The sequence below is a fragment of the Lactuca virosa genome, chromosome 5 (genome assembly GCF_052849685.1).
Source record: "Lactuca virosa cultivar CGN04683 chromosome 5, Lactuca_virosa_CGN04683_v6, whole genome shotgun sequence".
Classification (NCBI taxonomy): domain Eukaryota; kingdom Viridiplantae; phylum Streptophyta; class Magnoliopsida; order Asterales; family Asteraceae; genus Lactuca; species Lactuca virosa.
The window spans coordinates 15,310,957-15,455,135 of NC_136430.1; positions in this window are offsets into that span (position 1 = coordinate 15,310,957).

Sequence of the window (144,179 nt, forward strand, 5' to 3'; positions counted from 1 at the left end):
ATTGGACTTAGTCAGAGTATCTACTTGGATAAGGTGTTGAAAAGGTTCAACATGCAGAATTCCAAGAAAGGAGAATTACCGATCCAAAGCAATGCCAAACTGAGCAAGGCTCAGAGCCCGAGTACAGAAGATGAGATAGCTGAGATGAGTCGATTACCTTATGCTTCCGCTGTTGGTTCGATCATGTATGCTATGACTTGTACCCGTCCTGATGTGGCCTTCACTTTGAGCATGGTCAGCAGATATCAGGGGAACCCTGGCAAGGCTCATTGGACTGCGGTAAAGAATATTCTCAAGTACCTGCGGAGGACTAAGGATTGGATCCTTACCCTTGGTGGGAGTGATGACTTGAGAGTAGTAGGGTATAGTGATGCTAGCTTTCAGACTGATAGGGATAACTTCCGCTCTCAGTCGGGCTGGGTCTTTACCTTAAATGGAGGGGCAATCACTTGGAAGAGTTCCAAACAGGAGACTGTAGCTGATTCGACTTGTGAATCAGAGTACATAGCAGCGAGTGAAGCGGCAAAGGAGGCAATATGGCTGAGGAACTTCATCGGAGACCTTGGAGTTGTACCAGCTATTAAGGAGCCTATGGAGATTTTCTGTGACAGCAATAGTGCAGTTGCCTTAGCCAAGGAACCAAGAGATCATGGCAGATCCCGACACATTGACAGAAAATATCACTTCATAAGACACAAGATAGAAGAGGGACTCCTCGTGGCAAAGAGGGTATCGTCAGATGAGAACCCTGCGGATCCCCTTACGAAGGGACTGACGAGGGTTAAGCATTTGCAGCATGCGAGGCGCATCGGGCTGAGGGACGATATTAGTTTTACAGATTAGATAGCCTTTTCTGAAACTTGTAAAATGTAATCGACGTTTGATGATGAATAAAATGTGTGATTTGTTTATAAGTAAAGTGTTACTATCATTGTCAATTATTTACTATTGTTTCAGTTTTGCATGTTTTGACTTCCAGAATAATTAATTTATTCAAACCTCCACAATCGGTCATACGTCGGAAGTAGGTATGAATCAAGATTGTCATGAATTGGGTTTGTAGATGGCTAAAGGTGTTTAGACATAGCAATGGTTGCTACAACGTTCATGAGTGCTCATAAGTTATGAGTATTGGAATAAACCCACACTCACTTGTATCACTTCATGGAATTTATCTCGAGTGATCGTGAGACGGTAATATCATATAAGTCTTCAAACCTAGAGATATGAGTTGTTACCTATGAGTTGGTTGTGCATTGATTGCACGTAAACGCATCAGTAACTTGATGTTATAAAACGTGCCTTTGTGTGCAATTCAATAAGTAGTAGAACAAGCATATGAGTCGAAGTTTATCTGTTCCTTCTAGAAATAGAAGCGATATCTGGGCCCCTCGATGATTTTGTGTTGACCCATGTACCGGGCCCGGTCAGAACTAAATTGATGTGTTCAGTTAAGTTCTTTGTCAAACAAATTGGAAATTGAGAAACAACTGCTAGACAATAAGTAAGACATTGTTCCATGTATTTGTCCGGCTTATATCATGAGAGCAGAGGATTATATGATCACTTATCTAAAATGGCGCTTCATAGTTCACAAGAGTTTTCGAGAGCTACGATTGCCGGTTGGTTCCTAAAGTAATATAGGCAAATACAGTTATTAGACTTATCCAAGTGGGAGTCTGTTGGATAAGGTGTCTAAGTCCATAACTTATTTGGTATATACTTGGCCCGACCCGGCATGGTCCATTTGGGTTGCACTTCACCCGAACTTGTTATGGATAATTTTATGAGAGTTGTATACTTACGATTTATTAATATATTATAAGTTATAATATATTAATATAAAGTCATGTTACTTAATTAGTTTTTGATCTTGAATTAATTATGAATTAATTTAGTGATTAAAAGGAAGACTAATTAAATCATGGGCTATTATATGGTGTGGGCTAACACTCATTTGGAATGGGCTAAGCTTATATGGAAGTCCATGGATGATCCATGGAGCTTTTACCCATGGATCCTTGGAAGAGGAAAAGACATGGGTTATTAGGGTTTCACCCTAACCATGTACACTATATAAACAAGCTTATGTTGCATGAAAAAGAGACTAATGTGTGTGTAAGTGTGGTGGCCAATATCAAGAGTTAGTATACTCTCTCATATATTTTCCAAGTTTGTGGTGATTTGTGATTTCCATTTGAGGCATTCACATTATTGGTGCTTGGCTCTCAAACTCCAAGGAATCAACAATCAACAAAAGGTATGTAATTCATCTAGTACTTTTATGGTTAAGTACCCCATGCCATGCTAGATAGGTTATAAACCTTGGAAAATAATATTTTGCATGTACCTTAGACAAACATAGATCCAAGGTTTAATAGGGTTGCACGTACACTTAGGAAGTGTTAGAATGCTCCAAACCCTACAGGATGCGCCTCATATCTCCTGTGAGAAACCCTAAATCGCCATTGGAGCCATGGGAGAGTCCTTATGATGGAATCAAGTATTTTGGTGGGTTTTATGGAAGGAAAAGAGCATGATTCAAGCAAGGAACGAGTTGGGGGCTGTGGATCTAGCATTTCTTCACATGGGACTGCTGTAGGAGGTATAATCTTGCATCCTTTTCATCTATTTTTGGTTAGACCTCATGATCTTTGGAGTTTTAGGGTTTAACTCCCCTTCTTTGGTGCTTATGAGCTAAGTGAGACATGATCTGAGGTGGGAAACCTCAGATCTGAACCTTGTAAGGTCCTTGGAGACTAGGTGCCTCGGCTTTAGTGGTCCAAATGAGGGTTGATGAGCAAAAACCTTCATGAAGAGCATGGATTGGCGTTTTGAAGCAATAGCATCATGTATGAACGTAATGATCGAAGCTTTACGTAATTATTGAGCCTTGGGATGATAGATCTTTAGTTTAGAGTGATACATCTGGTTGAAATCGTCTGAATGAGTATAAGTCGGATAGACTCGCCGAGTCAATGAGGCGACTCGACGAGTCGGTTAGGGTTTCCTGACCAGGCTGAGTCGCGAGATAACTCAGTGATTCGTGTGGTCGACTCGACGAGTTAAGCTGAATCTTCGTGAGATTTCGGAGAAAGTGAGTGGACTCGACGAGTCACAGGGGTGCACTCGCCGAGTCTGGTCAAATCTGGACTGTAGACTCGAGTTTGACTTCTGTTGACTTTGGGGTTTTGGTCAACATAAGTGATAGACACCTTGGAGCGGTAAAATGGTCTTTTACCCACTTCAAAGAGTTAGAAAGAGAAGGAATCGCCTCCAGTTATCTGAGTCGTGAAAAGAATATTAATTAGAGATATTCCTCCTTGTGTTAGGAGGAGGCTAATTTGAGATCCGAGCACGAGGTTACTTGTTCACCTGCTAGCCGAGGTGAGTCTTCTCACTGTAAGTTACCTAGAGTGGTATTTATGTGTGACTGGAAGGTCTTATGTGCTTGCTTGTGCATCTTGTCTATGTGATATTATGCTATGAGTTATTTAGACCGGACCGGAAGGTCCAACGATTTATGAGGCCGGAAGGCTCAACCAGACCGGACCGGAGGGTCCAACGATTTATGAGGCCGGAAGGCTCAACCAGACCGGACCAGAGGGTCCAACGAGCTACACCGGACCTAAGGGTCCAACGAGCTACGAGACTGGAGGTTTCCGCTGAGACACAGTGACCAGAGGGTCTTTCAGAGTACAGCCTCGAGTGGCGAATTGGTTGTATGTGGTATTTTGGGGAACTCACTAAGCATTTATGCTTACTGTGTTATGTGATATGTGTTTCAGGTACTACCGAGGATCGCGGGAAGGCGCCGGCATGATTTGTACACACTGACAGAAGATTATGTGTTGAGATTCTGGGATATGTTTTATTATGATGACGTTTGATACATGAGATTTTGAGAATGTTATATGAGTTTTATTATGTTTGAAAAATGAATTTTTTTTTAAATTTACGTCGTTACACCCTCCTTGCCACACTTGTAGCAAGCACTCGCCCGACAAGTCCCCTCATGTCCCTTGCCGCACTTCCCACAAGTGCGGCCCTTCTGGCCTCCAGATCTCGAATCAGCGGGCTTTGCCCGCTTGGCTGCCGGCTGAGACTGTGCCGGCCGCCTATCCCTCCTCTGAGACTCGGCCTCCACCCTGGCCTGAGTCTCTAGATCAATCTCCCTCTTCCGGGCATTTCCCTGGAGCTCGGCAAATGTCCGGTTTGTCGAGTTCGCCAGGAACTGTCGAATGTCTCTCCTCAGTATGCTCATATATCGACTCATACGTGCCTGCTCAGTGGACACGTGCTCCGGACAGAACAACGCCCTCTCATGAAACATCCATGTGATCACAGTCACGGACTCCGTCCCTTGCTTGAGGGACAAGAACTAGTGCGCCAACCTTTCCATCTCCACCGGGGGAACATACCCATCTCGGAACTTGGTGGTGAACCTCTCCCAAGTCACCGCTATCATCTCTGCAGGAGTGAAGTCTGCCGTCACAAACTTCCACCAATCCTTCGCTCCCAAGCGAAGCTAGTTCAGTGCGAACCGTACCCTCAGATGCTCCGGACAAAAAAATGTGTAGAAGCATCCCTCGATGTCAGAGATGCACCTCATCACAGCTATCAGATCCTGAGTCCCATCAAACTCTGGTGGCTTCGTGTTGCTGAACTCTCGGTACAGCAACGAGTCACCCCCCCTGTGGCCTGGCAGCAGTGACGGCTGCAGTGGCTGCAACAACAACAGCCTCGGTAAGAGAAGCATACCGCTCGTCAAACGTCTCAATCAATGTGGTATTGATAGACCCAAACATCCCAGGAATCTCAGCTCGAATGGCTGCGGCCACCTCCTCGTGAATCAGCCTACGGATCTCCTCATCACTGGTACCACTGGTACCACTGCCTCCTAGGTTGTGGCGCGTCCCAACCATGATGTCTCTGAAATACAACACAAAAGAAATCAGAGGCTCGCTCGAGTATACTCGCACTCGATACTTAACCCTACTTGTTCCTTAGTACCCTAAGGATTCTTACTTGGACTGCTCACTGATCCGGTGTGTCCAGTAGTATGGGCCCTATACTACCTTCCACATCGCATTAGTATTCACCCCAAGTCCTCCTCCTAGGATCCCAGTTCACAAGTACTCTATATCTTGCTAAACACAGGCTACCCTCCAGTAGACCTATCACAAGCTCCTCGCTGCTACCTACTCAATCTCGAAGTAACTCATAGTAGCAGTAATCTCCTAGGCTAATGCATCACAAATCAGGCCACTCTAGTCCTAAATATGAATACCTAGCCTACTCTAGCATGCATAGCACATCACATACTATCTCATAACACATAATATAAGGGTATTTTGGGAAATCACCGTTCGGGCGTTGGCTGATCGTACACAGTGCTCCATTCTGCGTGTCTTAAAATCTTTTACTCCTTTAGAAAAATTGTTTATTTCTTGAATTTTTTTCTCAAATCCTCAGTTTGAATTCAGATACGCCCGAAGGTGCATCCGAATCCCTCAAACCAAAGCTCTGATACCAACTTGTAACGACGTAAATTTTTAAAACAATTTTTCATTTTTCAACATAATAAAACTCATATAAAATCCTCAAATACCATGTGTATCAAATGTCATCACAATAAAACATATCCCAGAATCTCAAAAACATAATCCTCTGCCAGTGTGTACAAATCATGCCGGCGCCTTCCCGCGATCCTCGCTGGTACCTGAAACACATATCACATAACACGGTAAGCATAAATGCTTAGTGAGTTCCCCAAAATACCACATTCACTTAATAGCCTCTTGAGGCTATAGCAACGCAAGGCCTTCCGGCCAATGTGTCTCAGTGGGACCTTCCGGTCCCACAGCTCTGGTAGACCTTCCGGCTCTACCATGCCTTGCCTTCCGGCCCCAACTCTGTTTGCCTTCCGGCCCTAACTCTATTGACCTTCCAGTCCTACTCTGTTGACCTTCCGGTCCTAACTCTGTTGACCTTCCGGTCCTAACTCTCTTGACCTTCCGGTCCCATACAACATATACATATCACATAAAGTCACATAGCTCCTAATAACACATAAGACCTTCCGGTCACATATCACATAAAGTCTCATAACTCATACACATAAGACCTTCCGGTCACTCATAGTTACCATTCCAGGTAAAGTATAGTGAGAAGACTCACCTCGTATGACGTCTAGTAACTCTCGTGCTCGATATCCCCGATCTATCCTCCGTCTATCAAAATGATAATATAATATTTCTAATCAACAATGATTCTCATAGGCTAGACTAATCCCTTCCTATAATATCTCAGAAGGGGAAAAGACCATTTTACCCCTCCAATGGTCCAAATGTCCAAATGTTGACCAAACCCTAAAAGTCAACCCCAGTCAACGGTCCAACTTTGACCAGACTCGTCGAGTGCACTCGGGTGACTCGGCGAGTCCATGCGTGTCCTATGAATCCTCCTAAGGCCCCACCCGAATCGTCGAGTTAACCTTTCTCTCGACGGGTTACCACTGATCACGAATCGTGGTGCAACACAATCCGAATCGTCGAGTCCTCTCATGGACTCCGTGAGTTTCTTCCATGAGAATGCTCAAACGACCTTCTGAGGTCAGATCTGTTTCTCTAACTTATAGATCTGACCTTCTAACACCCAAAAGTCACGTAAAGATCTGAACTTTACGTTCATGCATCGCACATATGGCTCTATTTGATGAAATAGCTCTAAAAATGGAGTCCTAGGCTCATTATTCTCATATAGAAGCAAAAAGCTTGGTTGTTAGGACACTCTGGACCTCTCAAGGTCCAGATCTAAAGTCTATTCCTCAATGGGACTTCACATGCTCCATATTCCAACTAAAGAAAGGGTAAAGAAACCCTAGATTCCATAAATCTACTATATACATGTAACAACGTAAATTTCAACACAAAATTTTCATTTAAAATTATATAACTGTCATATCACATTTTATAAAAACTCGTTTATTGGTTTACAAAACACGATCCCTTATTAGTTACTCAAATATCCAGGATCCTCGAAATATAATTCATTCTCTGGTGTGTACAATCAAGCCGGTGCCGTCCCGAGACACTGAGAGAAACCTGAAACACATAACACATAACACGGTAAGCACGAAGCTTAGTGAGTTCCCCAAAATACCATATACAACACATATTAGCCACTCGAGGCTATAACTCTATGGACCCTCTGGTCCTAACTCTGTGGACCCTCTGGTCCTAACTCTGTGGACCTTCCGGTCCTAACTCTGTAAGCTCTGGAATACACACAGCATAAATCACATAGAAATAATGCAGTGCATCACAATCACATAAATAGTATACAAGATACTCTATCACATAACTCTAATTACCACTCTAGGTAAAGTATAGTGAGAAGACTCACATCGGATGATGTTGGATATCCTCTCGTGCTCGATAACCCGACCTAGTCTCCTCCTATCAAAATGATAACATCTCTAATCAATACTTTCTCTTGTCCTCGTCTCTCAAGAATGGGTTGAAGACCATTATACCCTACCTTGACCTCTCTTAAATCAGCTTGACCAAAACCCTAAGGTCAACTGAAGTCAACTTTAGTCAACGGTCAAACTTTGACCAGACTCGTCGAGTGCGCATGGGTGACTCGGCGAGTCCAAACGTGTTCTCAGAATCCTCTTAAGGCCTCCTTCGACTCGTCGAGCTAGCCTTTCACTCGACGGGTTACCACTGGTCACGAATCGTGGGGCAACCCGACTCGACTCGTCGAGTCCCCATATGGACTCGGCGAGTTTCCTCCATGGTAACACTCAAATGAACTTTTTAGGTTAGATCTGCTTCTCTAACTTATAGATCTGGCCTTCTAACACCCAATAATCACGCAAAGGCTCAATCTTTAAGCTCATGCAACGCTTATATGTCCCTAAATGAAGAAATAGCTCCTAAAATGGCAACCTAGATCCATAACCCCAAAGGAACTGCATAAAGCTGGAAGGTTGGGACTCTCTGGACCTCTTAAGGTCTATATCTAAGGCTTATTCCACATTGGGACCTCATATACTCCATATTCCTTTAAAGAAAAAGGTCAAGAAACCCTAGATTCATGCAATCAACACCATACAGAAGGAAAGGTCTGAATTGTTACCTCCAAGTGAAGCTCCATGCTTCAAAGTCTTAGAACATCACCCTCCTCTGGTCCCTCTTGCTAGAACTCTCTTTCTCCTTTGCAATGTCACACCAAAAAGGCTCAAGATGGCTCTTCTCCACTCTCTAAGCTCTCTAGTTCGAAAGGAGTCTCTCAAGGTGTAGGTGGCCGCCACAGAAGGCCATAAGGTCCTTTAAATAGGTCCCAAACCCGGACAATTAGGGTTTTCCTTAACAGCGTTGACTCGGCGAGTCAGATACCCGACTCGTCGAGTCCCTTCATTAAATAGGTCACCGAGTCACGATCCTACTCGACGAGTTGAGGCGTCAACTCGTCGAGTCACTTCTCATATTTCAATAAGAAATACTCAAATTGCCATGCCTGGAAATCCGGATGTTACAATACACGAAAATAGGCATCGATTCTTACCTCAAACAGAAGCCTTTGATGAAATAGAAGAAGTCCTGAGCCCTCCTCTAATTAGCCTAGCTTGAATCTTCCTTCCTTCCTTGCAAGAATGCACTATGGTGGTGAAATTAGCCCTCTCTCTCTCTCTCTAAGCTCTCTGGCTCGTTAGGGTTTATCAAGGGTATGAGTGGCCGCAAATGAAGGCCATAAGGACCCTTAAATAGGGCACAGGCATACATATTTAGGGTTTCTGTCCACAGCGCGGACTCGTCGAGTCGACATGCCGACTCGTCGAGTCCCTTCATTAATCCTAGTCAGCAGTCACGATCCTACTCGACAAGTTTAGGCGTCAACTCGTCGAGTCCCTCTCCTTGACTCAAAAATAAATACTCAATTTATGATACCTGGAAATCCGGATGTTACAAGGGCGTTACAATAAACATAGTCATTACAAGCCTTACAACATCTTTTATATTATCACCTATTTTCTTTGAACCTCTCATCGGATCTAAACATCATTATCTTTGTATTGATTCCTATGATACAAATAAACTGAGTGGGTCAGGTTGGGAAATATAACACCTCAAATTCCAGGTATTAACATTTTAACCCTTATCATGAGAATTATTTGGAAAGTTGGTCCTATGTGGCATTTAAATGAAAATTCAGACTCGATCACATACGTTGGGCGTACGTGGAAGAGACTAAAACCCTAATTTTTAGGGTTTAGACTCTATTTAAACATCCTTAACTCATTCATACCTCTTCATTCTTTAACCTCCACCTCCATATTCTAACCTAGCTAACCCTAATCCATTTTGAGCATCCTTAAGCCATTAGTATGTGTGTTTTGGTGTTCATAGAGGAAGGAGAAGGAAAAGAGAACATGTTGGATTAGTGTCTAAGTCCATAACTATTTTGATATGTACTTGACCCGATGGTGCATGGTCCTTTTGGGTTGTCTTCACCAAAGCAACTTGATAGGATGAATTATAGAGAGAAAGGATTAATTATGATTTATTAATATATTATGAGAATAATATATTAAAGGAGAAATCATATTGTTTAATTAATATTAGTCAAGAATTAATTGATAATTAATTTTGTGGCTAAAAGCGATTAATTAAACTTAAGGGACTGGAACTGTAATTATAAGATAATTGCATTTGGGCTATGGATCACCTTGGAATAATAGGTTAGACGAATTCTATGGGGAAACCCATTAGAAATCGCCCAAGGGATATTCTAAAAGGGTCCATGGGCTGCTTAGGGCTTAAGCAGTCAGATTAGGGTTTCCTAGTTGAAAACCCTAATAGCCTACATGTATATATAGTACCCTTAAGCCCCAAAAACAGGGTGGATAGTTCCACTAGGGTTTCTGGACGTTTTGGGCAGCCTCCTCTCTCTTCATTCTTCATCCTCTTGCTCTTGGTGTTTGTGAGCCATTAGAGGAGTGACACTTGTGACTCTAAGCTTTCTAAAGCCATTACAAGGAGGATTTGAGATTGTTATTGCTACATAACAATCAAGGTATGATCTAAACCCTAATTCATATGTTAATATTGATTATCACATGCTAGATCTAGAGTTTAAAGTCTTGGATGAATTGCATGTACAATAGAGAAATCTAGATCCAAGCATTAGGGTTTGTATGAGCACATAGGATGTTCTTATGGCCTAAACCCATCAGTGGTATCAGAGCCTTGATTGGTTTCTATTGTATTGATGCCTTGGTTATTTGTTCAAGCTTCAAAATCGATTTTTTGGCTCCCTGACTGATGAACTCGGCGAGTTCCAATGTGGACTCGGCGAGTTGCTCCAACTCGGCGAGTCCATAGAGGAACTCGGCGAGTTCGAGCGTCAGTAAGAGCAGATTTCGGGATTTCTTGCTTTTTTGCTTGAGGATACTTGCCTTAATTGTTTTGGGTCTTTAATATTCGAATTTTATCTTATATTTGAGAATATCCTTGATTAAACAAAAGATAATTACCAATTGATTAGATAATTACTTCCTTATATGATTAAAGATTAATTATTTGTATTAATTGGGTAACTTATCTTGCAAGAAATTGAAATTAGGTCAAATTTAGATAATCATTAAATTAATTGTTTAATTTAAATTATTTGCTATTTGATCCTTGTGTTTTTGAAATGTTTCAAATAGTTGCCCTCAAGTTTTGGAATTTAAATTTTGATTAAAAGGTTTGATTTGAAATATTTAAATTCTAAACCCTAATGTTTTGAAATGTTTCAAAACTTGCCCTCAAGTTTTGGAATTTAAAAGTTGATTAAAAGTTTAATTTAGAAATGTTAGATTCTAAAACCCTAGTATTGTTTTTGAAAAGTTCAAATCACACCCTTATGGTTTTATTAAATTAATTAAGTGTATAATTAGAAGAGAGTTAATAAATCCATAGTGATATGGTTTACATTTAATTAAATTAAAAGTATGTTTTATTAAATTAGACCACCTAGTATTTTAAAAGTGTAAAATACACCCTATACTATATATAACATTAAAAGTCTAGTATTATATATATGTATGAGTAAACAGTCAGTCTTACCGTTAGTAGGCCTCATTCACGAAGCTAGTCTATAAGGGGTGTTTAAGGAAATTGCCTATAAAATGGCGATTGAATGGGTATCCACTCTTACCCACCGCACTCTTGACTAGTGGAGGGTCGTTAGCCGAACGGGTAGGATAGGGCAAACCCTTTCCATTAAAAGTTTAATGAAGTATTAAGTAACTAAATATCTTATACAAAATTCCCAATCTTAGTTACTTTAGGCAAAAGTGAATTGATGCAATTCCATGAAATTACACTTTGTGCCCTTGCGAAGACGTTAGCGGAGCGTGTGTGGTTAACCGGCACACTAAATGGTTCTAAGCAAAGGTAGCAAAGGGTGACTCATTGTTTGTCATAGTTCGGTGGAGCGTGTGTGGTTAACCAGCACATCGAATAGGTGACTGTAACATTGGGGGCACCATGTAAGTTTGCATGGTTATTCACACCCTGTTTTGTGATCCTCGGCATCCCAGTCACAAATCGAGGGGCATATCGAGATTTAAACATGCCATTGAAATGTTCAATGAATCTCAAAAGATCTAGGAATTTTCAATAGATTTAAAACTTAAATTTCTTTTTCGTTTTTCATGGTGGAAATTAGTGAATCGTCATTCACTTACCTTCAAATGTTCTGCAATTTGGGTTACGGCATCCCTCTCCCAAGTTGTAGAGTACTGTGTTGGGTCCTAGCCTTAATATCTCATTTGGGTGATTTATTAAGGACTCAATCAATCAACTAACTTGGATTTTTCTCCCGTTTTGTAGATGTCAAAGTATGACAACTATGGTCTTCCCAAATCCCGTGGAACAAGCTTTTCACATGAAGATGATATTCCACGATTCGATAGAGGAACACGAGATCATGCTTTACTTCCTCCACCTCCTCCTATTGTTCTCCCTAACCCACAAGTTCAAAAGGTTGAAAAGTTCAAACTCACTCAAGCCCTTTTGGCAAGTAAACATGAAGAAGGAAAGTCAGTGTGTACACACGTCCTAGAGATGAAGTCGCACATTGATAGGTTAAGAATGTTGGGATCTGTTGTCTGTGAGGAGCTGGCTGTTGACTGGGTTCTTCAGTCACTTCCTGACTCATATAGTGAGTTCGTAAGAGAGTACTATATGATGAACCACGACGTAACCCTCATCGATCTCACCTATATGCTTATTGCTGCTGAATCAGCAATGATTTGGCGCACTGGAAAAGCAAAGTTGATTGGTGGATCTGCCTTCCAGACCTCTATGGATATAGGTAATGGCAACGAAAGGCATGCCATGATCGAAAAGTTTGATCATAAGAGAAAGGCAAAGTCAGAAGTAGTTCCGTGTGTTGTTCCAAAAGAGTCAATTTGCTTTTATTGCCAAGAGAAGGGGCATTGGAGACGAAGCTGCCCTATTTACCTAAGAGATCTAAGAGATGGGAGAGTCAAAAACGTATGGCTCTACTTTGGGTAAAATCCATTAACTAACTCTTTTAAGTTCCTATTCTAGATTCTTAATACATAATGTGATAAGATTACATTTCGATGTTTTGTAGGATCGAAGAAAAGAGAGGAATCTTAAGGGAAGAAGTGAGCAGAATCTAATCGTGAAGAAATGGATTTCGATCGCATTACTTGAAGATTAGAATCTTAAGCTACTACTTGGAGTTAGAATAGATTGCTTAGGAATATTTAACAACATAGTTTTTCAGTTGAATTGCATTGTAAGGACAAATTTTTCCGCAATAATATAAATTTTGATTTTATATTATTTATTTATCCTTGCAATGGCGTGTATGAAAAATTGATGTAAGTTTCTATCATTAGCAATAATGGATTTGATTCTTAATTATGTTATTTGTGGAAAGGTCAAGAATTTACCAAATAGGGAAAGTTTCTCATCGCCCAAGTTTCAATTGGACAGAAACTTGGAATCATACAACTTGGTTGCATGATGAATGAGAAATTTCATATTTGGAAATTAGACTAATTCATTGACAAAGTGTCAAGTGAAGGACTAGGAGATCGAGTACACAAGGTTGTGTGTTGATCAAGTCCACCACAAGAGTAACAAAGATATTCGTCATGATTTACTAAGGTTAAGTAAATATGATTATACTTATGAGATTAAGTGTAATCCTCAATTGATTGAAAGAGTTTCAATAAATAGCAGAACGAATAAGAAGAATCAAGTAGGAAGAAAGATAAAAGTTTCTCTATTCTAAGAAGAAGGGAGAGTACCTTTTTATTATGTTTTATGATAGGTCTTAATGATTAAGAACCATATCTCAATTGATCCTCTAAGTGAGTCTTAGTGCAATTGTATGTCTGAGAAGAGGAATCAAGAATTGAAGAAATGGTTAAATCAAGAAGTCAATCATACTTCGTTCCAAAACCAAGTCTTAGAGTTAAGATTGTGAATTGAGTGACAAGTCTTAAGAAGGTTTATAACATTCATCAAATGTGAAATTTGAAAAGGTTTTCTTATTCTTGCACAATTGGAAAGTTGTGATGTCTTGGATAAGACAAAGACCAACTAGGGCCAATTTAGTGAAGTGTTTTGTCTTGATAAAAACTACACTAACTCTTGAATATTTGTTTGTCGAGAAATGTTTATTGACAAAAGAATCTTATATGTCAAGGAGTCAGTGGGAGTCTTAATGGTCTTGAATAGTTTCAAGAACTAATCGAGAATAAACCTTATCGATCATCACTAGCACACGACTTGAGGTTTACAACCTATCGTGTTGATATTATTTTGTTTCTGTGCCATTCCAATTAAGTTAATTATGCATGTGAGTTGTATGAGTTCTCATTTGAACGCATAAAAGGCAAGCACCTTGATCAATGAAAAGTACGTTGATATGAAAGGGTGAGCTGCTTAACTACTTGGAAGACATGGTGGGCACTCGTGTTACCATAAGGCAAGAAATCAAGATTGAGAAAGTTCAGTCCATATGAGTTTGGATTTGTCGCAAACTTTGGTTTTGACAAATTCGCATGGATAGGAACACATACACCATTAAAATCTAAGTGTCATAAGATTCCCTCCTTCATGAAAATGACTGTGAGGAAATGCTTTCACTAAGAGAGATTTTAAGAAGATAGTGATTGTGAAATTGTATTCTCAAATTCTATTATGGTTACGGCATCCCTTTCCATAATTCGATTGTGAGATTTGGCAATTAGTCTGGATTGTTTAGACACACATATGAGCTATCTAAGGCAAAGGTGTATAAGTTTAAGAAGCTTAGATAAAGGATTATCAAAGCATTAGGTATTAGAAATATGAACTTTAGAAATTCAATAAGTATTGTTTTCTGGAAGTTCAGTTGTTTTCTAAAACATGTCAAAGCTAGTGGGAGCATAAGTGTTATGCTTATATGATAATAATCATCATGATAGTGGGAGCATAAATGTTGTGCTTGTATGATTATTAAGGCAAGTATTGCAAGTTAGCAATATTAATTATATAAAACAAGAGTCATACTTTGCAAAGTCGTAAGGGTTGAATAGTTGTTTTGCTATAATTAAGGGAGAGAATATTGTACTTCGTTTCAAAATCTAAAGCTTAGATTGAGAAATTTTAATAAATTTAGTCAAAGGATACATAGTGTGTTCTTAAATTTCGATTATGATTACGACATCCCTCTTCATAGTTCGAATTGTAAGAACGAGACACATAAAATATTATGGCAAAAGATGGATAAAGCATCATATCTTTATGTAAGACATTATGCATCGTGTTCCATACGCTTCGGGTATAGGATCGATTGCAAGTGCTATAATATTTGACCATTCTAAAATTTTCAAAATGTCTAGCGCATTTAGAGGGAAAAAGGACTAGAATCGGTTTTGACTAAAATAATTAAACAACTATCAAAGGACGATCCAAAGCTCGCTGAGGATTGGTCGCTTGTGAGTAGTTGGAAGTATGGTATTGGATGGCATTATTATGAATAGATAAGATTCTATTAAGAATGAATTGTCATATGCCAAATATGGAAATGTTTCCATATTGGGAGTTAGATATTAAGAATCTATGTCTAGATTAGAAACTTTTATGCAAGAAGGATGTTCAAAGGAATATACTTTGAGTGAGAGACATCATATCTATAGAATTGTTTCTGATAGAGATTGGCCGAGTCTTGATGATTTTGAGCTGTGACTTTACGAAATAATCATTGCATAAAATGTTAGAATCTAGCATAAGTAACAAGAATTTGATATTCTTATACTTGTGATAAGCATTGGGAGTTGTGAAATGAATATGATTGGAAATGTCTTCATTTGATCTATTTCACAAAGAAAGGACCATAGGTAAACATTGTGTGCATGCTGAGAGCATGGGACAAGTGTAGTAATAATTCAAGTAAGAAGTTGATTACCCGAAATAACAAATAATGAGTAATCAATATGGTGATTAAATAAAATGTTTTATTTATACCCAGAGTTTGGGGCCATATGGGATTAGTATTATTCTTGTGTTTCACTTTGCATGTTTTGACTTCCTGAATAATTAAATTATTTCAGAATAATCAAATTATTCGAATGGTCCACAGTCGTTCATATGTTGGAAGTAGGTATGAATGAAGACTATCATGAATTGGTTTGTAGATTGTCTAAAGTGTATTAGACATAAGCAAATGTTTGCTGCAACGTTCATGAGTGCTTATGAATATGATTTGAGCATTGGATTAAACCCACGCTCACTTGGATCACTTCATGGATTTTATCACGAGTGACTGGTGAGACGATAATATCTTATATTCTTGAAACCGAGATGTGTGAGTTGTATCTTGTGAGTCGGTTACACATTGATAATATGTAAACGCACCAGTAACTTGGTGTCATAAAACATATTGTTGTGTGTGATTCGGTAAGTGAGTGCAAGCAAGCATTGAATCAACGTTTATCCGTTCCTTTTATCCAAAGTATGATGAAAGTGATATCTGTGGGCCCCTCGATGATTTAGTGATGACAACTAAGCGCTTGGCCAAGCCGGGACTAATTTGATGTGTTCAATTGTAGTCTGTTGTCAGTCGTCATAAATCGGAAATCGGGAAACAACACATAGACAGAGAGAATGATTTAAATCCATGTCTCAGTCTATACGATATCTAGAATGGAGGAATATATGATCCCTTATCTAAAGGACACACTTCTGATAGGATTAGAGTTGACAGCGGTTTTTGAAAGCTACGATTGCAGACCAATATCTGAAGTCATACGCAGAATAGTTATTAGACTTATCCAAGTGGGAGACTGTTGGATTAGTGTCTAAGTCCATAACTATTTTGGTATGTACTTGACCCGATGGTGCATGGTCCTTTTGGGTTGCCTTCACCAAAGCAACTTGATAGGATGAATTATGGAGAGAAAGGATTAATTATGATTTATTAATATATTATGAGAATAATATATTAAAGGAGAAATCATATTGTTTAATTAATATTAGTCAAGAATTAATTGATAATTAATTTTGTGGCTAAAAGAGATTAATTAAACTTAAGGGACTGGAACTGTAATTATAAGATAATTGCATTTGGGCTATGGATCACCTTGGAATAATAGGTTGGACGAATTCTATGGGGAAACCCATTAGAAATCACCCAAGGGATATTCTAAAAGGGTCCATGGGCTGCTTAGGGCTTAAGCAGTCAGATTAGGGTTTCCTAGTTGAAAACCCTAATAGCCTACATGTATATATAATACCCTTAAGCCCCAAAAACAGGGTGGAGAGTTCCACTATGGTTTCTGGACGTTTTGGGTAGCCTCCTCTCTCTTCATTCTTCATCCTCTTGCTCTTGGTGTTTGTGAGCCATTAGAGGAGTGACACTTGTGACTCTAAGCTTTCTAAAGCCATTACAAGGAGGATTTGAGATTGTTATTGCTATATAACAATCAAGGTATGATCTAAACCCTAATTCATATGTTAATATTGATTATCACATGCTAGATCTAGGGTTTAAAGTCTTGGATGAATTGCATGTACAATAGAGAAATCTAGATCCAAGCATTAGGGTTTGTATGAGCACATAGGATGTTCTTATGGCCTAAACCCATCAGTTTATACCTTGATGCTTATTTGGTTTGATCTAGCTTTTATGATGTTATTATGTGATTTTCTCCCCAAACAATGATGTTCTTGGGTATGGCATGCTCTAGACCAAATGGATTGCCTTTTCAGACATTTGGAGTGTCTAAGGTCATAAAAATGCCATCTTGGTCATTAGTTTCCTTCTATGCATGGGTTATAATGTCTTAATGAGTTAAGAACTTAGGGTTTTTAGTATTGAGCACTTCGTAGCCATGCAAAGTCATAACATTGGAAACTTTATGACTTAAGATGTTATTTTGGGGCTAGATCTGCTTTTGGTCGAAGGGACTTATTGGAATAAGCCCTTAATTGGAAGGAACACATTCAAGCAGTGTACGTTGGGCGTATATGGGCGTACACCGCACGTACGTGATGGGAGCCCCGATCCTGGATCTTGAGTATGTTAAGCATACAAGCTGAGTATACTGGGCGTACTCAATTGAGTCAACTCGGTCTACTTCTTGACTTTTGACTTTGACCAGATTTGACCATGTTTGACATAGGGGTACTTTGGGTATTTCAAATTGTAGTTGAGTTTGGTCTTTTTCAATGTATAAGTGACCAGTAGAGCTGATAATCGGAGTAGTGTCCTGTTCAGCTATATTTTCATACTGAGAGGTGCGTTTTCCTCACTACACATGTGGGTCAAATGCACCAATTCTGGACCACTAGGTTATGTGCCCTGGTATACATGATATTGTTATGCTATAGTGATCTTTTAGATCTGTATCCTGGTATATTGGATGTTGTTATGTTGTAGTGATTTGTAGATCTGCATGTTTCCTGTTGATTGTTTATATGTTTATCTGTTGTATATGACAACATATTATGGCTTGGGGTTGAGGCTTTACTGCTATGTGCATTAGCCAACAGACCAGGGGTAATCCAGCCTGATGGCTGTGGACCCGACGGTATACCAGTCTGATGACTGATTGGACCTGTTGTATAGCGACATTCCAGTGTGATAGTTGATTGGGCCAATGGTAATCCAACCAGATGGTTATGGACATGAAGGTATTCCAGTCTAATGACTGATTAGACCTAGCATGCATGATTGTATATGCTATATATGTTGTGTGTGGTACTTTGGGGGAACTCACTAAACGTTGGCTTACAGTTTCAATTTCTTGTTTCAGGTACTTCAAACGATCGTGGAAAAGCGAAGGCATGATCGCGCACATCCTTTTGGTTTTTATGATTTTGGTTTTTGGGATACTCTAATTGTGACTATTTACTTGGAAACAATGTTTTCTAGATTGGTTTTGAAAAATTTAATATTTTATTTTGATTTTTTGGACGTTACAAGTTGGTATCAGAGCCTTAGTTTGAGAGAACTGGATGAGCATTCATGCGAATCCAGACTCAAACTAAGAATTTGTAAAAGTTTTCAAAATGATTCTCAAAAATTGTTTTCAAAAGTAACCAAGGAAGGACGAAGATCAGTCTGGGCAAGAAAGTATACCCCACGTTACCCACACTGTTATTTGTTATTGATTATTATGATAAAACTGCATGCTAGTGTTAGGCTAGGGATCTTCAGGGTTGCATGATAGAATTGTGTGATGTATGATGCCTGATAACCTAGGAGTACTTCTTGTATATTAGATGAAATTGACATCATTACTGTAGTTGCTTAGTGTGTGCATCATAGTTGTACATAATTAAGATTCTATAGCCTGAGAATGTTTGCTTTAGCCTTATTTCCTGTTCTTTTCGGATGAAGGGCTTAGGGTTGACTTAAGTATTCGAATGTCCATAGGATCCAACGTTATGTATGATTAGCATGCACGAGTGGCTGTATTGTTGGTGGAAGTTTCATAAGTGAGTATGTGGGTGTAGCAGGCCAGTTGAGGAAGGATTTTCCACTCTCGAGAGAGTGAGGACATGATTTATGAGTATTCTAGTTGTGGGTTTGTTTCGGGCATTTTGTGATGATACATTGATACAAATATAGGTAGGTGTGGAAGGTAGTATGGGCCCGTACTACTAAAAGAACTGTTGGATAAGGTGTCTAAGTCCATAACTTATTTGGTATATACTTGACCCGACCCGGCATTGTCCATTTGGGTTGCACTTCACCCAAACTGTTTATGGATAATTTTATGAGAATTGTATACTTACGATTTATTAATATATTATAAGTTATAATATATTAATATAAAGTCATGTTATTTAATTAGTTTTAATCTTGAATTAATTATGAATTAATTTAGTGATTAAAAGGAAGATTAATTAAATCATGGGCTATTATATTTATATAGTGTGGGCTAACACTCATTATGGTAATGGGCTAAGCTTATATGGAAGTCCATGGATGATCCATGGAGCTTTTAACCCATGGATCCTTGGAAAGGAAAAGACATGGGTTATTAGGGTTTACCCTAATCATGTGCACTATATAAACAAGCTTGTGATGCATGAAATGACACCCTAGTGTGTGTGTAATAGTGGTGGCCGATTTCTAAGTGTTAGTATACTCTCTCATACATTTTCCAAGTTTGTGGTGATTTGTGATTTCCATTTGAGGCATTCACATTATTGGTGCTTGGCTCTCAAACTCCAAGGAATCAGCAATCAACAAGAGGTATGTAATTCATCTAGTTCTTTTATGTTTAAAAGTACCCCATGCCATGCTAGATAGGTTATAAACCTTGGAAATTAATATTTTGCATGTACCTTAGACAAACATAGATCCAAGGTTTATTAGGGTTGCATGTACACTTAGGAAGTGTTAGAATGCTCAAAACCCAACAGTGGTATCAGAGCCTAGGCTTGTTTGTTTGATACTTGATGCAAAATAGTGATAAAAAGTCGATTTTTTGCTGTCTGACTGATGAACTCGCCGAGTCCATGGGGGGACTCGCCGAGTTCATGTGTAAACTCATCCTACTCGCCGAGTAGGTTCGTGCACTCGGCGAGTAGGAGCCTCAGAATGCAGATTTTCGACTTTTACTGCTGGAAATGGACTAGAAACATTACCCTAAACTGTTTTGGTGTTTTAAAACTTGTTTTAGTTGGTGTAATGGTTGTTCTAATCCATTTACAATAGCTTATATCAAAATTTCATGCTTTCTATGTGTTCATATAATTCTTGAAACTTTGATGATCATGTTCATGTTCTTATGAATTTAGAAGATGATAGGAATTATTTGCTGAATTGTTTAGGATTAATTCTTGATCATTTATGTGTTTTAATGGAATCCATAATTTGTCCTCAAGTTATGGATTTCCAAAGGTCACTTCTTTTAAACACACATTTAAAACACATAAGTTACATAAAATGAAGAGTCTTCATTTTTATGAACCTTTAATTCATAAGTTATGAAATGAAAAGTTTTGGATAGTTACAAAACTTGCGCTCAAGTTTTGGAATTTGTAAAGTTTCACACACTTTAATAAACTTTAATTCCAACCCTTAGAGTTTTAATAGTTAAAATTCAACACTTATACTATTTATAACATTAATGGTTAATTATTATATATATGTATAAGAATAAGTCGTTCTACCGTTAGTAGGCCTCATTCACGAAGCCGGTCTATAAGGGGGGTATAAGGTTGTTGCCTATAAAATGGCAGCTTAATGGGTGTCCACTCTCACCCACCGCTTCCTTGATCGGTGGAGGGTCGTTAGCCGAACGGGTAGGACAATTACTTTAAATCCTCATTAAAAGTATAATGATTATTATAAAGTAACTAAATATTTTAATTCCCAATCTTAGTTACTTTAGGAAAATTGTGAACTTGGTGCTAGTCCATGGAATTCACACTTTGTACCTTACCAAGTCGTTGGTGGAGCGTGTGTGGTTAACCAGCACACTAGCTTGGACTAGTAAGGATCACGAAGGGTGACTTAATGTTTATCATAGATCGGTGGAGCGTGTGTGGTTAACCGGCACATCGATTAGGTGATAATATTAAGGGTACCTAGTGAGTTTGCATGGTTATTCACACCTTGTTTTGTGATCCTAGGCATCCCAGTCACAAAACTTGAGAGGGCACAATCGAGATTGAAACATGCCATTGAAAAGTTCAATGAATCTCAAAAGATCTAGGAGTTTCAAATCCAATTAAAACCTAATAAATTATTTCATTTTTCATGGTGGAAATTGGTGAATCGTCATTCGCCTACCTTCAAATATTTTATAGCTTGGATTACGGCATCCCTCTTCCAACTTATAAAATATTGTGTTGGGTCCTAGCCTTAATATTTCATATTGGGTGTTATATTAAGGACTTGAATCAACTAACTTGATTTTCTCCCATTGTAGATGTCTGGTTCAGACAACTATGATCTTCCCAAATCGCTTGGAACAAGCTTTCCTCTTGAAGATGATGTCCCTCAACATCATGCTTCACTCCCTCCACCTCCTCTATTTATTCTCCCTGACCCACAAGCCCGAAGACTTGAAAGGTTCAAGGTCACTCAAGCTCTACTAGAATCGAAACATAAAGATGGAAGACCTGTGTGCACTCATGTCTTAGGAATGAAGTCACACATTGACAGGTTGAGAATGTTGGGTGCTGTTATTTCAAGGAAGTTCGCTGTTGACTGGGTTCTTCAGTCACTTCCTGAGTCGTATGGTGAGTTTATTAAAGACTACCATATGACAGATCCTGACATAACCCTAATAGATATTTCTTATTTGCTTGTTGCTGCTGAATCAGCAATGATTTGGCGCAATGGTCAAGCAAATATTGATGGAAGGTCTAATTCTCAAACTTCCATGGACATGGACAATGGTAACATTGGAAGTCCAGAAAAGCTTTCTCGTCCGAATGGAAATGGATCGGCCTTGGTCAACCCGGTTGACCAAAAGGTAAAGGGAAAGGCTAAGTCTGTGATTGTCTCGTGTACCATTCCCAAAGAGTCTATATGTTTTTATTGTCATGAGAAGGGACATTGGAAGCGAAGCTGCCCTGAATACCTGAAATGTTTGAAAGCAAGTAGAGACAAAATGTTTGACTCGGCTTCAGGTAAGTCCACTATCTAACTTTGTTAAAATTCCTAATTGTTGATTCTTATTACATGATGTGACTAGTTGCATCTTGATGTTTAGCAGGATCGAGCAAAAGGAAGGTTAAAATAAGAGTGTGCTGAATCTGATCACGAAGATGGATTTCTATCGCATGGTTCGAGGATCGGATTTTTGAGCTACTACTTAAAAGTTATGATAGATATCTAGGAAATATGTAATATCATAGTTTTCATTTGAAGATGCATTGTAAGGAATATTTTTCCGCATTTTATAAAGAAATAAAAGTTTTGTTTAGTTTATTTTATATTATATCCCCTTACAATGGCATTTATGGAAAATTGATGTTTGTATGTTTCTAGCAATATTGGAAATATGAGTTTGATTCTCTCATTTGTGGTAGTGTCTGAATTTACCAAATGAGGAAAGGTTCTCATCACCCAAGCTTCAGTTAGACAGAAACTTGGAATCATACAAGTTGTATTGTATGATGAATGAGAATTCTCATCTTTGTAAAATTGAGACTAATTCATTGATCACATGCATATGTGAGCCAATTGAAGGACTAAGGAGTTAGGCACACTGGGTGTGTGCTGGTCAAGGTCCACCACAAAGATCGATTCGTCATGATTTACTACAGATTAGTAAATATGGTTATACTTATAAGGTTAAGTATAATTCTGTAACATTGGAAAAGTTTCAATGTATGGCAGAACGGATGAGAAGAATCAAATTTGGCAGAGAGATAAAAAGTTTCTCAAATATGAAAAGATGGGAGAGTACTTTAGTATCATGTTTTATGATCATCTTAATGATTATGAAACCATATCACAAATTCATACTCTAAGGACATCTTAGTGCATTGTTATGACTAAGATGAGGGGTCGTGAATTGTTGGAATGGTTAAAATCAAGAAGATGGATCATACTTCGTTCCAAAAACAACTCTTAGAGTCATACTCCAAGATTGTAACATTGAGTGACATAAAGTAAGGTTTAAAACACTTATCAAATTTAGTGTAAAATGTTTTCTACTCCTGTACATTTGAAATTGGTAAGTTGTGATGTCTTGGATAAGACAAAGACCAACTAAGACCAATTGTGTGAAGTGTTTATCTTGATAAGAGTCCGCACTATTCCTTGAATATTTGTTTTGTCAAGGAATGGTCCTTGACTAGGGAAACTTATATGTCAAGAGGAGAGTGGGAGTCTTTAAGATCCTGAAAGGATTTCAAGATATCAAGAGTAAAACCTGAGTTTTATCACTAGCACACGACTTAAGGTTTGCAACCTATTAAGTTGACATAATTCTTGTTTCTGTGTCTGTTCCTATTAAGTTGACTATGCATATGAGTTTTGTCAGTTCTAAACTGTGTGCATAACAGATTGGAAGCATTGGTGGGCATTGTGCTACCAGGTGACAAGAAATTAAGATTGAACAAGTTCAATCCATGTAAGGCTAATTTGTCACTAACCTTGTCTTGTGATTATGGTTTTAACAAATTCACATGGATAGAAACTCATACACTATAAAATCTAAGTGTCATAAGGTTTCTCTCCGATTCATGAAAATGATGGTGACGAAATGCTTTCACTAAGAAGATTTTAAGTAGATAGCAATTGTGATGTTTGCATTCTCAAAGTCGTTAGTGGAGCATGTGTGGTTAACCGGCACACTAACATGGACTTGTGAGAAATGGCAAAGGTCTAAACAATTAAGACTATGATTACGACATCCCTTTTCATAGTTCTGGAAATTGTTTAGACACACATGTGAGCTATCTAAGAAAGGGTGTACGAATCTAAATTTCAGGAGTCCAGCTGATTTCTGGAAATATGTCAGAGCTAGTGGGAGCATAAGTGTTATGCTGATAATCATCATGTTAGTGGGAGCATGATTATTATGTTTAGTGTTGCAAGTTAGCAATGTTAATTATAGAAAAACAAAAGTTTCAATTCGTAAAGTTGTAGGGGTTGAAAAAGTTGTTTTGCTATAATTAAGGGAGAGGAAATTATACTTCATTTCAATTCTAAAAGCTTAGATTGAGTTTTTAATCATCTTTAGTCAAGGATATATATATATGTATTTTATGTTGGAATGGTTCAACTTAAAGAAATTCTATATATATTGCGTTATCAAAATTCGATTATGATTACGACATCCCTCTTCATAGTTAAATTTTGAAAACATGGCAAATAAAAAATATTGTAGCAAAAGATTGGTCTAGTATCATGTCTTTATGTGAGACATCATGAATCGTGTTCCATATACTTCGGATATAGGATCGATTTCATGTGCTATAATATTCATCCTCATTGTAGCAAAAGACTGGTCTAGTATCATGCCTTTATGTGAGACATCATGAATCGTGACCCATATGCTTCGGATATAGGATCGATTTCATGTGCTATAATATTTATCCTTTCTAAATTTTCCAAATGCTTAGGGCATTAAGAAGGGAAAAGTCTAGAATTGGATATGATTAAAGTGATTAAGCAATTGTCGAGGACAATCTAAGGTTCTCCAAAGATTGGTTGCTCGGGGACAGTTGTAAGTAGGATATAAATTGTTGGAAAGGACCATATTGACATATTCTGAAAAGAGGTAACTCTTGTTCGGAAGTGATAGTCAAAATGGGACTATGAAAATTTCTCCATAGGTGGAAGTTATTCAATCTGTGTACGATTAGAAAACCTTAGTGCAAGAAGGATGTTCAAAGCAATGTACTTTGAATATGAGACTTCGTTTCCATAGAATTGATCTCCTTTGGAATACTCTGTAATGACTGTTGACAAGTTTTGTGACTTTGTGCATAATCATTACAAGAGGAACATTGCATAAAAGTTTAAAATCTAACAGTTTTTTTTGGTAAATGGTAGGAATTAGGAATTTTTACATTTACAATAAGGATTTGGGATTGTGAAATGAGCATCATTGGAATCATGTTCAAATGATCTATTTCACAAAGTAAAGATCATACACAAACATAGTGTGCATACTTGGAGTATGGCATAACTATTGTTTAGAAAAACAAAGTGTACATGCTAGGTGCATGGAACAACTGCTGTTTTTGTTCAAGTATTAAGTTGATTATTTGAAACATTATACAATGAATAATGTGTAATCAATATGGTGATAAATAAAAGGTGGTTCTATTTATATTCAAAAGGGTTCTGAGACCATATTGGATTCGATTATTATTGTGTTTCACTTTGCATGTTTTGACTTCCAGAATAGCTAGGTTATTCTTTCCGAATGACTAAGTTATTAAACACTCCACAATCGTTCATATGTTGGAAGTAGGTATGAATTAAGACTGTCATGAATCGAGTTTGTAGATGGCTAAATATGTTTAGTCATGGCAATGGTTGCTACAACATTCATGAGTGCTCATAAGTTATGAGTATTGGAATTAACCCACGCTCACTTGTATCACTTCATGGAATTTATCTCGAGTGATCGTGAGACGGTAATATCATATAAGTCTTCAAACCTAGAGATATGAGTTGTTGCCTATGAGTTGGTTGTGCATTGATTGCACGAAAACGCATCAGTAACTTGATGTTATAAAACGTGCCTTTGTGTACAATTCAACAAGTAGTGGAACAAGCATATGAGTCGAAGTTTATCTGTTCCTTCTAGAAATAGAAGCGATATCTGGGCCCCTCGATGATTTTGTTTTGACCTATGTACCGGGCCCAGTCAGAACCTAATTGATGTGTTCAATTTAGTTCTTTGTCAAACAAACCGAAAATCGGGAAACAAACTGCTGGACAATAAGTACGACGTTGTTCCATGTATTTGTCCGGCTGATATCATGAGAACAGAGGATTATATGATCACTTATCTAAAATGGCGCTTCATAGTTCAACAGAGTTTTTGAGAGCTACGATTGCTGGTTGGTTCCTGAAGTAACATACGCAAATACAGTTATTATCCAAGTGGGAGACTGTTGGATAAGGTGTCTAAGTCCATAACTTATTTCGTATATACTTGACCCGACCCGACATGGTCCATTTGGGTTGCACTTCACCCAAACTGTTTATGGATAATTTTATGAGAATTGTATACTTACGATTTATTAATATATTATAAGTTATAATATATTAATATAAAGTCATGTTATTTAATTAGTTTTAATCTTGAATTAATTATGAATTAATTTAGTGATTAAAAGGAAGACTAATTAAATCATGGGCTATTATATTTATATAGTGTGGGCTAACACTCATTATGGTAATGGGCTAAGCTTATATGGAAGTCCATGGATGATCCATGGAGCTTTTAACCCATGGATCCTTGGAAAGGAAAAGACATGGGTTATTAGGGTTTACCCTAATCATGTGTACTATATAAACAAGCTTGTGATGTATGAAATGACACCCTAGTGTGTGTGTAATAGTGGTGGCCGATTTCTAAGTGTTAGTATACTCTCTCATACATTTTCCAAGTTTGTGGTGATTTGTGATTTCCATTTGAGGCATTCACATTATTGGTGCTTGGCTCTCAAACTCCAAGGAATCAGCAATCAACAAGAGGTATGTAATTCATCTAGTTCTTTTATGTTTAAAAGTACCCCATGCCATGCTAGATAGGTTATAAACCTTGGAAATTAATATTTTGCATGTACCTTAGACAAACATAGATCCAAGGTTTATTAGGGTTGCATGTATACTTAGGAAGTGTTAGAATGCTCAAAACCCAACAAGAACAGGACCCAAACGCGTAGCAAGGAGGTCACAAACCCCGAGGGTTAGTCTTGTCATGATGGTTATAACAGTATGAATTGTGGCCTTTCAGTAACATCTAATTTTTCACGTATTCGCTTTTGACCATTGAGTTAATATTTTTTTGCAAGATTGGTCCCCACTGGCATTTTTGTAATAGTGGGTGCAACATGAGTACATTGGGTGTACCTGGCCCCGTTCATATACGCTGAGTGTACACTGGTACGCAGGGTGTATGCAATTTGGATCAAACCCTAATATTTAGGGTTTGTGCACTATATAAGCACCATTACAGTCCTAAAACCCTTCCACTTATCAACCTCCATCCCAAAAAATCGACCCCCCCTGCAAACCCTAATATATTTTGAGCATTTTGAGCTTTTGAGTGAATTGTGGGCTTTCTTGGTTGTGAAGGAAGATCATCAAGGACGTGGCTTTGCTCTAAAGACTTTGGATCCAACATTTTCTATTCATTGTGCATCAACTGGAGGTATAAAGCTCCAAACTTGGCTCATCTTTTTTGAGATCTTGGTTAAGCTTAAAATTTCTTTTCTTTTGTCCCAAAACCCTTGTCTTTGTGAGTATGAGGTACTCCAAAGCCTTTAAGCTGTCCTTTTAGACATTTTAGGGAATTTTAAGTCATAAAATTGCAAGCTTGGATCTTGATTTGTCCCCATGAAAGAATTATGGTGTAGAAAAGGATGGAACGAGTTAGGTTCTTAGTGTTGGGCTCCTTATAGCCATCCAAAGACATAAAATTTGCAACTTTATGGCCTTAAAGGTCTTAATAAGCTCAGATTTGAAGTTTGGACGTAAGGTCTTTAAGCATTGAGACCTTAATGGGATTTTTTGGCTTTAGGGTGCATACACAGGGCGTAAAACCCAGTACTCTGCGGGTACTGCACCATGGCCTCGATTCCCTTCGCATCGATAGTGTACTCGGGGCGTACAAGTTGGTACGTGGGGGCATACGGCCCAGTTACAACAATTGGACCATCCTTTTGGGTCTTGAATCATTAGTGTTGGACTTTTCAGAATTTAGACCAAATGGGAAGGATAAATGACCTTTTTATCCTATTTAGGTTATGGGATTGGTTGGACCATCTATTGTGGAATAAAAGTCGGATTATTAATTAGGGTTATTTCCTTTGGGATATCTTTAGTGTGAGTAGCCGTATTTGCAGTAGCTCGAGTGTGTGGCACGGTTATCTTCTTTGGAGGTGAGTCTTTTCACTGTATCCATGGGTCGAAGGCACCAACGTCGGCCCATTATTGTATTACTTAGAATGATAGATATTATGTGGTGTATATGTGATTGTATGCTGGGTTGAAATATATCCCAGGGCAGGGCCCACTATAATATGTTTGGCATGAAATATACCCCAGGTCGGGGACCACTACAGTATGTTCGGGTTGACATAGACCCCAGGATGAGTCCCCGGGGAGGGGACCATATGTGTATATTGGTTTGGATTATAACCCAAAGTTAAGCCCAATTATATGATTGGTTTGTGGTACTTTGGGTAAATCACTAAGATTAATTCTTATAGTTTATGTTTATGGTTTCAGGTACTTCTGGTTCGTAAGGGAAGAGCCCGGCGTGATGGCACTGTTGGATTAGGTGTCTAAGCGTATAACTATTATTGGTATGTACTTGACCCGAGAGTAGCATGGTCCATTTGGGTTGCATGTCATCAGGACAATTTGATAGGATAGACTTTTGAGAAGAGGTTATTTATGGTTTATTAATATATTATAAGTTCTAATATATTAATATGAAATCATATTATTTCATTAGTATTGATCAAGAATTAATTTGGAATTAATTCTGTGATCAAAAGAGACTAATTAAATATATGGGGATTGATTATGTAAATCATGCATTCTTATAATGTGGGCTTATGGTCAATAGTTCTTTATGTTGGGCTAAACCCATGTGGTGACCCATGGATGATCCATAGAGGTTTAAACCCATGGAGCAAGAGGAATATGGAAGGTCATGCACATTAGGGTTTGCATGGTGTAACCCTAATTAAGCCACACTATATAAGAAGCTCCTAGCTCATGAAATCGGTTACACATGTGTTCTTTGGAAGAGCTAGCCGAGTTTGAGTGCAAGACACCTCCTCTCAAGTTATCCATTGTCCTAGGTGTGTTGTGATTCCATTTGAGGCATTCATACTATTGGTGCTAAGTTCTTAAAGGTCCAAGGTTTCAAGTACAACAAAAGGTATGTTATCTAACTAGAATTTTGTAGTATAGATACTCCATTGTATGCTAGTTAGGATGATGCTTTGGAATATTGATCGTTTTCATGTATATTAGAGAAAACATAGATCCAAAGCATTTAGGGTTGCATGTACACCTTAGGAGTGTTAGAATGCTCAAAATCCATCGGTGGTATTAGAGCCTAGGGTTGTTTTCAAATATACTTGATGCTACTTGCTTTCAAATGCTTAAAAAATCGATTTTCTGCTTTCTGAACAGTGGAATCGCCGAATCCACTGGGGAAATCGCCGATTCCCCTCATAAAACTAACCAACTCACCGAGTTAGTTCATGCACTCGACGAGTTGGTGCTCCAAAGTGCAGATTTTTGAGTTTTAAGGCTAGAATTGGACTAGGATCATTACCCTAAACTGTTTTTGAACTTATAAACCTGTTTTTGATGTGGTATTGATCATGCTTGTCCAATTTAAAAGATAATTGTCAAAGTTTCATGTTTTGTATTAGTTTATTTGGTTAGGCTAATTACATGAAATTTGTTTGATATGAATTGTCTTGTTCTTAAGAGTTTAATTTAGATCATAGACAAATTGTTTGATTTTGTAAGTTACAATAGTTGATCTAAATGTTTTGATGAATTCCATAACTTGTCCTCAAGTTATGGAAAGTGAATCGTCTCATTTTTAAATGTCATGTTAAATGGTTTTATGTTATCCATAACTTGTCCTCAAGTTATGGAATATGAAGAGTCCTTTTCATAAGTGTTTTATGAACTCCATAACTTGTCCTCAAGTTATGGAATGTCAAGAGTCTTTTCATAAAACCTATATTAAACTCATAAGTTATGGATTCCAAAAGTTTTTGAATAGTTCAAAACTTGCCCTCATGTTTTGGAATTTGTAAATGCGAAGTCTTACTTTGAAACACTTAGTTCCAAACCCTAGAATTTTAAAAGTTTAAAATTCAACCCTTATACTATTATAATATTATAGGTTTAATATTTATATATATGTATAAGAGTAAAGTCAGTCTTACCATTAGTAGGCCTCATTCACCAAGCTGGTCTATAAGGGGGTATAATGTTACTGCCTATAAAATGGCAGTTTAGTGGGTGTCCACTCTCACCCACCGTTTCCTTGACCGGTGGAGGGTCGTTAGCCGAACAGGTTGACATGACATTTAAATTCTCATTAAAAGTATAATGAAATACTAAGTAACTAAACACTTATAAATTCCCAATCTTAGTTACTTAGGAAAAACGTGAATTTGGTGCTAACCCATGAAATTGCACTTTGCACCTTGTTAAGTCGTTAGTGGAGCGTGTGTGGTTAACCGGCACATTAATCTGGGACTGAAAGTGCGTGGCAAAGGGTAGCTTGATGTTAATCAGAGATCAATGGAGTGTGTGTGGTTAACCGGAACATTGATTAGGTGGTTGTAACATTGGGTGTACCAAGCTAATTTTCATGGTTATTCACACCTTATTTATGATCCTCAGCATCCCAGTTACAAATTTGAAGGGCACAATCGAGATTTAAACATGCCATTGAAAAGTTCAATGAATCTCAAAGGATCTAGGAATTTCAATTCACTTGAAACCTAAAGTTTCTTTTCGTTTTTCATGGTGGAAATTGGTAAATCGTCATTTACCTACCTTCAAATATTTTGCAATTTGGATTACGACATCCCTCTTCCGAATTGTAAATTATTGTGTTGGGTCCTAGCCTTAATATTTCATTTGGGTGTTATATTAAGGACTTAAATTAAAATCAACTAAACTTGAATTTCTCCCATTATAGATGTCTAGTTCAGACAACTATGGTCTTCCCGAATTTAAAAAAAAAAAACTTTCTTTATAAAGATGATTTTCCACAAGGCGATCAAGGTGAAAGATTAATCCCTTCTTCGTGCTGTAGTGCAACTTCACTTCCTCCACCTCCTCCAATTATTCTACCTAACCCACAATTTCAAGGTCACTCAAAGCCCTATTGGCAGGAAGGAAAGTTTGTATGTGCTCACGTCTTGGAGATGAAGTTACATATTGACAAGCTGGGAGAGTTGGGTGTCAAAGTCTCAAGGAAGTTGGCTGTTGACTAGGTTCTTCAATCACTTCCCGAGTCATATAGTGAGTTCATTAAGGACTACTATGTGACAGACCACGACATAACCCTTATTGATCTTACTTATTTGCTTGTTGCTGCTGAATCAACAATGATTTGACGCACTGGTAAAAGCAAATTTGATTGGAAGATCTACTTCCCAAACTTCCATGGACATTCATAATGGTAATATTCGAAGTTCAGAAAAGCTTTCTCTTCCCAGTGGAAAGGGATCGGCCATGGTCAAGTCATTTGACCAAATGGTAAAGAGAAAGGCTAAGTCTGGGATAGTCCCATGTACCATTCCAAAGAGTCCATATGTTTCTGTTGCCAAGCGAAGGGGCATTGGTTGCGAAGCTGCCGTATCTACCCGAAGGACCACGAGGATGGTAAAGTCAGAGTGAGCTGAGTCTGATCGCGAAGAAATGGATTTCGATCGCATGGTTCGATGATCAAATTCTTGAGTTGCTGCTTAAGAGTTATGATAGAATTCTTATAAATATTTAAACTTAGTTTTCATTTGTAACTGCATTGTAAGGAAAAGTTTTCCGCGTTTTATAAATAAATAAAATTTTGATTTTGTTTTATTTTATATCTCCTTACAATGGCTTTTGTGAAAATTGATGTTTATGTATATTCTAGCAATGTTCGATATGGATTTGATTCTTTCGTTTGTGGTAGTGTCATAATTTACCAAATAAGGAAAGATTCTCATTACCCAAGTTTCAGTTGGATAGAAACTTGTAATCATGCAACTTGTATTGTGTGATGAATGAGAACCTTCATCTTTTGGAAATTAAGACAAATTCCTCGTTCACATGTATATCTGAGTCAAGTGAAGGACTAGGGATTGGGTACACTGGGTGTCTGCTGGTTAGGTCCACCACAAAGAACGATAAGACTATTCGTCATGATTTACTAAAGTTTAGTAAATATGGTTATGCTTACAAGTTTAAGTATAATTCTGAACATTGGAAAAGTTTCAATGAATGGCAGAACGAATGAGAAGAATCAAATTACGCAGAAAGATAAAAGTTTCTCCAATCTGAAAAGATGGGAGAGTACTTTAGTATCGTGTTTTATGATCATCTTAATGATTATGAAAACCATATCACAATTGATCCTCTAACGTCATCTTAGTGCATTTCTATGGGTAAGAAGAGGAATCATGAATTGTTGGAATGGTTAAATCAAAAAGGTGAATCATACTTCGTTCCAAATCGAGTCTTAGAGTCATACTCCAAGATTGAGCCTTGAGTGACATAATCTTAAGAAAGGTTTGTAACACTTATCAAATGTAGAGTAAAATGTTTTCTACTCTTGTACATTTGAAATTGGTAAGTTGTGATGTTTTGGATAAAACAAAGACTGACTAAGGCCAATTGTGTGAAGCGTTAGTCTTGATAAGAATCCGCACTGACTCTTGAATATTTGTTTTTCAAGGAATGGTTCATGACAAGAGAATCTTATATGTCAAGAGGTCAGTGGGAGTCTTAAAGATCTTGACAAGTTTCAAGAACTAATCAAGAATAAACCTATTGTTAAACACTAGCATACGACTTGAGGTTTGTAACCTATCGTGTTGACATATTCTTGTTTCTGTGCCATTCCAGTTGGTTGACTATGGATGTGAGTTCTATGAATTCTCAGTTGTTTGCATAACAACTTTGAAGCGATGGCAGACCCTTGTGATGCCAGGTGGCAAGAAATTAAGATTGAATAAGTTCAATCCATTTGAGTTTGGATTTTTCACTAACCTTGTCTCTTGATTATGGTTTGACAAATTCACATGGATAGGTACACATACACCATAAAATCTAAGTGTCATAAGGTTTCTCTCCGATTCATGAAAATGATTGTGAGGAAACACTTTCACTAAGTAGATTTTAAGGAGATAGAATTGTGATATTTGCATTCTCCAATTCAGTTATGATTACAGCATACCTCTTCATAATTTGAATTGTGAGAAATGACAAAGGGTCTAAACAATTGAGGCTTATTGCTGTAAGTTCTAAAATTGTTAAGACACACATGTGAGCTAACTAAGAAACGGTGTATGATTTTGAGAAGCCTAGATAAAGTATTTTCGAAGCATCTCATATAAAAAATCTGAACTTTGGTAATGAAAGTCAATAAGTATTGATTTCTAGAAGTCCATTGATTTCTGGATACATGTCAAAGCTAGTGGGATCAGAAATGTTATTATGCTAGTGGGAGCATAATCAATTATGATGATTGTTGCAAGTTAGCAATGTTAATTATAGAAAACAAAATTTTCAATTCGGAAGTTGCAGGGTTTGAAAAGTTGTTTTGCTATAATTAAGGGAGAGGAATTCATACTTCATTTCAAATCTAAAAGCTTAGATTGAGATTTTAATCAGATTTAGTCAAATTCTATATATGGATGTGTTATTTGCGTTCTCAAAATTCGACTATGATTACGGCATACCTTTTCATAATTCGAATGATGAGAACATGGCAAATAGAAAAAAATTATAGCAAAAGACTGGTCAAGTATCATGTCTTTATGTAAGACATCATGAATCGTGTCCTATATGCTTCGGGTAAAGGATCGATTACATGTGCTATAATATTCATCCGTTCCAAGTATTTTCCAAATGCCTAGGGCATTAAGAGGGAAAAAAGAGATAGAACCGGATATGACTAAAGTGGTTAAACAACTGTTAAAGGACAATCTAAGGTTCACCGAGGATTGGTCACTTAAGGGCAATTGGAAGTATAGTAATGGATAGACTATATCGACATTATTATAAATAGAAAGTATTCTATCAATAATGAGTTGTCATATGGAAAATATGGGATGTTTTCATATTGGGTGTTGGATATTAAGAATTTGTGGTTAGAAACTTTTATGCAAGAAGGATGTTCAAAGGAATGTACTTTGAATTTGAGGCTTCGCTTCCATGGAATTGTCCTGTAACAGTCTCCAAAGGAATACTTTGTAATATCGTTGGTCAAGTCTCCGTGACTTTTTGTTCCTAGATATTACAAAGGAATCATTGCATGATAGTTTAGAATCTAACACATTCAGGCAGTGACAAGAATTTGGAATTCTTACACTAGTGATAAATATTTGGAATTGTGAAATGAGTTTCATTGAAGATGTGTTCAATTGATCTATTTCACAAAGTAAGCACCATAGACAAACATAGTGTGCATGCTTGGAGCATGGCATAACTATTGTTTAGACAAACATAGTGTGCATGCTTGGAGCATGGCATAACTATTGTTTTAATTCAAGTATTAAGTTGATTATTCGAAACATTATACAATGAATAATGAGTAATCAATATGACTCAAAAGTTTTTGGGCCATATAGGATTATTATTATTTTATGTGTTTCACTTTGCATGTTTTGACTTCCCGGATAACAAGGTTATTCAAACCATCCACAATCGATCATACTTTGGAAGTAGGTATTAAGGCAAGACTGTCATGAATGGGTCTATAGTTTGTCTAGTTGTTTTAGACATAGCTTCAGTGTTCATGAGTACTCCTAGAATAGGATTCGAGTATTGGATTCAACCCACGCTCATTTGAATCATTTCATGGATTTGATCACGAGTGATCATGAGACGATAATATCTTATGTCCTTGAAACGGAGAGATATGAGTTGCAGTCTACAATTCGGTTGAACATTGATGATATGTAAACGCACCGGTAACTCGGTGTTATAAAACATATCGTTGTGTGTGATTTGAGGAATGGATAGAGCAAGCATACGAGTCGAATTTTATCCATTCCTTTTACCCTTGGAGGGATAAAAACGATATATGTGGGCCCCTCGATGATTTAGTGATGACACCCCTAAGCGTTTGGCCAAGCTTGGACTGATTTGATTTGTTCAATTAGTCGGTCGTCATAAATCGGAAATCGGGAAACAACAGATGGACAGAGAGAATGATTTTAAATCCGTGTCTCAGTCCATACGATATCTAGAATGGAGGAATATATGATCCCTTATCTAATGGACGCGTCATTGACTAGGTCAAAGTTCGACAACGACCTTTAAGATCTACGATTGCTAGTCGGGATTTTGGAGTCGCACTTGCAATTATGGTTATTAAACTTATCCAAGTGGGAGACTGTTGGATTAGGTGTCTACGCCTATAACTATTATTGGTATGTACTTAACCCGAGAGTAGCATGGTCCATTTGGGTTGCATATCATCAAGACAATTTGATAGGATGGACTTTTGAGAAGAGGTTATTTATGGTTTATTAATATATTATAAGTTATAATATATTAATATGAAATCATATTATTTAATTAGTATTGATCAAGAATTAATTTGGAATTAATTTTGTGATCAAAAGAGACTAATTAAATATATGGGGATTCATTATGTAAATCATTCATTCTTATAATGTGGGCTTATGATCCATAGTTCTTTGTGTTGGGTTAAACCCATGTGTTGACCCATGGATGATCCATGGAGGTTTAAACCCATGGAGGATAAGGAATAGGGAAGTTCATGCACATTAGGGTTTGCATGGTGTAACCCTAATTAAGCCACACTATATAAGAAGCTCCTAGCTCATGAAATCGGTTACACATGTGTTCTTCGGAAGAGCTAGCCGAGTTTGAGTGCAAGACACCTTCTCTCAAGTTATCCTTTGTCCTAGGTGTGTTGTGATTCCATTTGAGGCATTCATACTATTGGTGCTAAGTTCTTAAAGGTCCAAGGTTTCAACTACAACAAAAGGTATGATATCTAACTACATTTTGTAGTATAGATACTCCATTGTATGCTAGTTAGGATGATGCTTATGAATATTGATCGTTTGCATGTATATTAGAGAAAACATAGATCCAAAGAATTTAGGGTTGCATGTACACCTTAGGAGTGTTAGAATGCTCAAAATCCATCAGGCACATCTTTCTCCCCTCTTGATTTTCGTATTTGAAATAATTGTATTCTGATGTTTTGAATATTATGACTTGGTTTTGATTTTGAACAATTAATGAATGATTTGATCGACTTTTAAATGAAAATTTTTATTACCGTTTTTGGGACATTACAAGTTGGTATAAGAGCCTTGGTTTGAGGGATTTAGGCTAACTTTCGGGTGTGCCAAAACTCAAACTGAGGAAATGATAATATTTCTTAATAAAAATGAAGTTAAACTTCTAAAAAGATTTTTATTAAGAAGAAGGGGTGCAATGCGTTCAATCATACGAGCTTAAGTAAGTGGTTCCCAAATTACCCATACCAATGTATTATGATTAATACGCTTGATATGAGAATTGCATGCTATATTAGGGCTAAGGATACCTTCAGGGATCATATGATAGAATTGCTTGATTAGTGTGATTCCTTATAGCCTAGTGGAACTTGATGTTATGTATTACTTGGAATTGACATCGGCTCAGTTAATTGCTAAGTGTAGGTTTTCAAAGTTGTATACGATTAGGATTCTATAGCCGTAGAATGATCGATTTGGCCTCATTTCATGTTCCTTGTTTGGATGTGAACCTAGGGTAGAATCATCATTTGACAATCTATGTGATCCTATTTTGTGTATAACTTGCATGCATAAGGAAACCAGCGGTGTTGATTGAGGTTCTTTGTATTGTAAGTGGTAGGAGTTGAGACTTCCTAGGAAAGTCTAGGATATGTATGTTGTATCGCATAGGATTGGTATATGGTTTTAGTATGGCGACTTAGAGGAATCAGGACTGACCTTGAGGAAGGTACAAGTAGGTGTGAAAGGTAGTATTGGGCCCGTACTAATAGAAACACAGGACCAGTATTTGAGACAAGAGCAGACCTAGAAACTCTATGGAGGCCTATGTAGAGGAATCCCCTCGAATACTATGCTGATTGTTTATATGTTGTGTTTTAGTTTGGAGGATGGTGATGATTACTCAAGAAGGTACTAGTTTAGGTTTTGGCTCCGGCACATAACCGATTGATGAGCGTCTGTGTGAGTTCTTTTCGGCTGAGGTTCCTCGTAGTATCTTGGATGCTAATCATGTGTTGTTCGGTACCATCAAGGAGGGGATTTTGGAGTTGATGGATGAGAGGCTCGAGACCTTTCGATTTGAGATTGTTGCGGGTCAGATAAGAGCTCGAGCTCCCTCATTCTGTGAGTTCAAGGCCTATGGAGCTCCTGAGTTATTTAGGGATAAGGACCCAATCGCTAGCCGACGCTAGATACCTGACATGGAGAATTCTTAGCGGTCGAATTTTTTCCCTAAGGGGACAAAGGTAGGATTTGCATCCTACCTGCTAAGAGACCGAGCACGAGACTGGTAGGATGAGGTTAGCCGAGCATTAGGGTCAGCAGAAGTTGCAGTCATGAGCTGGGAGGATTTTTTTAGAGGTTCCAGAGGGAGTTTGCACCAGCTATCGAGGTTCAGAAGTTGGCGAGGGAGTTTCAAGACATTCGCCAAACTATTGAGACTGTTACGGAGATCACCGCTAAATTCAGGGAGAGGGCTTTGTTGGTCCCACAGTACATTGCGGATGGGAAGATAAGGAAGTCGATATACCATGGCATGTTGAGATAGGATATTAGGGAGTCTGTGATATTTTCAGGGTGCAAGACCCTAAATGATATGATCGAAAAGGTCCGTGAACTGGAGATTGAGTTGGAGCTTTAGTCGAAGCGAAAGCCGAAGCACGTACAAATAGCGGTGGGACAAGATAACAGGCCCAAGACTTCCAATTCACGTGTCAAAGGCCCAGAGGGCCGTAGCCGCTACGGTAAGTGCGGCGTGTCGAGTTTCGGGTTCAGTATGTTTTGGCTGTGGTCAGTTGGGCCACATGAGTAGGGACTCCCCAGGAGTGCTCTGATTTGCTTTCATTACAATTAGATCGCTCATAAAAAGGCCGATTGTCCGAGATTGTCAGGGAAGCCGTGGAAGCGCCTGCACCAACCATATTGAGGATCACTGATGGCCGCCAGGGCAAGGCGGAGGCTCCTATGGTGAAGAGCATGGCAATTCATTTGACCACCGATGAGGCTCGTGCTGCGCCAGAAGTGGTTACTGTTATGTGATTTATCTCTATTTTTTGTTGCTTTCTCTATTTATGCTTATGATTATTTTGATTTGGTGAATAGTATGAACGCTTATGTCGTGTTTGATTCGGGTGCTACCCGATCCTTTGTATCTCTTGCACTTAGCAAGAAGTTTTGCGATGCTCCCGAGACTTTAGATTTCCCCCTAGAGGTTGAGATTGTGGATGATTGTTCTGTGAGTGCTTCGAGGATTCATCGCGAGTGTGTCCTAATTCTGTTTAGTGAGAGATATTGTATTGATTTGATGTTGATTCCCTTTAAAAGGATCAAAGGTTATCATCAGGATGGATTTGTTGGGCCCCAATGGGGCCATGATTGATTGCGAGCGACAGTTGGTGAGAGTTAGAACCCCAAGCGGGGGAAAACTGGTTATTCTGGAAAGAGAGCTTCGCGTGGATCGGCTCTCTGTTCAGTTGCGAGAGTCAGGAGACATCTGCAACAGGGTTGTTCTGGGTTCTGAGCTTATGTTGCAAGGACTAGAGTTGAGGGTACGACGGAGTTGAGTGGGGTACTCATTGTTCGGGATTTCCCTGATGTGTTTCCTGAGGACTTACTAGGAGTGCCTCCTGAGAGGCATGTGGAGTTTCGGATTGATCTGGTTCCCGGTGCGGCTCCGATAGCCAAGGCGTCATATCGCCTGGAACCACCAGAGATGCAGGAGTTGTCTATGCAGCTTCAGGAACTACTAGGCAAAGGTTTTATTTGTCCGAGCATCTCTTCGTGGGGAGAACTAATTCTGTTGGTGAAGAAGAAGGATGGTTCACACAAAATGTTCATTGATTACCAGGAGTTGAATAAGCTAACAGTGAAGAATCATCACCCACTTCCAAGGATTGACGATTTGTTTGATCAACTTCAGGATGCATCATGGTTTTCCAAGATTGATTTGCGATTGGGGTACTATCAGACAAGGGTCAATGATGATGATGTGCAGAAGACAGCCTTCAGGACTTGCTATGGCCATTACGAGTTCGTGGTGATGCCATTCAGGCTCACCAATGCACCGACAAAGTTCATTGATCTTATGAACCGAGTCTACAGTCCGATGTTGGATCGGTCTGTGATTCTATTTATTGATGATATTATGGTTTACTCCAAGACCAAAGAGTAGCACGAGGAACATTTGTGAGGGGTGTTGGAGACCTTAAGGGGGGGACACTCTAACACACCGTTCCAATCGTTTCCTAATTCAGGGTCGTGACCCAAAGATAAGTTATCATAAGGCTTTAGGCCTTGGGGAAAGAGAGACTTAGGCCCCTGGGATGTGGATAATATAGATTAGGTAATCCAGGAGTTCGGTTTATGTTTTAGAGCCCAAGAGTATAATCGTAAAGTGATAGTTTGGGCCTTTTAAGAATTTTGGATTTAAGCTCGGGAACCTTTAAGACGAAGGAGATTTTATAGAATTGTAAAGCTTCTCATTCCCATTCCATTGATATACAGAACGTCGAAATCAGACTTAGAACGGAGAAGTTATGGCCTTCAGAAGCTTGGTAGTTTTTGTCATTGGTCGGGTATGTGGGGCGTATGCTATGAGTACGTTGGGTGTACTAGGTTGAACTGTGGTCGCGGAGGAAACCCATGTACGTGGGAGTACACAGCGCGTATGCACATCAGGCAAACCCTAATTTTTAGGGTTTGTGCCCTATTTAAACAACTTATGTTGCTTTGAGTGGTTCTTATGTCTAGCCGCCACCTCTCCAAACCCTCAGAACGAAACCCTAGCCCCTCTTGAAGAGATTTGACCCTCTTATGTGTGTTTTTCGTATGTATTGGTGAGATTTGAAGGAGAAGAGCTTGGAGGAAGGAGCTTTGATCAAAAGAGAACTTGTAGATCCAAATTTCCTACATCATTTCTAGCTTCATTGAGGTATAAATCTTGGAGCTTTCTTCTTGTATGCTTAGATATAGTCTCTATGAGGTTTTGGTCCCTTTTTGGTTATATGATGAGATCTAGTGGGTTTCTTCCACTCCAGAAGTTAGGAGTTGATTCTCTTGATGTTTCTGAGGTCCCAAGTCCATAAAGTTAACATCTTGATGGTTGTGGATCAACCATGCATGTTTTTAGGTCCTTTTGGTGATAGTAGAATGCTAAAAGTAATGTTTGGGTTCTTTTGAACCATGTAAAGGCTTCAAGCTCACGACTTTATGGATTAAGACGTTCCTATATACTTAGATCTGAAGTTTTGGCGTCTAGTTGCTAGTGTTAAGAACTTAATGGGACAAATGCTTAATGGGCACGTACGTTGGGTGTACCTAGCTCGTACGTTGTGTGTACTGGCCACAGAGGGAGTATGTTGGGCATAATTCTGAGTACACCGGGCATACTCGGTTGCCATTGACTTTTAGTTACTTTTGCTATTTGGTCCATATATGGACTACTGGAATTTTGGGCCATGTTGGGCCATTAGCCTTTCCGACTTTCGGTCATTGCTAGGCTTTGGGCCTTCTTGGATTTGGGCCTATATTGGGTTTAGGGTATCGTTTAGGGATTTGGGCCGTTTTGGCTTTTTGGTGCTATTGAATTGGGCCTCGGATTTTAGGCCAAGTAAGTAAAGGGGTAAATGGTCTTTTACCATGAGTGTTGGACTTTTGGACTAGGATTCCAGTTATGGGTTGTGGACTAATGATTAATTGGGTATTATTTGATGATGTTTAGTGTGGAGATTTCTCGGATCAGTAGTTTGATCTTTTATCTGATATTCCGCAGTGTGAGGTGAGTTTCCTCACTGTGCTTGGCGAGTCGAAGGAACCAATGCCAGACCATATTTTATTATGATTAGGATGCTAGTTGTCTACGTGACTCTTGCATGTATGATATTTTATATGTATAATGGGCGGGGCTTAATGAATATGATGAGGCGGGGCCCATATCATATTTCTGACAGATCTGTTCCGAACGGGACTCGATGCCGTGAGGGACCCGATGGTTGTTGGGCTTGTCCCATTGTATGTTTGATATGTATGGTATGAGGTATTTTAGGGAACTCACTAAGCTTCGTGCTTACGGTTTTCATTTTTCGTTTTAGGTACTTCCGGATCAAAAGCAAAGATCTCGGGATGATCGCATTGCACACTCCACATTGTTCCGCTTTTTATTTGACTCTGATGTATCTGGATGATTTTTGATATACTCTTATTTCATTATGGTCTTATAAAACATTTTGGTTGATTGAATTAATATTATAAAAATGAAATTTTTGGTCTTAAATTTTGGGACGTTACAAGTTGGCATCAGAGCCATGGTTTTAGAGATTCGGGCATACTCTCGGGTGTGTCTGAACTCAAACTATGGATTTGGTCGATTTTTCAAAAAAGTAAAAAGGAAATTCTTTACAAAAGTCTTTTCTAATAAAGAAAGGGGTGTGGTGTATGCAATTGACCGAGCTCAAGTAACTTTTCCCAGAATACCCACACATGTTTTATGATATGCTTTGAAATCTATACCTGTGAATCGCATGCTAGATTAGGGCTAAGGATCCGCTCAGGATTGCATGATAGAATGCTAGGAGAGATGTCTTTGTATGTCGTTGTATGAGCTTGTAAACTTGCATGCTAGTACTGATAAGTCAATGATAGGATGGCCTGTGTAGGTTATACTTGTTTCCGATTAGTCGATGATCGAATGCTGCTTGATTTGTGCTTTTAGGAGCTCCCATTAACTTCTGCTAACTAGTAAGAAAATATTCTAAGTTACATATTACTGAGACTAGATAATTTTAGAAGGTTAGTTTTTATCTCTATTGTGCATCTCTTGTCTGGATCCGACCGTTGTAGTGTGAGACCTTTCATTCGAAGAATTATCTGGTGTCGGTGATATTTAATTGTATTTGTGAGCTAGTTAGAGGGTGTTAGGGGGAGTTCCTCCTGCAGCTGATGGCGGATATTAGTGTGGGGGTTGCCCTACGAAGAGATTCGGTGCTGGGAGCATTATCTTGTTGAGGGTTATATGTATGGATAAGGGAGTAACTTGGAGGATTCAGGATAATTCTTGAGGAAACTATGGATATATGTGGAAGGTAGTATTGGGCCCGTACTACTAAAAGCACATGATCCGTACTCGACTTGAGGAGAGTCACAAGAAATATAAAAAGCCGATAAAGGGGTGATATGCACAAATTTTATGAAGTGATTAAAGTGTGATGGATTGATGATAACATTTTGGTTATGGGATGACAATTTGGTCTTATTGTATAGGATGCCAATGTTTGGACGAGAGGCAGAGTCTTCTATGATAGGTACGGGCGACGCCACATTTTGTGACTGGATTGCCATGGAGGTTTCATATATTTTACTGGAGGAGTTGCCCGATATTATTGGTCGGATCGATGACAGGCTGATTTTCAAATTCGAGGAGCGAACCACAATCTTGCACGCTACAAGAGAAATTGTTGAGGCTACTAGAGAAGGATATCTTGATGTGGAGGCACGACCAGGAAAGAGAAGGCAAACACACGATTCAAAATAGTTGGAGGAAGGTGGTGGGTTCGATGCAGCTGACCAGGGCACTGGAAGTCATGGGAACTATGAGGTATGTGACAAGTGTGGGGAAACTCACGATTTGCTTGTCACAAGTTCAGGTGTTTCAAATATGGAGAAAGAGGTCATGTGCACCAAAATTGCAAAAAGGATCATATATGTTTTCATTGCCACCAGTCGGGTCATTTCAAGTTCAGCTGTCCCGCATAGGTAGTGGAGGAGGTGCAAGCCCCAACACCCATCATCCTACAAGAGGTCAAGAACGAGCCACAAGAAATCACTGGTATGTATGTTTTGCCCCAGTTCTGTAATGATATTTATATCTAGAATAAGTATGTTCCTGTCCAGTGTTGTATAATTGGACCGTAAATATTTTGTATGATAGAATTTTTAGGACCATATCATAATTTCTACGATTTCTTCAGAATGGAGTTCAGTCCTGGGCGCTTCATATTTTAGAGGGTACGAATCGCTCCGGCTAGGTTTGAAGTTGTGAAATTGGGAAGCTCCCAATAACCTCATATAAGGTTCATGGACCCTTTATTATTCACTAAGTCATCATTCAAAGAATTTTTATATGTCATTTTGCATACCGTAGGTTGTGTTTAGAAGAGGCGTGAGTATTCCGCAAGGTAGGCATGTCGGGTTTGAATACAAGACTAGTAGGGGTGTCCATGGTTTCGAGGTGGTTAGGAATTGTTTGTAAGATCGGTAGTTTTCAAGTTCACACCTTTGGATCGAGGTCAGTTGCAGATTACATGGGAATTGCTCTAAGCGCAAGTAAGTGGTTGAACGGATTGGGTACTTGTTCGATATTGAGATATTGTTCCTCATCAACCGAACAGTCGCCAAGGACTTGTAGTAGATTCAGGAGGAAGTGCCTTAGGATCTTGAAATTCATTGAGGTATTGGGAATGATCATCTGGTCTTGGAATGTAGAAGTTCTAGGTTTGGCTGGTCAAGGATAGCTAGCCGTTGTAAAGCTCAGGTTGCCGACTTTTACCATCAATAGAGATTGAGCAGTCGTAACGTATTACTCTTAATTATTGGGAAAATTATTATTGTATGGGTTATTTTAGTCATTGGTATTGTCAACAGAAATCGAAGGGTATCTTTTGGTGAACTTTGAGTACATCGATCCTTCGGCAAGTGAGTTGTTGAATTGATGATCCATCCGTTTCGGTTAAGGGTTATAGTTCTATGACACGAGCAAGGTGGCTTAAGGATTTGGAGTTGTATCATGGGAAGTAATCGGGATTATTGAGGTCATTGAGAATTTGGGAAGTGTGCATCTGGTTTTTACATATGTGTGGTCACTAAGGTTGACTAGTAATAGAATGCTAGTTCTTGTAAGCCTTGATTGTTAACAGTTGGAATTGTTGGGTTGTGGGATGGATTGGGAATCCATCAAATTCTTTGTGGATTGGAAGAGCATAGTCGAATCCAAGTGGGAGAGAATCGTTTGGTGTAAGGGTGCACAAGAATGGATATTCAGGTTTCATTGCGCATCAGTAGTGATGCACGGTGGGTATGTGGATGGTCCCAGGTTGAGGGTTGTGTTTAAGTCTCTCTCCATGTTCATGTTAGACTAAGGATTTGTGTAAGTCCCTAATCTGCTTGCGTATCAATCAGATCCGTTTAATGGTGCGGAATCCCAATCAAACGGATGATGTCAGATCAAATAGAAGAGAAGGAGAAGAAGAAGATGATGAATCTTGTATGTATTGATATGATTGAAGATCCGGATACAAGATTCACACACACTAACACACACTCTCTTTTCTCTCTCTTTCTCTCTCTAGAACACCTTGAGTTTCACACACTTAAGCTCTTCTAGTGTTCGTCACTCACATGCACTCCTCACCCTATATATATATATATATATATATATATATATATATATATATATATATATATATATATATATATATATATATATATATATATATATATATGGACCTAAGGCCAAGCCCAAAATACAAATAATCCAATGCTCGGTCCAAGCTACAATTAATCCTATACTATTTTTGGCCCAAATAATAAAAACAATAAATGCTTAGAAAAGCAAAGTATAAACCATATTTTTGACCCAACAATCTCCCCCTTGGTTTATAGCTTTCTTTTCTTTTCTTAAATGACCCAACAAGCTCCCCCTAAAAAGTAGCTGGCTTTTCTTGTTAATCTTCATCGAGAGCTTGGCTTCAACATTAATCTTCAAATTCTTCACAACTTGAAGATGAACTTGATGAATCTTCAATAAATGACTTCATCTTGAGCAGTTGGGCTTTTCTTCAGAATTTTACATTGAACGCACATTGGGTGAAGAGGCTTCTTGTACTGATTCTTGAAAGATAATGCTTTCAGTTTGAGAATCTTCAGAGAGAACATCAAAGAGAACTAATCTTCAGGATCACTTCAGCAGGTTCAAGATAGCAGCAGACTGATTGAGGAGGCTTCAATGCAATCCATCACCTAATCTTCAAGTGCAGCTTCACCTTGCTTCTGGGGTTGAAAGATTGAATGTCGAAAGAATAATCTTCATTTCTTGCTCCTTCGAATGAGAATTCTTCGATGATCACGGATGAAGCCTTGGCTCAGAAATCTTCAACACAAACTCCATGAGTTTCATCTTCACCTGAATTCACTTTTCAAGACAAAACAAAACTAAAAGAAAATTTAGCACACAATATTTTTTGGATTTTTCATATTTTCTGAAAAAGAAATAAAACATAAATAACACTATTTTTGGATTTTTTTTTTAATTTTCTGATTTTTGTTTGGATTTTAAAATTTTTAATTCTCCCCTAATATTTAAATTAGAAGAAAACTATGAACAACTTTAACAAAAATAAAATGATATCTAACTTTAAGAGTGATTTGGGATCAAAGTTTTTAGACAGCCTTTATCCGTTTATCAGTACCTCTCCCTTCATGAATAGATCTGGTCAATCGCCGGTATTGTGTTCCACTTAAACACGTGAGATTGTGACAAAATTAGGACATACTATAAGTGACAAGACAATGTGATCCTAAGTTCCTAGATAATATTCCTTAAGGACCATTCAGCTGACGACGACCAAAGATATTGTTGTCCACCTAAATTGAGCAGCGAGATCTACAGACAACCTAGTGATTGTTCAATTTTAAATGTACTAGAACATGTTTCCCGCTTCCTGACATACCCCAATAATCAGGAACTTCCAAAGTACTCCTTACTTTAGGTGAGCAGACAATTATTATGAGAGAAGTCAGATTTAGAATGCATATGCTATACACCCAGGTCAGATCTCTTCCAATCACGCAGAGGGTGAAACATATGACTAACCAGATTTAGAGGAATTGAGAAGTAGAATGGTGCATATGCTGTGTACCAGGTCGGATGGTTAATCATGCAAAGGAGACATCATATGGCTAACAGGCAGGAAGAATTGCATAGATAGAAGATGCATAGAAATAGAGTTGCATATGTTGCAGTCCAGGTCGGATGTATTTCAATCACGCAGAGGAGGCAACATATGACTAACAGAAGGAAAGCAAGAAAATAATTTTCTACAGACCTACTTTATCGGAATTCCCCAGTCGCCCCATCAATACCGGAATTAAGGACAAAGTCCGTACATCGAGGAAGAGTTAAACCACAGTTCTAGATACGGATAACTTTAATGTGACCGGTGGATTATCATGTATATCTCCCTGCTCAACCTATCTGAGTGTGGTATTGTCAGGCTAAATGGATCTATCTAGGTCAAGATTTTTCAAGTCTCTAGATTCCTTAAGTTCATTAATGCCTAGTCAAGTCCATTTTAATCTCTCGTGCCTACCAGCACATCGAACACATAGCCTAGACAATTCAGATTCAGTCCCTTACACAGATTCAGATTGCCTGTTATCACATGATTATATCACTTCCCAAAACATCTCCCTCAAGCAGATTTCATTAACACCATATTTTTGATTTTCTGATTTTTTTTAATGTTTTTGGATTTTTTTTAAAACTTTCTAATTTTTGTTTTGTTTTTATTTCTCCCCCTAAATTTGTGCATAGGAGAGAAACGAAAGTAAATGCGCAAATTTAAACTATCCTAAAACAAAAATTAGTCTTTAAAGCGAATCAGCTTAAGAAAAACTCGGGAGTATAGAGAAGAAAACTCAAACCGTAAGTCACCGATTGAATTTGCATCCAGAAGGTCTGAGAACTGCATGCGTAATCTCAGAATAGATCCGAAAATTCTTCATGTCATTAAGCTCTAACCCCGTTTGTGATCTCTTCCTTTCTTCCTTTCCCGCAAAGGACACATACTCCCAAACAAAGTTATGAATGTTGTACAGTTGAGAGATGTCCCCTATCATGTGCCTGGAACAGCCACTACCAACAAACCGAAGTCTGATGATAAGCCTCCATAGCTGATCCGACACAGAGCGGGATCAGTTGCTCTTTGGAACCCAGTCTATTTTGAAACTGGGTCGACCTTTGTCGTCTACGCAAGATACACTCTCCCATGACATGTCCTATTTATCACAAACAGAAGATGTAGAAATATTAGAGTCATTAGAAAATTTGGGAGAGTGAGCCTTTGGAACCCATTTGTAGTTGGGTTTAACCCATTTCCTTTTCGATCTGATGGGTGGCTCAGTACTTGCTTTTGAGCTTGATGTCGACCGTTGAGATGACTTTGACCTAACCGATCTTTGTTTCACTGGAGCATCTCTTGGATTGGGCTTCTTGGCCGACATTTCCTTGTTGCCCTTGCGATTCGGATTCTTGGCCTTGGGAGTTGAATTCTTGGTCTTCTTGGCATTCCATTCGCCAATGTCTGATCGTGACCTTGAGGAGTTTCTTTTGGAGTATCTCCCTCTTGGCACGTTCTGCCAGCCTTGTGCGTAGTAAGGAACGTATGCACGATTAGGACAATTTCGGGCAATGTGACCAGGTCTTCCACAGTGAAAACAAGTCTTTTTCTTCACTGGGAAATTGTTTCTTCCTGCCCCTAGTGGCGTGTCTTTGCCTTGTCTCTTGCTTTTCCCACACGCACAGTTGCAACAAGCCGTCGGTTGTTTCACTTGATTTGGTGGCCTGTATTTCTCAACAGCAGGTTGATCAGAAGCAGCTGAGTTCGAAGCAACAGATTCAGAGCTCAAGGAGATGTTGGTTTGTTCAGTGGTGTTCTCCTTGTTCTCATCCTCTGCTACTTTACCTGCACATGAAGTAGATGTGCTAGAAACAGGAACATCAGTATTTTCAAACAAATAATCAAATATGTCAAAAAAATTTAACTCAACATGATCCGATGCAAAAGCATCAAAAGCATCACAAGATGTATCATCAACTTTAATATCAGAAACAGAAGGTTTTTCATTGGAAACAGAAACATCAGGATTAGAAACAGAAACAGAAACAGAATCTCCAGCTTCACGCTTTGCCTGATCTAATGGTTGATTTGCAGGGGAAGTAGAAATGTTAGAACTTTCAACATTAATAAGTCCGCCTGAAACGAAACCAGATGGCTCGCCATAAACCATAAATGGTTCATTGGCAATCTCATCCTTGGATAGGGGTTGATACTGATATGTATGATTATAAGGAGGAGGTACACTATCATATCCTAAACCCTTTGACTGATTTCGTTTGAACTGCATGCAGTGATCAATCATGTTGGCAACTACCTCGCTTGATCCATCAAATTTTCTAAAATTAAAATTTGCAGTTTCAAATTCTCTTTTCAATGTATCAAGCTTGGTAATTAACTCATCATTTTGTCTCTTAACATAATCATAAAGCTCACATTTTTCACTGTATTCTGTCTGAATTCTTTTAAAATCTTTTATTTTTGTCTCTAACTAGGCCTTAAGGGGTTTCTGTCCTTTTCTAAGTTGATATCCTTCATATCTCAGGTCCTCAACTTCTCTTTTTAATAAATCAATTTGTTTCCGAAGAAATTTAATCGTAGTTTCACAAGATGGAGTACATAAAACTTTATTAACTGGAACGTTTGAAGAACTCATTGTTTAAAAAAAGTTATGCCCTTTGACTAAAAACTCAAAAGTCAACCTCAAAAGTCAAATTTAAAAAGTCAAACTCAAAAGTCAAACTTAAAAGTCAAACAGAAAAGCTAAATTTGAAATTTTAAAAGTCAAACGAGAAAGTCAAAGTTTAAAGTCAAAGGTCAAATTTTAAAAGTCAAAGTCAAAATTTTAAGTAAAAAATCAAAAATAAAATTCAAAATTTAAAAACTAAAATTTTTGGATGAAAAAGGAATTTAAAATTAAAAGAAAATCAATTTTGGGCTGAAATTAACAAAAATGCGAAAGTGGGAACTGGAGGTATTGTATTTAAGTTAAAAAGGGAAGGAATGTAACATCCACCAATCTAGATCAACTGGTAAGGCGGAAAGCTGATGAACCAAAGGTTGCGGGTTCGATCCTCGGCACCCCCAAATCCGTTTCAATTTTTGAAGTGCGAAGGCGAGGAGACTGCTGCGAAGCGAGGGCGCTGCTGCGATGCGAGATGCGAAGACCGACGACGCGATGCGAGGACCTTGTGCGAGGCGCGAGACCGAGCTCCTGAATGAGGCGAGGTGCGAAGCGCTGATGCGAAGCTGCTGTATGAGGCGAAGACCTGGTGCGAGGATGCTGCTCACCGAGCCGTCCTTCAAGCCGTTCACCGAGCCGCTACCGAATTCCGAGCCGAGGCCGCAAATTCCGGCAACCGTAAACCGCCGACCGTAAACTCCGGCGACCGTAAACCGCCGACCGTAAACTCCGGAGCGTAAACACGTTTACGGCCGTAAACTCCGGGAAACCCTAGCCGCCGCCGCCGACCGTAAACCCTTCAAAGACCGTAAACTCTTCGCAGATTACGTGAAAAACAGCGTTTTTCACCTCTTTTTGCTCCAAAACTCGATCAAAAACTCGTTTTTATCAAAAACGCGAAGAACAACCCCCCTCCCCCCCCCCCCCCGCTAATTTTCAGAGATCTATCCAAAAACGCAAGAATCTTTCAAAAATAAGATCAAATATGCTCCAGATCTGACAAAAATGACTGATACAATCCAAGCTCTGATACCAATTGTAAGTCCCTAATCTGCTTGTGTATCAATCAGATCCGTTTGATGGTGCGGAATCCCAATCAAACGGATGATGTCAGATCAAATAGAAGAGAAGGAGAAGAAGAAGATGATGAATCTTGTATGTATTGATATGATTGAAGATCCGGATACAAGATTTACACACACTAACACACACTCTCTTTTCTCTCTCTTTCTCTCTCTAGAACACCTTGAGTTTCACACACTTAAGCTCTTCTAGTGTTCGTCACTCACATGCACTCCTCACCCTATATATATATGGACCTAAGGCCAAGCCTAAAAAACAAATAATCCAATGCTCGGTCCAAGCTACAATTAATCCGATACTATTTTTGGCCCAAATAATAAAAACAATAAATGCTTAGAAAAGCAAAGTATAAACCATATTTCTGACCCAACAATTTGGGATTCAAAGCATAACCCGAACACCTGATTGGGTTATAATCGGATGCGGGTTCGACTTGCGGTGGTCATGTTCGGTATGGTAAATGGACTGCAAAACCATGGGTTGGGCTAATGACAGTATGGAAGTGTTGTAAGACTACAGGGCAGCTATAGTATTCATGAGGTTAGTGGGCTGATGTAGGAATGTTGTAAGACTACGGGGTAGCCGTAGCATACAAAAGGATGATAGGCTATCAGGGAAATGTTGTAAGTTTGCGATGGGATCATAGCACTCACCAGAATGAGGTAGGCCATTATGGGAGCGGTCGTGGGTCTGGGAATGATCAATGCATGCCCGAGTCAAAGAGGGCAGTATTGTCAAGAGATTGATCTTAGTTGGTATGTGTATCATTGGAACCAAGGCGAGGTTGCACCTGTATAGCATTCGATTGGGTGAGACCCTTGGGCAGGGCCCATTTGAGTGTGCAGTCCAGGTGAGACCCAGTGGAGGTTAGTTGGGGCAAGGTATTGGATTATGTTTGGAGTGGAACGAATCTGCGGTCAGTGATTGGTATTCATATGATGTGTACGCTAGGGTAGCCTTTATTAGTTAGACTCTCAGTAGAAGCCTAGTGTTTGGACCAGGTGTGAGGCTATCAATTTTTAGCGGTAGATTGGGGATTTTATATTTCAGTTTAGTGAAAGGTCACCATGGAATCAGAATATTACGGATAAAATTCAAGTGTAAAATCTTTGGATTTCAGGATATGGGTCATGTGTCGTGATGACAAATGGGCGAGACTCGCATTAAGAGTTGAAAGATCGTTTTATCATCATTTTTATGGTTAAGGAATATGTCAGCATAAGGTATCAGTTGTATAGTACATGACCAAAAGGACGTTTTTCAGTCCAGATTGCAGTATGGGGTCCTACTGCTTATGTTCAAGATGGTCCTACTTGTGCGGAGGTCAGGAAAAGTTTTAGAGGTTTCGTAAACATAGCAGTGAGGTGTTGGTTCAATAGTTAAAGGATGAATGATCGTACTCATTAGGAATATGAGTTCTGACAAGGTTGGGGTTTAATGGTAGCCTTGGCGGGTTGATAAGAGTATGAGACAACCTTTCTGGTGATTCGGGGAATTAAGAGGACTTGGTTGGAGCGTTGGGTTCCAGGAGGATGGTAAGGATGTGATTCCGAGGACGAAATATAATTTAAGTGGGGGAGACTTGTAACACCCTGTTTCAAATTGTTTCCTAATTCGGGGCCGTGGACCGAAGATCAGTTATCATAAGGATTTGGACCATGTGGAAAGAGAGACTTAGGCCCTTTGGATGTGGATAATATAGATTAGGTAATCTGGGAGTTCAATTTGTGATTTGGAACCCAAGGGTATAACCTTAAAGTGATAGTTCGGGCCTTTTATGAATTTTGGATTTAAGTTCAGGAAGCTTTAAGGCGAATAAGGGTTGATAGAATTGTAGAGATTTTCATTACCTTTATGTGGATATAAAGAACGTCAAAATCGGACTTAGAACATAGAAGTTATGGCCTTCGGAAGTTTGGTAGTTTTAGTCCTTAACCGAGTACGTGGGGCGTACACTATGAGTACATTGGGCGTACTAGGTCGAAGTCTGGTGGCAAAGGAAACCCACGTATAGATCTGGAAATGGGTCGACCTGGTTTGGGTTCAGGTTCAACCCGTTTATTGATTGGGTTGAAGATTTCAACCCACCCCAACCTTTTTATTTAAATGGGTAGATATTTCCAACCCAAACCAACCTTTCAGATAAATGGGTTGTCACCGGGTTGACCCATTTATGTAATTCACAACCCAACCTATTAAATAAATGGGTTAAACCTGGGTTAACCTATTTAAAATAAAAAAAATTAAATAAATTAACTAAAGATTACACCCCTTCAATTAGTTCAAAACTTAAATAAACTTTCAAAGTGTAATTTCGAAATGATTTTGAAGTGTGACTAGTGTTGTCGGCATAAAGAAAAAAGATAGGAATTAGGATTGCATTTTTTAAAACATAAACAATAATAAAATATTTTAACTTTAGGGGCAAACCCTAATTTTTATGGTTTGTGCCCTATTTAAACAACTTATGTTGCTTTGGGTGGTTCTTATGTCCAACCTCCACATCTCCAAACCCTAAGAACGAAACCTTAGCCTCTCTTGAAGAGGTTTGACCCTCTTATGTGTGTTTTTAGTGTATGTTGGTGAGAGTTGAAGAAGAAGAGCTTGGAGGAAGGATCTTTGATCAAAGGATAACTTGTAGATCCAGATTTCTCACATCATTTCCAGCTTCATTGAGGTATAAAGCTTGGAACTTGCTTTTTGTCTGCTTAGATCTAGTCTCTATGAGGATTTGGTCCCTTTTGGTTATACGATTAGATCTAGTGGGGTTCTTCCACTCCAGAAGTTAGGAGTTGCTTCTTGATGTTTCTGAGGTCCTAAGTCCATGAAGTTAGCATCTTGATGGTTCTGGATCAACCATGCATGTGTTTAGGTTCTTTTGGTGATAGTAGAATTCTAAAAGTAAGGTTTGGGTTCTTTTAGCCATGCAAAGGCTCCAAGTTCATGACTTTATGGATTAAGACGTTCCTATATAGACTTAGATCTAAAGTTTTGGCGTCTAGTTGCAAGTGTTAAGCACTTAATGGGAAAAGTGATTAATGGGCACGTACGTTGGGTGTACCCAGCTCGTACGCAATGCGTATTAGCCATGGAGGGAATATGTTCGGCGTAAGTCTGAGTACGTCAGGCGTACTCAGCTGGCATTGACTTTTGTTGACTTTTGCTATTCAGGCCATATATGGACTAATGGAGTTTTGGGCCTTTGTTGGGACATTATTCTTTCTTACTTTAGGACATTTCTAGGCTTTGGGCCTTCTTGGATTTGGGCCCATATTGGGTTTTGGGTATCGTTTAGGGATTTGGGTCGTTTGGGATTTTTGGTGCTATTGAATTGGGCCTCGGATTTTAGGCCAAGTAAGGAAAGGGGTAAAATGGTCTTTTACCCTGAGTGTTGGACTTTTGGACTAGGATTCCATTTTTGGGTTGTGGACCAATGATTAATTGGGTATTATTAGATGATGTTTAAATGGGAGATTTCATGGATCAGCAGTCCGAGCTTTTATATGATATTCAACACCATGAGGTGAGTTTCCTCACTGTGCTTGGTGGGTCGAAGCCACCAATGCCATACCATAGTTTATTATTATTAGGATGCTACTTGTCTGCATGACTCTTGCATGTATGATATTTGATATGTATATTAGGCGAGGCCTGATGAGTATCTTGTATGTTATTTATCTTTGTAATTCTTGTATGTGTTTATGTGTTTATATGTATACCGGGCGGGGCCCGATGCCAGACGGGGCATGATAAATGTGATGAGGTGGGGACCATCTCATATTTCTGACAGATCTGTTCCAAGCGGGGATCGATGCTAGGCGGGGACTGATGTCGGGCAGGGCCCGATGGTTGTTGGGCTTGGCCCATTGTATGTTTGATATGTATGGTATGAGGTAATTTAGGGAACTCACTAAGCTTCGTGCTTACGGTTTTCAGTTTCTATTTTAGGTACTTCTGCATCGAAAGGAAAGAACTCGGGATGATCGCATCGCACACAACACATTGTTTCGCTTTTTATTTGACTCTGATGTATCTGGATGATTTTTGATATACTATGATTTCATTATGGTTTTATCAAATGTTTTGTAACATCCGGAACCCTAAGGTACTAAATTCATTCATTCTTGCATTTTAAGGGTCCACACGACGTGAGATCTTGGTGGTCACGTCGTGAGTCATCATTGACCCGTATTTTTGGAGTCTCACGACGTGAAACATAAGGTCTCACAACGTGGGCGTGGATTAATGATCCTAAAACCTAATTTTCGAGTATTTAATGGAATGAGATGTTAGGGTTACCCATCCTCAGCCTCCCCCACCCTCTAAGCCTCTGGAAACCCTAGGTTTCGTGTCACCTTGAGTTATTTTGTATTTAGTTTGTTGAAAGGAAGGAAAAGTGTAACATCCCAATTTCCAAGCCCAATTTTTTTCATTTTTAATTAAGTAATTCTCAACATAGTTTACCAAAACATTTCCCATGCCATATCATTTGCAAACAAAAATATAACAATGTGTCTGAAAATCATAATGTCAAAGTAAAATCAATCAGAGTACAATCCCAGAAAACTCCATGCAGAAATCATGTGTGTGTGTGATGCGCTGCTACACTGCCGGCTCCTTCCCCTTCGACGAAGAGGTACCTGAAACCAAAACTAAAACTGTAAGCACAAAGCTTAGTGAGTTCCCCCATCATACCACCTACCATACAGACACATCGCATACATACTGTCGGGCAATTCTGGGGTGCCCGACCTACCCAGTACGACCTTTCTGGGGTGCCGACCTACCCATGTCAAGCCATTCTGGGGTGCTGACATACCCATGTCAAGCCATTCTGGGGTGCTGACCTACCCTTCGGTCCTAACAACCGAACCTCGGGGGCTACTCCACCCCTACTCCTATTATCACATATATCATAACATAAACATACTGTCAGACATATCTGGGGTGTCTGACCTACCCTTCGGTCCTAACAACCGAACTTGAGGACTATTCCCTCCCTACTACCACTATCACATATAACATATCATGCTAGCATATAAACATATCATCACATACTGTCAGACATATCTGGGGTGTCTGACCTACCCTTCGGTCCTAACAACCGTACCCTACTACTGTCTCATATAACATATCATGCCAGCATATAACATATCAGGTAGTAGCAAACCCAGATGATATCACAAAGACAATCATCTAACATACAACTCCTACTGGTGGGCCGGCATTGTGGCCGTAGAACCACCGCTACTGGAAGGTAACTCACCTCAAACGAGTAGCTGCTGATAATCTGTGCGGGAAATCTCTGTCTGCTGCTGCTCCGGAAATCCTCTGGCTATAATCCCCACAAAACACTTAATCAGAGTCTGATATCTATTCTTAGGGTAAAATAAACATTTTACCCCTGACCAAGTCCAAGTCAAAGTCAAAGTCAACTTCCAGTTGACCCGACTCGCCGAGTTGGGCCGCTAACTCGTCGAGTCCCTATATCTTCAACTGTCCTCATCCACGTCCCTACTCGTCGAGTTTACCAACGACTCGACGAGTTCTCCTTCTAACACAACCTCGGAGGAACCTTCATCCGACTTGCCGAGCGGTATGAACACTAGTCGAGTCCATCTTCATCCTATGAACACGTCCTTTTCTTGACTCGCCGAGTTGTATGAACAACTCGTCGAGTTCATCTTCAAGAGTTGAGAGATTGCCTTGGACTCGCGGAGTCGGCTCATGCACTCGCCGAGTCCTATGAACTCCAGGACTATGGCTTATCCCAATACGTTTGGGTCACTCCCCTGGACCCTCTAAAACCTTTCTTTCACTCAACTGGGTCTCTTGAACCATAACAGAAAAAGGGAAGTCAAGCCTCAGACTTGCTGAGTCCCAAGAACGACTCGCCGAGTCGATACAGTCCAAGTCTTATTTCTCCGATTTCTGGTGTACAACTCTCGTCCAAATGATAGATCTAGGCCCCTAAGATCGATCTAGAACGTAAAGTTACGAACTTTACGTGCATGCATGGGACTTTGAGCCTAAAATGCCCAAAAAGAAGCTCTTAAGATGCGTGGAGGCTTCCATGGGTGCAAAAGCAACCCCTAACTGCCTTGTGACCCTTCCATGGACCTAGATCCGAAGCCTCAACCCCCAACCATGCTTGCAATCATGGTTGGTTACCAAGAATGGCTTATAAAAGCCCTAAATCTCCCCAAAAAGGGATCTAACAAAAGAACAAGCAAGGTATAGACTTTATACCTTCTGTGAACTGCAAATGATGCACCAAACTCGAATCCTTCAGTCTCCTCTTGATCCTTCTATGCTCTTCCTTCTTCCTTGTGGTCAAAACCCACAAAAATCACTCAAAAGCCTTAGATTTTGCACCAAAACACTTAGGGTTTGCTATGGAGGGTTTCTGGGAGCAATAGGGACGAGTGGGGGCTGAATGAGATGATTAAATAGGGTGCAAACCCTCAGATTAGGGTTTTTGTCCAGTCAGAGACTACTCGTCGAGTCCGGGACCCGACTCGACGAGTCCCATACTTAAGTCCCGCGTCCCATCCCGCTTCTACTTGGCGAGTTGGGCCTTCAACTCGCCGAGTCACAGGCCAAAAATGAAAAATTACTTAAATGAAATACATACCAGGAACCAGGTGCTACAAAAAGGAGAGAAGAAGAAGCATCTTGGGAAGGAAGTTGCTTGGGATCTTCATCACCATCAGCTCTCATCTTGTTTCCACCATTATAAGCATCAAGACTCAAGCTTTACTCCATTTCATGGCTACATCTTGGTTTTTGGCCCATTTTCTTATGTTTTGGCTTGATTAGAGTGGAGTAGATTCATAAAGCTAGCAACTTTATGGATTTAAATGGTCTTTTGAGTCTTATATCATTTAGATCTGGGATTTGGTGGAGTGATAGAGCTTGCATGAGGACTTGAGGCCATATTTTCACTTTTGACCTAAAATGGTGTAGGGACATGCATGGTGCATGCATATCCATAAAGCAAGCATTTTTATGGACCATTAGGGCCCCCTTTAGCTTCAAGAATGGGTGGAATTAAGGGATGAAAGGATTAAGAATGTTGAAAAGGTGGTTTTGGCTTCAGAACGTACTCACGAATTGAGACATAAGGTCTCATGACATGAGCATGAGTCACCATACCCGCTGATTCATCTGAGTCAGGAGTGAGTCCCATTATTGGATCAGACACGTCTCACGACATGACCAAGGATTGGTCACAACATGAGGCGTTGTTTTTGGATTTTGGGCCTTAACGGGCCACTAGTTTCTGACTTAGGCATTAATGTACTTGGGCCCATTTGGAGTCGTGGGTCTCATTTATGGTTTTGTGCCTTCTTGGATTAGGCCCATGAGGGGTTTTGGGCCCATTTAGGAAGATGGGCCACTATTGGGCTTTTTGGTGTTAATGGTTTGGGCCTTAGTGTAATATCCCAAAATTTAGAGCCAAAAATTTCATTTTTGAATAAGTAATTATAAAAATCAGTAGTATGAAACATCAATAGTGTCAACTCATTTTATAATCAAAAACCAGTATTTCAAATAACCCAAAACATGTCATAGAAAAGTAATATCATAGTACAACTCCCAAAGATCTCATAACGCGGAAATCATAGCGTGATGCTCTGCGATCATGCCGGCTCCTTTCCTTTTGAAGAAGAAGTACCTGAAACCAAAACTGAAAACCGTAAGCACGAAGCTTAGTGATTTCCCCCATCATACCACATACCATACACTAAACATACTGCCTAGCATATCCGGGTGCTGGCCTACCCCTTCGGTCTCTTTCAACCGGTAACCGCCTAGCATATCAGGGTGCTGACCTACCCCTTTGGTCTCTTTCAACCGGTAACCGCGTAGCATATCAGGGTGCTGGCCTACCCCTTCGGTCTCTTTCAACCGGTAACTGCCTAGCATATATGGGTGCTGGCCTACTCCTTCGGTCTTTTTCAACCGGTTACGGGGTCTATTTCACCCCTATCACTACCATATAATATCCTAGCATATAAACACATAAATTACATACTGCCTAGCATATCTGGGTGCTGGCCTACCCCTTCGGTCTCTTCCGACCAATTACGGGGTCTACTTCACCCCTACCACTACCACGTAATAGCATAGCATACAAGCACATAAATCTCAACAGATAGTGGCAAGCCAGATAATTATCACAAAGACAATCATCTCTACTGTAAACAAGTACTCGTGGGCCGGCATTGATTCCTTCGGCCCACTTATACCGAGAAGGTAACTCACCTCACACTACTAGAGTTCACTGCAAGAAATCCTCAGTTGCTACCCTGGCAACTCCTCGAACTATCAATACCAGAACTAGATAAAATCTTAGTTAATAGGCCAAAACCCTCAAGTTTGTCCTAAGGTCAAACTTGGTCAAAAGTCAACGGTCAACGAAAGTCAAAGTAAACAAATCAAACTTCAGGCTGAGTACACTCAGCGTACTCAGGTCGTACGCATGCCGTACTTATCAACCAGAATCGGGACCCAATACGAGTACGCGCAACGTACTCGAAGGTACGCCCGACGTACCCGGCCAAATGGTACTTTTCCATTAAGTGCTTAATCTCTTAAGTCCTTTCATCCAACACTCAGATCTAGTCCCACAACATCATTCTAAGTCATAAAGTTTCCACCTTTATGACTTTCCATGTCTAGAAAACGTCCAAAAGTTAAGACCTTAACTTATTAATCCATTAACATATCATGATACTCATGGAATGTATAGAAGGATCAAGATTACATTTTTATGGATCCTAAGAGATCCATAATGGATAAAGTTTCCAACTTTATCTATTAGAATGGTCCAAACCACCAAGATCTAGACTTTAAGCATCAAATGGGACCAAAAGTGCATCTTTTTCAACTTAATCCATTAAGTCCAAGTCTCCAACCATCAAATATGAATCACAATGATGTTTAGATGGATAAAGTTTCCAACTTTATCCATAACAAGGTCACAAACTTTAAAGATCTAAACTTTATGCACTAAAATTAGAAAAAGCTCATAACATCCAAAACTAGTTGGATCTAACAATTGCATCATCAAGATTCAATCTTTATACCTCTAGAAGATAGATCAAGGTGAACAAAGTTAAACAATGCCTTTTACTTACTACGGAAATACAATATTTTTATTCGGATTACATTTTATATACCTTTCAAAAACGAAAAACACACATGCATTAATACTTGATTTTGACACATTACTATCATACTATTATACAAAAAATATCGGATTTTCTGGCGTTTTACAAATAAATCAAAAATTTTCATTCAATTATGCTTATGAACTCACCAACATTATATATGTTGAAGTTTTCAAAATAACTTGTATTCTAAGGAAATCGTTAAGCAGAAAGGTTAGTAGGAAATGTGGAATTTGTTATATTTTCTCATCGTCATACATTAAACATTATGGCATGTAATTTATGATATTATACTTGATGTAAACAATGCTGGTTGTATTTTGATATGTATGATGATGGTGTTGTCTTGTTTCAATTATATACAATTGTGATGATATTACAAAATGAAGTCACGCGCAAGCCCCTGGACGTTTCCGCCGTCTGGTTCGGGGGTGTGACATCTTCGGGCTGCAGCCTCGAATTAGGAATCGATTCAGAACATGGCGTTACACTTGGTTTTGGGCCAAGTAAGGAACGCATAAAACAGTATTTTACCCTGGATTGAGGGCAAGTGATTTAGATTCTTGGTTATGCGTTAAGACCTGATTATTAATTGGGTATTGTTTGATGGTGTTAGCGTGGGGATTTTTCCGGATCAGCAGACCGAGATTCTATCTGAGAGATTCGGTAGCTTGAGGTGAGTTTCCTCATCGTGTTTAGCGGGTCGAAGGCACCAATGCCGACCCATGGTTTATTATGTTTAGGATTCTAGTTTTTTGTGACTGTTGCATGTGTTATGTGTTTATATGTATACCGGCCAGGGCCTGATGATTATATTGTAGGTTGTTTGTAGCACCTGGTTCTTGGTATGTATTTTTATTAAGTATTTTGCATTTTTGGCCTTGGACTCGGCGAGTTGAAGGACCAACTCGCCGAGTAGAAGCGGGATGAGGCGCGGGATTTAAGTGATGGACTCGTCCAGTCGGGTCCCGGACTCGACGAGTAGGCTCTGACTGGACAAACCCTAATCTGAGGGTTTGTACCCTATTTAAACAACATTATACAGCCTCCATCGCCCCTTTATGCTCCCAGAAACCCTCCATAGCAAACCCTAAGTGTTTTGGTGCAAGATCTAAGGCTTTTGAGTGACTTTTGTGGGTTTTGACCTCAAGGAAGAAGGAAGAGCATAGAAGGATCAAGAGGAGGCTGAAGGATCCGAGTTTGGTTCATCATTTGCAGCCTTTGAGAGCCGGAGGATTTCCGGAGCAGCAGCGGACGGAGGTTTCCCGCACAGATTATCAGCAGCTTCTTGTACGAGGTGAGTTACCTTCCAGTAGGGGTGGGTCTAAGGCCACAATGCCAGCCCACCAAAGAGGAGTATTTAGGAGATGATTGTCTTTGTGATAATTATCTTGGTTTGGTTACATGCTTTGGTCATGAGTTTTATCTGTAGGATATGTTAAGTGTATGATAGGGATTGGTTTCCCTGGTAGCGGTCCTTAGGACCGAAGGGTAGGTCAGTACCCGGATATGCCTGACTGTATGTTTATAACTTGTTGCTGTATGCTAGTGGTAAGGGGGTGGAATAGTCCCGAGTTACCGGTTGAAAGATACCGATGAGGATTACTAGTTGAAAGATACCGATGATGGTTACCGGTTGAAAGATACCGATGATGATTACGGGTTGAAAGATACCGATGATGATTACCGGTTGAAAGATACCGATGAGGATTACCGGTTGCAAGATACCGACGATGATTACCGGTTGAAAGATACCGAGGATATTGTATGGTATGTGGTATGATGGGGGAACTCACTAAGCTTTGTGCTTACGGTTTCGGTTTTGGTTTCAGGTACCTCTTCGTCTAAGGGAAAGGAGCCGGCGGCGTAGCATCACATCACACGCACACATGATTTCCGCATGGAGTTTTCTGGGATTGTACTCTGATATGTTATTACTTTATGACTTGGGTTTTCAGACATGATTCATTATTTATGAGATGATGTGTTTTCACAGTATTTTCTTATGAATGTTTTTATAAGTCGGTTAATTAAAAAGAAATTTTTGGACTTGAAAATTGGGTCGTTACAAGTTGGTATCAGAGCCCTGGTTTGAGGATCCGGACACACCCTCGGGGGTGTCTGGACTCAAACTGAGGGGCTAAAAGGTTTTTACAAGGAAAATAGTTTTCTAAAATCTAAATGAGAGGATTTTAAGAAAGACGAAGTGTGTGATGCATGCGACCGGCCGGGCTCAAGTAAGTTTTCCCCAAGATACCCATACTTGATATGTTATGCTATATGGTTTTGATTCAGAAAACTGCATGCTAGAATAGGACTAAGGATCTAGGAGGATGCCTTGTGTGCCTGATATATGATTCTGAGAATTGCATGCTAGTTAGGGCTAAGGATCTAGGAGGATGCCTTATATGCCTGTTGTATGAGCTGTATGCTAGGACTGTTTAGTCAGCAGTAGGATGGCCTGTGTAGGCTATGCCTGATTGGTTACCCAATGCACGAATGCTGCTTGCTTTGTGCTATGGGGGTTCTGGCCATTTTCAACTAGCTAATGAACGGATGTGTAACAGCATCCGCAAGTTAGTTAGGGGGAAGTGGTGGGGGCTCATAGTGCAGCTGATGGCGGAGGGTAGGTCGAAGAGTGCCCTAGGAAATCCTAGGATGAGGTCAGTGGAAAGGGTATCGGTAAAAGGGCCTTGGTGAAGTCGAAGCAATCCTTGATGAAAGTACGGGTAGATGTGGAAGGTAGTATGGGCCCGTACTACTGAAAGCAGAGGACCCGCACTCGGATCAAGGAAGGTTGAGATAGAACCCGGAACCTTGGAGAGTGTGTTAGACCTCTCGAGAGTATGTATGATCCTGACATTTATGCGTGTATTTCCAGCATGGTGACCACGCGACATGAAGCAGGAGGTTTCGGATCAGGATCAGGATCGGGCTCGGGTACAGGATCCGAGCAGGTTGATGACGGGCTGCGCGAGTTCATCGCGTCTGAGATCACGAGAGGCATTCTTGAGTCGACCCCGGTCATTTTCGGGTCGATCAAGGAAGGGATTGTTGAGCTGATGGAGGATCGCCTCCGGGCATTCAGGAGCGATATGGCGTCTAGCCAGACGAGTACGCGCATACTGTCCTTTAAGGACTTCCGTGGGAGTGGTGCGCCGGATTTCCATGGGGTGAAAGACCCTATTGCTGCTAGGAGATGGATCGCAGACATCGAGTCTGCGCAGCTGACCAGCTTTTGCCCCGAGGGGTCGAAGGTGAGATATACAGCAGGGTGTTTGAGAGACAGAGCTAGAGATTGGTGGGAGTCTGTTGGTGACTCATTGGGAGCCTCGACTGTTGAGGCTATGACCTAGTCAGACTTTGTGACTAGATTCAGGTCGGAGTTTGCGCCAGCTGTGGAGCTTCAACAGCTGGCCAGGGATTTCTTGGACATGAGACATACTACAGAGACTGTGGCGGAGATCACCACCAAGTTCCGGGAGAGGGCATTGCTGGTGCCCCAGTATGCGGGTGATGAGGACATGAGGAGGACCCGCTACCATGACATGCTACGAGCTGACATCCGGGAGAATGTCAGTTTCTCAGCTTGCCCTACCATGGATTCCATGATTGCCAGGGCTAGGGAGAGGGAGATTGATCTGGAGCACATCCGGAAGAGGAAGGCAGTGGAGGGGCTGACGACAGGGGCTTCGGGGAAGAAGCCCAAGGGATCTGATGGTAGGCCGAAAGGCCAGTCAGGGCGGGACCGCTGTGGGAAATGCGGTCGGTCACATGAGGGAGCTTGTCGCACTAGGCCGGGTTCAGGCTGCTATAAGTGCGGCAAGGTTGGGCATTTTGGCAGAGATTGCACCGCCCCTACTCCTGCGGTACAGATGACAAACCTGATTTGCTTCCATTGCAATCAGAGGGGCCATAAAAAGGCCAACTGCCCGAGATTGTCAGCAGCATCAGCAGCGGCGCCAGCAGTGGCGCCGGTCTCAGCGACAACGCGGGTTGCAGATGGACGGAAGGCCAAGACAGAGGCTCCAGTGGTGCAGAGCCGAGCATTTCAGTTGACAGCCGAGGAGGCACGCGCTTCACCTGATGTAGTGACGGGTATGGTTCCTTTCTTATGCTTTTATGTTATGGCGTTGTGATCTTGATATGTTATGTATGTGCACTGTTTAGGATCGTTCCATGTGAACGGTATCCCAGTTCAGGTATTGTTTGATTCGGGTGCCACCCGATCATTTGTCTCTCTTGCGCTCAGCAAGAAGTTTCCCGGGTCTTCGGGCATGCTGGATTGCCCTCTGGAGGTCGAGATTGCGGACGACCGGTCGGTACGAGCGTCGGAGGTTTACCGAGATTGCGTCCTACGACTGTTTGAGGAGCGTTATCTGGTAGATCTGGTTCCCATACCTTTGCGGGGGAACAAGGTTATTATCGGTATGGATTGGCTGAGCCCCAATGGGGCAGTGATTGACTGTGCGCAACAGTTGGTGCGGATCAGGACCCCAAGTGGGGGAGAGTTGGTGATTCAGGGCGAGAGGCCACAGCGAGGACCAGCTTTATGTTCAGCAGCGAGAGCTAGGCGTTACCTCCAGCAGGGTTGCGCAGGTTATGTCGCCTATGTTATGGATACCTGGGAGGCGGGTAGGGCGACGGTGGGCGATGTTCCCGTGGTGCGAGAGTTCGCGGACGTATTCCCCGAGGAGCTGCCTGGGATACCTCCAGAGCGACAGGTGGAGTTCTGGATCGACCTAGTCCCTGGTGCGGCTTCGATAGCCAAGGCACCGTATCGGTTGGCTCCTCCCGAGATACAGGAGTTGTCTACACAGCTGCAGGAGCTGTTAGACAAGGGATTCATTAGACCAAGTAGTTCTCCCTGGGGAGCCCCGATTCTGTTCGTGAAGAAAAAGGATGGGTCGCATCGGATGTGTATAGACCATAGGGAGCTGAATAAGGTAACGGTGAAGAACCGTTACCCACTCCCGAGGATCGATGACCTCTTTGACCAGCTACAGGGAGCATCTTGGTTCTCCAAGATTGATTTGCGTTCAGGGTATCATCAGATGAGGGTCAGAGAGGAGGATGTACAGAAGACGGCGTTTCGGACGCGTTATGGCCACTATGAGTTCGTGGTGATGCCTTTCGGGCTCACCAACGCTCCTGCCGCGTTCATGGACCTCATGAACCGCATGTGTAGACCGATGTTAGACCGGTCAGTGATAGTGTTTATCGATGATATCTTGGTTTACTCCAAGACGCGAGAGCAGCATGAGGAGCATCTGCGAGAGGTTCTGGAGACTTTGAGGAGGGAGAGCTTGTATGCTAAGTTCTCCAAGTGTGAGTTCTGGTTGCGCGAGGTGTAATTTCTTGGGCACCTTGTCAACCAGAACGGGATTTCGGTAGATCCGGCCAAAGTGGAGGCCGTGATGAGATGGGAGGTTCCGAGGTCTCCATCTGAGATTCGGAGTTTCCTGGGATTAGCCGGCTACTATCGGAGATTCATCCAGGATTTCTCCAAGATAGCCTTACCCCTGACCAGGCTAACGAGGAAGGTCGTGGTCTTTCGTTAGGGGCCTGAGCAGCAGGCTGCATTCGAGACACTGAGACAGAGATTGTGCGAGGCACCAATCTTAGCCCTGCCAGAGGGCATGGAGGATCTCGTCGTGTACTGTGATGCGTCCATCTCGGGTTTGGGCGCAGTATTGATGCAGAGAGGGCATGTCATTGCTTACGCTTCGAGGCAGCTGAAGCCTCACGAGGCGAACTACCCGACACATGATTTGGAGCTGGGGGCTGTTGTGTTCGTCCTCAAGATTTGGCGTCATTACCTCTATGGGGTTCGTTGTACGATTTCCACGGACCACAAGAGCCTGAGGTATCTAATGGACCAGCCAAATCTGAATATGAGGCAGCGTCGGTGGCTTGATGTGGTAAAGGATTATGACTGTGAGATCCTCTACCACCCGGGGAAGGCCAATGTGGTGGCCGACACGCTTAGCCGTAAGGCAGCGCCGATCAGGGATACATGTCTGAGGATGACAGTGGTGACTCCGCTGTTGGAGCAGATTCAGGAGGCCCAACAGGAGGCCATGAAGGAGGAACATCGGAAGAGTGAGCAGGTTGTGGGACAGGTTTCCTCCTTCGACTATGATAGCCGAGGGTTATTGACTCTTCATCGTAGGGTGTGGGTCCCTTATCATGGAGGCGTGCGCCAGATCCTGATGGAGGAGGCACACAAATCCAAATTTTCTATCCATCCTGGAGTGACGAAGATGTATAGAGATCTTCGTCCTGACTATTGGTGGCCCTGCATGAAGCGGGATGTAGCATGGTATGTGGAGCGGTGCTTGACCTGCAGGAAGGTCAAGGCCAAGCACCAGAGGCCACACGGCAAGATGCAGCCGTTGGATATTCCGCTGTAGAAATGGGAGGACATTACGATGGATATTATCACAAAGCTTCCCTGGACCGCGCGGGGAGTGGATTCGATTTTGGTCATCGTTGATCGATTGACCAAGAGCGCCCATTTTATCCCGATTCAGGAAAGTATTTCGGCCGAAAGGTTGGCCGATATCTATATCAGGGAGGTAGTGGTGCGGAACGGGGTGCCGGTATCGGTGATTTCAGACAGGGATGTGCGGTTCACTTCCAGGTTTTGGAAGAAGTTTCATGACGAGCTGGGTACTCGTCTGCATTTTAGCACCGCCTTTCACCCGCAGACGGATGGTCAGAGCGAGCGGACCATCCAGACATTAGAGGATATGATGCGGGCATGTGTTTTAGACTTCGGAGGTAGCTGGGATACCTACCTTCCGTTGGCGGAGTTCTCGTATAATAATAGCTATCATGCGAGTATCGACCGTCCTCCCTTCGAGATGTTATACGGGAGGAAGTGCAGAACCCCGATATGTTGGGGTGAGGTTGGCCAGAGGGTCATGGGGAGCACCGAAGTGGTGCTCAAGACGACAGAGAGGATTCAGCAGGTTCGAAGCAGACTTCAGATTGCTCAGAGTCGGCAGAAAAGTTATGCCGACAAGCGCCGATCAGACCTGGAGTTTCAGGTCGGGGACATGGTTCTCCTAAAGGTGTCGCCATGGAAGGGCGTCATCCGATTCAGGAAACCGGGCAAGTTGGGCCCCAGGTATATTGGACCTTTCAGGGTTATAGCCCGGGTGGGCAAGGTGGCATATAGGTTGGATCTGCCAACCGAACTCAGTCAGATTCATAGCACTTTTCACGTCTCCCAGTTACGGAAATGTCTGGTGGACGACTCGGCAGTGGTACCATAAGAGGATATTCAGGTCGATGACAGCCTGAATTACATCGAGCGGCCTGTAGCGATTCTCGACCGGAAGTCGAAGGATCTGAGGAACAAGAGGGTTGAGCTGGTAAAGGTGCAATGGCAGCACCGGAAGGGCTCGGAATGGACTTGGGAGCCAGTGGATGAGATGATGGAGCATTACCCAGAGCTGTTCCAGGATCAAGCAGCAGACTTCGAGGACGAAGTCTAGAATAAGTGGGGGAGATTTGTAGCACCTGGTTCTTGGTATGTATTTTTATTAAGTATTTTGCATTTTTGGCCTTGGACTCGGCGAGTTGAAGGACCAACTCGCCCAGTAGAAGCGGGATGAGGCATGGGATTTAAGTGATGGACTCGTCGAGTCGGGTCCCGGACTCGATGAGTAGGCTCTGACTGGACAAACCCTAATCTGAGGGTTTGTACCCTATTTAAACAACATTATACAGCCTCCATCGCCCCTTTATGCTCCCAGAAACCCTCCATAGCAAACCCTAAGTGTTTTGGTGCAAGATCTAAGGCTTTTGAGTGACTTTTGTGGGTTTTGACCTCAAGGAAGAAGGAAGAGTATAGAAGGATCAAGAGGAGGCTGAAGGATCCGAGTTTGGTTCATCATTTGCAGCCTTTGAGAGCCGGAGGATTTCCGGAGCAGCAGCGGACGGAGGTTTCCCGCACAGATTATCAGCAGCTTCTTGTACGAGGTGAGTTACCTTCCAGTAGGGGTGGGTCTAAGGCCATAATGCCGGCCCACCAAAGAGGAGTATTTAGGAGATGATTGTCTTTGTGATAATTATCTTGGTTTGTTTACATGCTTTGGTCATGAGTTTTATCTGTATGATATGTTACGTGTATGATAGGGATTGGTTTCCCTGGTAGCGGTCCTTAGGACCGAAGGGTAGGTCAGTACCCGGATATGCCTGACTGTATGTTTATAACTTGTTGCTGTATGCTAGTGGTAGGGGGTGGAATAGTCCCCAGTTACCGGTTGAAAGATACCGATGAGGATTACCGGTTGAAGGATACCGATGATGGTTACCGGTTGAAAGATACCGATGATGATTACCGGTTGAAAGATACCGATGATGATTACCGGTTGAAAGATACCGATGAGGATTACTGGTTGCAAGATACCGACGATGATTACCGGTTGAAAGATACCGAGGATATTGTATGGTATGTGGTATGATGGGGGAACTCACTAAGCTTTGTGCTTACGGTTTCGGTTTTGGTTTCAGGTACCTCTTCGTCTAAGGGGAAGGAGCCGGCGGCGTAGCATCGCATCACACACACACACATGATTTGCGCATGGAGTTTTCTGGGATTGTACTCTGATATGTTATTACTTTATGACTTGGGTTTTCAGACATGATTCATTATTTATGAGATGATGTGTTTTCACAGTATTTTCTTATGAATGTTTTTATAAGTCGGTTAATTAAAAAGAAATTTTTGGACTTGAAAATTGGGTCGTTACATTGTTTATCTTTGTGATTTTTGCATGTGTTTATATGTATACCGGGCGGGGCCTAACGACTAACAAATCTGTTTCGAGCAGGGCTTGATTCCGAGCGGGGTTCCATTATATGTTTGATATGTATGGTATGTGATATTTCGGGGAACTCACTAAGCTTTGTACTTACGGTTTCCAGTTTATGTTTCAGGTACTTCTAGTTCGAAGGGGAAGAGTCTGGGATGATTGTAGTGCACACACCACATTGTTTCACATTTTATATTAATCTAATGTACTTGGATGTCTATTGATACGCTTTAATTTACCATGGTTTCTATGATGTTGTTCTGGATAATGGTTTTATTAATTTAAAAATCGAAATTTTTAGTCTTAATTTTTGGGACGTTACAAGTTCGTATCAGAGCCTTAGTTTGAGGGATTCGGGCATACTCTTGGGTGTGTCTGAACTCAAACTGAGGGTTTGGTAGAATTTTTCAAAAAGAAATGTTTTATAAAATGGGTTTTCTAATAAAAGAAAAGGGGTGTGGTGCATGCAATTGACGGAGCTCAAGTAAGTTTTCCCAAAATACCCTTACATGTTTTATGATATGCTTTGATTTGTGAATCTATGAATCGCATGCTAGTTAGGGCTAAGGATCTGCTCAGGATTTTCATGATAGAACGCTACGAGAGATACATTTATATGCCAATTGTATGAGATTGTAGACTTGCATGCTAGTACTGATCAGTCAGTGATAGGATGGCCTATTTAGGTTATGCTTGATTCCGATTACTCAATGCTCGAATGCTTCTTGCTTTGTGCTTTTTAGGAGTTCTCATTAGCTTCAACTAACTAGTAATAGAATATGTTAAGTTACATATTATTAAGACTAGATAATTTTAGAAGGTTAGGTTTTAACTCTATTGTGAAGCTCTTGTTTGAGTCCAACCGTTGTAGTGTGAGACCTTTCATTCGAAGAATTATTTGGTGTCAGTGATATGTAGTTGTATTTGTGAGCTAGTTAGAGGGAGTTAGTGGAAGATCCTTTTGCAGCTGATGGCGGAGAGTGGTATGGTGATTGCCTTAGGAGATGCCTAGGAAGAGAGTTAGTGTTGTGAGCCTTGTCTTGTTGAGGATTTTAAGTAACCTGGAGGATTCCCAGCAATCCTTGAGGAAAGTACGGATAGATGTTGAAGGTAGTATGGGCCAGTACTAGTGGAAGCAAAGGATTCGTACTCGAGCCAAGGAGAGCAACAATAATACCAGGAAGCGTGGGGCTTGCACGTTGACCTTCTGTGAGTTCCGAGTATGTGGGGCTACTGAGTACTTCGGGGAGAAGGAACCGATCGCGAGCAGATGATGCTCAGTGGATGTTGCTAATGCCTTCTGCGCTAGAAGTTGCATCGATGGGGCAAAGGTCAGACTTGCTTCCTATCTTCTGAAAGACAATGCTTGAGATTTGTGGGAGGAGGTTGGGCACTCCTTGGCTGATGCGGTGGTTGATTTGATGACATGGAATGATTTTGTGACTAGATTTCGAGCTGATTTTGCACCGGTGATTGAGGTGCAACAGTTGGCGAGGGAGTTCCAGGACCTTCGCCAGACTTCAGAGACGGTGGCAGAGATCACCGCTATGTTCCGCGAGAGGGCGTTGTTGGTTCCGCAGTATGTGGAGGATGAGGAGATAAAGATTACAAGATACCATGAGATGTTGAGGGTGATATTCGGCAGTTCGTGAGCCGATCCAGTTGCAAGACACTGGAGGATATTATTGCGAGAGCCGAATAGATCGATATTGATCTAGAGATGGAAAAGGAAGAGGAAACTGTATCAGGCTGTAACGCCTCAAAACTCAAGACAAATTTTTCATTTTTAAATTCTCAAATGTTACTCATAAATCCAAGTCATCACATAAATTATAATTTATTATCAAACAATATCAGAGTATCCCAAAATCCTCAAATCTCCATAAGCAAACGGATGTGTACAATCATGCCTTCGTCTTCCCGAAATCTTAAGAAGTACCTGAAACACATTTAACTCAACACGGTAAGCACGAAGCTTAGTGAGTTCCCCAAAATACCACATACACAATAATTTGCCTCTCATGGTTATATCTCAATAAGGACCCTCCGGTCTCACAGATCGGGTTGGACCCTCGAGTCCTGTATCTCAGTGAGGACCCTCCGGTCTCACAGCTCGGTTTGGACCCTCCAGTCTTGTATCTTAATGAGGACCCTCCGGTCTCACTGCTCGGTTTGGACCATCTGGTCCTAACTCAATAAAGCACAGAATAATATATAACATAAATCACAAAGACAAAATGCATAATATATCACATAACTCAGTATAAGCACATAAGACCCTCTGGTCAATAACTCAGATAAGACATGTCGGTCACACAATATTACCACTCAGGTAAGTATAGTGAGAAGACTCACCTCAACTGCTACGCGAGAAATCCTACACCGCTACTGCGGATGTACACTCGCTCCTGGACTGGCCAAAACAACCCAACACTATAATCAAAAACTATGCAAGGCTACACCCCAACACTCTTCCCCAAAGATGGCCCCATCCCATTAGACTCACAACAACCTAAACCCAATGGGCCCACCAAGGCCCAACCAAGAGATCCACAAAAGCCCCATTTCTAAATTGGGCCTTACCCCAAGCCCAAGGCTTCTCTTAGCCCAACCATAATCTTAGATGTCCAGAGGCCCAAACATAAAGTCCAATTAAAATGGCCCAAAGGTGCAAAGCCCAAAACGCAACAAGCCCACAGCGAGACTATACGGGGCGTACCTCCCTGATACGCTCAGCGTACACACGACTCCTGATCGGGGAAATTAGACCAGTACGTGGGTCGTACTTGGACTTACGCGGGGCGTACGACTCATGTCCAGAAATTTCTCTTTTTGTCTTAATCACTTCATCCCAAAGCATCAAAATCTATAGGAAGCTTCATCACAAGCTCCTAACTGATAAAGTTGGCGACTTTATCAGTTTGCAAGTCTTAATGGGACCTAACTTCCAAAAATAACCATTAAGACTCTCTTAAACCAACTTAACACATGCATGGAGAGGTCTACACTACCAAGTTCTCATTTTTGTGAATCTAGACCGCCAAATACTCATGAAAGGACATGGGATTTGCTCTGGAGTTCACCAAACTCTAAAAGTTCCAATCTTGGGATATAAAACCCTAAAATGGACCCAAAAAAAGAACTAGCACAACAATGAGCAAGTTTCGAACTTGATACCTTTGGAAGATGCACCAACAAGCGTAGAACTCAGATCCACAAGCTAGAAGCAAAAGCTATCCTCTTTCAAGACTCCTTCTTCACCAAGAGCTTCACCAAAAACACTCAAATAAGCCACCACACTCACACAAGCCATGGAAACAAGATTAGGGTTTTGAGAGGAGTTGGAGGCTGGAAATGGTGGCAGAAAATGAGGCCATCATGTTCCTTAAATAGGGTTACCTCAAAATATTTAGGGTTTACACTCTCTGCCTAGTACGCCCAGCGTACCCTCTGGTACGCCTAGCGTACCAGGTGGTCTCCGTGTTTCTGCTATGCGCATGAATATGCTAAGTGTACACATACTTACGCCCCGCGTACTCAATTGCCACATATTTCTCAATAAGGACTAAACTTGCCAAAGCTTCAAACTATCATGACTTATTCGTTATATGTCCGTTTCCAACGAACCTTTTATCCACGGGAAGGTGGTGAGAAGCCCTACGCTTCTAGCAACTCATCACAGCCTCAAACTTTCTCATGCCCGGGTTGCATCCTACGAAGCCTAATTCACAAACGATCCGAAATAGGATGTTACAATTCTCCCCCACTTAAATTTGATTTCGCCCTCGAAATCGCTCCTTATCATTACTCAGATCCAATCAAACAACCCAAGAAGCGCAACCAAATATTCGGACATAAACGATCTCCCCAAGACTACCGAAACCAATCAGAACCCTTCAAACCGAAGAAGAACAAACCCCTTCGCCATTGCAAAACCAACTCTGCCTCTCCAAAACTGGGAATCTATAGTGGTCTGTCTCGCTGACAAACCGCCCATGCAGAATATCCCCATGTCAATCGCTCATTGAATAACAGACCCGATAAAACACTACCAACCCTGATTATCTTGTTGCAACTGATGGGACAAGTCGTTGACTATAATCAACTGCTTAACACTTATGCCTGACATACCAGTCGATCCTGACCGAAACCCAAAGGAACGGAGGGGTCACCTCGCACCAAGAACCAACCACCGATATTGCTATCAGAACCCATCTGAAAAATGAACCTCAATACTCTTCCCTCAACATTAAATGAAATCCTGCCGATCCATATGGAAACCAAAACCCTATACTAGGTCTGACCTCTGTCAGACAGAACCATTCCACTACCAATCCAAGAACGATTCAGCTCTGGCCCCGAACTGGATGACCATGCCCGACGAACTATCCACTGATATCCGAAAACATGACTCCAGCTTCCTCCCAATTCTTAACACTAAATTTGGATACAAAATCGATTACCGACCCAACAGTTAGACTACCAAGGCTAATCTATCACATCCGGCAATACGACTCCACATCCGATCAATCCAACCGAGCTATCTCAGCCAATCATATTGTACACACAACCACTAAGTTCGCTTTATCCTAAGCGAATATTACAACTAATCTGAAGTTATACATCACCTCTGACCTCTGTCGTCTACCACTTGCTAATCCCATGTGTGTCGTGGTCCTCCCCAAGCCAAACGAACCGACCCACCCAGGTCTAAATCGTCAGATAGGATCCGTAACCACTCAAAATGGAATCCATCCGAAAATCCAGAATTCCCAACTTGCCTATCCTTCACACAGATAGAGCCAACTCAAACACAAGAGTCTGGCTCGGTAAAAAAATTGGAACCACTCGTATCCAATCTAATACTCAACTCATGACCTGAGATCCACGAGTCTACGCGTCTATTACACTCCAATCCTTCCGATTTGCAAAAACTCCTCCCTAACTAGAGATATAATGGTTCCCGACCATCACTGAGACCCCAGTCTTGCCCCTGGTCCAGCCACCAGGTTCCCAAAGGCTCGAATGGCAAGGCTACCCAAGCCTAAGAACCCATATGCGTAACACACTGACTAATGAATGCTACGGCTCCCTACGGTCTTACAACACTCTCTCACTAACTAGTGAATGCTATGTCTCCCCGCATTCTTATAACACTCTCTCACTGACTAGTGAATACTACGGGTCCACGCAGTCTTACAACACTTTCTAACTGAATAGTGAATGTTACGGCTCCCCGCAGTCTTACAACACTCTATCACTGACTAGTGAATGCTACGGCTCCCCGCAGTCTTACAACACTCTCTCATTGACTAGTGAATGTTGTGGCTCCGTGCAGTCTTACAACACTCTCTCACTGACTAGTGAATGCTACAGCTCCCCGCAGTCTTACGACACTTCCCCGCTGGCCATGGGCTGACCCTATGGTCCTTCCTGACAGTCCTAGGTGATTACTCCCACCTGGAACCATCCACTATCTTGCAACCTCACATCCGCTAGTTACCGGACAATCCGACAATCTCATTATCAAATCATTACCATACTGCGTCCACTGAACTCATACTTTGCGACCCAAAATGGATAGGTGCACACCCTTGTACAACACCGTCCGGCGAAAAATAACTGATGGGTCCACAACTGTAATGGATAACAATCGTTCAATGCTCCTCTTGCCGTCAAACAACTCGAGTCTTATAATAATCCAACAATATAGGGCATCATACTCGAATACCACGATACTGTTGGGTTATAAGCATTCTAACACTCCTAAGTGTACATGCAACCCTAAAAACCTTGGATCTATGTTTTCTCTATTATACATGCAAATATGAATATTCCAAGGTATTACCCTATCTAGCATACAATCTTTGATACTTGGGTAATAAAAACAAGTTTGATGACATACCTTTTTACGTAGCTTGATTCCTTGATGCTTAAGAGCCGAGTGCGCCAAGTGTGACACCTCAAATGGTTCACACAACATCAAATACACTTGGAATAACTTAGAGAGAAGTGAACCACTTCATGAAATCGGCTAGCCCTCACCATTCCAGCATAGTATTCTCATGGTGGGCCATTTTGACAAGAATAAGATGCTTATATAGTGTGTCACAATTAGGGTTACACCATGTAAACCCTAATTGTCATGGCCTTTCATTTCCATCATCCATGGGTATAAAAACACCATGGAGCATCCTATGGGTTTTAGCCCAACTTGATAATCCATGGAGCATTAGCCGACTATACAAGTATGGATGATTTACACAATCAACCCATATATTTAATTAGTCTCCTATTGATCACTTAATTAATTCCAAATTAATTCTTGATCAATACTAATTAAATAATCTTATTAATGTATTAGAACTTATAATATATTAGCAAACCTTAAGTGTTATTTCTCTCATTTTAGTCTATCCAAATGCATGATGCCATGCAACCCAAATGGACCATGCCAATCGGGTCAAGTACTGTAACGACGTAAATTTTAAAACAATTTTTCACTTTTCAAACATAATAAAACTCATATAATATTCTCAAAATCTCATGTATCAAATGTCATCATAATAAAACATATCCCAGAATCTCAAAATATAATCCTCTACCAGTGTGTACAAATCATGCCGGTGCCCTCCCACGATCCTCGCTGGTACCTGAAACACATATCACATAACACGGTAAGCATAAATGCTTAGTGAGTTCCCCAAAATACCACGCACGTACAACTAGCCACTCAAGGCTATAACTCTACTAGACCTTCCGGTCAATGTGTCTCAAGGGCCTTTCGGTCCCACCCCTTTGAGTAGACCTGCCGGTCCTACTCTGTCGACCTTCCGGTCCATACACTCCTGACCTTCCGGTCCATACCCGGTTGACCTTCCGGTCCATACACTGCTGACCTTCCGGTCCATACCCTGTTGACCTTCCGGTCCATACACTGCTGACCTTCCGGTCCTTACCATGCTACTCATACATACATAACATATACATATCACATAGGAACATATACCCCATACTCATCATAGCACATAAGACCTTCCGGTCAAATATCACATAGGAACGTATATCACATACTCGTCATAGCACATGAGACCTTCCGGTCACATATCTCATAGGAACATATATCACATACTCGTCATAGCACATAAGAGCTTCCGGTCACATATCACATAGGAACGTATATCACATACTCGTCATAGCACATAAGACCTTTCGGTCACTCATAGTTACCATTCCAGGTAAAGTATAGTGAGAAGACTCACCTCGTATGACGTCTAGAAAACTCTCGTGCTCGATATCCCTGATCTAGCCTCCGTCTATCAAAATGATAATACTTTTTAATCAACAATGATTCTCATAGGCTAGACTAATCCCTTCCTACAATCTCTCAGAAGGGGAAAAGATCATTTTATCCCTCCAATGGTCCAATGTCCAAATGTTGACCAAACCCTAAAAGTCAACCTCAGTCAACGGTCCAACTTTGACCAGACTCGTCGAGTGCACTCGAGTGACTCGGCGAGTCCATGCATGTCCTCTAAATCCTCCTAAGGGCTTACTCGACTCGTCCACTTAACCCTTCTCTCAACGTGTTACCACTGATCACGAATCGTGGTGCAACACGATCCAACTCGTCGCGTCCTCTCATGGACTCGGCGAGCTCCTTCCATGAGAATGCTCAAACGACCTTCTGAGGTCAGATCTGTTTCTCTAAGTTATAGATATGACCTTCTAACACCGAAAAATCACGTAAAGGTCTGAATTTGAGGCTCATGCATGGTGTATTTTTCTCTATACACCATTATGACTCCATTGAAGCTTCATAACTTCAAGGTTCCAAAGTTACTCCCTCAAGGCTACCCACATTCTGGTTCTCTGGACCTCACAAGGTCCAGATCTACAAAATAACTCGTAAAAGGGTTTGGATGCACCCAAAACCCCATCCAAATGGTGTTACAAGCCCTAACTCAATAACCAAAGGAAATCTATTCAAACACCAGGGAGACAAGAGCTTGTACCAGATCCGAAGCTTGAATGAAGATGAAGCTGATCCACCAACTCTCCTCTGAGATCCTTGCAACACTCTTGACCTTCTTCTTCAAAGAAATGACCTCCAATTGGCCTCTTTCCTCTCTAGCTCACAATTAACTCTAGGGTTTCTCTCAAGGGACGAAGACACTGGTTGGAAGGGCCAAGGAGGCTATAAGTGCCTTTAAATAGGCCCAAGCCCGAAAGAATTACGGTTTCTGCCAATAGCGCTGACTCGGCGAGTCGGCTTGTCGACTCGTCGAGTCCATTCATTTTCCACGTCACCAAGTCGCGATCCTACTCGACGAGTTAAGGCGCCAACTCGTCGAGTCACTCCTCATAACTTAGAAAATAATACTCATTTTATCATACCCAAAAATCCGGATGTTACAATTCTCCCCCACTTGAATTAGATTTCGCCCTCGAAATCGCTCCTCAACAACGAATAGATCTAATCCAATAACCAAGCAGTACCATCGAAAGGATCTCATACCCCACTGCTATCTTCCTCTCTGGACACCTGAATCTAAACAGGAACTCCTCCCTAGAAGGACATACCCATTTGCCACTACGCTACCCCTTCTGACTCTCAAGAATCTAGAAACTTTAGTAGCCTGACCCACCGCCAGACCGCTCTCTCAGCATATCACCACGTTATTCGCTCCTCGAATAATAAATCCCGATAGCTTACTGCACCCCTGATTCTCGGGTGGGGACCGATAAAAACAAGTCCATGCCCATAACTGGCTACCGATCACTTGTCCCAGACATGATAAACAATCCAGATCATATACCAAGGAATGAAAATATCACATTACACCAGGGACTCATCCACTATACTGCAATCACAACCCTTCTGAACAACGAATCCTTAACACCTTGACCTAAGGCACGGAAAATGATCATGCTTGTTCAGAAGCGTCCTCCGACATCTGACAACCATACCTCAGTCCCCTTCTCATGCCTCTTTTTAACACTGAGTACCAGGTCTGCTCTCGACCCAACAGTTGACCCTCCAAAGGTTACCCATTACATGTACCAAAACGTCTCACTGACTTCCTTATCAATATAACTATCTCGGCCCAGTGTGACACACAACTCACGAAGTTCGTTTTACCTCAAGCGGATATGGAGTTCGTCTCACCCCGACCTCTGTCGTCTACTACTCATTAATTCCATGTGTTTCGTGATTTTCCCCATACCAACGAATTGACCGACTCAGGTCTAAGACATCATATGACAATCAATACCCTTCAACATGGAACTCATCTCTGAATCTGAAATCTCGTCTCGCCTACCCGACGCGCTACCAGAGCCAAACTCAAACTCGAGAGTTTGATCTGTCCCAGAGTTGGAACCACTCGACACATGACTCATGACCCACAACTCATGCGTTCCTCACTGGTCCACTTCCCTTTGGTCACGACAACCACTACTCAATTCAGAATATAATGAATCCCGACAAATATGGAGACCCCAGTCTCGCCCCTGGTTCGACCACCAGGCTTTCACAACTCAAATGTTAGGGCTACTCAAGCCTAAAACTCTTCTGCGGCATGCTCTGATCAGAGAGTACTTTATTACAACATTTTCTCGCTGACTAGAGAGTACTACAGCTCCTCGCAACATCACAACAACCTCTCACTGAATAGTGAGTACTACGGCTCCCAGCAGCATCACAATAACCTCTCACTAAATAGTGAGTACTACGGCTCCCCGCAGCATGACAATAACCTCTCACTGAATAGTGAGTACTACGGCTCCTCGTAGTATCACAGCAACCTCTGACTGAATAGTGAGTACTACGGCTCCCCGTAGTCTTACTACCCTTGCTCTTACCACTTCACAATCTCATCCACAGGTCGACGCCACATTGCGATATTAACTCATGCCCTCCGGACCAACCATAGGTGTATACATTTACCCAAATTATGCATTGCTATTCCTGACGACAGCCGCCATAACATAACACCTTTCCCTGCTGCAATCCACATTCCCAAATAATCTCGCTTGATGTCAATTAGCTGAAAGGGTTCCCACTGGAACCGTAGACACCTGATACCCCACTCGTCATCCCATAACTCAAGTCTCACCATAATCCGAGATTTAGAACATCATACTCGGATACCTCGGTACACCATCACAGAACCTCATGATGTCCTGTCTCAACCACTGATCTCCTACTTTCAGCATCGTACACAGATACCACAATGCGTTCCTTCAGGATTCACAACTAATCTTCATGCCACACATCACGTATCTTCGGAATATTCCCATTCCTTGAGACAGAAATTCCCAGCCGTCAAAACTATCCTTACTATCCACTACACGGTCTTCGACCGACGGCCACCCGTCGTGAAGACACCCATCCTTTCCTTAACACGTACAACATGTATTATCTCGATCTGCCCTCACCTTGACCACCAATAACCCTGGTCTCATGAATCTATAGTGCATGTCTCTATCCAGTTCCTTAACCGCTCTTGAACAAATCTCTGATCCTCTCAATAAATACCCGGTTCTCCCCCACTCAGGGTTCGAACCATCACTAATTGTCGCACCAATAATCTATTCCACAGACTGTTCCCACCAGGAACATCACACTTGCTCTTGGAAGGTACTACACAATGCTCGGTGGTCTCCCCGATAGAGACCCCGCAACTCCAAGTACCTCAGATGACATCCTCAGAACTTCTCATCATGATTGCCTCTAATCATACAGAATCTCGTACCATCCCATTACCGGACATCTCAACTGTCCAGTAGTAACTCTGACTCTTAATCTGAAAATAATGAACTATCATACTCCTCCTTCTCGACCCCTCACCCAACGTTCCATGACGTGGGTTGTAATAAGAGCGGAGACCTCATTACCACACTCGATACTCATCATAGATAATAAGAGCCACCGCCCCAATATCCTCTTCTTGATCTTCTGCCTATGCAGCTAATACATGCCCTACTATACTCAAATAGGGTGTATCCTTGTCCTTAACCATCTCAGTCCCCACTGACAACCTGCTCATGCTCTAATATTACCTCTCGACAGACACACTGCCCAAAAACTCTGATGGAGGGTCACCATCAATGCTAACCCTCAGGGTTCTACCCCCTAGCTCAAAAACCGAAATCACAACACCTCATACGTTTCCCACAGGAAACGGAAATAATACCACCCAGGTCGCAGAAGGTGACATCTCCGCTATCGGCTGATTGCTCAGCCCAGACCGTATTCTCCCATAACGCACCATCCCTACTCATCCCCGAGTCTTGCGACTCCAACTGGCATCTCACCAACAATCCCTCGGAGCTAACTCGACTTCCCTCACAAGTGATGCTTCGTTGAAACTCGTTCAACATGGGCCTCTGGCCCCAAACTCTTTCACATCTGATCTCAGACTAACCAATCACAACAGAATGACTGGTAAAACAGAAGCATTAACCGCCAGGAGTCATGGTACTCGAACCATGTGGCCACCTCTCGATCTGCTACAAATCATGGTACTTGAACCATGAAATCACCTCTTGATCTGCTACAAATCATGGTACTCGAACCATGAAATCACCTCTCGATCTGCTGCAAATCATGGTACTCGAACCATGAAATCACCTCTCGATCTGCTACAAATCATGGTACTCGAACCATGAAATCACTTCTCGATCTGCTACTTAAAACCTTCGGAATGTTCCCTGTATCGAGTATGGGTCCTCTGCTTTCAGTAGTATGGGCCCATACTACCTGCCACATCTACCCATACTTTCTACATGGACCATCCCCGAGTTCCTAAGCAGCTGCTCAACCTTCTCAATCACCAAACTCAAGCAAATTTACCCCACGCGGGCATCTGACTACTCTCTCAGTAGACTCCTCAATTCTCATCTAGGTATCTCTCCTAGATTACTCCTCTACTCAGATCCCTCTCTAAAAGGATTCCTGCTGGATACTCATACTCAGCACATACTTGAAGGCACATCGCATATAACAGCAACTCCTAGGCTAAGGCATCACATATCAGGCCACTCTAGTCCTAAAATATGAAATACCTAGCCTATCTCTAGCATGCATAGCATATCACATCATATCTTGTAACACATAATGTAAGGGTATTTTGGGAAATCACCGTTCGGGCGCTGGCTGATTGTACACGCTGCTCCGTTCTGATTTTCTCAAAAATCTTTTACTCTTTTAGAGAAATTGTTTCTTTTATTAAAATTTCCTCAAATCCTCAGTTTGAGTTCAGATACGCCCGAAGGTGCATCCGAATCCCTCAAACCAAGGCTCTGATACCAACTTGTAACGACGTAAATTTTAAAACAATTTTTCACTTTTCAAACATAATAAAACTCATATAATATTCTCAAAATCTCATGTATCAAATTTCATCATAATAAAACATATCCCAGAATCTCAAAACATAATCCTCTGCCAGTGTGTACAAATCATGTCGGCGCCCTCCCGCGATCCTCGTTGGTACCTGAAACACATATCACATAACACGGTAAGCATAAATGCTTAGTGAATTCCCCAAAATACCACGCACGTACAACTAGCCACTCGAGGCTATAACTCTACTAGACCTTCCGGTCAATGTGTCTCAGGGGCCTTCCGGTCCCACTCCTTTGAGTAGACCTTCCGGTCCATACCATGTTGACCTTCCGGTCCATACACTGCTGACCTTCCGGTCCATACCCTGTTGATCTTCCGGTCCATACACTGCTGACCTTCCGGTCCATACCCTGTTGACCTTCCGGTCCATACACTGCTGACCTTTCGGTCCTTACCATGCTACTCATACATACATAACATATACATATCACATAGGAACATATACCCCATACTCATCATAACACATAAGACCTTCCGGTCACATATCACATAGGAACGTATATCACATACTCGTCATAGCACATGACACCTTCCGGTCACATATCACATAGGAACATATATCACATACTCGTCATGGCACATAAGACCTTCCGGTCACATATCACATAGGAACGTATATCACATACTCGTCATATCACATAAGACCTTCCGGTCACTCATAGTTACCATTCCAGGTAAAGTATAGTGAGAAGACTCACCTCGTATAACGTCTAGAAAACTCTCGTGCTCGATATCCCCGATCTAGCCTCCGTCTATCAAAATGATAATACTTTTTAATCAACAATGATTCTCATAGGCTACACTAATCCCTTCCTACAATCTCTCAAAAGGGGAAAAGACTATTTTACCCCTCCAATGGTCCCATGTCCAAATGTTAACCAAACCCTAAAAGTCAACCTCAGTCAACGGTCCAACTTTGACCAGACTCGTCGAGTGCACTCGGGTGACTCGGCGAGTCCATGCGTGTCCTCTGAATCCTCCTAAGGGCTTACTCGACTCGTCGAATTAACCCTTTTCTCGACGTGTTACCACTGATCACGAATCGTGGTGCAACACGATCTAACTCGTCGAGTCCTCTCATGGACTCGGCGAGCTCCTTCCATGAGAATGCTCAAACGCCCTTCTGAGGTCAGATCTGTTTCTCTAAGTTATAGATCTGACCTTCTAACACCCAAAAATCACGTAAAGGTCTGAACTTGAGGCTCATGCAAGGTGTATTTTTCTCTATACACCATTATGACTCCATTGAAGCTTCATAGCTTCAAGGTTCCAAAGTTACTCTCTCAAGGCTACCCACTTTCTGGTTCTCTAGACCTCACAAGGTCCAGATCTACAAAATAACTCGTAAAAGGGTTTGGATGCACCCAAAACCCCATCCAAATGGTGTTACAAGCCCTAACTCAATAACCAAAGGAAATCTATTCAAACACCAGGGAGACAAGAGCTTGTACCAGATCCGAAGCTTGAATGAAGATGAAACTGATCTACCAACTATCCTCTAAGATCCTTGCAACACTCTTGACCTTCTTCTTCAAAGAAATGACCTCCAATTGGCCTCTTTCCTCTCTAGCTCACAATTATCTCTAGGGTTTCTCTCAAGGGACGAAGACACCGGTGGGAAGGGCCAAGGAGGCTATAAGTGCCTTTAAATAGGCCCAAGCCCGAATGAATTAGGGTTTCTGCCAACAGCACTGAGTCGGCGAGTCGGCTTGTCGACTCGTCGAGTCCATTCATTTTCCACGTCACCAAGTCGCGATCCTACTCGACGAGTTAAGGCGCCAACTCGTCGAGTCACTCCTCATAACTTAGAAAATAATACTCATTTTATCATACCCAAAAATCCGGATGTTACAAGTACATACCAAATATAGTTATGGTCTTAGACACTAATCCAACAGTCTCCCACTTGGATAAGTCTAAAACTATTATTGAGTATGACTTCAAGAACCGACTGGTAATCATAACTCTTTAAGCCGCTGTCGAACTCTGACATTGTAACTGAACTCTGATCTCGTCAATGACTTGTCCATTAGATAAGGGATCATATATTCCTCCATTCTAGATATCATATAGACTGAGACATGGATTATAAATCATTCTCTCTGTCTATTTGTTGTTTCCCGATTTCCGATTCATGATGACTGACTGATTGAATATATCAAATATGTCCTGGCTTGGCCAAGCACTCACATGTATCATCATTAAATCATCGAGGGGCCCACAAACATCGCTTTTATCCCGAAGGTAAAAGGAATGAATAAACTTCGACTCATATGGCTTGTTCTACTACTTGTTGAATCATACACAAATGCATGTTTTATAACATCGAGTTACCAATGTGTTTTCGTGCAATCAATGTATAAGCAACTCATAGTAACAACTCATATCTCTAGGTTTGAAGAATATAAGATATTATCGTCTCATGATCACTCGTGATAAAATCCATGAAGTGATTCAAATGAGTGTGGGTTGAATCCAATACTCAGAACTTATGAGCACTCATGAGTGTTGTAGCACCTCTTTGCTATGTCCAACATCTTAGACATCTACAAGCCAACTCATGACAGTCTTGATTCATATCTACTTCCAACATATGACCGAATGTGGATGGTTTGAATAACTTAGTCATTAGGAAGAATGACCTAGTTTATTCTGGAAGTCAAAACATGCAAAATGAAACACAAGAATAATTGAATCCAATATGGTATCAAAACCTATGAATATAAATAGAACACTTTTCATTTATCACCACACTGATTACTCATTATTCATTATTTCGATTTTATCAACTTTATACTTGAATTAAAAACACTAGTTGTCCCATGCTCCAAGCATGTACACTATGTTTTTCAAAACAATAGCTTTGCCATACATCAAGTATGCACTCTATGTTTGTCTATGATCCTTACTTTGTGAAATAAACCAATTGAACATAATTTCAATGATTCTAATTTCACACTCCCAAATCCTTATCGAAAAAAATGTGAGAATTTCAAATTCCTATCATTTATCGAAGTCTGTTTAGATTTTAAACTTATATGCACTGACCCTCTTGTAATGAATATGTAGAAAGTCACAAAGACTTGTCAACAGTCATTATAAGGTATTCCAATGGAGATCAACTCCATGGAAACTAAGTCTAATATTCAAAGTACATTGTTTGAACATGCTTCTTGCATTAAGTTTTTCTAATCTTACACAGATAACTTCCACCTATGGAGACAACTCCTTATTCTCATTTTGACTATTACTTCTGAACAAGAGATGCCTATTTTCAGAATATGTCAATATAGTCCTTCCAAAATTAGCACTATACTTCCAACTGACCCTGAGCAACCAATCTTTGGTAAACCTTAGATTGTCCTCGACAATTGCTTAATCATTTTAGTCATATCCAATTCTAGACCTTTTCCCTTCTTAATGCCTTTGGGCATTTGGAAAATTTAGAAAGGACAAATATTATAGCACATGCAATCGATCCTGTACCCAAAGCAAATGGGACACGATTCATGATGTCTCACATAAAGACATGATTCTAGACCAGTCTTTTGCTACAATATTTTTATTTGCCATGTTTTCAAAATTTAGATTATGAAAAGGGATGTCGTAATCATAATCGAATTTTAGAACGCAAATAATGGACCCATATATAGAATTTCCTTATGTTGAGACATTCCAACACAAAATTCATATATATCCTCGACTAAAGATGATTAAAACCTCAATCTAAGCTTTTAGAATTGAAATTAAGTATAATTTCCTCTCCCTTAATTATAGCAAAACAACTTTTCAACCCCTGCAACTTCACGAATTGAAACTTTTGTTTTCTATAATTAACACTGCTAACTTGCAATACTTATAATAATTATCATGCTCCCACTAACATGATGATTATTAGCATAACACTTATGCTCCCACTAGCTTTGACATGTACTCAGAAATCAGCTGGACTTCTAGAAATCAATACTGTATTGACTTTCTTACCAAAGTTCAAATTTCTGATACGAGATGCTTTGATAAAACTTTATCTAAAACATACACCTTTCCTTAGATAGCACACATGTGTGTCTAAACAATTTCAGAACTATGAAAAGGGATGTCGTAATCATAGTCTCAATTGTTTAGACCTTTGCCATTTCTCACAAGTCCATGTTAGTGTGCCGGTTAACCACACACGCTCCGTTAACGACTTTGAGAATGCAAATATCACAACTATTATTTACTTAAAATCTACTTAGTGAAAGTGTTTCCTCACCATCATTTTCATGAATCAGAGAGAAACCTTATGACACTTAGATTGTTTATGGTGTAAGTGTTCTTATCCAAACTTATATGGACTAAACTCAATCTTACTTTCTTGCCACCTGGCAGCACAAGGGCATGCCATTTCTTCCAAGTTGTTATGCAACCAATTGAGAACTCTCAGAACTCATATGCAAAGCCAACTTTCACTGGAATGGGCATAGAAGTAGGAATATGTCAACACGATAGGTTATAAACCTCAAGTCGTGTGCTAGTGATGAACTACAGGTTTTATTCTTGATTAGATCTTGAAGTTTTTTCAAGATCTCTAAGACTCCCACTGTCCTCTTGTCATATAAGACTCACTTGTCAAATATTCAAGAGATAGTGCAGACTCTTTATCAAGACAAATACTTCACACAATTGGCCTAAGTTGGACTTTGTTTTATCCAAAACATCACAACTTACCAATTTCAAATATATAAGAGTAGGACAATTTTACTCTTACATTTGACAAGTGTTATAAACCTTTCTTTAAGATATGTCACTCAAGTTACAATCTTGGAGTATGACTCTAAGAATTGTTTCGGAACGAAGTATGACTCATCTTCTTTATTTAACCATTTTAGCAATTCTTGATTCCTCTTCTTAGCCATAGGAATTCACTAAGATGTCCTTAGAGCACCAATTGTAATATGGTTTCTTAATCATTGAGATGATCACAAAAAACATGATACTAAAGTACTCTCCCATCTTTTCAGATTTGAGAAAATTTTATTCTTCTGCCTGATTTGATTCTTCTCATTCGTTCTTGTTGGGTCAAAAATATGGTTTATACTTTGCTTTTCTAAGCATTTATTGTTTTTATTATTTGGGCCAAAAATAGTATAGGATTAATTGTAGCTTGGACCGAGCATTGGATTATTTGTATTTTGGGCTTGGCCTTAGGTCCATATATATATATATATATATATATATATATATATATATATATATATATATATATATATATATATATATATATATATATATATATAGGGTGAGGAGTGCATGTGAGTGATGAACACATAGAATAGAGGAGCTTAAGTGTGTGCATTTGAAGGTGTTCTAGAGAGAGAGAAAAGAGAGTGTGTGTTAGTGTGTGTGAATCTTGTATCCGGATCTTCATTCATATCAATACATACAAGATTCATCATATTCTTCTTCTCCTTCTCTTCTATTTTGATCTGACATCATCCGTTTGATTGGGATTCCGCACCATCAAACGGATCTGATTGATACACAAGCAGATTAGGGACTTACAATTGGTATCAGAGCTTGGATTGTATCAGTCATTTTGTCAGATCTGGAGCATATTTGATCTTATTTTGAAAGATTCTTGCGTTTTCGGATAGATCTCTGAAAATTAGGGGGGGTTTGTTCTTCGCGTTTTTGATAAAAACGAGTTTTTGATCGAGTTTTGGAGCAAAAAGAGGTGAAAAACGCTGTTTTTCACGTAATCTGCGAAGAGTTTACGGTCTTTGAAGGGTTTACGGTCGGCGGCGGCAGCGGCTAGGGTTTTCCGGAGTTTACGACCGTAAACGTGTTTACGGTCGCCGGAGTTTACGGCCGTAAACGTGTTTACGGTCGGCGGTTTACGGTCGCCGGAGTTTACGGTCGGCGGTTTGCGGTCGCCGGAGTTTGCGGCCTCGGCTCGGAATTCGGCTCGGTGAACGGCTTGAAGGACGGCTCGGTCAGCAGCAGTTTCCGGTTCGCACGCCTTCTCGGTCAGCAGCATCCTCGCACCAGGTCCTCGCCCTCGCACTTCGGACCAGCGCCCTCGCATCGCAGCAGCCTCGCCTTCGGACTTCAAAAATTGAAACGGATTTCGGGGGTGCCGGGGATCGAACCTGCGACCTCTACTTCATCAGCCCTCCGCCTTACCAGTTGAACAAACATATCACATGCTACAAACCTTCGCAATTTAATTCATAAACACTCCCTGTCGCATCCAGTTTCGAAATTTTGTCACTTTTAACCCCAAAATTCAATTTCTTTTATTTTAAAATTCCATTTTCATACAAAAATTGTAGTTTTTAATTTTTGACTTTAATTTTTTGACTTTTTACTTAAAATTTTGACCTTGACTTTAAAGTTTGACCTTTGACTTTAAACTTTGACTTTCTCGTTTGACTTTTAAATTTTCAAATTTAGCTTTTCGGTTTGACTTTTAAGTTTGACTTTTTAAGTTTGACTTTTGAGTTTGACTTTTTAAATTCGACTTTTGAGGTTGACTTTTGAGTTTTTAGTCAAAGGGCATATTTTTTTAAAACAATGAGTTCTTCAAATGTTCCAGTCAATAAAGTTTCATGTTCTCAATCTTGTGAAACTACGATTAAATTTCTTCGGGAACAAATTGATTTATTAAAAAGAGAAGTTGAGGACCTGAGATATGAAGGATATCAACTTAGAAAAGGACAGAAACCCCTTAAGGCCCAGTTAGAGACAAAAATAAAAGATTTTAAAAGAATTCAGACAGAATACAGTGAAAAATGTGAGCTTTATGATTATGTTAAGAGACAAAATGATGAGTTAATTACCGAGCTTGATACATTGAAAAGAGAATTTGAAACTGCAAATTTTAATTTAAGAAAATTTGATGGATCAAGCAAGGTAGTTGCCAACATGATTGATCACTGCATGCAGTTCAAACGAAATTAGTCAAAGGGTTTAGGATTTGATAGTGTACCTCCTCCTTATAATCATACATATCACTATCAACCCTTATCCAAGGATGAGATTGCCAATGAACCGTTTATGGTTTATGGAAAGCCATCTGGTTTCGTTTTAGGCGGATTTATTAATGTTGAAAGTACTAACGTTTCTACTTCCCCTGCAGATCAATCCTTAGATCAGTCAAAGCACAAAGTTGAAGGATCTGTTTCTGATAACAAAACTGAGCCTGAACCTGATGTTTCTGTTTCCAATGAAAAACCTTCTATTTCTGATATTAAAGTTGATGATACATCTTGTGATGCTTTTGATGCTTTTGCATCGGATCATGTTGAGTTAAATTTTTTTGACATATTTGATTATTTATTTGAAAATACTGATGTTCCTGTTTCTAGCACATCTACTTCATATGCAGGTAAAGTAGCAGAAGATGAGAACAAGGAGAACACCACTGAACAAACCAACATCTCCTTGAGCTCTGAATCTGTTGCTTCGAACTCAACTGCTTCTGATCAACCTGCTGTTGAGAAATACAGACCACCAATTCCAGCGAAACAGAGTGCCTCCTGCAATTGTGCTTATGGGAACAATAAGAGACAAGGCAAGGATACGCCACCAGGGGCAGGAAGAAACAACTTCACAGTGAAGAAAAAGACATGTTTTCACTGTGGAACACCTGGACACATTGCCAGAAATTGTCCAAATCACGCATACGTTCCTTACTATACACAAGGCTGGCAGAACGCGCCAAGAGGGAGATACTTCAAAAGAAACTCCTCAAGGTCACGTTCAGACCATGGTGACTGGAATGCGCAGAAGGCCAAGAATCAATCCCACAAGGCCAAGAATCCGAATCCCAAGGGCAAGAAGGGAATGTCGGCCAAGAAGCCAAATCCAAGAGATGCTCCCGTGAAGCCAAAATCAAAGTCATCTCAACGGCCGACGTCAAGATCAAAACCAAGTACTGAGCCACCCATCAGATCGAAAAAGAAATGGGTTAAACCCAACTACAAATGGGTTCCAAAGGCTCACTCTCCCAAATCAACTAATGACTCTAATATTTCTTCATCTTCTGTTTGTGATAAACAGGATATGTCATGGGAGAGAGTATCGTGCAAGGATGACAAAGGTCGACCCAGTTTCAAAATGGACTGGGTTCCAAAGACCAACTGATCCCGCTCTGTGTCGGAGCAGCTATGGAGGCATATCATCAGACTTCGGTTTGTTGGTAGTGGCTGTTCCTGGCACATGATAGGAGACATCTCTCAACTATACAACACTCAGAACATTGTTTGGGAGTATGTGTCCTTTTCGGGAAAGGAAGAAAGGAAGAGATCACAAACGGGGTTAGTGCTTAATGACATGAAGAATTTTCGGATCTGTTCTGAGATTACGCGTGCTGTTCTCAAACCTTCTGGATGCAAATTCAATCGGTGACTTACGGTTTGAGTTTTCCTCTCTATACTCCTGAGTTTTTCTTGAGCTAATTCACTTTAAAGACTAATTTTTGTTTTAGGATAGTTTAAATTTGCGCATTTACTTTCGTTTCTCTCCTATGCACAAATTTAGGGGAGAAATAAAAACAAAACAAAAATTAGAAAAGTTATAAAAAAAATATATGGTGTTAATGAAATGTGCTTGAGGGAGATGTTTTGGGAAGTGATATAATCATGTGATAACAGGCAATTTGAATCTGTGTAAGGGACTGAATCTGAATTCTCTAGGCTCTGTGTTCGATGCGCTGGTAGGCACGAGAGATTAAAATGGACTTGACTAGGCATTAATGAACTTAAGGAATTCATAGAATTGACAAATATTGACCTAGTTAATCCGTTTAGCCTGACAATACGACGCTTGGATAGGTTGAGCAGGGAGATATACATGATAATCCACCGGTCACATTAATGTTATCCGTATCTAGAACTGTGGTTTAACTCTTCCTCGATGTGCGGATTTTGTCCTTAATTCCGGTATTGATGGGGCGACTGGTGAATTCCGATAAATTAGGTCTGTAGAAGGTTATATTCTTTCTTTCTATCTGTTAGTCATATGTTGCCTCCTCTGCGTGATCGAAAGATCCGACCTGGAATGTAGCATATGCAACTCTATTTCTCTGCATCCTTTATCTATGCAATTCTTTCTATATGTTAGTTATATACTGTCTCCTTTGTGTGACTCACAATCCGACCTGGTACACAGTATATGAATTATTCTTTTTCTCAATCCCTCTAAAACTTCAGTTAGTCATATGTTTCACCCTCTGCGTGATTGGAAGAGATCCGACCTGGGTGTATAGCATATGCATTCTAAATCTATATTCTCTCTTAATAATTGTCTGCTCACCCGATGTAAGGAGTATTCTGGAAGTCCTTGATTACTGGAGCATGTCAGGAAGCGGGAAACATGTTCTAGTACATTTAAAATTGAACAATCACTAGGTTGTCTGTAGATCTCGCTGCTCAATTTAGGTGGACAACAATATCTTTGGTCGTCGTCAGCTAAATGGTCCTTTAGGAATATTATCTAGGAACATAGGATCACATTGTCTTGTCACTTATAGTATGTCCTAATTTTGTCACAATCTCTCGTGTTTAAGTGGACCACAATACCGGCGATTGACCAGATCTATTCATGAAGGGAGAGGTACTGATAAACGGATAAAGGCTGTCTAAAACCTTTGATCCCAAATCACTCTTAAAGTTAGATATCATTTTATTTTTGTTAAATTTGTTCATAGTTTTCTTCTAATTTAAATATTAGGGGAGAATTAAAAATTTTAAAAACCAAACAAAAATCATAAAATAAAAAAATCCAAAATAGTGTTATTTCTGTTTTATTTCTTTTTCAGAAAATATGAAAAATCCAAAAATATTGTGTGCTAAATTTTCTTTTAGTTTTGTTTTGTCTTGAAAAGTGAATTCAGGTGAAGATGAAACTCATGGAGTTTGTGTCGAAGATTTCTGAGCCAAGGCTTCTTCCATGAGCATCGAAGAATTCTCATTTGAAGGATCAAGAAATGAAGATTATTCTTTCGACATTCAATCTTTCAACCCCAGAAGCAAGGTGAAGCTGCACTTGAAGATTATGTGACAGATTGCATTAAAGCCTCCTCAATCAGTCTGCTGCTATCTTGTACCTGCTGAAGTGATCCAGAAGATTAGTTCTCTCTGATGTTCTCTCTGAAGATTCTCAAACTGAAAGCACTATCTTTCAAGAATCGGTACATCAAGCCTCCTCACTCGACGTGCGTTCAAAGCCAAATTCTGAAGAAAAGCCCAACTGCTCAAGATGAAGTCATTCATTAAAGATTCATATGTTTATCTTGAAGTCATGAAGATATCAAAGAGTAAAGCTGAAGCCAAAGCTCCCAATGAAGATTAACAAGAAAGCCAGCTATTTTTTTAGGGGAGCTTGTTGGGTCATTTAAGAAAAGAAAAGAAAGCTATAAACCAAGGGGGAGATTGTTTGGTCAAAAATATGGTTTATACTTTGCTTTTCTAAGCATTTATTGTTTTTATTATTTGGGCCAAAATAGTATAGGATTAACTGTAGCTTGGACCGAGCATTGGATTATTTGTATTTTGGGCTTGGCCTTAGGTCCATATATATATATAGGGTGAGGAGTGCATGTGAGTGATGAACACATAAAATAGAGGAGCTTAAGTGTGTGCATTTGAAGGTGTTCTAGAGAGAGAGAAAAGAGAGTGTGTGTTAGTGTGTGTGAATCTTGTATCCGAATCTTCATTCATATCAATACATACAAGATTCATCATATTCTTCTTCTCCTGCTCTTCTATTTTGATCTGACATCATCCGTTTGATTGGGATTCCGCACCATCAAACGGATCTGATTGATACACAAGCAGATTAGGGACTTACAATTCTGCCATATATCGAAACTTTTCCAACGTTTCAGAATTATACTTAAACTAGTAAGTATAACCATATTTTCTAAACTTTAGTAAATCATGACGAATAGTCTTATCGATCTTTTGTGGTGCACTTGATCAGTGCACCAGAATGTGTACTCGATCCCTTAGTCCTTCACTTGACTCACATTTACATGTGAATAAGGAATTAATCTTAATTTTCCAAAGATGAAAATTCTCATCCATCATATTATACAACTTGCATGATTTCCAAGTTTCTATCCAACTGAAACCTTGGGTGATGAGAATCTTTCCTTATTTGGTAAATTATGACACTACCACAAACGAAAGAATCAAGTCCATTTTTTTTTCAATATTGCTATCAATGGAATTATATAAACAACCATTTTTCACAAATGCCACTTGTAAGGATATTTAAAATAAATATAAAATTAAAACCTTTTTATTTTATTTCAAAACTTTGCGGAACAAAACTAATCCTTACAGTGCAAATGCATATGAAAAACTTGTTGTTATCTATGTTGGATATAGTGTCTAAGTCCATAACTTTATTTGGTATGTACTTGACCCGACCCGGCATGGTCCATTTGGGTTGCATGGCATTGCAATACTTGGATAGACAAAATGAGAGAAAGTACATTTGTGATTATTAATATATTATAAGTTCTAATATATTAATAATAGTATTATTTAATTAGTATTGATCAAGTATTAATCTAGTATTAATTTGGTGATCAAAGTGAGACTAATTAAATATATAGGGTTGATTATGACAATCATCAATTCTTTTATGGTGGGTTAATAATCCATGGTTTATGGGTTTGGTTATAACTATATGGAGCTCCATGGATAGTCCATGGGAGTTACAAACCCAAGGGTCATGAGGAATGAAGAGTCATGACAATTAGGGTTTACATTTGTAACTCCTAAGTATGACACACTATAAAAGAAACCCTATAGCATGCAAAATGGGGACTAGAGTGTTTCTAGAGAGGGCATAACCGATTTTCAAGTGTAAGAATTATTCTCTCAAGTTATTCCAAGTTTTGTGGTGTTGTGTGAAGCATTCGAGGCACAACATTTGGGGTGCTAGGCTCACAAAGTCTTGAAGGAATCCAAGCAACAACAAGGTATGTATTTCTACTAGTATTATGTTTTATGTAATCCCCATGCCATGCTAGTTAGGAAATAACCTTGAAAACGAAATTTGCATGTATATAGAGAAAACATAGATTCAAGGTTATTAGGGTTGCATGTACACTTAGGAAGTGTTAGAATGCTCAAAACTCATCAGTGGTATCAGAGCCTAGGATTGTTTTTGGTATACTTGATGCAAAACTGCTTAAAAAATTGAAAATTCTGCACTCTGACGACTGGACTCGCCGAGTTCATGGGGAGGACTCGCCGAGTCCATGAACAAATTCATCCTACTCGATGAGTAGAATCATGCACTCGACGAGTAGGAGCGTCCTGGGCAGTTTTTCGTGTTTTGTTGCTGGAAATGGATTAAAATCATTATCCCAATCTGTTTTGGACTTGTAAAATCTATTTTTCAAAATGATAATGATTATGTTAACCCATTTTACATGACTTTTATTAATTTTCAAGTATTGTATATGTTTATATGATTTCTTGAAATTGCTTGACATGAATTTGTGTTCTTATGAGTTTTTAGAAGATCATAGGAATTATGTGTAACCTCCATGTGTGTTTAATTCATGATCTTAATGGCAATGATGGTGTCCATAACTTGTCCTCAAGTTATGGATAACCAAAAGTCACTTCTTTAAATTGTGATTAAAGAACTAAAGAGGTTTCATAAAATGAAGAGTCTTCATTTTTATGAACCATTAAAACTCATAAGTTACAAATTGAAGAGACTTGGAATAGTTTCAATTCTTGCCCTCAAGTTTTGGAATTTGAAAAGTCTTACTCTTTAATACTTTAATTCCAAATTAAACCTTAGATTTTTAAAAAGTTTAAAAAATCAACACTTATACTATTATTATAATTTTATTATATAGATATGTATAAGAATATGTCATTCTTACCGTTAGTAGGCCTCATTCACGAAGCCGATCTATAAGGGGGTATAAGGTTGTTGCCTATAAAATGGTGACTTAATGGGTGTCCACTCTCACCCACCGCTTCCTTGATCGGTGGAGGGTCGTTAGCCGAATGGGTAGGATACGACTTTAAATGCTCATTAAAAGTATAATGAATTATAAAGTAACTATACATTATAAATTCCCAATCTTAGTTACTTTAGGAAAATGTAAAATTGGTGCTAGCCCATAAAATTACACTTTGTACCTTACCAAGTCGTTAGTGGAGCGTGTGTGGTTAACCGGCACACTAACTTGGACTAGTAAGAGTGGCAAATGGTAACTTGACTTTATTATAGATCGGTGGAGCGTGTGTGGTTAACCGGCACATTGATTAGGTAATATTGTTGAGGGTACCAAGTCAATTTGTATGGTTATTCACACCTTGTTTGTGATCCTCGGCATCCCAGTCACAAACTTGAGAGGGCACAATCGAGATTCAAACATGCCATTGAAAGTTCAATGTATCTCAAAAGATCTATGAGTTTCAAATCCAATTAAAACTTAATTATATTTCGTTTTTCATGGTGGAAATTGGTAAATCGTCATTTACCTACCTTTAACTATTTTATAATTTGGATTACGGCATCCCTCTTCCAGTTATAAATAGGTTATTGGGTCCTAGCCTTAATATTTCATATTGGGTGTTATATTAAGGACTTTAAATCAACTAACTTGAATTTCTCCCATTATAGATGTCTAGTTTAGACAGCTATGGTCTTCCCAAATCTTTAGGAAGAAGCTTCCTAATGAAGATGATATCCCAAATGGCAACCAAGGTGAAAGATCAATCCCTTTGTTGAGCATTAGTGGGATTGGAAATCATACTTCACTTCCTCCACCTCCTCCAATAAATCTCCCTATCCCACAAGTTTCAAGACTTGATAAGTTCTAAGTCACTCAATCCCTATTGGCAAACAAAGTCTATATGTGCTTAGGTCTTGGAGATTAAGTCACATATTGACAAGCCGGGAGAGTCGGGTGTCGAAGTCTCAAGGTAGCTGGCTGTTGACTTGGTCACTCCCTGATGACAGATCACGACATGACCCTTAATGATCTTACCTATTTGCTTGATGATGCTGAATCAACAATGATTTGGGGCATTGGTAAAGCAAAATTTGATTGGAATATCAACTTCCCAAACTTCCATGGACATTGACAATGATAACATTGGAAGTCTAGGAAAACTTTCTCTTCCCAATTGAAAGGGATTGGCCATAGTCAACTCGGTTGACAAAATGGTAAAGAGAAAGGCTAAGTCTGTGATAGTCCCGTGTACCGTTTCCAAAGAGTCCATATGTTTCTGTTGCCAAAGGAAGGGCATTGGTTGCGAAGCTGCCTAATTTACCTAAAAGTCCATAAGGACAGTAAAGTCAAATGTTTGACTCTACTTCAGGTAAAGTCCATCGTCTAACTTTATTAAGTTTCAATTCTGAGATTCTTATTGCATGATGTGACTGGGTCACATATTGATGTTTTAAGAATCAAAGAAGAGTGAAGAAACTTAAAGGAAGTATATGCTGATTTTGATCGTGAAGAAGGATTTCGATCGTATGGTTCGGTGATCAGAATTTTGAGTTGTTACTTAAGAGTTATGATATATTGCTTAGGAATAGATAACAACAAGTTTTCCATGTGGATTGTAAGGATAAGTTTTCCGCAAAGTTTTAAAATAAAAGAAAATGGTTTTGATTTTATTTATTTTAAGTATCCTTACAATGACATTTGTGAAAAAGGTTGTTGCTTATATGTTTCCATTGATAAGCAATATGGGTAAATGGATTTGATTCTTTCATTAGTGGTAGTGTCATAATTTACCAAATAAGGAAAGATTTTCATCACCCAAGTTTCAGTTGAATAGAAACTTGGAATCATGCAAGTTGTATTGTGTGATGAATGAGAATTTTCATCTTTGGTAAATTAAGACTAATTCCTTGTTCACATTCGCATGTGAGTCAAGAGAAGGACTAAAGGATCGGGTACATTAAGTTGTACACTAGTCAGGTCCACCACAAAGGTAGATAAGATTATTCGTTATGATTTACTAAAGTTTAGTAAATATGGTTATGCTTGCGAGTTTAAGTGTAATTCTGAAACATTGGAAAAGTTTCAATGTATGGCAGAATGAATAAGAAGAATCAAATAAGGCAGAAAGATAAAAGTTTCTCCAATCTGAAGAGATGGGAGAGTACTTGTGTATTTTGTTTTATGATTATCTTAGTGATTATGGAACCATATCACAATTGATCCTCTAAGGACACCTTAGTGTGTTTGTTGCCTGAGGAAAGGAATCGTGAATTGTTGAAATGGTTAAATCAAAAGATAATTCATACTTCGTTCCAAATACAAATCCTGGAGTTATACTCCAAGATTGTAACTTGAGTGACATAGTCTTTAGAAAGTTCATAACACTTGTCAAATGTAGAGTAAGATGTTTCCTATTCTTGTACATTTGAGATTGGTAAGTTGTGATGTTTTGGATAAAACAAAGACCAGCTAAGACCAATAGTGAGAAGTGTTTAACTTGATAAGAATCCGCACTAGTTCTTGAATATTTGTATTGTCAAGGAATGGTTCTTGACAAAGAGAAGTCTTATATGTCAAGAGGACAGTGGGAGTCTAAAAGATTCTGAAATAGTTTCAAGAACTAATCAAGAGTTTTGTTAATCACTAGCCCACGACCTGAGGTTTGTAACCTATCGTGTTGACATATTCTTATTTCTATGTCTATTCCAGTTAAAAGTTGATTATGCTTGTGAGTTCTATGAGTTCTCAAATTTTTTGCATAACAACCCGGAAGCAATGGTGGGCATTGTGCTACCAGGTGGCAAGAAATTAAGATTGAACAAGTTCAGTCTATATGAGTTTGGATTTGTCACTAACCTTGTCTTGTGATTATGGTTATGACAAATTCACATGGATAGGAACGCATACACCATAAAAATCTAAGTGTCATAAGGTTTCTCTTCGATTCATGAAAATGATGGTAAGGAAACTCTTTCACTAAGTAGATTTTGAGTAGATAGCAATTGTGAGAATGACAAAAGGTCTAAACATTATGATTACGACATCCCTCTTCATAATTGTTTAGACACACAAGTGAGCTATCTAAGGAAAGGTGTATGGTTTTGATAAAGTCTTATCAAAGAAATTGTGTATCAGAAATCTGAACTTTGGTAGAAAAGTCAATAAAGTGTTGGTTTCTAAAAGTCCACCTGATCTCTGGATACATGTCAAAGCTAGTGGGAGCATCAGTGTTATGCTAGTAAGATAGTAATCATTATGCTAGTGGGAGCATGATTATTATGTTAAGTGTTGCAAGTCAGCAATATTAATTATAGAAAACAAAATTTCAATTCGCCTTGAAAAAGTTGTTTTACTATAATTAAGGGAGAGGATTTTATACTTCACTCCAATTCTACAAGCTTAGATTGAGAATTTAATCTACTTTAGTCAAGAATATATATGAATGTTATGCTGGAATGGTTCAACATAAGGTAATTCTATATATGTTGCGTTCTCAAAATTCGATTATGATTACGACATCCCTCTTCATAGTTCGAATTATGAAAACATGGCAAATAAAAATTTTTATAGCATAAATCATGTCCCATATGCTTTGGGTATAGGTTTGATTACATGTGCTATAATATTCATCCATTCTAAATTTTCCAAATGCCTAGGGCATTAAGATGGAAAAAGGAATAGAACTGGAAATGACTAAAATGATTAAGCAATTGTCGAGGACAGTTTGAGGTTTACCAAAGATTGGTTACTCATGGACAATTGGAAGTATAGAGTTAGGACCATATTAACATATTTTGAAAAGAGGCAACTCTTGTTCAAAAGTGATGGTCAAAATGGGAATATGGAATTGTTTCCATAGGTGGAAGTTACTCTTTGAATCTGTGTAAGATTAGAGAACTTAATGCAAGAAGGATGTTCAAAGGAATGTACTTTGAATTTGAGACTTCATTTCCATGGAATTGTTTTCCATTGGAATACTTTGTAATGTCTGTTGCCAAGTCTTTGTGACTTCTGTGCATAGTTATTACAAGGGGATCATTGCATATAAGTTTAGAATCTAACAGATTACAGTAAATGGCAAGAGTTTGGTATTCTTGCATTTACAACAAGGATTGGAATTGTGAAATGAGCATCATTGGAATATTGTCAATTGATCTATTTCACAAAGAAATGACCATATGTAAACATAGTATGCATACTTGGAGTATGGCATAATTGTTGTTTGGAAAAACATAGTGTACATGCTTGGAGCATGGGATAACTAATGTTTTAATTCAAGCATAAAGTTGATTAATCGAAACATAAATAATGAGTAATCAATATGGTGCTTAAATAAAAGGTGTTTTTATTTACACTCAAAGTGTTGGGGCCATATAAGATTAGTATTATTCTTGTGTTTCACTTTGCATGTTTTGACTTCCATAATAATTATGTTATGGTATATATCATATTATTCAAACCATCCACAGTCAGTCATATGTTGGAAGTAGATATGAATCAAGACTGTTATGAATTTGGCTTGTATGATTTGTCTAAAGTGCTTTAGACAATGCAATGGTTGCTACAACATTCATGAGTACTCATAAGGGCTGAGTATTGGATTCAACCCACGCTCACTTGCATCACTTCATGGAATTTATCTCGAGTGATCATGAGACGGTAATATCATATAAATCTTCAAACCTAGAGATATGAGTTGTTGACTATGAGTTGGTTATTCATTGATTGTACGAAAACGCATTGGTAACTCGATGTTATAAAACGTGCCTTTGTGAATAATTCAACAAGTAGTTAGTACAAGCATATCAGTCGAAGTTTATCTGTTCCTTCTAGAAATAGAAGCGATATATGGGCCCCTCGATGATTTGGTTTTGACCTATGTATCGGGCCCAGTCAGAACCTAATTGATGTGTTCAATTTAGTTCTATGTCGAAACAAATCAGAGATCGAGAAACAAATGCTGGACAATAAGGAAGACCACGTTCCATGTGTTTGTCCGGCTGATATCATGAGAACAGAGGATTATATGATCACTTATCTTAAATGGCGTATCATCATCATCTCAGTTCCGAGAGACTTTGAAAGAGCTACTATTGCTAGTCGGATTTTGAAGTCATATTTGCAAATATAGTTATTAGACTTATCCAAGTGGGAGACTGTTGGATATAGTGTCTAAGTCCATAACTTTATTTGGTATGTACTTGACCCGACCCGGCATGGTCCATTTGGGTTGCATGACATTGCAATACTTGGATAGACAAAATGAGAGAAAGTACACTTGTGATTATTAATATAGTATAAGTTCTAATATATTAATAATAGTATTATTTAATTAGTATTGATCAAGTATTAATCTAGTATTAATTTGGTGATCAAAGTGAGACTAATTAAATATATAGGGTTGATTATGACAATCATCAATTCTTTTATGGTGGATTAATGATCCATGGTTTATAGGTTTGGTTATAACCATATGGAGCTCCATGGATAGTCCATGGGAGTTACAAACCCATGGGTCGTGAGGAATGAAGAGTCATGACAATTAGGGTTTACATTTGTAACTCCTAATTATGACACACTATAAAAGAAACCCTATAGCATGCAAAATGGGGACTAGAGTGTTTCTAGAGAGGGCATAACCGATTTTCAAGTGTAAGAATTATTCTCTCAAGTTATTCCAAGTTTTGTGGTGTTGTGTGAAGCATTTGAGTCACAACATTTGGGGTGCTAGGCTCACAAAGTCTTGAAGGAATCCAAGCAACAACAAGGTATGTATTTCTACTAGTATTATGTTTTATGTAATCCCCATGCCATGCTAGTTAGGAAATAACCTTGAAAACGAAATTTGCATGTATATAGAGAAAACATAGATTCAAGGTTATTAGGGTTGCATGTACACTTAGGAAGTGTTAGAATGCTCAAAACCCATCAATCTATTCCTAAGCAATATATCATAACTCCTAAGTAACAGCTCAAAAATTCTGATCACCGAACCATTCGATCGAAATCCATCTTCACGATCAGAATCATCATATACTTCCTTTAAGTTTCTTCACTTTTCTTTGTTTCTTAAAACAACAACATGTGACCCAGTCACATCATGTAATAAGAATCTCATAATGGAAACTTAACAGAGTTAGATAGTGGACTTTACTTGAAGTTGAGTCAAACTTCTTGACTGATCAACCTTATGATCTTTTAGGTAAATAGGCAGCTTCGCAATCAATGCCCCTTTCCTTTGGCAATAGAAACATATGGACTCTTTGGTAATGATACATGGGACTATCTCAGACTTAGCCTTTCTCTTTACCATTTGGTCCACCGAGTTGACTATGGCCGATCCATTTCCACTGGGAAGAGAAAGTTTTTACTGGGTATCCAATGTTACCATTGTCAATGCCCATTGAAGGTTTGGGAAGTTGATCTACTAATCAAATTTGCTCTATCAGTGCTCCAAATCATTGCTGATTCAGTAGCACAAAGCAAATAGATAAGATCATTAAGGGTCATGTCATAGTCTGTTTCATAGTAGTCCCAAAGGAACTAACTATGTGACTTAGAAAGTGATTGAACATCTGACTTTCTTAAGACTTTGACACCCAACTCTCCCGGCTTGTCAATATGTGACTTCATCTCCAAGATGCGATCACACATAGACCTTGCTTGCCAATAGGGCTTGAGTGACCTTGAACTTGTGGGTTAGGGAGAATAATTGGAAGAGGTGGAGGAAGATAAGTTCCAAGAGATTTGGGAAGATCATAGATGTCTGAACCAGACATATTTTGCGAGATATTCAAGATAATTGATTCAAAGTCCATAATATAACACCCAATATGAAATATTAAGGCTAGGACCCAACACAATATTTTATAACTTGGAAGAGGGATGCCGTAATCCAAGCTATAGAATATTTGAAGGTAGGTGAATGACGATTCACCAATTTCCACCATGAAAAAAGAAATAATTTATTAGGTTTTAATTGGATTTGAAACTCCTAGATCTTTTGAGATTCATTGAACTTTTCAATGGCATGTTTCAATCTCGAGTGTGCCCTTCAGGTTTTGTGACTGGTATGCCGAGGATCACAAAACAAGGTGTGAAGTAACCATGCAAATTACTTGGTACTCTTAAATGTTTATCACCCAACCGATGTGCCGGTTAACCACACATGCTCCACCGGCCTATGATAAACTTTAAGAAACCCTTTGCCTACCTTTTTAAATCAAGCTAGTGTGCCGGTTAACCACACACGCTCCACTAACCGACTTAAGCAAAGTGCAAAGTGTAATTTCATGGGTTAGCACCTTATTCACATTTTCCTAAGTAACTAAGATTGGGTATTAATAAAAGTTTAGTTACTTAGTATTGATCATTAATACTTTTAATGAAGGGAGAATTATAGTCCTTGTCCTACCTGTTCGACTAACGACCCTCCACCAGTCAAGGAAGCGGTGGGTGAGAGTGGAAACCCATTAAACTGCCATTTTATAGGCAGTAACCTTATACCCCCCTTATAGACTGGCTTCATGAATGAGGCCTACTAATGGTAAGACGACTTGCTCTTATACATATATATATAAATATTATTAACTTATAATATTATTAGTATAAGGGTTGAATTTTTAACTTTTCAAAATTCTAAGGGCTTAACTTGGAATTAAAGTATTCATAAGGGAAATCTTTTCAAATTCTATATCTTGAGGGCAAGTTTTGAAACTATTCAAAACTATTCAATTCCATAACTTATGTATTTAAAGTAGTTTTAATTCAAAAAACTCTTCAAGTTCCATAACTTGAGGACAAGTTATGGAAGACTTTAAACCATTAAAGAATGTGACTCTTCCTTATTCATAACTTATGGAAATCTTTATGAGTTTTTTGAATCTTAAATGTGACTTTTCATATAACTTGAGGACAAATTACAAAAACACATTTTAGAATCAACTCTTAGATTAATTTGGATTAAAAACACATTTTCACATGACTTTTTCTATTAGTCTAAGCAACTCATAAGAACAAGATAATTCAAATCAAATTTTTTCATGAAATTAGTCTAACCATTAAACTAATACAAAACATGAGTCTATTGATAATTATCTTTGAAATTGGATTGACATGAACATTACCATATCAAAAACAGGCTTATAGGTTCAAAAACAACTTATGGTAATGTTCCTAGTCCATTTGCAGCCAAAAAACTCAAAGATATGCTGTCAGGGGGTCCAACTCGTCGAGTGCATGAACCAACTCGGCGAGTTGGATGAGTTTTGCCTTGGACTCATCGAGTCCCTTCATGGACTCGGCGAGTCTGCTGTTCAGACAACAACAAATTTTGATTTTTCAGCCATTTTTGCAAGTATAACAAGAAAACAAGCCTAGTCTCTGCTACCACTGTTGGGTTATGAGCATTCTAACACTCCTAAGTGTACATGCAACCCTAAATACCTTGGATCTATGTTTTCTCTATTATACATGCAAATATGAATATTCCAAGGTATTACCCTATCTAGCATACAATATTTGATACTTGGGTAATAAAAACAAGTTTGAAGACATACCTTTTTATGTAGCTTGATTCCTTGATGCTTAAGATCCGAGTGCCCCAAGTGTGACACCTCAAATGGTTAACACACCATCAAATACACTTGGAATAACTTAGAGAGAAATGAACCACTTCATGAAATCGGCTAGCCCTCAACATTCCAGCATAGTCTTCTCATGGTGGCCCATTTTGACAAGAACAAGATGCTTATATAGTGTGTCACAATTAGGGTTACACCATGTAAACCCTAATTGTCATGGCCTTTCATTTCCATGATCCATGGAGCATCCATGGAGCATCCTATGGGTTTTAGCCCAACTTGATAATCCATGGAGCATTAGCCCACTATACAAGTATGGATGATTTACACAATCAACCCATATATTTAATTAGTATCCTTTTGATCACTTAATTAATTCCAAATTAATTCTTGATCAATACTAATTAAATAATCTTATTAATATATTAGAACTTATAATATATTAGCAAACCTTAAGTGTTATTTCTCTGATTTTAGTCTATCCAAATGCATGATGCCATGCAACCCAAATGGACCATGCTAATCGGGTCAAGTACATACCAAATATAGTTATGGACTTAGACACTAATCCAACAGATACACCATCACAAAACCTCATGATAGCTTGTCACAACCACTGATCTTCAACTCACACAAATTGAAATCTTCGAAGTACTCCAACTCATAATTTGAAGTACAGAAGAATTGTCAATAACCGAGAACGCGTTTACGACAATCCAAGACCCCATTCTCTATTGATCAAAACCCATGCGAAACTACACGTACCGACTCTGAAGTTGATTGACAAATCAACAGTTACCCCTCCTGGAGTATAAATAGCAATCTATACGTCGAACTAGCAAATCTCCCAACCATCGGAACTTGACCTCAACGACCCAATCTCCTCGAAACTCGAACATTTGCAAACTCGAAAGAAACACTGACCACAACGAGATCCCTGACCAACGGTACATGCCGTGAAGGCACTCATTCTCTTATGAGCACATACAACATGCATCATCTGACACTGTACCTTGCCTTGACTACCACAGAACTCAAGTCTCATATACCTGGACCGCAGGTCCCCCTATCCCAATCTTTTGAACCGCAACTCAAGCAGATTGATGATCCTCCCAACAGAATACCCAGTTCTCCCCCACTTAGGGTTAGAACCATCACCAACTAGCATACCAAAAAGACCACACTATAGTCTGGCTCACTAGATATACCATACCCGACTCTTGGAACGTACAACGCAACACTCGATGGCCCTCCAGATAAAGACCAAGCAACTCCAAGTGTTCCGATTCTTATATGGAACCTCGGAATCTTCTCAATGTGATTTCCTCCAATCACCAAAATTTTCATACCAACACACCACCGGACATCTCGACTGTCTCGAATCAGTTACAACTCTCAATCTGGAAATAACGGACTAGCGCACACACCTCATCTATGATTCCTCAACCAACATTCCCTCGTGTGGATCATCATAGCAGCAAGAGACCCTAAGTGGGGGAGAGTTAGTGGTTCAGGGGGAGAGTACTCAGCATGGGTTGATGTTATGTTCAGCAGCTAGGGATAAACGTTATCTTCAGCAAGGTTGTTCTGGATATGTTGTATATGTTATGGATACCTGAGATAAGGGTAAGGTGACTGTGGATGATGTGCCAGTTTTTCGGGAATACCCAGATGTGTTGTGACATCCCCTAATTTCTCGGCCAGAAAAGACCGATTTAATTTATTCTTTTTAAAATAAAATCAGAGAAATCTTTTTTAAAGATGTTGCGGAATTGGTCCCAAAAAAACATGATAAAAGTTTGTCAAAACCTTTCTTTAAGAAATATATAATTTCCTTTTATATCAAAACCTCGGGATGTCATGTTCTGATACAGATCAAAAGCATAAACAAGACATTATAAGCCTTACAACAGTTATTTGTAGCTACTGGCCTCTAATGCAAAAATCACTCATCATCATCATCCGACTATGCTCGGGGTCCACTACCTGTAATATAAAAAGCTAAGTGGGTTAGGCTTGGAAGCCTGGTGAGCATATGGGGTTTTCAACCTACAATAAATAAATTTATTGTACTTAAACATCAATCAATCAACCAAATTACCCCAACCCCATTATCTTATTAATTTCTTAAGGGTTTACCCTAAGATTCAACTATCACTCCTTCCTAAGGATTCATCCTAAGGAATAGGCACAAGGTCACACCATCGCCATGGTTTATACAACAGGTGCTAAATTCATAGCTCTTATTTATTGACAGTATTATTGACAGTATTCGCCCCTGTCATACATGTCAATGGGTTTTTCGAGTACGCCTGATGAACATATAGTTCACACACCTACAGGTTGCAAGCCTGCTAGTGTTCCACAGACCGTCTAGAATAGTCCATGGTTGTCATCCCTACTCTGCTGAATGACGGGGGTCAACGTTTGGGTAAGCGTTTTTCTCATATTTGACCACTCACCCTCAACTTATGATCTCCTTTCACCACTCACCCTCAACTTATGATCTATACCACTGATCATCTCATTTATCCAACTCACCTTTCATCACACACCCACTATTTCATCTACCCATGTTTTACCCAACATTTTTGTAGATAAAAATACATATACAGTTTAAATTATTTAAAAACATGTATAAATCATTCCTTTAACATCCAACTCAAATAAACAAACAATAAATATTCACACAGCACGTATTTTATATAAAATACTTCATATCTATGTGTAAGGTGAAAGTAACTACACACTCACCTGATTTAATGAAAATCGGGCAGCAATTCGTTTCCTTAAACGATCGTTTCTAATAAAACCGGGAGTTTTATTGAGAGACCGGGCTCTGCGAAGGGTCGGGCTTCAAAACCGAAAAGATAAATTTTTCGGGCTTCCCGGGCACTCCGTGGCGTATTCCGGGGGTTATAATCGATACCGGGGCTTCGGGGGAAGTGGAAATGGCTAAAATATTGAAAATGGGGTGAAAAATGGCTAATTTCCAAAAGTACCCGGGCAATCTCGCATGCCCTCTATTTATAGGGAGAAGCTTCTGATCGGACGGCTGAGAAGGCTCCAGGTGGCGCAGATCCGAGGGCTCGCAGGGAGGGCTCGCACGTGGGCTTGCACATGCGAAGGCTTGTTGTCTTCTTCTTACTGGACCGAGGTCTAGGTCCGAAGTAGGGGGAGTCTGTGGCTTCATGCGAGGGTTCGGACACGTGATAGGGGGAGTCTGTGGCTTCATACGTGTCGCCTTCTCAGTTGACCACTTCGGATCAGCTCAGAAGCTCGGATGACTCAGCACTTTTTCGGACACGTGGCATGTTCTAAGCGAGGACACGTGGCCGAAGTCCACCTATGCGAAATTCCTCGGTTTTGGGGATTTTTCTCGTTTTTCGCGCCAAAACTTCTAAAATCCATAACTTTCGCATACGAGCTCCGTTTTTTACGTTCTCTATATGCACGCGTAGGTAAATTTACGCTCTACAACTTTCGTTTAGACTTCGTCGGCTAATTTTGAATTTAATTTTTATATTATTATTTTTAACAGACCGGGACAGGAAATCCGTTAAAAATTCATAACTTCTTCATCCGACGTCCGTTTTCGTCAGAATTTTTACCGTTGTGCTACTATTTACGAGGCCTTTGATTCTCGTTTAGGTCGTGTCGGCTAAAAATCACTCGATCTAAAATTCGAGTTTTTAGCTGTTTACTGCTAATCTGAAACTTCGAAAAATCATAACTTCCTCATACGAAGTCAGATTTGGGTGTTCTTTTTATACCTACTCTCGGTTTAACGAACAATACGAGTTTCGTTTAGATTACTAAGGCCAAAAAGTAATTTATCAAAAACTCACTTTTTACGACATTCAGCACCGAGCCGGTTTTGTCGTGAAACTTCGACAGGTCATAACTTCTTCGTTATAACTCGGATTTCGGTATTCTTTATATATCCGTAATCCTTGTCACGACCACTACAACTTTCTTAATAGATATCGGCTTTATCTAATATTTATTTTCGACGCTCATTTTTATTCTTAATTAATTAACTCCTAGTAATTAAGCATAAAACACGTAAAACACATAATATTCACATAATTCCTTTTCATTTCTCCAAAATGAGTCACAAAGGTTAACCTAGACTATCACGTCAATATTAATGCCTAGCCTAGAAACACGGGCATTACATGTGTTCCCAGAGGATTTGCCTGGGGTGCCTCCGGAGAGGCAAGTGGAGTTTAGGATTGACTTGGTTATGGGTGCGGCTCCGATAGCCAAACCACCATATAGGTTAGCTCCTCCAGAGATGTTGGGTTGTCTACACAACTGCAGGAGATGTTAGACAAGGGGTTCATTCAACCGAGCAGTTCACATTGGGGAGCATCGATTCTGTTTGTGAAGAAGAAGGATGGGTCACATTGGATGTGTATTGATTATCGGGAGCTGAATAAGCTAATGATGAAGAACCGTTATCCACTCCTGAGGATTGATTATTTGTTTGACTAGCTTCAGGGTGCATCTTGTTTTTCCAAGATTTATCTTCGTTCGGGTTATCATTAGATGAGGGTCAGAGAGGAAGATGTACAGAAGACGGCCTTTCAGACTCATTATGGTCATTACAAGTTCGTAGTGATGCCCTTTGGGCTCACTAATGCTCCAGTCGCGTTCATGGACCTCATGAATCGCGTATGCAGGCTGATGTTGGATCGGTCTGTGATTGTATTCATTGATGACATCCTGTTCTATTCCAAGACCCAAGAGCTGCATGAGGAGCACTTGAGGGAGGTATTGGAGAGTCTGAAGATGGAGAGACTTTATGCAAAATTCTCCAAGTGTGAGTTCTAGTTGCACGAGGTGTAGTTTTTGGGGCGCCTTGTCAACCAGAGTGGTATTCTGGTCGATCCAGCCAAGGTCAAGGTCGTGATAGGATGGGATGGGAGGTTTCGAAGTCTCCATCTGAGATTCGGAGTTTCCTTGAGTTGGCAGGTTACTATCGGAGGTTCATTCATGATTTCTCCAAGATAGCGGTCCCTCTGACTCGGTTGACGAAGAAGACGGTCACTTTTTGCTAGGGGCTTGAGCTGTAACGCCCGTGTTTCTAGCCTAGGCATTAATATTGACATAATAGTCTAGGTTAACCTTCGTAACTCATTTAGAAGGAATGAAAAGGAATTATGTGAATATTATGTGAAAATTATGTGTTTATGCTTAATTATTAGAGTTTAATTAATTAAGAATAAAAATGAGCGTCAAAAATAAATATTAGATAAAGCCGATATCTATTAAGAAAGTTTTAGTGGTCGTGACAAGGATTACGGATATATAAAGAATGCCGAAATCCGAGTTATAACAAAGAAGTTATGACCTGTCGAAGTTTCGCGACAAAACCGGCATGGTACCGAATGTCGTAAAAAGTGAGTTTTTCATAAACTACTTTTTAGCCTTAGTGATCTAAACGAAAGTCGTAGTGTGCATTAAACTGAGAGTATGTATAAAAAGAACGCCCAAATCTGACTTCGTATGAGGAAGTTATGATTTTTCTAAGTTTCAGCTTAGCAGTAGACAGCTAAAAACTCGAATTTTAGATCGAGTGATTTTTAGCCGACATGACCTAAACGAGAATCGAATGTCTCGTCAATAGTATCACAACGTTAAAAAGTCTGACGAAAACGGACGTCGGATGAAGAAGTTATGAATTTTTAACGGATTTCCTGTCCCGGTCTGTTAAAAATAATAATATAAAAATTAAAATCAAAATTAGCCGACGAAGTCTAAACGAAAGTTGTAGAGCGTAATTTTACCTACGCGTGCATATAAAGAACGTCAAAAACGGAGCTCATATGCGAAAGTTATGAATTTTAGAAGATTTTGGCACAAAATTCGAGAAATTTCGCATGGATGAGCTTCACCCGGAAATGCCACGCCACCTTCGCTCGTAGCGTGCCACGTGTCCGAAATTGCTGAGTCATCCGACCAGCTGGCGAGGCGTGTCGCTTCCGGATTCGACCGAAGTCTCGGCCCTCGCACATCTGACGCGTGTCGCACAGGTGTCCGAGCCGGAGACCCAGCCGATGACGCATCCGAAGCCGATGACTCCTCGCGTCCGAAGCGTGCCAGCTGCCGCGTCCGAGCCTCTCTGCTGCTGCCACGTGCTCGCTTCCCAGCCTCCATAGTCCGAACCTCGGCCCTATAAATAGAAGGGCTGCGAGATTTTCCGGGTAGAATTCCAAAATTGTCATTTTTCACCCATTTTTCAATATTTTAGCTATTTTGAGCTCCCCCGAAGCCCCAATATTAATTCCAACACCCGGAACACGCCCCGAAGTGCCCGAAGACCTGGAAAATTTATTTTTTCGGTTTCGAAGCCCGACCCTCATAGAGCCCGGTTTCTGAATAAAACTTCCGGTTTTATTAGAAACGATCGTTTTAGGAAACGAATTGCTGCCCGGTTTTCAATAAATCAAGTGAGTGTGTAGTCACTTTCATCTTACACATAAATACAGTACAGTATAGATGTACGTTGGTAGCTATGAATTTAGTATAGTATAGATGTACGTTGGTAGTTATGGAATTAGTACGTTGGCAGCTATGGACTTAGTGCCTGTTGTATAAACCTTGGCGACGATGTGACTTCGTGCCTATTTGACATAAATTGCTGAGGGAAAGCAATGTTGTCACCCCGATGTTTGTTTTATTTGACATAAATTGCTGAGGAAGCAGTGTTGTCACCACATTGGTTGTTTTATTTGACATAAATTGCTGAGGGAAAAGCAATGTTGTCACCCCCAATGTTTGTTTTATTTGACATAAATTGCTGAGGGAAAAGCAATGTTGTCACCCCGATGTTCGCCTTATTTGACATAAATTGCGGAGAAAAGCAATGTTGTCACCCTATTGGTTGTTTTGTTTGACATAAATTGCTGAGGAAAGCAGTGTTGTCACCTTATTGGTTGTTTTATGTTAGGTTGTCTTGTTTGACAATAAATTGCTGAGGAAAGCAGTGTTGTCACCCCATTGGTTGCCTTATTTGACATAAATTGCTGAGGAACCCCCGAAGCAATGTTGACACCCCTAATGAAAATCCTTAGGCTAGGTCCCTTGTGATAGTTGTTTTAGGGACGTAAGGTGAACATGACATCCCGAGGTTTTGATATGAAATGAAAATATATATTTCTTAAAGAAAGGTTTTGATAAATTATTATCATGTTTTGTTTTGGGAACAAATTCTGCAACATCTTTTAAAAAGGATTACTCTGATTTTATTTTAAAAAGCATAAACGAAATCGGTCTTTCCTGGCCGTGAAATTGGGGATGTCACACTTGGTATCAGAGCATTAGTTTAAGCGAACTAAGAAATTGTAGGATTTCTAGACTTAAACTTAGAATGCTAAGTGATGATTGTGAGATGAGTGTCTACCATAATTTTAGACAAGAGCACTAGTTTATTTTAGGAAAGATGCCTAAAATGTTTTTATGTGCTAAATGCTATATATTTGCCATATATGCTATTATTTGTTCGGATCTATGGTCTGTTGCCGACCGGATCTGGAAACTTTATGTGTTTAGGATTCTAAGCGTATGACTACGATATTAGAACTAGCATATAAACATTTCGAAGTGATAAGGAGATTTATACGTCTATCGTAAATAAAGCTTTCCTATCTTAAATTCTCGCCCGGTACACCGAACGTCTGTTTGGGTGTACAAAACGTTATGGTGAAGACTCGTAGAGAATTGAGTAGATGGAGGAAATGAAAAGCTTATGATAGTGAATGATACCTATCAGAAGATATCGTAAGAGTGGTATCTTGCCTTTAGAATATGTTTGATAAAATAACAGAACGTTTAGAGGGGTACGGTACGTCTGAAGTACACCTTCGATTGGCAGGATGATGGAATGATTGGTGTAATTCTTGAAGTTGTCCCATCATCTGGAATTTCCATCACCAACCAAGTTGAAGTAGAATTGATGATTGAAGATACGCATGGAAGAAGTCCTAGTAGAGTCTAGGAAAATTTTATGATTAATTGGACACATTCGTATGTGTTAAATTGTTTTGTGATTTTAGGACTTGGGGACTACGAGACAGTACTTGGGATGAGTATAAGTAGGTGTGAATAGTAGTAGAGATCTATACTACTGGAAGCACAGGACTCACACTTGGATCAGGGAAAGTCACAAGGTTACCAAGGAACTAGTAATTGATTCCGTCTTATTCTGGTCTGTCGTTACCATCGTTGCGGTAATGACTAAGAAGATGATTGTTATTCGACCCTGGTGGTCATATCAAATTGAGTCCGACTACGATGAGTTTTTTACGTGGTTCAAAGAACCAAATTCGATGTAGCATTTGACTTAAGCCAGAAGATTGAAGTGAAAGATGATCAAAGCGATCAATAGAAGTATCACACTCATTGTTAAAGAAGTTGGTAGTTAGAAATGATACATGTTGAACTGTGATTGTATCACATTAGAACATGAAGGAAGGTATAGTTTGTTCCGAAATTTGTCCCTGGGAGATCTGAGTCTAAGTAGTGCATTATACGATGAGATATCATTAGAACATGACCCATCGGTCTGTTACAATAAATGAAGGAAGGTACTTATTCTAAGAAGAAGAAGGAGTCCTCAATAAGGATTTATTTTGTAACTTGAAGGTTACGATTGAAAGTCCTACGAAGATCTGAAGCTTTTTAGGATTAGCTGGATATTACCAAAGGTTTATCCAAGACTTTTCTTCGATCGCGACTCCATTGACAGCTTTGGCCCACAAAGGAGCTGTTTATACTTGGAATGAAAACCATAAGGAAGCTTTTGAGAAGTTAAAGAAGAAGTTGTGTGAAGCACCGATTCTTTCGTTCCCTGAAGGAATTGATGACTTCACAGTTTATAGTGATGCCTCTGGAGTTGGGTTAGGTTGTGTTCTCAACCAAAGGGGTAAAGTGATAGTGTATGCATCGAGGAAATTGAAAGAGCATGTACCCTGGAATTCCAAGGTAACTGGGGTAAACACTTACCTCTAGTAGAATTTTCTTATAATGATAGTTTCCACTCGAACATCAAGATGGCACCTTATCACGCTTTGTATGGATAAAAGTGGCGAACGCCGTCATGTTGGCTGGAAGCTGGGGAAAAGCAGTTTGTGGGACCTGAAATAGTCCATCAGACTGCTGAAAAGTTGAAAGTGGTTAGGGAAAGGATGTTAGCTGCTCAAGAGAGATATGCTGACCATAAAAGACAACCGATATCATTCGAAGTTGGAGATTCGGTTTTACTTAAAGTCTCGCCGTGGAAGTGACTTATAAGATTTGGTAGAAGGGGAAAGTTGAGTCCAAGGTTTATTGGACCATTTAAAGTTCTTCAGAGGATCGGGAATCAAACTTACAAGCTAGAATTACCGGAAGAACTGGAGGGTATTCATAATACCTTTCATGTGTATTAATTGAGAAAGTTCACCGGAGATGTGCCCGCCATAATTCCCATTTCTGAATTAAGGTTTGATGAAAACAAGAGGTTAATGGAAGAACCTGAGGCAATCGTTGACTGTAAGAATAAAAAGTTGTCACGCAAGATGGTCGATTTAGTGCTTGTGCGTTGGAAACAAACGAATGGGCCAAATCTCACCTTGGGAAACAGAGAGTTACATGATGAGTCGCAACCCGTATTTGTTTGCTGATGTGTGATTCCGGGGACGGAATCATTCTAAGGGGGAGAGAATTGTAACGCCCGTGTTTCTAGCCTAGGCATTAATATTGACATAATAGTCTAGGTTAACCTTTGTAACTCATTTAGAAGGAATAAAAAGGAATTATGTGAATATTATGTGAAAATTATGTGTTTTATGCTTAATTATTAGGGTTTAATTAATTAAGAATAAAAATGAGCGTCAAAAATAAATATTAGATAAAGCCGATATCTATTAAGAAAGTTGTAGTGGTCGTGACAAGGATTACGGATATATAAAGAATGCCGAAATCCGAGTTATAACGAAGACGTTATGACCTGTCGAAGTTTCGCGACAAAACCGGCATGGTACCGAATGCCGTAAAAAGTGAGTTTTTTATAAACTACTTTTTAGCCTTAATGATCTAAACGAAAGTCGTAGTGTGCGTTAAACCGAGAGTATATATAAAAAGAACGCCCAAATCTGACTTCGTATGAGGAAGTTATGATTTTCTAAGTTTCAGCTTAGCAGTAGACAGCTAAAAACTCGAATTTTAGATCGAGTGATTTTTAGCCGACACGATCTAAACAAGAATCGAAGGTCTCGTCAATAGTAGCGCAACGGTAAAAAGTCTGACGAAAACGGACCTCAGATGAAGAAGTTATGAATTTTTAACGGATTTCCTGTCCCGGTCTGTTAAAAATAATAATATAAAAATTAAAATCAAAATTAGCCGACGAAGTCTAAACGAAAGTTGTAGAGCGTAATCTTACCTACGCGTGCATATAAATAACGTCAAAAACGGAGCTCATATGCGAAAGTTATGAATTTTAGAAGATTTTGGCACAAAATTCGAGAAATTTCGCATGGATGAGCTTGACCCGGAAATGCCACATCACCTTCGCTCGTAGCGTGTCACGTGTCCGAAATTGCTGAGTCATCCGACCAGCTGGCGAGGCGTGTTGCTTCCGGATTCGACCGAAGTCTCAGCCCTCGCACATCGGACGCGTGTCGCACATGTGTCCGAGCCGGAGACCCAGCCGATGACCCATCCGAAGCCGATGACTCCTCGCATCCGAAGCGTGCCAGCTGCCGCGTCCGAGCCTCTCTGCTGCTGCCACGTGCTCGCTTCCCAGCCTCCACAGTCCGAACCTCGGCCCTATAAATAGAAGGGCTGCGAGATCTTCCGGGTAGAATTCCAAAATTGTCATTTTTCACCCATTTTTCAATATTTTAGCTATTTTGACCTCCCCCGAAGCCCCGGTATTAATTCCAACACCCGTAACACGCCCCCAAGTGCCCGAAGACCGGGAAAATTTATTTTTTCGGTTCCGGTTTCTGAATAAAACTCTCGGTTTTATTAGAAACGATCGTTTTAGGAAACGAATTGCTGCCCGATTTTCATTAAATCAAGTGAGTTTGTAGTCACTTTCATCTTACACATAAATACAGTACAGTATAGATGTACGTTGGTAGCTATGAATTTAGTATAGTATAGATGTACGTTGGTAGTTATGGATTTAGTACGTTGGCAGCTATGGACTTAGTGCCTGTTGTATAAACCTTGGCGACGATGTGACTTCGTGCCTATTTGACATAAATTGCTGAGGGAAAGCAATGTTGTCACCCCGAGGTTTGTTTTATTTGACATAAATTGCTGAGGAAGCAGTGTTGTCACCACATTGGTTGTTTTATTTGACATAAATTGTTGAGGGAAAAGCAATGTTGTCACCCCCGATGTTTGTTTTATTTGACAGAAATTGCTGAGGGAAAAGCAATGTTGTCACCCCGATGTTCGCCTTATTTGACATAAATTGCGGAGAAAAGCAATGTTGTCACCCTATTGGTTGTTTTGTTTGACATAAATTGCTGAGGAAAGCAATGTTGTCACCTTATTGGTTGTTTTATGTTAGGTTGTCTTGTTTGACATAAATTGCTGAGGAAAGCAGTGTTGTCACCCCATTGGTTGCCTTATTGACATAAATTGCTGAGGAACCCCCGAAGCAATGTTGACACCCCTAATGAAAATCCTTAGGCTAGGTCCCTTGTGATAGTTGTTTTAGGGACGTAAGGTGAGGATAACGGGAATGGGTAATTAGGGTTGTTTTTGGTTGATGAAATTAATAAATTATTTGTTGATTGTTAAACTTAAAGAGTTTATTATTTATTGTGGGTTGAAAACCCTATATGCTCACCAGGCTTCCAAGCCTGACCCACTCAACTTTTTATGTTACAGGTAGTAGACCCTGAGCATAGTCAGATGATGATGAGTGATTTTCGAATTATAGGCCAGTAGTTGTAAATAACTGTTGTAAGGCTTATAATGTCTTGTTTATGCTTTTGATCTGTATCGGAACATGACATCCCGAGGTTTTGATATGAAATGAAAATATATATTTCTTAAAGAAAGGTTTTGATAAATTTTTATCATGTTTTGTTTTGGGAACAAATTCCGCAACATCTTTTAAAAAGGATTACTCTGATTTTATTTTAAAAAGCATAAACGAAATCGGTCTTTTCTGGCCGTGAAATTGGGGATGTCACAGAGCAGCAGGCAACTTTTGAGACCCTGAGACAGAGATTGTGTGAGGTGCTGATTTTGACCCTGCCGGAGGGTGTTGAAGATTTTGTGGTTTATTGTGATGCATCAATCATGGGTTTGGGTGCAGTTCTGATGCAGAGGGGTCGCATGATTGTGTACACTTCGAGGCAGTTAAAGCCTCATGAGGCAAATTATCCGACACATGATTTAGAGATGGAGGTTGTGGTATTCGCCCTCAAGATTTAGCGACATTATCTCTATAGGTTCCGCTGTACTATTTACACTGATCACAAGAGTCTGAGGTATTTGATGGATCAATCGAATCTGAACATGAGTCAGCGTCAGTGGTTGGATGTGGTGAAGGATTATGATTGTGAGATCCTTTACCATCTGAGGAAATCCAATGTGGTGGTCGCTGCTCTCAGCCGCAAGGGGGTCACAGCTCTGATCATGGATATTTGTATGAGGATGACAGTGATTACTCCACTCATGGAGCATATTCGAGAGGCTCATGTTGAGGCTATGAAGGAAGAGCACCGAAAGAGTGAGTGTATAGTGGGTCAGGTGGCTTCCTTCGATTATGATAGTCGGGGGTTACTGACTCTCCATCGAAGGGTGTGGGTTCCGTATTAGGGTGGTGTGCGTCAGGTTCTAATGGAGGAGGCACACAAATCGAGATTCTTCATTCATCCCGGGGCGACAAAGATGTATAGAGATCTTCGTCTTGATTATTGCTGGCCATGTATGAAGCGGGATGTAGCTTGGTATGTGGAGAGGTGCTTGACTTGCATATGCAGTCGTTATACATTACTGTATGGAAATAGGAGGAGATCACCATGGATTTCATTACAAAGTTATCTCGTACAACGTGCGAAGTGGATTCGATTTGGGTCATGGTGGCACAACATATATCTCTGTGAATAAGTTGGCCGATATATAAATCAGGGAGGTTATGGCACGACATGGGGTGCCGATTTTTTTGGTTTCAGATAGGGATGTCCCGTTTACTTCCAGGTTTTGGAAGAGCTTTCATGAGGAGTTGAGTACTCGTTTGCATTTCAGCACGACTTTACACCCACAGAATAACGGTCAGAGCAATCAGACTATTCAGACCTTGGAGGATATGCTTGTTGGGTTTTGCACATTCTAACACTCCTATGGTGTACATGCAACCCTATAAACCTTGGATCTATGCTTTCTCTATTATACATGCAAATATTAACTATTCCAAGGTTTCATCCTAACTAGCATATTATGAAGCACCTATACTACAAAGTTCTAGTTAGATGACATACCTTTTGATGTAGCTTGATGTCTTCAAGCTTTAAGAGCTTAGCCCCAATAGTGTGGAAGCCTCAAATGGAATCACAAATCACCAAAACACATTGGAAGAACTTGAGAGAATATGTATACACACTAAAATCGGCCCACTCTTATTTTCACACACTTGTGCCAATTTTGTGAGCCAAGGACCCCTTTATATATTATGGAGGATTAGGGTTACATCCATGTAAACCCTAATACCCATGACCTTTCATTTACATAGGATCCATGGGTTAAAAGCTCCATGGACCATCCATGAAAGCTTAGCCCAACCTAAATGAACATGGCCCATTCCATATATATAAGAGTCCATATTTAATTAGTTCTTTTTGATCACTTAATTAATTCTAAATTAATTCTTGATCAATACTAATTAAATAATATGATTCCATATTAATATATTAGAACTTATAATATATTAATATAAATCATAAATATACTATTCTCAAAAGACTATCCATATAAATTGTGTCGGTGAAGTGCAACCAAAATGGACCATGCCGGGTCGGGTCAAGTACATACCAAATATAGTTATGCACTTAGACATTAATCCAACAGTCTCCCACTTGGATAAGTCTAAAACTATTATTGAGTATGACTTCAAAAACCAACTGGCAATCATAGCTCTTAAAGCCGTTGTCGAACTCTGATCTTGTCAATGAACTCTGACCTTTGTCAATGGCTTGTCCATTAGATAAGGGATCATATATTCCTCCATTCTAGATATCATATGGACTGAGACATGGATTATCAATCATTCTCTCTGTCCATTTGTTGTTTCCCGATTTCCGATTTATGATGACTGATTGATTGAACAAATCAAATCAGTCCTGGCTTGGCCAAGCACTCACATGTGTCATCGCTAAATCATCGAGGGGCCCACAGATATCGCTTTTATCCCGAAGGTAAAAGGAATGGATAAACTTCGACTCATATGGCTTGTTCTACTACTTGTTGAATCATACACAAAGGCACGTTTTATAACATCGCGTTACCAATGCGTTTTCGTGCAGTCAATGTATAAAACTCATAGTAACAACTCATATCTCTAGGTTTGAAAAATATAAGATATTATCGTCTTATGATCACTCGTGATAAAATCCATGAAGTGATTCAAATGAGCGCGGGTTGAATCCAATACTCAGAACTTATGAGCACTCATGAGTGTTGTAGCACCACTTTGTCCACCAACTTGGACCTCTACAAACCAACCCATGACAGTCTTGATTCATATCTACTTCCAACATATGACCGACTGTGGATGGTTTGAATAACTTAATCATTCAGGAAGAGCGACTTAGTTATTCTGGAAGTCAAAACATGCAAAGTGAAACACAAGAATAAATGAGTCAAATATGGTATCAAACCCTATGAATATAAATAAACACTTTTATTTATCACCATACTGATTACTCATTATTCATTGTTTTGGTTTTATCAACTTTATACTTGAATTAAAAACACTAGTTGTCCCATGCTCCAAGCATGTACACTATGTTTTTCTTAAACAATAGCTTTGCCATACACCAAGTATGCACTCTATGTTTGTCTATGATCCTTACTTTGTGAAATAAACCAATTGAACATAATTTCAATGATTCTAATTTCACACTCCCAAATCCTTATCAAAAAATGTGAGAATTTCAAATTCCTATCATTTATCGAAATCTGTTTAGATTTTAAACTTATATGCACTGACCCTCCTGTAATGAATGTACAAAGTCACAAAGACTTGTAAACAGTCATTATAAGGTATTCCAATGGAGATCAACTCCATGGAAACTAAGTCTCATATTCAAAGTACATTGCTTTGGACATGCTTCATGCATTAAGTTTTCTAATCTTACACAGATAACTTCCACCTATGGAGACAACTCTATATTCCCATTTTGACTACCACTTCTGAACAAGAGTTGCCTCTTTTTAGACTATGTCAATATGGTCCTTCCAATATTAACAGTATACTTCGAACTGTCCTTGAGCAACCAATCTTTGGTAAACCTTAGATTGACCTCGACAATTGCTTAATCACTTTAGTCATATCCAATTCTAGAGATTTTCCTCCTTAATGCCGCAAGGCATTTGGAAAATTCAGAAAGGATAAATATTATAGCACATGTAATCGATCTTGTACCCAAAGCAAATGGGACACGATTCATGATGTCTCACATAAAGACATGATTCTAGACCAGTCTTTTGCTACAAAAAAATTTTATTTGCCATGTTCTCTAAATTTGACTATGAAGAGGGATGCCGTAATCATAATCGAATTTTGAGAACGCAATATATGAAATTTTCTTAAGTTGAACCAATCCAACATGAAATTCATATATATATTCTTGGCTAAAGATGATTAAGGTCTCAATCTAAGCCTTTAGAACTGAAATGAAGTATATCCTCTCCCTTAATTATAGCAAAACAACTTTTTCAATCCCTGCAGCCTCACGAATTGAAACTTTTGTTTTCTATAATTAACATTGCTAACATGCAACACTAACAATAATTATCATGCTCCCACTAACATGATGATTATTAGCACAACACTTATGCTCCCACTAGCTTTGACATGTACTCAGAAATCAGCTGGACTTCTAGAAATCAATACTTTATTGACTTTCTTACCAAAGTTCAGATTTCTGATACGAGATGCTTTGATAAAACTTTATCAAAATCATACACCTTTCCTTAGATAGCATGCATGTGTGTCTAAACAATTTCAGAACTATGAAAAGGGATGACGTAATCATAGTCTCAATTGTTTAGACCTTTTGCCATCTGCTTCAAATCTACTTGGTGGAAGTGTTTCCTCACCATCATTTTCATGAATTGGAGAGAAACCTTATGAACCTTAGATTTTATGGTGTATGTGTTCTTATCCATGTGAATCGTCAAAACCATAGTCACAAGACAAGGATAATGACAAATCCAAACTCATATGGACTGAACTTATGCAATCTTAACTTCTTGCCACCTGGCAGTATAGGGCCTGCCATTGCTTCCACGTTGTTATGCAACCAATTGAGAACTTTCAGAACTCCTATGCAAAGCCAACTTTAACTGGAATGGGCACAGAATATGTCAACACGATAGATAATAAACCTCAAGTCGTGTGCTAGTGAAGAACCTTAGGTTTTATTCTTGATTAGTTCTTGAAATTCTTTTTAGGATCTTTAAGACTCTCACTATCCTCTTGACATATAAGACTATCTTGCCAAATATTCAAGAGATAGTGCGGATTCTTTATCAAGACAAACACTTCACACAATTGGCCTTAGTTGGTCTTTGTTTTATCCAAAACATCACAACTTACCAATTTCAAATGTACAAGAGTAGGACACTTTTACTCTTACATTTGACAAGTGTTTTAAACCTTTCTTTAAGATATGTCACTCAACTTACAGTCTTGGAGTATGACTCTAAGACTTGTTTTGAAACGAAGTATGACTCATCTTCTTGATTTAACCATTTCAACAATTCATGACTCCTCTTCTTAGTCATAAGAATGCACTAAGATGTCCTTAGAAGACTAATTGTGATGTGGCTCTTTAATCATTAAGATGATCACAAAACATGATACTAAAGTACTCTCCCATCTTTTCAGATTTGAGAAACTTTTATCTTTCTGCCTAATTTGATTCTTCTCATTCGTTCTGCCCTACATTGAGACTTTTCCAATGTTTCAGAATTATACTTAAACTTGTAAGTATAACCATATTTACTAAACTTTAGTAAATCAAATAGTCTTAACGAACTTTGTGGTGGACATGGCCAGTGCACAAGAATGTTTACTCGATCCCTTTAGTCCTTCACTTGACTCACACATCCATGTGAACAAGTAATTAGTCTTGATTTTCCAATGCTTGAAAGTTCTCATTCATCATACTATTCAACTTGCATGATTCCAAGTTTCGGTCCAATTAAAACTTGGGCAATGAGGAACTTTCCTGATTTGGTAAATTTAGACACTACCACAAATGAAAGAATCAAATCCATTTTCCAATATTGCTGTCAGTGGAATCATATAAGCAACAATTTTCCACAAATGCCATTGTAAGGATACTTCAAATAAATAAAATTAAACAATTTTCTTTTATTTTAAAACTTTGCGGAAAAACTTATCCTTACAATCCACATGAAAAATTGTTGTTTTCTATTCCTTAGCAATATATCATAACTTCTTAAGCAACTGCTCAAAATTCTGATGCGATCGAAATCCACCTTCGCGATCAGAATCAGCATATACTTCCTTTAAGATTTCTCTCTATTCTTTGATTATTCAAACATCAACATGTGACTCAGTCACATTATGTAATAAGAATCTCCAAATAGGAGCTTAACAGAGTTAGACAATGGACTTTACCTGAAGTAGAGTCAAACTTATTGACTTTAACATCCTTAGGTAAATTTGGCAGGTTCGCAAACAGTGCCCCTTTCCTTTGGCAGTTTTAACAAATGGACCCTTTGGTAATGGTACATGGGACTGTCACAGAGTTAGCTTTTCTCTTTACCATTTGGTCAACCGAGTTGACTATGGCCGATCCCTTCCATTGGGAAGAGAATGCTTTTTCTGGATTTCCAGTGTCATCATTGTCAATGTCCATAAAGTTTTGGGAAGTCGATCTTCTAATCAAATTTGCTTTACTAGCCTTCCAAATCATAGCTGATTCAGTAGTACCAAGCAAATAGATAAGACCGGGTATTGTCATAGTCTGTTTCATAGGAGTCCCAAAGGAACTCACTATGTGACTTAGAAAGTGATTGAACCACCAACTTTCTCAAGACTTTGACACCCAACTCTCCCGGCTTGTCAATATGTGACTTCATCTCTAAGATGTGATCACACCTAGACCTTGCCTTGCCAATAGGGCTTGAGTGACCTTGAACTTGTGGGTTAGGGAGAATAATTGGAGGAGGTGGAGGAAGTGAAGTTCCAAGAGATTTGGGAAGATCATAGATGTCTGAACTAGATATCTTTTGGGAGATATTCAAGTTTAGTTGATTTAAAGTCCTTAATATAACACCCAATATGAAATATTAAGGCTAGGACCCAACAACCTATTTATAACTGGAAGAGGGATGCCGTAATCCAAGTTATAAAATAGTTGAAGGTAGGTAAATGACGATTTACCAATTTCCACCATGAAAAATGAAATATAATTAAGTTTTAATTGGATTTGAAACTCCTAGATCTTTTGAGATACATTGAACTTTCAATGGTATGTTTGAATCTCGAGTGTCCCCTTCAGGTTTTGTGACTGGGATGCCGAGGATCACAAAACAAGGTGTGAATAACCATGCAAATATACTTGGTACCTTTAATATTTACCCCTCAATCGATGTGCCGGTTAACTACACACGCTCCACCGATGCTATGATAAACATTAAGTTACCCTTTGCCTACCTTGTTAAATCAAGCTAGTGTGCCGGTTAACCACACACGCTCCACTAACTGACTTAAGAAAGTGCAAAGTGTAATTTCATGGGTTAGCACCAAATTCACATTTTCCTAAGTAACTAAGATTGGGAATTTATAAATGTTTAGTTACTTAGTATTTGTCATTAATACTTTTAATGAAGGGAGAATTATAGTCCTTGTCCTACCCGTTCGGCTAACGACCCTCTACCGATCAAGGAAGCGGTGGGTGAGAGTGGACACCCATTAAACTGCCATTTTATAGGCAGTAACCTTATACCCCCTTTATAGACCGGCTTCGTGAATGAGGCCTACTAATGGTAAGACGACTTGCTCTTATACATATATATATATATATATATATATATATATATATATATATATATATATATATATATATATATATATATATAAATATTATTAATTTATAATATTATAAAGTATAAGGGTTGAATTTTAACTTTTAAAATTCTAAGGGCTTAACTTGGAATTAAAGTATTCATGGGAAAACTTTACAAATTCCAAAACTTGAGGGCAAGTTTTTGAAACTATTAAAAAAATTTCATTTCATAACTTATGAGTTTAATTTTTCATTAAAATGAAGACTCTTCATTTTTTATGTAACCTCTTATTCTTTAATAACACTTTTAAAGAAGTGACTCTTAAACATCCATAACTTGAGGACAAGTTATGGAGTCATAATACTATTTAATGAAAAAGACTCTTCATTTTTTTTATGTAACCTATGACACTTTTATGAGTTTTAAGATTCATAAATGTGACCTTTTATGTAACTTGAGGACAAGTTACAAAAACACATTTTATGAACTACCTCTAGATTAATTAGGATTGAAAACAACTAAAACACAAATTTTTTTTCATTAATCTAAACTAACTCATAAATCAAGGAAACACAAAAAAAAATAACTTTTGGATTCCATAACTTATGGAGTTTAATGTTTTGTTTTATGATGAAACTTTTCATGTTCCATAACTTAAGAACAAGTTATGGAATTCTTTAAAACATTAAGACCAAGTTTTGTAACTCCATAAAAAATTTTGAATCAATTTTTTTTTAAACCTTTTCATATCCATAACTTATGGAGGTTTGAAAAAACTCTTTAGATCAAACTTTTAAAACTAATAAAATAATCATATCATTTTATCTTTTACTAAATTTGACCTAATTCAACTCATATAGCAAATGATTCAAATTTTACAAATAATTAGTTTTTCACAAAAACAACTAATTATCTTAAAATTTGACAAACGTTGTGTTTTTTTTCCCTTTTTTTTTCCAACTTGAAAATAATACATTTGCATCAATATAACAAAAAACAACCTGGGGCTCTGATACCACTGTTGGGTTTTGAACATTCTAACACTCCTATGGTGTACATGCAACCCTATAAACCTTGACTATAAGCAAAAATTTTCCACAAATACCATTGTATGGATACTTCAAATAAATAAAATTAAACAATTTTCTTTTATTTTAAAACTTTGCGGAAAAACTTATCCTTACAATCCACATGGAAAGTTGTTGTTATCTATTCCTTGCTCAAAATTCTGATGCGATCGAAATCCACCTTCGCGATCAGAATCAACATATACTTCCTTTAAGATTTCTCTCTATTCTTTGATTCTTAAAACATCAACATGTGACCCAGTCACATCATGTAATGAGGATCTCAGAATAGAACTTAACAGAGTTAGAAATGGGCTCTACTTGATGTAGAGTCAAACTTATTGACTTTAACATCCTTAGGTAAATTTGGCAGCTTTGCAATCAACGCCCCTTCCTTTGGCAAAATAAACATATGGACCCTTTGGTAATGGGACTATCTCAGACTTAGCCTTTCTCTTTACCATTTGGTCAACCGGGTTGACTATGGCCAATCCCTTTCCATTGGGAAGAGAATGCTTTTTCTGGATTTCCAGTGTCACCATTGTCACTGTCCATAAAGTTTTTGGGAAGTTGATCTTCTAATTAAATTTGCTTTACTATTGTTCCAAATCATTTCTGATTCAGCAGCACCAAGCAAATAGATATGATCATTAAGGTTCATGTCATAGTCTATTTCATAGTAGTCCCAAAGGAACTCACTATGTCACTTAGAAAGTGATTGAACATCCAACTTTCTCAAGACTTTGACACCCAACTCTCCCAGCTTGTCAATATGTGACTTCATCTCTAAGATGTGATCACACATAGACCTTGCTTGCGATTAGGGCTTGAGTGACCTTGAACTTGTGGGTTAGGGAGAATAATTGGAGGAGGTGGAGGAAGTAAAGTTCCAAGAGATTTGGGAAGATCATAGATGTCTGAACTAGACATCTTTTGGGAGATATTCAAGATAGTTGATCTAAAGTCCTTAATATAACACCCAATATGAAATATTAAGGCTAGGATCCAACAACCTATTTATAACTGGAAGAGGGATGCCGTAATCCGAGTTATAAAATAGTTGAAGGTAGGTAAATGACGATTTACCAATTTCCACCATGAAAAACAAAATAATGTAATTCGGTTTTTAATTGGATTTGAAACTCCTAGATCTTTTGAGATTCATTGAACTTTTCAATGGCATGTTTCAATCTCGAGTGTGCCCTTCAGGTTTTGTGACTGGGATGCCGAGGATCACAAAACAAGGTGTGAAGTAACCATGCAAATATACTTGGCACCCTTAATATTTACCCCTAAATCGATGTGCCGGTTAACCACACGAGCTCCACCGATACTATGATAAATATTAAGTTACCCTTTGCCTACTTTGTTAAATCCAGGTTAGTGTGCCAGTTAACCACACACGCTCCACTAACGGTTTAAACAAAGTGCAAAGTGTAATTTCATGGATTAGCACCTTATTCACATTTTCCTAAGTAACTAAGATTGGGAATTTATAAGTGTTTAGTTACTTAGTATTTATCATTAATACTTTTAATGAATGGAGAATTATAGTCCTTGTCCTACCCGTTCGGCTAACGACCCTCCACCAGTCAAGGAAGCGGTGGGTGAGAGTGGACACCCATTAAACTGCCATTTTATAGGCAGTAACCTTATACCCCCCTTATAGACCGGCTTCGTGAATGAGGCCTACTAACGGTAAGACTGACTTGCTCTTATACATATATTTATTATTAACTTATAATACTATAAAGTATAAGGGTTGAATTTTAACTTTTAAAATTCTAAGGGCTAACTTGGAATTAAAGTATTCATGGGGAAAACTTTACAAATTCCAAAACTTGAGGGCAAGTTTTGAAAATATTCAAAACTTATTAATTCCATAACTTATGTGTTTAAAGTAGTTTTAATTAAAAAAAACTCTTCAAGTTCCATAACTTGAGGACAAGTTATGGAAGACTTTAAACTAATAAAAGAATGTAACTTTTTTTTATTTTTGTAACTTATGGAACTAATTAAGGTTACACATTTTATCATTTAATGAAGTGACTCTTGGCCCTCCATAACTTGAGGACAAGTTATGGAGTCATAAAACCATTTAATGAGGACAAGACTCTTCATTTTTGTAACCATTGCCAACTTTTTATGAGTTTTATGAAACTTAAATGTGACTTTTCATATAACTTGAGGACAAGTTACAAAAACACATTTTAGAATCAACTCTTAGATTAAAATGGATTGAAAACACATAATCAATTAACTTTTCTATTAATCTAATAAACTCATATGAACAAAGATAATTCACATCAAATTTTTTTTCAAGTAATTAGCATAACTTTTAAACTAATACAATTCAATTTTTTAGCTAATTTTGCAAGTATAACAAGAAAACAAGCCTTGGCTCTGATACCACTGATCGGTTTTGCGCATTCTAACACTCCTAAGTGTACATGCAACCCTAAATACCTTGGATCTATGTTTTCTCTATTATACATGCAATTATTAACTTTCCAAGGTATTACCCTATCTAGCATACAATACTTGATACTTGGGTAATCAAATGGATAGAATACATACCTTTGTTTGATGTAGCTTGTCTCCATGAAGCTTGAGTGCCTAGTGCCCCAAGTGTGACACCTCAAATGGTTCACACAACACCAAATGCACATGGAATGACTTGAGAGAAATGGAACACTCCTTGAAATCGTCTAGCCCTCATATTCACACATTAGTGCACGATTTCTTGAGCCATGGGATTCTTTTATATGGTGGCTATTAGGGTTACACCATGTAACTCATAACTTTACCCATTCCTTATGCTCCATGGATTTTAACCTCCATGGAGTATCCATGGGTCACCCCATGGACTTAGTCCAACATAAGGAATCTTGGATCACAAGCCCACATATATAAGAATGAATGATTTACACAATCAACCCATATATTTAATTAGTCTCCTTTTGATCACTTAATTAATTCCAAATTAATTATTGATCAATAGTAATTAAATAACCTTATTAATATATTAGAACTTATAATATATTAACCAACCTTAAGTGTTATTTCTCTCATTATAGTCTATCCAAATGCATGATGCCATGCAACCCAAATGGACCATGCCGGGTCGGGTCAAGTCTTACCAATTATAGTTTTGGACTTAGACATTAATCCAACAGTCTCACACTTGGATAAGTCTAAAACTATTAATGCGTATGACTTCAGGAACCGATCAGCAATCGTAGCTCTCAAAAGCTTCTGTTGAACTCTGACCTTGTCGATGAACTCTGACCTTTGTCAATGACTTGTCCATTAGATAAGGGATCATATATTCCTCCATTCTAGATATCATATGGACTGAGACATGGATTATCAATCATTCTCTCTGTCCATTTGTTGTTTCCCGATTTCCGATTCATGATGACTGACTGATTGAACAAATCAAACCAGTCCTGGCTTGGCCAAGCACTCACATGTATCATCTTTAAATCGTCGAGGGGCCACAGATATCGCTTTTATCCCGAAGGTAAAAGGAATGGATAAACTTCGACTCATATGGCTTGTTCTACTACTTGTTGAATCATACACAAAGGCACGTTTTATAACATCGAGTTACCGAATGCGTTTTCGTGCAATCAATGTACAACCAACTCATAGTAACAACTCATATCTCTAGGTTTGAAGAATATAAGATATTATCGTCTCACGATCACTCGTGATAAAATGCATGAAGTGATTCAAATGAGCGCGGGTTGAATCCAATACTCAGAACTTATGAGCACTCATGAGTGTTGTAGCACCACTTTGTCCACCAACTTGGACCTCTACAAACCAACCCATGACAGTCTTGATTCATATCTACTTCCAACATATGACCGACTGTGGATGGTTTGAATAACTTAATCATTCAGGAAGAGCGACTTAGTTATTCTGGAAGTCAAAACATGCAAAGTGAAACACAAGAATAAATGAATCAAATATGGTATCAAACCCTATGAATATAACTAAACACTTTTATTTATCACCATACTGATTACTCATTATTCATTGTTTCGGTTTTATCAACTTTATACTTGAATTAAAAACACTAGTTGTCCCATGCTCCAAGCATGTACACTATGTTTTTCTTAAACAATAGCTTTGCCATACACCAAGTATGCACTCTATGTTTGTCTATGATCCTTACTTTGTGAAATAAACCAATTGAACATAATTTCAATGATTCTAATTTCACACTCCCAAATCCTTAATGAAAATTGTGAGAATTTCAAATTCCTATCATTTATCGAAATCTGTTTAGATTTTAAACTTATATGCACTGACCCTCCTGTAATAAATATGTACAAAGTCACAAAGACTTGTCAACAGTCATTATAAGGTATTCCAATGGAGATCAACTCCATGGAAACTAAGTCTCATATTCAAAGTACATTGCTTTGGACATGCTTCTTGCATTAAGTTTTCTAATCTTACACAGATAACTTCCACCTATGGAGACAACTCCATATTCTCATTTTGACTATCACTTCTGAATAAGAGATGCCTCTTTTCAGAATATGTTAATATGGTCCTTCCAAAAATTAGCACTATACTTCCAACTGTCCCTGAGCAACCAATCTTTGGTAAACATTAGATTGTCCTCGACAATTGCTTAATCATTTTAGTCATATCCAATTCTAGACCTTTTCCCTTCTTAATGCCTCTGGGCATTTGGAAAAATTTAGAAATGACAAATATTATAGCACATGCAATCGATCCTGTACCCAAAGCAAATGGTACACTATTCATGATGTCTCACATAAAGACATGATTCTAGACCAGTGTTTTGCTACAATATTTTTATTTGCCATGTTTTCAAAATTTGACTATGAAGAGGGATGCCGTAATCATAATCGAATTTTGAGAACGTAATATATAGAATTTCCTTAAGTTGAACCAATCCAACATGAAACTCATATATATATATATATATATATATATATATATATATATATATATATATATATATATATTCTTGACTAAAGATGATTAAGGTCTCAATCTAAGTCTTTAGAACTGAAATGAAGTATATCCTCTCCCTTAATTATAGCAAAACAACTTTTTCAATCCCTGCAGCCTCATGAATTGAAACTTTTGTTTTCTATAATTAACATTGCTAACTTGCAACACTAACAATAATTATCATGTTCCCACTAACATGATGATTATTAGCATAACACTTATGCTCCCACTAGCTTTGACATGTACTCAGAAATCAGCTGGACTTCTAGAAATCAATACTTTATTGACTTCCTTACCAAAGTTCAGATTTCTGATACGAGATGCTTTGATAAAACTTTATCAAAATCATACACCTTTCCTTAGATAGCATGCATGTGTGTCTAAACAATTTCAGAACTATGAAAAGGGATGCCGTAATCATAGTCTCAATTGTTTAGACCTTTTGCCATCTGCTTCAAATCTACTTGGTGGAAGTGTTTCCTCACCATCATTTTCATGAATCGGAGAGAAACCTTATGACCCTTAGATTTTATTGTGTATGTGTTCTTATTCATGTGAATCGTCAAAACCATAGCCACAAGACAAGGATAATGACAAATCTAAACTCATATGGACTGAACTTATGCAATCTTAACTTCTTGCCACCTGGCAGTACAGGGTCTGCCATTGCTTCCAAGTTGTTATGCAACCAATTGAGAACTTTCAGAACTCCTATGCAAAACCAACTTTAACTGGAATGGGCACAGAATATGTCAACATGATAGGTTATAAACCTCAAGTCGTGTGCTAGTGAAGAACCTCAGGTTTTATTCTTGATTAGTTCTTGAAATTCTTTTTAGGATCTTTAAGACGCCCACTGTCCTCTTGACATATAAGACTATCTTGCCAAATATTCAAGAGATAGCGCAGATTCTTTATCAAGACAAACACTTCACATAATTGGCCTTAGTTGGTCTTTGTTTAATCCAAAACATCACAACTTACCAACTTCAAATGTACAAGAGTAGGACACTTTGACTCTTACATTTGACAAGTGTTATAAACCTTTCTTTAAGATATGCCACTCAACTTATAGTCTTGGAGTATGACTCTAAGACTTGTTTTGAAACGAAGTATGACTCATCTCCTTGATTTAACCATTTCAACAATTCATGACTCCTCTTCTTAGTCATAAGAATGCACTAAGATTTCCTTAGAAGACCAATTGTGATGTGGTTCTTAAATCATTAATATGATCACAAAACATGATACTAAAGTACTCTCCCATCTTTCAGATTAGAGAAAACTTTTATCTTTCTGCCTAATTTGATTCTTCTCATTCGTTCTGCCATACATTGAGACTTTTCCAATGTTTCAGAATTATACTTAAACTTGTAAGTATAACCATATTTACTAAACTTTAGTAAATCAAATAGTCTTAACGAGCTTTGTGGTGGACATGACCAGTGCACAAGAATGTGTACTCGATCCCTTTAGTCCTTCACTTGACTCACACATCCATGTGAACAAGTAATTAGTCTTGATTTTCCAATGCTTGAAAGTTCTCATTCATCATACTTTTCAACTTGCATGATTCCAAGTTTCGGTCCAATTGAAACTTGGGCGATGAGGAACTTTCCTGATTTGGTAAATTTAGACACTACCACAAATGAAAGAATCAAATCCATTTTCCAATATTGCTGTCAGTGGAATCATATAAGCAACAATTTTCCACAAATACCATTGTAAGGATACTTCAAATAAATAAAATTAAACAATTTTCTTTTATTTTAAAACTTTGCGGAAAAACGTATCCTTACAATCCACATGGAAAATTGTTGTTATCTATTCCTTGCTCAAAATTTTGATGCGATCGAAATCCACCTTCGCGATCAGAATCAACATATACTTCCTTTAAGATTTCTCTCTATTCTTTGATTCTTAAAACATCAACATGTGACCCAGTCACATCATGTAATGAGGATCTCAGAATAGAACTTAACAGAATTAGATAATGGGCTCTACCTGATGTAGAGTCAAACTTATTGACTTTAACATCCTTAGGTAAATTTGGCAGCTTTGCAATCAACGCCCCTTCCTTTGGCAAAATAAACATATGGACCCTTTGGTAATGGGACTATCTCAGACTTAGCCTTTCTCTTTACCATTTGGTCAACCGGGTTGACTATGGCCAATCCCTTTCCATTGGGAAGAGAATGCTTTTTCTGGATTTCCAGTGTCACCATTGTCACTGTCCATAAAGTTTTTGGGAAGTTGATCTTCTAATCAAATTTGCTTTACTATCGTTCCAAATCATTGCTGATTCAGCAGCACCAAGCAAATAGATATGATCATTAAGGTTCATGTCATAGTCTATTTCATAGTAGTCCCAAAGGAACTCACTATGTCACTTAGAAAGTGATTGAACATCCAACTTTCTCAAGACTTTGACACCCAACTCTCCCAGCTTGTCAATATGTGACTTCATCTCTAAGATGTGATCACACATAGACCTTGCTTGCCATTAGGGCTTGAGTGACCTTGAACTTGTGGGTTAGGGAGAATAATTGGAGGAGGTGGAGGAAGTAAAGTTCCAAGAGATTTGGGAAGATCATAGATGTCTGAACTAGACATCTTTTGGGAGATATTCAAGATAGTTGATCTAAAGTCCTTAATATAACACCCAATATGAAATATTAAGGCTAGGATCCAACAACCTATTTATAACTGGAAGAGGGATGTCGTAATCCGAGTTATAAAATAGTTGAAGGTAGGTAAATGACGATTTACCAATTTCCACCATGAAAATAAAAATAATGTAATTAGGTTTTTAATTGGATTTGAAACTCCTAGATCTTTTGAGATTCATTGAACTTTTCAATGGCATGTTTCAATCTCGAGTGTGCCCTTCAGGTTTTGTGACTGGGATGCCGAGGATCACAAAACAAGGTGTGAAGTAACCATGCAAATATACTTGGCACCCTTAATATTTACCCCTCAATCGATGTGCCGGTTAACCACACGAGCTCCACCGATACTATGATAAATATTAAGTTACCCTTTGCCTACTTTGTTAAATCCAGGTTAGTGTGCCGGTTAACCACACACGCTCCACTAACGGTTTAAACAAAGTGCAAAGTGTAATTTCATGGATTAGCACCTTAGTATTTATCATTAATACTTTTAATGAAGGGAGAATTATAGTCCTTGTCCTACCCGTTCGGCTAACGACCCTCCACCAGTCAAGGAAGCGGTGGGTGAGAGTGGACACCCATTAAACTGCCATTTTATAGGCAGTAACCTTAACCCCCCTTATAGACCGGCTTCGTGAATGAGGCCTACTAACGGTAAGACTGACTTGCTCTTATACATATATTTATTATTAACTTATAATAGTATAAAGTATAAGGGTTGAATTTTAACTTTTAAAATTCTAAGGGCTAACTTGGAATTAAAGTATTCATGGGGAAAACTTTACAAATTCCAAAACTTGAGGGCAAGTTTTGAAAATATTCAAAACTAATTAATTCCATAACTTATGTGTTTAAAGTAGTTTTAATTAAAAAAAACTCTTCAAGTTCCATAACTTGAGGACAAGTTATGGAAGACTTTAAACTAATAAAAGAATGTAACTTTTCTTTATTTTTGTAACTTATGGAACTAATTAAGGTTACACATTTTATCATTTAATGAAGTGACTCTTGACCCTCCATAACTTGAGGACAAGTCATGGAGTCATAAAACCATTTAATGAGGACAAGACTCTTCATTTTTGTAACCATTGCCAACTTTTTATGAGTTTTATGAAACTTAAATGTGACTTTTCATATAACTTGAGGACAAGTTACAAAAACACATTTTAGAATCAACTCTTAGATTAAAATGGATTGAAAACACATAATCAATTAACTTTTCTATTAATCTAATAAACTCATATGAACAAAGATAATTCACATCAAATTTTTTTTCAAGTAATTAGCATAACTTTTAAACTAATACAATTCGATTTTTCAGCTAATTTTGCAAGTATAACAAGAAAACAAGCCTTGGCTCTGATACCACTGATGGGTTTTGCGCATTCTAACACTCCTAAGTGTACATGCAACCCTAAATACCTTGGATCTATGTTTTCTCTATTATACATGCAATTATGAACTTTCCAAGGTATTACCCTATCTAGCATACAATACTTGATACTTGGGTAATCAAATGGATAGAATACATAGCTTTGTTTGATGTAGCTTGTCTCCATGAAGCTTGAGTGCCTAGTGCCCCAAGTGTGACACCTCAAATGGTTCACACAACACCAAATGCACATGGAATGACTTGAGAGAAATGGAACACTCCTTGAAATCGTCTAGCCCTCATATTCACACATTAGTGCATGATTTCTTGAGCCATGAGATTCTTTTATATGGTGGCTATTAGGGTTACACCATGTAACTCATAACTTTACCCATTCCTTATGCTCCATGGATTTTAACCTCCATGGAGTATCCATGGGTCACCCCATGGACTTAGTCCAACATAAGGAATCTTGGATCATAAGCCCACATATATAAGAATGAATGATTTACACAATCAACCCATATATTTAATTAGTCTCCTTTTGATCACTTAATTAATTCCAAATTAATTCTTGATCAATACTAATTAAATAACCTTATTAATATATTAGAACTTATAATATATTAACCAACCTTAAGTGTTATTTCTCTCATTATAGTCTATCCAAATGCATGATGCCATGCAACCCAAATGGACCATGTCGGGTCGGGTCAACTCTTACCAATTATAGTTATGGACTTAGACATTAATCCAACAGTCTCCCACTTGGATAAGTCTAAAACTATTATTGTGTATGACTTCAGGAACCGATCAGCAATCGTAGCTCTCAAAAGCTTTTGTCGAACTCTGACCTTGTCGATGAACTCTGACCTTTGTCAATGACTTGTCCATTAGATTAGGGATCATATATTCCTCCATTCTAGATATCATATGGACTGAGACATGGATTATCAATCATTCTCTCTGTCCATTTGTTGTTTCCCGATTTCCGATTCATGATGACTGACTGATTGAACAAATCAAATCAGTCCTGGCTTGGCCAAGCACTCACATATATCATCTTTAAATCATCGAGGGGCCCATAGATATCGCTTTTATCCCGAAGGTAAAAGGAATGGATAAACTTCGACTCATATGGCTTGTTCTACTACTTGTTGAATCATACACAAAGGCACGTTTTATAACATCGAGTTACCAATGCGTTTTCGTGCAATGAATGTATAACCAACTCATAGTAACAACTCATATCTCTAGGTTTGAAGAATATAAGATATTATCGTCTCATGATCACTCGTGATAAAATCCATGAAGTGATTCAAATGAGCGCGGGTTGAATCCAATACTCAGAACTTATGAGCACTCATGAGTGTTGTAGCACCACTTTGTCCACCAACTTGGACCTCTACAAACCAACCCATGACAGTCTTGATTCATATCTACTTCCAACATATGACCGACTGTGGATGGTTTGAATAACTTAATCATTCAGGAAGAGCGACTTAGTTATTCTGGAAGTCAAAACATGCAAAGTGAAACACAAGAATAAATGAATCAAATATGGTATCAAACCCTATGAATATAAATAAACACTTTTATTTATCACCATACTGATTACTCATTATTCATTGTTTCGGTTTTATCAACTTTATACTTGAATTTAAAACAATAGTTGTCCCATGCTCCAAGCATGTACACTATGTTTTCTAAACACTAGTCATGCCATACACCAAGTATGCATACTATGTTTGTCTATGATCTTTACTTTGTAAAATAGATCAATTTAACATCACTCCAATGATCCTCTTTTCACAGTCCCAAATCCTTACTGCAAATGCAAGAATTCCAAATTCATGCCATTTACTGAAATCTGTTAGATTCTAAACTTATATGCATTGATCCTCTTAATGATTATGCACGAAGTCAGAAAGACTAGACAACAATCATTACAGAGCATTCCAAAGGAGATCAGCTCCTTGGAAACATCCTTCTTTCATTAAGTTTCCTAATCTTACACAGATTGAATAATTTCTAACTTTGAAACATTTCCATATTCCATTTTGACTATCACTTCTGAACAAGAGTTGCCTCCTTACAGATTATGTCAATATGGTCCTTCCAGAATTAACATTATACTTCCAACTGTCCTTGAGCAACCAATCTTTGGTAAACCTTAGATTGTCCTCGACAATTGCTTAATCATTTTAGTCATATCCAATTCTAGACCTTTTCCCTTCATAATGCCCCAGGCATTTGGAAAATTTTAGAAAGGATGAATATAGCACATGTAATCGATCCTATATCTGAAGCATATAGGACACGATTCATAATGTCTCACATAAAGACTAAACCAGTCTTTTGCTATAATATTTCCATTTCAATTTGCCAAGTTCTCAAAATTCAGATTATGAAAAGGGATGTCGTAATCATAATCGAATTTTAGAACGCAAATAAAGACTAAACCAGTCTTTTGCTATAATATTTCCATTTCAATTTGCCAAGTTCTCAAAATTCAGATTATGAAAAGGGATGTCGTAATCATAATCGAATTTTAGAACGCAAATAATGGACCCATATATAGAATTTCCTTATGTTGAGCCATTCCAACATGAAATTCATATATATATCCTTGATTAAATACGATTAAAATCTCAATCTAAGCTTTTAGAATTGAAATGAAGTATAATTTCCTCTCCCTTAATTATAGCAAAACAACTTTTTCAACCCCTGCAACCTCACGAATTGAAACTTTTGTTTTCTATAATTAACATTGCTAACTTGCAACCTTTGTCATAATTATCATGCTCCCACTAACATGATGATTATTAGCATAACACTTATGCTCCCACTAGCTTTGACATGTACTCAGAAATCAGCTGACTTTCTTACCAAAGTTCAGATTTCTGATACTAGATTGTTTTGATAAAACTTTATCAAAATCATACACCTCTCTTAGATAGCTCACATGTGTGTCTAAACAATTTTAGAACTATGAAAAGGGATGTCGTAATCATAGTCTCAATTGTTTAGACCTTTGCCACTTCTCACATGTCCATGTTAGTGTGCCGGTAAACCACACACGCTCCACTAACGACTTTGAGAATGCAAATATCATAATTGCTATCTAGCTAAAATCTACTTAGTGAAAGTGTTTCCTCACCATCATTTTCATGAATCGGAGAGAAACCTTATGACACTTCGATTTAATAGTGTATGTGTTCTTATCCATGTGAATTTGTCAAAACCATAATCACAAGACAAGGTTAGTGACAAATCCAAACTCATATTGAACAGAGTGTGCAGACCGATGCTGGATCGACCAATGATCATTTTTATTGATGATATCCTGGTCTATTCTAAAACCAAGGAGCAGCATTAGCAGCATCTGATGGAGGTATTGGAGACACTGAGGGCGGAGAGGATTTATTCCAAGTTCTCCAAGTGTGATTTATGGCTGCGAGAGGTACAGTTTTTTGGGCACATCATCAACCAGGAGGGCATTTCGGTTGATCCAGCCAAGGTTGAGGCGGTAATGCGGTGGGAAGTACCGAAGAATGCATCGGAGCTCCGTAGCTTCTTGGGTCTAGCGGGATATTATTGTAGATTCATACAGGATTTCTCCAAGATTGATGTGCCTTTGACCCGCTTAACCAAGAAGAATGTGACATTTCGATGGGGCACGGATCAGTAGTTGGCTTTTGAGACCCTGAGACAGAGGTTATGCGAGGCTCCGATTCTAGTACTACCTGAGGGGTTAGATGATTTGGTGGTGTGTTGTGATGCATCGATCTCAGGGTTAGGCGCGGTACTAATAGAGAGGGAGCATGTGATAGATTATGCCTCGAGGCAGTTGAAGCCTCATGAGGCGAATTACCCCACTTACTGTTGGATAAGGTGTCTAAGTCCATAACTTATTTGGTATATACTTGACCCGACCCGGCATGGTCCATTTGGGTTGCACTTCACCCAAACTGTTTATGGATAATTTTATGAGAATTGTATACTTACGATTTATTAATATATTATAAGTTATAATATATTAATATAAAGTCATGTTATTTAATTAGTTTTAATCTTGAATTAATTATGAATTAATTTAGTGATTAAAAGGAAGACTAATTAAATCATGGGCTATTATATTTATATGGTGTGGGCTAATACTTATTTGTTAATGGGCTAAGCTTATGTGGAAGTCCATGGATGATCCATGGAGCTTTTAACCCATGGATCCTTGGAAAGGAAAAGACATGGGTTATTAGGGTTTCACCCTAACCATGCACACTATATAAACAAGCTCATGTTGCATGAAATAACACCCTAGTGTGTGTGTAATAGTGGTGGCCGATTTCTAAGTGTTAGTATACTCTCTCATACATTTTCCAAGTTTGTGGTGATTTGTGATTTCCATTTGAGGCATTCACATTATTGGTGCTTGGCTCTCAAACTCCAAGGAATCAACCATCAACAAAAGGTATGTAATTCATCTAGTCCTTTTATGTTTAAAAGTACCCCATGCCATGCTAGATAGGTTATAAACCTTGGAAATTAATATTTTGCATGTACCTTAGACAAACATAGATCCAAGGTTTATTAGGGTTGCATGTACACTTAGGAAGTGTTAGAATACTCAAAACCCAACAGTGGTATCAGAGACTAGGCTTGTTTGTTTGATACTTGATGCAAAATAGTGATAAAAAGTCGATTTTTTGCTGTCTGACTGTTGAACTCGTCGAGTCCATGGGGGGACTCGCCGAGTTCATGTGTAAACTCATCCTACTCGCCGAGTAGGTTCGTGCACTCGGCGAGTAGGAGCCTCAGAATGCAGATTTTCGACTTTTGCTGCTGGAAATGGACTAGAAACATTACCCTAAACTGTTTTGGTGTTTTAAAACTTGTTTTAGTTGGTGTAATAGTTGTTCTAATCCATTTACAATTGCTTATATCAAAATTTCATGCTTTGTATGTGTTCATATAATTCTTGAAACTTTGATGATCATGTTCATGTTCTTATGAATTTAGAAGATGATAGGAATTATTTGCTGAATTGTTTAGGATTAATTCTTGATCATTTATGTGTTTTAATGGAATCTATAATTTGTCCTCAAGTTATGGATTTCCAAAGGTCACTTCTTTTAAACACACATTTAAAACACATAAGTTACATAAAATGAAGAGTCTTCATTTTTATGAACCTTTAATTCATAAGTTATGAAATGAAAAGTTTTGGATAGTTACAAAAATTGCCCTCAAGTTTTGGAATTTGTAAAGTTTCACACACTTTAATAAACTTTAATTCCAAATCCTTAGAGTTTTAAAAGTTAAAATTCAACCCTTATACTATTTATAACATTAATGGTTAATTATTATATATATGTATAAGATCAAGTCGTTTTACCGTTAGTAGGCCTCATTCACGAAGCCGGTCTATAAGGGGGGTATAAGGTTGTTGCCTATAAAATGGAAAATTAATGGGTGTCCATTCCTTGATCGGTGGAGGGTCGTTAGCCGAACGGGTAGGACAATGACTTTAAATTCTCATTAAAAGTATAATGAATATTATAAAGTAACTAAACCTTTTATAAATTCCCAATCTTAGTTACTTTAGGAAAATGTGAATATGGTGCTAACCCATGAAATTCACACTTTGTACCTTACCAAGTCGTTGGTGGAGCGTGTGTGGTTAACCGGCACACTAACATGGACTAGTAAGGATCACGAAGGGTGACTTAATGTTTATCATAGATCGGTGGAGCGTGTGTGGTTAACCGGCACATCGATTAGGTGATAATATTAAGGGTACCAAGTGAGTTTGCATGGTTATTCACACCTTGTTTTGTGATCCTCGGCATCCCAGTCATAAAACTTGAAGGGCACAATCGAGATTGAAACATGCCATTGAAAAGTTCAATGAATCTCAAAAGATCTAGGAGTTTCAAATCCAATTAAAACCTAATAAATTATTTCGTTTTTCATGGTGGAAATTGGTGAATCGTCATTCACCTACCTTCAAATATTTTATAGTTTGGATTACGGCATCCCTCTTCCAAGTTATAAAATATTGTGTTGGGTCCTAGCCTTAATATTTCATATTGGGTGTTATATTAAGGACTTGAATCAACTAACTTGATTTTCTCCCATTGTAGATGTCTGGTTCAGACAACTATGATCTTCCCAAATCGCTTGAAACAAGCTTTCCTCTTGAAGATGATGTCCCTCAACATCATGCTTCACTCCCCCCACCTCCTCCGTTTATTCTCCCTGACCCACAAGCCCAAAGACTTGAAAGGTTCAAAATCACTCAAGCTCTACTAGAAATGAAACATAAAGATGGAAGACCTGTGTGCACTCATGTCTTAGGAATGAAGTCACACATAGACAGGTTGAGAATGTTGGGTGCTGTTATTTCAAGGAAGTTCGCTGTTGACTGGGTTCTTCAGTCACTTCCTGAGTCGTATGGTGAGTTTATTAAAGACTACCATATGACAGATCCTGACATAACCCTAATAGATCTTTCTTATTTGCTTGTTGCTGCTGAATCAGCAATGATTTGGCGCAATGGTCAAGCAAATATTGATGGAAAATCTATTTCTCAAACTTCCATGGACATGGACAATGGTAACACTGGAAGTCCAGAAAAGCTTTCTCGTCCCAATGGAAGGGGATCGGCCTTGGTCAACCCGGTTGACCAAAAGGTAAAGGGAAAGGCTAAGTCTGTGATTGTCTCGTGTACCATTCCCAAAGAGTCTATATGTTTTTATTGTCATGAGAAGGGACATTGGAAGCGAAGGTGCCCTTAATACCTGAAATATTTGAAAGCAAGTAGAGACAAAATGTTTGACTCGGCTTCAGGTAAGTCCACTATCTAACTTTGTTAAAGTTCCTAATTGTTGATTCTTATTACATGATGTGACTAGGTTGCATCTTGATGTTTAGCAGGATCGAGCAAAAGGAAGGTTAAAAGAAGAGTGTGTTGAATCTGATCACAAAGATGGATTTCTATCGCATGGTTCGAGGATCGGATTTTTGAGCCACTACTTAAAAGTTATGATAGATTGCTAAGAAATATGTAATAGCATAGTTTTCATTTAAAGTTGCATTGTAAGGAATATTTTTTCCGCATTTTATAAAGAAATAAAAGTTTTGTTTAGTTTATTTTATATTATATCCCCTTACAATGGCATTTATGGAAAATTGATGTTTGTATGTTTCTAGCAATATTGGAAATATGAGTTTGATTCTCTCATTTGTGGTAGTGTCTGAATTTACCAAATGAGGAAAGGTTCTCATCACCGAAGCTTCAGTTGGACAGAAACTTGGAATCATACAAGTTGTATTGTATGATGAATGAGAATTTTCATCTTTGTAAAATTGAGACTAATTCATTGATCACATGCATATGTGAGTCAATTGAAGGACTAAGGAATTAGGTACACTGGGAGTGTGCTGGTCAAGGTCCACCACAAAGATCAATTCGTCATGATTTACTAAAGATTAGTAAATATGGTTATACTTATAAGGTTAAGTATAATTATGTAACATTGAAAAAGTTTCAATGTATGGCAAAACGGATGAGAAGAATCAAATTTGGCAGAGAGATAAAAAGTTTCTCAAATCTGAAAAGATGGGAGAGTACTTTAGTATCATGTTTTATGATCATCTTAATGATTATGAAACCATATCACAAATTCATACTCTAAGGACATCTTAGTGCATTGTTATGACTAAGATGAGGGGTCGTGAATTGTTGGAATGGTTAAAATCAAGAAGATGGATCATACTTCGTTCCAAAAACAACTCTTAGAGTCATACTCCAAGATTGTAACATTGAGTGACATAAAGTAAGGTTTAAAACACTTATCAAATGTAGTGTAAAATGTTTTCTACTCCTGTACATTTGAAATTGGTAAGTTGTGATGTCTTAGATAAGACAAAGACCAACTAAGACCAATTGTGTGAAGTGTTTATCTTGATAAGAATCCACATTATTCCTTGAATATTTGTTTTGTCAAGGAATGGTCCTTGACTAGGGAAACTTATATATCAAGAGGACAGTGGGAGTGTTTAAGATCCTGAAAGGATTTCAAGATATCAAGAGTAAAACCTGAGTTTTATCACTAGCACACGACTTAAGGTTTGCAACCTATTAAGTTGACATAATTCTTGTTCCTGTGTCTGTTCCTATTAAGTTGACTATGCATATGAGTTTTGTTAGTTCTAAACTGTGTGCATAACAGCTTGGAAGCATTGGTGGGCCTTGTGCTACCAGGTGACAAGAAATTAAGATTGAACAAGTTCAATCCATGTAAGGCTGAATTTATTACTAACCTTGTCTTGTGATTATGGTTTTGACAAATTCACATGGATAGAAACTCATACACTATAAAATCTAAGTGTCATAAGGTTTCTCTTCGATTCATGAAAATGATGGTGAGGAAATGCTTTCACTAAGAAGATTTTAAGTTGATAACAATTGTGATGTTTGCATTCTCAAAGTCGTTAGTGGAGCGTGTGTGGTTAACCGGCACACTAACATGGACTTGTGAGAAATGGCAAAGGTCTAAACAATTAAGACTATGATTACGGCATCCCTTTTCATAGTTCTGGAAATTGTTTCGACACACATGTGAGCTATCTAAGAAAGGGTGTACGAATCTAAATTTCAGGAGTCCAGCTGATTTCTGGAAATATGTCAGAGCTAGTGGGAGCATAAGTGTTATGCTGATAATCATCATGTTAGTGGGAGCATGATTATTATGTTTAGTGTTGAAAGTTAGCAATGTTAATTATAGAAAACCAAAAGTTTCAATTCGTAAAGTTGTAGGGGTTGAAAAGTTGTTTTGCTATAATTAAGGGAGAGGAAATTATACTTCATTTCAATTCTAAAAGCTTAGATTGAGTTTTTAATCATCTTTAGTCAAGGATATATATATGTATTTTATGTTGGAATGGTTCAACTTAAAGAAATTCTATATATATTGCGTTATCAAAAATCGATTATGATTACGGCATCCCTCTTCATAGTTAAATTTTGAAAACATGGCAAATAAAAAATATTGTAGCAAAAGACTGGTCTAGTATCATGTCTTTATGTGAGACATCATGAATCGTGTTCCATATACTTTGAATATAGGATCGATTTCATGTGCTATAATATTCATCCTTATTGTAGCAAAAGACTGGTCTAGTATCATGTCTTTATGTGAGACATCATCAATCGTGTCCCATATGCTTCGGATATAGGATCGATTTCATGTGCTATAATATTTATCCTTTCTAAATTTTCCAAATGCTTAGGGCATTAAGAAGGGAAAAGTCTAGAATTGGATATGACTAAAGTGATTAAGCAATTGTCAAGGACAATCTAAGGTTCTCCAAAGATTGGTTGCTCGGGGACAGTTGGAAGTAGGATATAAATTGTTGGAAAGGACCATATTGACATATTCTGAAAAGAGGTAACTCTTGTTCGGAAGTGATAGTCAAAATGGGACTATGGAAATTTCTCCATAGGTGGAAGTTATTCAATCTGTGTAAGATTAGAAAACCTTAGTGCAAGAAGGATGTTCAAAGCAATGTACTTTGAATATGAGACTTCGTTTCCATAGAGTTGATCTCCTTTGGAATACTCTGTAATGACTGTTGACAAGTTTTGTGACTTTGTGCATAATCATTACAAGAGGAACATTGCATAAAAGTTTAAAATCTAACAGTTTTTTTGGTAAATGGTAGGAATTAGGAATTTTTACATTTACAATAAGGATTTGGGATTGTGAAATGAGCATCATTGGAATCATGTTCAAATGATCTATTTCACAAAGTAAAGATCATACACAAACATAGTGTGCATAGTTGGAGTATGGCATAACTATTGTTTAGAAAAACAAAGTGTACATGCTAGGAGCATGGGACAACTATTGTTTTTATTCAAGTATTAAGTTGATTATTTGAAACATTATACAATGAATAATGTGTAATCAATATGGTGATAAATAAAAGGTGGTTTTATTTATATTCAAAAGGGTTCTGAGACCATATTGGATTCGATTATTATTGTGTTTCACTTTGCATGTTTTGACTTCCAGAATAGCTAGGTTATTCTTTCGGAATGACTAAGTTATTTAAACACTCCACAGTCGTTCATATGTTGGAAGTACGTATGAATTAAGACTGTCATGAATCGAGTTTGTAGATGGCTAAACGTGTTTAGACATAGCAATGGTTGCTACAACATTCATGAGTACTCATAAGTTATGAGTATTGGAATTAACCCATGCTCACTTGTATCACTTCATGGAATTTATCTCGAGTGATCGTGAGACGGTAATATCATATAAGTCTTCAAACCTAGAGATATGAGTTGTTACCTATGAGTTGGTTGTGCATTGATTACACGTAAACGCATCAGTAACTTGATGTTATAAAACGTGCCTTTGTGTATAATTCAACAAGTAGTAGAAACAAGTATATGAGTCGAAGTTTATCTGTTCCTTCTAGTCCTTGGAGGATTAGAAGCGATATCTGGGCCCCTCTATGATTTTGTTTTGACCTATGTACCGGGCCCGGTTAGAACCTAATTGATGTGTTCAATTTAGTTCTTTGTCAAACAAATCGGAAATCGGGAAAGAAACTGCTAGACAATAAGTACGACGTTGTTCCATGTATTTGTCCGGCTGATATCATGAGAACAGAGGATTATATGATCACTTATCTAAAATGGCGCTTCATAGTTCAACAGAGTTTTCGAGAGCTACGATTGCTGGTTGGTTCCTGAAGTAACATACGCAAATACAGTTATTAGACTTATCCAAGTGGGAGACTGTTGGATAAGGTGTCTAAGTCCATAACTTATTTGGTATATACTTGACCCGACCCGGCATGGTCCATTTGGGTTGCACTTCACCCAAACTGTTTATGGATAATTTTATGAGAATTGTATACTTACGATTTATTAATATATTATAAGTTATAATATATTAATATAAAGTCATGTTATTTAATTAGTTTTAATCTTGAATTAATTATGAATTAATTTAGCGATTAAAAGGAAGACTAATTAAATCATGGGCTATTATATTTATATGGTGTGGGCTAATACTCATTTGTTAATGGGCTAAGCTTATGTGGATGTCCATGGATGATCCATGGAGCTTTTAACCCATAGATCCTTGGAAAGGAAAAGACATGGGTTATTAGGGTTTCATCCTAACCATGCACACTATATAAACAAGCTCATGTTGCATGAAATAACACCCTAGTGTGTGTGTAATAGTGGTGGCCGATTTCTAAGTGTTAGTATACTCTCTCATACATTTTCCAAGTTTGTGGTGATTTGTGATTTCCATTTGAGGCATTCACATTATTGGTGCTTGGCTCTCAAACTACAAGGAATCAACAATCAACAAAAGGTATGTAATTCATCTAGTCCTTTTATGTTTAAAAGTACCCCATGCCATGCTAGATAGGTTATAAACCTTGGAAATTAATATTTTGCATGTACCTTAGACAAACATAGATCCAAGGTTTATTAGGGTTGCATGTACACTTAGGAAGTGTTAGAATGCTCAAAACCCAACACTTACGACCTGGAATTGGGGGCAGTGGTGTTTGCCCTCAAAATTTGGAGGCACTACTTCTATGGAGTACGGTGCACTATTTATACTGATCATAAGAGTTTGAAGTATTTGATGGATCATCAGAACCTCAACATGCGGCAGAGGAGGTGGTTGGCCGTGCTGAAGGACTATGATTGTGATATCTTAAACCATCTATGGAAGGCCAACGTGGTGGCCGATGCTTTGAGCCGCAAGGCGGCAGGTTCCCCGATTGGGAACGTTTGTTTGAGGATGACGGTGATCTCTCCATTGTTGGATATGATCAAGGAGGCTCAGGTCGAGGGTGTGAAGAAGGAGAATTGGAAGATAGAGTCGATTCGGGGACAGTATCCCTTGTTTGTTCGGGATAGCCGAGGTCTCCTGACACAGTGTGGCCGGGTGTGGGTACCGGTGACTGGAGGAGTGAGAAAGAAGATATTGGAGGAGGCACACAAGTTTAAGTTCTCTATACATTCAGGGACTACGAAAATGTATAGAGATCTGAGACCGAGCTATTGGTGGCCCGGCATGAAGCGGGAGAGCGCTTGGTTCGTGGAGCGCTGCTTGACCTGCAGGAAGGTCAAGGCCGAGCATCAGCGGCCTCATGATAAGGTTCAGCCGCTACCCATTCCCATGTATAAGTGGGAGGAGATCATTATGGACTTCATCACGAAGTTACTAAGGACAGTGAGGGGTGTGGACGCCATATGGGTGATTGTGGACAGGTTGACAAAGAGTGCCCACTTTATTATGATCTCTGAGAGTATATTCGTTGAGCAGTTGGCGGATATTTATGTGCGAGAGGTGGTGGCTAGACACAGGGTGCCATTTTCGGTAGTCTCTGACAGAGATATTCGATTTACATCTAGATTCTGGAAGAAGTTCCATGAGGAACTAGGCACTCAGTTGCATTTTAGCACGGCGTACCACCCCCAAACAGATGGCTAGAGTGAGAGGATGATCCATACACTTGAGGATATGCTTCGGGCATGCGTGTTGGATTTTGGAGGGAGTTGGGATACATACCTCCCTTTGGCAGAGTTTTCATACAACAACAGTTACCATGCCAGTATCGACCAACCCCCGATTGAGATGTTGTATGGTAGGAGATGTAGGACCCCGGTTTGTTGGGGTGAGGTTGGACACCAGGTCATGGGGAGTACTGAGGTAGTGCTCAAGACTATCGGGCTGATTCAAAAGGTGCGCGATTGGCTTCAGGTTGCACAGAGCCGTCAGAAAAGTTATGCTGACCGGCGGCGATCAGATCTTGAGTTCCAGGTGGGGGACTTTGTGTTACTAAAGGTGTCGCCATGGAAGGGAGTCATCAGGTTTCGGAAGAGGGGCAAGTTAGGGCCCCGATATATTAGATCGTTC